General features: G+C 43.3%; 7 protein-coding genes across 7 annotated transcripts in view; 2 read left to right on the forward strand and 5 right to left on the reverse strand.

The window, feature by feature from the left end:
• Positions 1-22,258: 22,258 nt before the first annotated feature.
• Positions 22,259-76,771, forward strand: ext1b (exostosin glycosyltransferase 1b). The gene is given in 12 exon segments (XM_030789003.1): positions 22,259-22,754; positions 22,757-23,201; positions 62,699-62,792; positions 63,772-63,879; positions 64,624-64,743; positions 66,933-67,065; positions 68,480-68,598; positions 70,785-70,880; positions 73,209-73,298; positions 74,470-74,630; positions 75,111-75,282; positions 76,586-76,771. Coding segments are annotated over 12 exon segments (2,220 nt in total).
• A 4,592-nt stretch (positions 76,772-81,363) lies between these two features.
• med30 (mediator complex subunit 30) lies at positions 81,364-94,733 on the reverse strand. The gene is made up of 5 exons (XM_030789291.1): positions 94,692-94,733; positions 93,863-94,117; positions 93,203-93,361; positions 89,522-89,629; positions 81,364-81,877 (listed from the first exon to the last, which is right to left on the reverse strand). Exons 2-5 carry the CDS (start codon positions 94,034-94,036, stop codon positions 81,782-81,784), a joined length of 537 nt encoding a protein of 178 aa, XP_030645151.1. The 5' UTR covers positions 94,037-94,117; positions 94,692-94,733; the 3' UTR covers positions 81,364-81,781.
• Positions 94,734-102,438: 7,705 nt separating this feature from the next.
• LOC115825389 (zinc transporter 8-like) lies at positions 102,439-105,566 on the forward strand. The gene is given in 7 exon segments (XM_030789218.1): positions 102,439-102,568; positions 102,894-103,040; positions 103,346-103,499; positions 103,728-104,022; positions 104,409-104,514; positions 104,781-104,915; positions 105,421-105,566. Coding segments are annotated over 7 exon segments (1,077 nt in total). The 5' UTR covers positions 102,439-102,474.
• Positions 105,567-110,268: 4,702 nt separating this feature from the next.
• On the reverse strand, positions 110,269-121,461 carry LOC115825304 (regulation of nuclear pre-mRNA domain-containing protein 1A-like). The gene is made up of 7 exons (XM_030789136.1): positions 121,184-121,461; positions 116,039-116,168; positions 114,375-114,481; positions 113,780-113,874; positions 113,204-113,330; positions 112,657-112,832; positions 110,269-110,494 (listed from the first exon to the last, which is right to left on the reverse strand). The coding sequence occupies exons 1-7, from the start codon at positions 121,332-121,334 to the stop codon at positions 110,342-110,344; spliced, it is 939 nt and encodes a 312-aa protein (XP_030644996.1). The 5' UTR covers positions 121,335-121,461; the 3' UTR covers positions 110,269-110,341.
• Positions 121,462-125,550: 4,089 nt separating this feature from the next.
• Positions 125,551-126,839, reverse strand: gatad1 (GATA zinc finger domain containing 1). The gene is made up of 5 exons (XM_030789454.1): positions 126,593-126,839; positions 126,357-126,479; positions 126,212-126,271; positions 125,917-126,100; positions 125,551-125,741 (listed from the first exon to the last, which is right to left on the reverse strand). The coding sequence occupies exons 1-5, from the start codon at positions 126,770-126,772 to the stop codon at positions 125,551-125,553; spliced, it is 738 nt and encodes a 245-aa protein (XP_030645314.1). The 5' UTR covers positions 126,773-126,839.
• Positions 126,840-128,630: 1,791 nt separating this feature from the next.
• grinaa (glutamate receptor, ionotropic, N-methyl D-aspartate-associated protein 1a (glutamate binding)) lies at positions 128,631-141,822 on the reverse strand. The gene is made up of 7 exons (XM_030789366.1): positions 141,719-141,822; positions 134,390-134,725; positions 133,633-133,748; positions 133,070-133,270; positions 132,653-132,781; positions 131,997-132,140; positions 128,631-130,824 (listed from the first exon to the last, which is right to left on the reverse strand). The coding sequence occupies exons 2-7, from the start codon at positions 134,700-134,702 to the stop codon at positions 130,675-130,677; spliced, it is 1,053 nt and encodes a 350-aa protein (XP_030645226.1). The 5' UTR covers positions 134,703-134,725; positions 141,719-141,822; the 3' UTR covers positions 128,631-130,674.
• A 927-nt stretch (positions 141,823-142,749) lies between these two features.
• mapk15 (mitogen-activated protein kinase 15) overlaps positions 142,750-143,875 on the reverse strand; it is a 10,744-nt gene continuing 9,618 nt past the window's right edge. Inside the window, exon 14 of the mRNA XM_030789137.1 lies at positions 142,750-143,033. Within this exon, the coding sequence (XP_030644997.1) occupies positions 142,842-143,033 (192 nt within the window). The 3' untranslated portion in view covers positions 142,750-142,841. The remainder of the gene's footprint in view (positions 143,034-143,875) is intronic.

Below are 143,875 nucleotides of genomic sequence, written 5' to 3' on the forward strand. Positions count from 1 at the left end.
GAAAATTGGGGGAGCGGTGTAGCGTGGGCCAAGGAAGAACCCATTACATTTTGGAGCGGATCCGAGTCATGGGGAGGATCCACATATTATTTTCCACTTTTGTTAACATTGCGAGATCACTGTAGAAACAAATACAGCAGGTATGTAAGAGATGAGCAATGTCCAAATTATCAGTTTCTTCCTAGTCAATATGACCAAAGTACATCTGTTTAAAGGTGATTGTGGGCTAGCATAACACACGCAGAATCGCTAATCGTTTCTTAAAATAAATTAGCTTTTACAATCATACATTCTGACTTTTTCGTGCTAATAGTTTTGGAAATATATCCAGACATATATAGTAGTTGCAGCTGCAGATTTGAATATCATAGAAGAGTGGATTCTTGGCTTTGGCGGAAGTCTGCGTTCTACGAGTGCCCATCTAGTTTTGAGAAGTTTTGAAGATCATATCTGATGCTATAGAAGATCATAACCAATGCTATTTAATACAGCCGAGACATGTCTCTGAGCAGTCTGGTACTTTGCTTATCTCTGCATGCAGCTCTGTAGATTGGCTCACCATGGATTGGACCAGATGATAGCCACACACTTCAGAACAGTAAAATTTTAATAAAGAGCCCTTTTATCAATTATATGCTTAACACACAGCGATCACACCAGTCAGACTAGGTCAGAGAAAGATCTCGCCAGCAACCAGAGCTGAGAGGAAACACAATTTCCTATGAGCAGTAATGGACCAGGGTACGACTGCACAGACTGAGTTCAGCGCGGGCACCTCTGTGGACACGGGTATCGTGACGCGAGCATCTCTATGCAGGCATCGTGACATGGACATCTCTCTTTCCCGTATGCATTGTATCAGTCAGTACAGTTCATTATGTGAAAAGATTTAGCAGCAAACTTCTCGGGTATCATGGCAAGTTTCTGAAGTCTGTTCGTTGCCTCAAAGGAAAATTTTCGTTCCGTACACCGAGGCTCCTTATTCAGGTGACCAGAGAAAAGATGGTCCATGCTCACCGCTCTCTTCAAATCAATTGAGAAGAATCAATGGTGAGAAAAGTCGAGCTCCGCGACTTCAGAGATTTTTGAATGTGGCTCCAGGTGTTCGCGTTAAAAATTTGAAGCCAAGTGGGGAAGATGTGGCACATCAGAGACCCCCACAATCTCTCAACAAGAGGGTTTCTGACTATCCCAAGTATTGTAGCCAAAGCTGGCAGGTGCTATGTGCACTGATTAAAAAGAGAGAGAGAGAGAGAGAGAAAGCAAACTGTGAGCTCGATTAGGAATGCATAGGTAGCCTCTAGTATCTGCTTCTCTCTAGCTTTCCAGGATTCCTTGTTTGAGCATCTCTCTTAAGGACAGTTCATCTTTAATTCAGACGAATCGAATCCATCGTTTCCACAGAGGCAAGGAGAGCCAAGGAGAGAGTCGTAGCGTCTCTCACACGTTTATTGTGCCGTCCTCTAAATCATAGGAATGTTCCAGTTCGATTTTGAGGGGGTGGGGTGTGTATGTGGGGGGGGTGGGGGGGGGGGGGGGGGGGGGGTGTGTGGTGTGGGGGTGGGTGGGGGGGGGGGGGGGGGGGGTGGGGGTCATAGTCGGTCTCTTAATGGCTAGTTAATGTAGTGTTGGATGCTCCTCGCTTCCCAATGGCTCTGTAGCATAGAGCGGCATGTCATTACCCTGCGTGTCGGTCTGAGGAAAATCGTGTTTGTCCACTGAGTTCTCCTGACGCTTTCATGGTTCGTTTGGGTTGAGAATATGAATCAAAGAAAAAGGGAGTAATTTAAAGTGAGTGAAAAGCCAATATGGCCTGCTGGATTTGGGAGGAGATTCAGGAAGGGAGAGGACTAAATGTGAAAATCCCTCTTTTTTCAGTCATAAAAAAATCAATAAAGAGGTACCTTTTTTTGCTGTTATAGTACATTTCACATTTTGTTCATTGCTAGGGCTAAAATAACTGTTTGACTGGCTTCTGTTTTTGTGTTGTTTTCTTTCTTTTTTTCTTTGTTTTTTTTTTTTCTTTGTTTTCTTTACATGAATAAGAGCAACTGCATGTGTGTGCTACACATATATGTGGTCATTTCTAGTGCATGTTTGAGATTGGAGCAAAGAAGCACTGACTGTGTGTGTGTGTGTGTGTGTGTGTGTGTGTGTGTGTGTGTGCGCGTGAGTGTGTGTGTGTGTGTGTGTGTGTGTTTATACTCATGTGTGGTTGTCCATGCGTGTGTGTTTGTAACAAAAAAGAAATCCCTGACCTTGACTGAAAAGAAAAAGAAAAGAAGAAAAGAAAAAAAAAAGACACATAACATAGAATGGAACCTCTGGACACACTCCTTTCTCTCTCTGCTTGACAACAAAGTATTAGCATGTGCTTGAGATGGAGGATGTGTGTGTGTGTGTGTGTGTGTGTGTGCATAGCTCTGACAGCATATGAAGGCATTCTGTGATAATGAAATTCAAAAGCTAAATCTGCAGTGAACAGAACTGAAAGGCAATTCATGTTGTCTAATGGGGACCACACTGAAATGTTTACTGTGCTTTAATGAGGCGTCTATGGGCATAGATATGTAACTGTCAAAATGACTCGTGATTTTTTTTCAGAGAGACTACGTTTTCACGCTCTCTGTTGGGCTCTTATATCGTAAACTGAAAGCATAAGGTTTTTATGATTCCTCTAATTTCAAAAATGTCACCCATCAATCATATTCTGACACATGTAAAACATCACATGTCAGTTTCCTGCCAAGACTCTTGAATATGACTGATCTTTGATGGCAGATGAGTCAGTGGGATCCATCTCAACACTACTGAGAAAAATGTATAGATACACTCGATGTTTCTTGTTTCCCTCTGCTCTGGGCTACAGTTATGTATCTGTTGATTCACTGCACTAGGTTCCATTTTATAATTATGCTCTCGCTTCTTTGATTATTTTTTGTTTTTTCTTCTGCTTCATCCTTCCTCTTTCTCATATCTTTCTGTGCTCTCCTTTGCGGATTTCCATCTCCCGTTTTTTTTTTTTTGTTTTTTTTTCTGTATATTTCACTGCTGCACCTCTTCATCCAATCTTTTCTTCATTATCTTTCCTGTTTACATGTCCCTCTTGTTTACTTCATTCATTCAATCCCTTCTGTGCATCCTCTGTTCACTCCCTTTTTCTTTTTTACATATTCCATCGTTCTTATTGTTTACATGCTCTCACCATGTCTTTTCCCTTCTTCTCTCTCTCTCTCTCTCTCTCTCTCTCTGTCCTTCTCTGCAGCCTCTCTGGAGAGTTCCCCGTAACCTGAGTGTTTGTGGAGACAAACCAGCACCCGTCACGTGACCGCTCTCCAATGACTACAGCACACACTGGCTCCTTCAGCACCGCCCATTTCCCTTAGACCTTTTTAGCCCCCTCTAATCAAAACTAACCGACTTTATCCATAACTGAACTCTTCAAAAATCCTAAACGTATTCCCCACCCCATTCCTACCCCAAGCCTTTCTTCTAAGCGTACGCACATCCGTCGTCAACTAACACGCTGGAAATACACAAAACCCGGACAATGGAGGAATTCTCCACCCCATTCAGAGACAATGTGAAATCCGCGGATTATTGAGATGATTCCCTCGTTGTACTCGACCTCCTTAAATGTATCGTTCTGTTGTTTCGTTTCCCTTTCGGTCGCTGGCAGAGATTCGGCCGGCCCCTTTGTGCTGGCTAACGTGATTTCTCGTCAGTGGGGCTGAGCTGCTCTATTCGACTGCTGCCTTCTGTCCCTGTGCGTTGCTTGTCAGTGCTCTACTGTCTGATGAGACGGAACAATACTGAGAGACAGTGAGAGAAAGAGAGAGTTTTGCACATCTATGTTTCCCTCCTTCTCTCTTTTTTCCTTCTCTCTCTCTCTCTCTCTTTATATATATATATATATATATATATATATATATATCTCTTCTTTCTCTCTCTCTCTCTCTCTCTCTCTCTCTCTCTCTCTCCCTTGTCTTCTGTCATTATGTCTGTAGTGTATGGTAGGCTTGCTTGGTGAGTTATATCCCTTTGCTAAGTCTCTCCGTGTCCGTATTTGTGTGCCCCCCCCCCCTTTCCTTCCCCAAGTGCGTCCCCTGAACCCTCGTCCCTCTTTGAGAACTCCACTGTGACTCTTGACTTGGTGTCTCTAAAGACTTGCCCCCGCCACAGGGGGTGTTATAACCTCAACCCCACTTCCTTCCATCCTCAAAAGTACAAACACCTCATCACAAACCTACCCCAGGTGCCCTCTAGATTAGAGTATGCCTTGTCATTCAGCACAGAATGATTAAGACCTTGGAAAGGGCTTGGAAAAGCTGATCCCAGATCAGCCGTTTGGAGCAAAGCATCACCGGAGCTTCATCCTATTGGAGCTTCACCCAGTGAAAGCAAATGACTGTAAATAGAAAGGCAAAAGAGAAAGATGAAATGACTGTAAATAGGAAGGCAAAAGAGAAAGATGAAATGCTGCTGAGATGGTCCTCTTTCCTTTCCCCTCATCTTGCTGCTCAAAAATGTTTTTTTTTTTTTTTTTTTTTGAAATGGCATTAATGAGGTAGTGCAAGGAAGGAAAAGCACTGTTATCATTAATGCTGCGAGATATCTGTCAGAAGAGGAAGAAGAAGAAGAAGAAGAAGAAAAAAAAAACCCTCTTCCTTTGAAGCTTCACTCTTAATGTGATTTGGCCACTCACTGTTAACTTTAGTATTATTTCAAAGCACACAGAACTATCAAAAGAAACAATTCCGTCATAGCTTCGGCCATGGTCACCCGCGTCTTAAGCCCCGAGCGCCTCGTGACAAAAACCAAGTAGCCGGAGTTTCTGGGTTCGCCACAGCGGTAGCATTTGACGTAAACTCGTATCACGAGGCTTCCAACGAAGAAACGCAGGTTCGGAAGGTTTTTTTTTTTTTTTTTCCTTTGAGGGCTACGTTCAGTCTGTCCGTTTCCTCGGATGGAAAGCTTGCCTTAAGTCATGTGTCAGATCCAGATTGAAGAATATTGATCAAAAACGCTCAGAACACTCATCTTTGACTAATAGGAACCTTGTCTGCAGTGTGGCCCCCCACATGGGAAAGAATTGTTCCAATTAAAACAGAAGCCGCCATTTCATGCCTCGATGGAACCTCTGTGTCACTGTCATGCGATGGGGCTTACGCTCAGTAGCTTTTTTCTTTAATTTATTTATTAGTAATGGAGTCCATGGAGGATAGGAGTTTGGAGGATTTGTTCCAGTGGACTTTTGGACTGTGAAACCTGTTCAGAGTGGCCTGTAGAAAGATGATTACAGGCTGGTGTGAGGAGCTGACATGATTCTCAGGGTAAAGAGGCTTTGGTCCGTGAGGAGGGGGGGGGGGGGTTCATTTGGCTTCGTTCATTGGTTTTCACTCTGAAAATGTGAAAATGTCCAATGAGCATTGGTTGTAATGTGTCACAGACTAGAAAGATTCACAGAGACATAAAAAAAAAAAAGCTCCACAGAAAATATAAATGTTGATTTAAAAAAAAAAAACTGTGTAGAAAAGCACCGTAAAATGTCCTGAAGGTGAGACCGTATTGGAGTATAGGAGTATGATCGAATTTAGAAATGTTCTCACTGTGCGTGAACACATACTGGTGAAAACACCAGGTTGAAAGTTGTATGAGGTATCAAACTGCGAAGTGAAATTTCCCCTCATTTTGAAAGAATCAAGCCTAAATTTCCTGGGGACCATTCCATTCAAGTCATAAGTTCAGTACTGTTTTGTTTGTTTTGGGGTTGTTTTTTTTTTTTTGTTTTTGTTATATATTTTGTACCCTTGCAGGCAGGCAGTTTCATGCCTGGTCACCCTGTTGACGGGACTGTTTTGGTTCTCCCAGGCTTTTCACCTCTTTCAGCACGCCCATGATCATGTACTGAGTCAGGTGGTGGTTTGCGCTACTCAGTTCCTACAACTGAGAATTACTTCTCCAGAGACTGAGACTGTAAACATTTTGTTTGCCGGAGAGATACAGAAATGATGAATGAAGAATTGAATTGAAGGAGTGTACATGAAGGCTGTGTGAGAGCTGCGTAGCGGCCCATTGGTCCCCCTCCTTTAGGAAAGGTGGTTTTACCCTGAGAAACATGTTAAAGTGTGAGCTGTGACGGTGCATGCAGAGAGACACCAGAGTGGCTCTTCTATGTCTCTGTACATGAGATTTACTTCATAAAGTTTGTTGGGACCATATCCAACACTGCAGATTCACCTGTACTGCACACAGACCAACTCTAAGTTATCTTCACTCAAATACTGCACAATATACACACAGAGATACACACACACACAGACCCCCACTGCCCCACACATGCACGCGCGCACACACACACACACACACACACATACACTTTACTCAGAAATACTTGGCGACCTAAACGTGTTCCTCTCTTTCACATACATACTTTACTCAGAAAAACTCAGTGACCTACACCTATTACACACACAGACACACACACACTCACACACACATACAAATACACACCCTTTACTCAGAAATACTCAGTGACCTACATTACATCTCACACACACACACACACACACGCACACACACGGGCACACAAACACCCTTTACTCAGAAATACTCAGTGACCTACACATATCAAACACAGAGACGCATTCCTACATCCTGCGGAGGGTCACACACTCCTAGGGTGTATCCGGTCACTATGATAGCATGTGTTTCTTACTTTCCAGCGTTTTTTTGGGGGTTTTTTGTACGAGGCAGGCATGCGGACCAAGTCTTCAGATCCCTGTTTTCTCCTCCAGCTCCGTATAGGGTGCCTAATCATAAATATCTGTGAAATAATGCTAATATTCATATTCTAATAAACATATTAATATATGAACTAGACTGGCTGATTTGTGTCTTATTCTGTGCAAGCTCGTCACCTTTCTCATGTCCAGCACCTTAAAAAGAGTTCATGTGAATGTTATTTTTACAGCGTATCCGAATGGCACACAGGCAAATGAGTGTTTTGATTTACACAGAGAGGGTCTGTGTAGTTTACACTGTGAGTGTGGACTATATACATAGTCTCTGTGTTAATTTAACACTCTCAGAGTTCATTTAACACTGGTAAATTGGCTGTCTATTATAATGTATTTTTTCCACATCGTTCATATTCCTGGCGAGCTGTCATTTTGTCTTCCTCTTGTCGGTTACGTTGTTCGGTTTTTAACTGTGTGTTCTGGACCTCAGGCATTTATGGAGTAAAGAGATGGAAAGACAGAATATGACTTCAAGCAGAGTCAGAGAGAAGGGAGATAAAAAAAAACAGAGGAGAAAACCCAGCATCTTCTTGATGACTGCTGAGTTCACTGCAGAGTTAATCTCAAATGGAATTGACTGGGATCAGACACTCTCTCTCTCTCTCTCTCACACACACACACACACACACACCGGTGTCAGCAGCTGCGGTGTGTGTCTTCTGCTGACTGTGGGTATTCAGGGGACCTAGTGGGAGAGGGTGAGAGATGAACAGACGGAGAGATATGACAGCACATCATTCCAGCTCAATCCATCCATACTCCCCTGTGATTCACCAAAGACTCTCTCAGCACTTTACTGCTCTTCTCTCTCTCTCTCTCTCATCCTCCTCCTCCTCCTCCTCCTCCTCTCTGTCTGTCTCTGTCCTCTGCCTGCTCCATTTCACTCTACCTACCTATCTATATCTATCTGTCTGTCTATCTATCTATCTATCTATCTATCTATCTATCTGTCTCTCCCTGCATGTTCTTTTCCCCTCACTCATACTCTCATGGTCTCTTCATGGAGCTACTCCCCACTCTCTCTCTCTCTCTGTCTCTCTCTCTCTCTCTCTCTCTCTCCCTCTTGTTCCCTCATGTTTTCGCTCCGTTTCTTCTTCCTCCATCCTCGTCTCTCTGGTTGCTTGATGGCGTGGGCTCTGGAAGCTTACACAAAAGGCATCCTATGAATTAAACATCATAACCAACACCCTTAGAGCATCTCAAAGTGTCATGGCGAACAGGGTAACACACTAGTCGTTGTTTGAGGAGGACAGAGAGGGGGAGAGAGAGAGAGAGAGAGAGAGAATGGGAGGGAGGGAGGGAGGGAGGGAGCGCGGTTTAGGGGAGTCGACATGAGCCTTGCCCAATGAGCACGTGGCCTGTGATTCAGAAGGGATGTCCACTGTCTGCTCGTGTTCTGGAGTGTCTGCATCTCTTCCTACTGTATTAACATACAGCCCCATCAAGCTTCATCCATATCTCTCTCTAGATCCTGCTCTCCGTATATATATATATATATATATATATATGTCCCTCTTTACGCTCTCTCGCTCTCTCTGTCTGTCTTTCATGAGTATGTATGTATGAGTGTGTGGGATGATCTTAAGATAGTAACTCGAAGGCCATTTTCACAGGTTTATTCTTAATGCTGAGTACAGCGTCAGGTACTCAGCTCATCTCAGTTTTTCACAGGAGTCAAAAGAAAATCCGCTCCAATAAAAAAAACCTGTCGTGTATGCAGACTCAATGAGCGAGATCCGGTTACATGTGAGTGTGTGATTGTGTGAGTGTGTGATTGTACGTGCGTGTTATCAATCTGGAAGATTCACGATGAATAATAATGATCTGTGAGTTTTCACAAGGGGGAAGAAGACTAACTTTCTGTTTTGCGAGTGACTTTGTGTGCCAAGTCCAGCAGAAATGGGCTTTCGCGAGGAATCGCGACGAGTCATGTTCGCCTACTTCCTGCTCGTTTTCTCTCAGACGGGTTCAGATTCTTCGACGTATCTGTCTCTTTCCCATACATTCCTGACCAGGACAGCGTAACCTGTTTCACATTGTGACTGTTACACTTGGAATGTGGCGTGTTTGCCGTGCACAGCCTGTGTACACACTCTTCTTCCTGTGGTGGGCGATTATTTGAGATTCGCAACTGGTTCCAGTTTTGAGATGATAAGCACATGCACCAACCCCTGTGCTTGACAGTATAGCAAAATGCTCAGCTTATTATAGAATATTAATGTGTCAGGGTGATAACTAGGTTACTTAAACAGGATATCGTGTGTGTGTGTGTGTGTGTGCGCGCACATGTTGACAGGGGGATGTTATATATGACACGCTACGTCCAGACACACACCTAAGTTCTCTGTGTGTGAACTATGGCCTGGTTATTTGTAGGCAGAGCTCCCCCAAAGCTCCTCGGGCTAAATCCCCCCCCCCCCCCCCCCCCCCCCATACAGGAACATTAGAACAAAAGTCCAGTCTCCAGCCTACAGATGGTGACTGAGATTGGGGGGGGGGGGGGGCTGGTTGGTGCTGCAAGTGAGCTTGTTAAAGTCCAGCACTTGCATCTAATGATATCCGCCAGCTGTCTCTCTCTCTTTCTTTCTTTCTCTCTTTCTCTCTCTCTCTATCTATCTGTCTCTCTTTCTTTCTTTCATTTTTTTACTCTCTTTCTCTGTCTCTCGCTCTCATTCTTTCACTCTCTCTCTGTCTCTCACCCTGTCTCTTTCTCTGGTCCTCTCTCTCTCTCTTTCACACTCTCACTCCCCCTCCCTCACCGACTTCAATTAAGCTACTAGGTCCTGCCGTCCAAGCCACTTCTGGCCCTTCACTAACCCGGTAATGAGGAACCGCCGCTGTGTGCTTATGCTGGTACTGTGTGCCAGTAGCACTAACACACACACACACACACACACACAAAATGACCCATCTCACACTGTAGCATCACAATTACCCTACCATCAGAACAACTGTGTGCGGCAGCGCTCTGCTTGGTATAGTCTGGGAAACGAGACTGCGCTCGGTACAAGAATGTGGGAACCTAAACGCTTCAATTATTTGCATAACCTGTGTAAGCAAGCAATTTAAATACATAATGTGACAGTGTGTGTCTGTGAGCTCAGTTATTACCTTAGCTGTTAGATGTTGTTGGAAGTCTGACTTTTTCTCTGAAACAGCTCTGTGAGGTTCAGTGTCGTATCACAGGATACAAAGATACTGACTTCAGAGATCTGTATAGAGCAGTTCACTGTGAGCAGCAAGATCACTACCCACTATTTACCGATGGTCATTCAATTACCGATATTAGAAACAATGTGTAACCGTTATTAGAAATGCTCACAGAAACGTTGTCTCTCGGCGGACCGTAAACGATGATTGGGTGAGATCAAAGGCCCGAAGTGCACTGTGTATGCACTTTGATTCGCCGCTCTCCGATCGTTTCACGTCCATTCAAATGAATGGCTGACAGCTGTGCTCAGTTTTTTTTCACTTAACAAGATACAGTCTGTGTCACTGAGTGTTTGTCTGAAACAATGACAAGGCTTCTCATTGGCTTACAGGAGACTGCTGCAAAAGATCAAGGATAAAGGGTGTTTTGAGCTTCAGGTTCATTCAGAAGACAGAGAGCTAAAAAAGCTAATACTAAAGTTGTTGATAGATTGAGAGAAAAGGCCTGTTCTCAGAGTAAAAAAAAACATACATATTTTGGACAGGTTTTGACAAAAGAGCGCTCTTTTTGTTTTTTGTTATTATTTTTTGGGGGGGGTTTGGGGGGGGGGGTGGCAAAATGGGAAAGTTTAGCATCATGACACATACCACAGAATAACTTGACAGCAGGATATCATTTTTCTATATCACCAAATTTTAAAATAAAGGCTTCAGGAATAAGGCAGCCCATGATAAAATAAAATGAACGGTCAAAATGAAAAAAAAAGAAGAAAAAAAAAAAACCCTGAAGGTATTCAAAACTGTCACCCATTTTGTCTCGTCTGTGTTTTGTTTTTTTGTTTTTTTTTCCTCCGAGTCAAGGAGTTTGGATGAAATACATGGTTTGGCCTCACTAACCTGAAGAAAGCTTACAGCAGTTCTAAGGTCCAGGAAAATGTCACACTGTAACACCACACTTTAGCCTGACATTTCTGGAATATTTAGGCCTAATGTATTCAAACAGTAATATTTAGCGTTAAGTAAAAAAATATGAAGCAGGACTGTGTCTTTCTAAATATTCGTACTTGAAAGAAGACACACACCTGTTTCTGCTGTGCACACAGATGGGAGCAGGAGGGTTGGTTGTACCATATTGTCAATCGAGTGTCAGTTCAGTCATCTTTTCCGTTGTTCTTTTTTTTTTTTTTTTATCACCATCTATTGTTGAGCAATCTTGTCTAATCATCAGCTAGCTTTCCAGTTTTGCAACCGTCTTTCATTCGAACGTGAGTAGGATTCGGTTGTGCAATTCTGGTTTTCTTCTGTTTCACTTACTCTGGCTTCTCTGATCTGGGCTGAAATTGCTTTCACAAAGGGAAAGCACATGACTCATTGATCTCCCTCCCTGTCGTTAAGTTGGAAAGTGAGTGTGTGAAACACAGGTGTCTCGAGACAGGGCTTACTCTGTCACCACACCTTCCCTCTGTCTTTCTTTCCATCCCTCCTTCTCTCTCTCTCTCTCTCTCTCACCCTCTCTCTCTCCTTCTCCCTCTGTCTTGACAAGTCTGTACAGTGTGTGACCAATCTGGCTCAAAGCCATCCATAACAGCAGGAAATAACACCATTTTCTCACCATAGCTTTACAATGGAAAGGGCAGATCAGTGATTTCCTTCTACGGCACAACAGATATTGGCTGAGTGGTGTTTCTTTATCACTTCCTAACACATTCCAGCATCGAATCAAAACTGACTGTCAGCGCTTTTGATTGAAATCATTCTATGCGAGCTGTATTTGTACCTCTAAGTAGTACCTAATATATTAATGCCAGCAATGGTGTGGGAAAGATTGCTGAGGTGTGTGTTGTTATGCTGGTCATAATTCACAACAGAGATGATGTTATTGAAATGGATGCATGCCTCTTGCATGGGATTATACACCTGGCCTCTGTGGATATCACTGCGACCCAATCACGATCTGTAGTTAGCATAACGAATACCCTGTCTACCAGTCATAGCAGGAAATCTCCGAAACTGTTTCTATTACTCACTACTGGTTGGCTTTGATCGACGAAAGAATCGAAAGCCTTTTAAAGCAGATGTTTGTCGTAGAGCACCTCACGTCTGGAGGGTTAGACTGCTTCTGTTTCTCTCAGTTTCTGTGCACAACGCTCGAAACAGCAGGACATCTCTCCCAACAGACAATATGAAGTTGTTTTTTTTTCTTCTTTTTTTCCTTTTTTTCTTAACCAAAGCCAGAACCTAATTTAGAGCCCCTGGGCGCTTCCAAAGCCCGTCTCTACATTTAACGAGGTTTGGTCCTAGTGGTGTAAAAAAAAAGCTATAAACCCGTCCCTTTACTCTAGTGTTCATGAGCTTTTCTCTTTTTCTTTCTCCATCTCTCTCTTCAGCTTAAACGACAGCAGTTTTAGCATCTCCACTGGGGATTATGTGTTTCTGCTGAGGAACCAATACCATTTCCATCTCTTAGCAACTCTTCCATCTGTTAGCAAATGCTGTTTCTGCATCTGCCATGATCTTCCAAACATGCTGAGAGCCATGGACATGCATGAGGTGCCTTTGGTGTGTTTTAGCTGAAAGTGATTTGGTCTGAAACATATGCCTTTGAAACATATGTACTGTTGCCCTCATCACAGGAAACTCATTGATTGCAGTTTTATAGCATTAGACCCGTGGTTCTTCAACTTGGAAGATGGTGGACTCTTCTGTCAATGTTTTTGACCCTGGACTCACCCTTGCTTTTACATACTTATCTTAATGGGACGACTGGTACTGCTTTTTAATGACTCTATTCAAGTCCTTTCCAACACGTCAGTGTTTTCCATTGATACACATCTGAGGACCCAACGTGTTTGTGGACTCTTTGGAACCTTTAACAGATTCTAAGAACTGCTGTGTTGTACAATCGAGCCTGTAAAACATTTGGCATTGATTTTTAAAACCTGGTCGACCGTGTTTATAGATACCTGTACCTCCTAGCGTGTACTGCATGTTATGAATCTGACCCGGGAGCGTGATGTCAGCGTTGTTTAGATCCATCGGGTCGCTGACGCGCGCTGTCGTATGCGATCGCACGAACATGTGTGGGTTTGAATGGGCGGAGTGTTGTTTTGGAGGGGAAGTTGGCAGCAGTCTTGGTTCCAGGCGCTGCCTTTGCCCCCAGAGACATTTGCCTTGGCACAGCCTTCCGCTGCGGCAGCTGGGACGAGAGAGAGAGACGACGACATGGATGGTGCTCTGGAACTCATGAGACAGACCACGGTGGAGGAAGTGGGCCAGCATTAGGGCAGCTCTTGGAACAACGGTGAGGGGTTTAAAAAAAAACAAAACAAAACAAAAAAAAACAACAACTATACAGTAACATCTCTGAGGGCTCCGATTTCTTTTGCAGTTCACCTGAGTCTCCCCACGAGTAAAAACTCTCGAGGAGAGTCAGCCGTACTTTCTTCACGCTCAATAAATAGTTTTGGCTTCCTGAACAACCTTGAGTCATTAAAGAGAATCTTCAAAATGACCAGGATTTCTAAGCACTTCTAACTACTAAGTACTTAATCACCTGCTGCGGTCCAGGCCTGTCATGCAGATATTTATGACTGGGTTATATAGACTCCAACGCAGAGCACAGAATTTTGGCTGAGAGTCAAGGGAGTAATGCTACGCAGAAGTGTGTCGGATGTGTTTTGATACTTCCATCTGCTTAACTATTTGCTCCTTTGAATCAGAGATGAAACACAAGGGGTCCAGAGACGAGATAAACGTTGCTGGGGGGGGGGGAGACGCGCGCCTGCTCCGCCCGCTCATTTTGGGATTCATTACAGGTGGAAATAATGCGTTGTAGCACGGACCTCGCCAGGCGCCGGGAGAAATCCCAGCCGCGTGCTTCTTCCTCTCTTTATCTCAAGGCAGCCTGTCAGAGCGCTGAGTGGCTTTAGGTCCCTCCCACTCAACGCCCCATCTCTTGTGGGAACGCTACATGCTTTGTCATGTCAAGTGTTACAATCGCCTCGCCCGTCATAATTACCGGCGCTGCTCTTTTAAACTGCGTGAAGGCAGCGGTTTGTAGGACTCGGGTTGATTAATTGCTTGCTAAATTGATTGCTCTTCTTCTTGCATCTAGGCCAGGTGCTTTATGACTTAAAAAAAAAAAAAAAAGTCGAATCAGGGGCACGAATTGCCACGGAGGATCGTGAAGTTTAAACGGAAAAAGATGTTCGACGGACGTCGGTTTGGATAGAAATTCTCTCGAGGACATCCATGATTGATAACTTATTTCCAAGTGCTTTTTCAAACAGCACCTTTTTCTGAAATTTAAATGATTTTAAATTTGTTCGGCACCATAGCATATTTATCTTCATCATTTTTAAAAACACAGGCTTCTCAGTCACCGCGGTGCTGATTAGCCTAATGTAATTTTAGAACATCTTGCACAGTCGACACAGATTTGTTTTCAGGGCCGTCAGGGGAGCAGCTCACTGTCAAATCACTTTGCAGGCCTTCCCTTTACCTTCTACAGTTTCTAGTCTCCATAGCCAAAAAAAAAAAAAAGGAAGGAAAGATAACTCACATTTTATTCTCATCATCCCTCCAACTCTTAAGCAAAAACAGGGTACAGTGTCTGACTGAAACAGTTTTTCTCAGTCCATGAAAGCCAGTCCAAACCTCGATAGTCTTTTTCCTTCTCTAAGAAGCTGACCTCCCAGATGAACTGATCCTACAAGTGGTTCGACAGGCCATTTGCGGATCTCTTATGCTCAGACTTGTCACTTCTGCGAGCCGTCTCTCTCTTTGTTGTTCCAGAGCAAACCTGTCTGCAGACAGTGTCTGTAATTCATTGCTGATGAAGGTTGTGGGGGTTTTTTCTGCCTTTCAGTGTCCTCCTGTGGAAGGCCTATTGGTTTCTACTTACATTCTGTCTCTCTCTCTCTTTCTGCTGCCGGATGAGAAATCACATTTTGTGTGTGTGTGTGTGAGTGTGTGTGTGTGTGTGTGTGTGTGTGTGTGTGTGTGTGTGCCCTCCTGCTCTGCCCCTGTTTACCACAAGACCAAGCAGAAAGTTCACATTTTGAAATTCCTCATATCGTTGGGATTTAAGGAATATCTGCGAAGCGTGATTGACGATTGGGCTTCTCGCCGTGGACAAGCGCCGCTCACGGCAGGGGCGGTTTTGGTTTTCTCAGGATGACCAGAGAGGAGGTTTTGAGCTAGTGGGTGTTCTATGTGCAGCGTTTTCTGCTCATCCATACTAGATCATGTTTGCACGGAAATAGAATCACAGAACACACCAGAGGAATGCAGTATAACTCCAACAGTCCTGTGACCTCATGATCTCTGGGTGTGTGTGTGTGTGTGTGTGTGTGTGTGTGTGTCTTTCTGTGAGAGGGAGACAGAGAAAGTGTTTTGTTATGTCGTTAAATGTCAAAGAAGAGTAAAGTAAACAAAAGGTAGTCAAACTTGCCCCAGCCTCCTTGTATACTCCATGCTTTGTTTCAACCTAATGCTTTTGGCAGGAGATGAGATCTTATGTAACTCTGATGCTTTTCACATATTTGGTTTGCATTGCAATGCATTAATGCAAAGAGCAGAGACAGTCTTGACAGTTTGCCCACACAGCAATCTGTCCAAAAGGGAATAATCTCCTTTATTTTTTTCACTGCCAGAGAGATAGCTTGAGTTTGCGGGGGTTTTTTTCTTTTTTTTTCTATAGGTTTACTGTCAAAGCAATGAAATGCAAAGTAAGAGCTGATTTTGATGACAGCCCCTGGGTTAACAGAGCCTAATATCTATCATTTGCTTTAGTAATGAGTCTCTGATGAAAGGGGCTATGCTAAGCATATGGAATAGTTAAATGGTTGTTGTAATGGTGCATGGTAGCCCCAGGCGTTGTGTCCCTGCATCTCCGCTCAAAGCTGAAGTATAAAAAAAAAAAAAAAAAAGCGTGAACAGGAAATCACTACCAAACGTAGTGCGCAGAGATACTGCTCAGAGAAATCTACATTTAATTCAGCAACATTAACCTCACACCATCAAGCAGCTCGTCTGACACTCAAATCACATCTCACATTTAAGGTTTATTCTCTTATACACACATACAAGAGAGAGAGAGAGAGAACTAACAGTCAAAAAATTTCACAGCATGACCCAAAGCCCCAACAGTTAACACTAACACAAAAATAAACTTTGACAAGAAACTTTGTCCCATTACGTACTACATCCTGTTCTCGAAGGCATCTTAAGACATCTACATATTGTATACTTGCTAATATTAAACAATTTTTTTTTCTTTTTTCCTTCTGGTGTGTGTCAGCACTTTTTCTCTGAGAAGTTGCGGTGTGTGTGTGTGTGTGTGTGTGCGATGTGTGTGTGGGTGTGTGTGTGTGTTTAAGCTGCTCACATTGGTGAGTGCATTTGCGTGTCCCGAGGTTGCAGCACTTGACTAATTACGGTATTGGGCCAGGAAGGAGTGCTGAACTCAGCAGTCGTACTGTACCACAGACTAGCAGACAACATTCTTGGCTCTATTGACAACGCTTCCCAAACAAATCAGATGACACACTTCAAGGGCTTTCTTACACACAAGTATTTGGTCATATTTGAAATGTGGTAATAACATTTCCAATATTTTTAAAGATATAACCAGACCAAAGTTTCTATGAGAACAGAGCTGCAAAAGTAAGGACTTTCATGTTTGAAACCATATGAGATAACTTTAAGAAAATTTAAGAAAGTCTCCATTGAAGAATATTGACTAAAGGCGTATGAGTCCATATTAATTCTGTTCTGCCAGTTTATGGGATTAAAAAAGACACTTTGGCTGATATTTTAGAAAATAAGAGGTACATTCAGAATGTGATAACCAAATTCCTCCAAACTTCACACAAAAGTGACATATTTTGCTTGAGGGAAGACTGTACACCAGTGTATCATAGACTGAATTAGCGTGAGGAGTGAGGAACTGTGTCATGACAAGAACTATCCTCACTAGTCAAAGCCATTTAGCGTTCAGAAAAGAACGCCACAATGAAGCGTACATAATTAAGCCTCCTCTGTCATGTCAAATTCGTTGTGTAACATGCCCTCTCTTGTTGTTTTGACCTTTAAATAGACATCACACCCCCCCACTTCTTTGAGTGGTCAATTTTTTTTTTCCCTTTTCTCAGTTCCCTTTTTATGACACATTCTCTCGTATGAGACACTAGTGAGACATCAACTTCTCATGAATCCCTCTGAGCCACACAGATTCCTGTAAAAATGACATATAGGGCAATTCATAGACCCTAAAAATGTCATTTATATACATTAAGAGTAATATTTACCCTGGGTATTTGCCCATGTTAGAGTTACTTACCTCTGCCATAACAGTAACGTGATCAATGATTACAAGCACTTTGACTAATAATTGACCAACTCTGGGTTTTGTGTGAATTGTATACATTTAAGTTTACGGTTCAGTTTTAAAAAAAAAAAAGGAAGTATACAGCAAGGGGAAGTTGTAAATGGCAGCACTGGGAACAATAAATAAGGCTATTTGCAGAATGAGAGTTAATGGTAAGCGTTGACAAAAGACTCCACACAAATTTTTCAGCCAATTAAGACGACATACAGCATCATTCCATATTAAGGAAAAACATACTCACATCTCGTCTAGCCAAAAATCAACTGTGTGGTATATCTTCCGTGTACAAGAGGATAAATATCTGTTTTTACATGCTATGTTGTAGTTGAGCAACATCAAATGCTGCAGACTGTTACAAATCACCATTTGCATTATTTCTGCTCAGTACAGATGGGGACTTTAAACATGCACAACGAATGCTGGTGACGGATTTGATTTATATGTGTACACACATGCTCTACCCAGCAGGGACAGCTAATTAACAGGAAGTATGGGCGCTCACATAGGCATGGAAAAAAAATATATATCAGAAGGGGTAGGGCTGGAGCTGCAGTGAGATTTGAGCATCCCTGGCTGACAGGACATCCATCCAGATGAGTGTTCCCATTCCACAGCCAGGAACCCGTTACTGGGAGAGGGAACAAGGGGAAGTTCAAAGGGCTGGTGAAAGCCCACTCTGATCTCTGGCACTGGAGGTACTGCATTAACATTCTCACTGCATGTCATCAAAGCGCACATGAGGGCGTGTGTGTGTGTGTGTGTCTGTGTGTCTGTGTGCCTGTGCGTGTGCGTGAAAAAGAGGAAGAGAGAGAGAGAGAGAGAGAGAAAGAGAGAGAGAGAGATGCGATGTGATGTGGTGAGTGTGTTTGTCTAAAGCCCCCTAGCAGCATTACCTTTGAAGAGCAGACATGAAGTCTTAAGCTGTAAAGAATACTATTACGTGGATTACTATGATATTTATTACTTATTTTATTTATATTCAAAGTCTATCTGACCATCAAATGCCACTTACCATTAGTGTAATAACAGACTGTTTTTAAAATAATTACATCAATTCACATTTCATACAGTGATTAGAATCTGAAGTAGATTCTTGCCTTCTGGGCTTCTCTGTAGACTAAAAGACTTCTTTCCCCTTTAATCACTGAACTAAGCGTAAAACAGTGCCAACTGTAAAAGATCCTCTGCTGGCTTTCAGGAAGAAACTCCACTTTCACCTTCTGCAACATCCATCCAATTCCCAAATCCAAATTTGCCCTGAATAAATTACAGTGGAATATAAATGAAGGGTTCAGAAGTCAGGAGCTCAGTTTTTTTAATGAGGACAAAAACCTATCAGCACATCTAACTTGTTTCTATTTCATTTATTGCCTCTTCTCCCTGCAGACTTGACCATAATTTTTCCCCTCTCTCTCTCTCTCTCTCTCTCTCTCTCTCTCTCTCTCTCTCTCTGGATTCCCACTGCCCACCATCACCACCGCCGCTACCAACTCCACATCCTCCTCCTCCTACATCTCCGATGTTTAAACCTTCACACTGCCAAGAGCAGCCTCCGCTCGGCGCACGGAAAGGTCATTTTAAATAAATAAAGAACGTGAGGTATATCTCTCCATCCCACACTCACCCAGCAGAACTTTTGAAAGGCTTTAACTGCTGGGGGCCATCGGGGAGAGTTAAAGAACCTAGGAGCAGGACTTGAGACTTTTCCCTCCTACTCAGTGGCCATGGCTGCATTAGTCATGGACTGCCAGCTCCATTCCCCAAACACTGTCAGCGTTTAAACGTTCTGGCTCAAACCGCGGCGAGAAGACATTAACATTTTTATCTCGTAAGGGTGAGGTGGCTCGAAAATGTCTGTAATATTGCGGTTTCTAAAACGCTTAAATGTGAGTTTTTGCAAGAACATAAAAGCAGAGCGCCTGAACAAAATGAACTCTGTAAAAAATGACCTTGATAGTAGCATCATAATAAAGAGTATATTGTTGTTTCTCGGTGCAGATTTTAAACGTCCAACATACAAAGGAAATGCAGAAAACAGAAATGCTATTTCTTTTTTCCTCTTGTTCATTAGAAAACATAATGTCCAATAAAGGAGGCACAACACTCAGTCATATTTCTGAGCATCCTGTAGTGGGAAACATAATACTAGAGATATTACTATCAGCAATATCTGAAAAATTTGCAACAATTGATCCTTGGGACACATAGTTGGGACTGTTTCACTTTCCAGTCCACATATTCGTGGTATCCTTCTTTTGACGTTTGCCTGAAGGGTTTAGAGATTTGAGACTCTGCTGTGTAGCTTCGCCGTGCTACACGCGGCTTGCCAGGATACTCCGGGAATGCGAAGTATAACTCATCCAACCAGGTGTTTAATCAGGGACTCATCTGTAACAGGGATAGGACTCTCAAAGGCTGTTTTGTCTTCCCTCCACTGAGAACTCTTCTGACCCACCCCACCCCACCCCCCCCCCGGCTCGCCCCTCAGGCAGCGGGTATTGTTTACCGCAGCCCAAATTTGTGGGCCTTTATCGTTGCCGGCTGCCGTCACAGAAAGGGGAGTGCTTCGGCACTGCTTATCTCCGGAGAGAGAGAGAGAGAGAGACAGAGAGAGAGAGGGAACAAGTAGCGGTCCCTGAGGTAATCCATGACATCACTAACCAGCTGACACCCAATTACGCTCTATTCATTTTGTATTCCAAAAAGAACAAAAAGAAATCTGACAAAAAAAAAAAATCAATGTTGGCTAGATACAGCTTATTATAATAGGATGAAATGAGTAAGATCAGTTATATGGAGAACTAAAATCCTGACCTGTGCAGCGTGCACGTGTGTTGGAATATTCAGGTTATGGTGGGGGCTGTGACTGCCTTTTAAAAGCAAAGTAACTGAAGCCACTGTGTCCTGTGAGGTCCCACAGCACCATCCAACCTCTCATTTGTCATTGCTCAATTCACTGATCGAAATAGGGTAGATAAAAGTGAATTTTACCTCCCCTAATCTCAACCTCACGTCAGTTTAAAAAATATAGCAGGTGGGACAGAATGAAGGGCACGGTCGTTTTGGGAAATGGCCCTTGTCTCGTTGGCAGCGTCAGTTACGGTATTTAACCCCGGGGTCCTGGCTACCTGCCCTGCTCAGTCTGGCCATCTAATTATGTCCTCCCCAATCTAATTGGCTCACAAAAATGAAGATGATCTCGTGACCTCAAAAGAACACAGCGCCACAAACAGGCACAGAGCAGTGCCTACAATGTCTGAGATCTGATAAACTGACATGTATATGATACATGTAAAGTTGCTGAGAGTGGCGGTGTAAAAGTCAAGTTACTAATAATCAAATTATGAGTGTCGGGTTATTTTAAAGGTATGGGGTTAGGATAGACAGACAGACAGACAGACAGATAGATAGATAGATAGACAGATAGATAGATTCCTTATTGATGCCGAAGGAAATTTGTGTATCCAGTAGTTTCATATGACACAATTATATACACACAATAAAATAAAATAAAATAAAAGTTTGCCAGTGTAAAGAGATTGTCTGTATGTGAACATGGGATACTGAAGATTGAAACTACCAGGTCCTGTGCATGTGGGTGTCCCTCTGGTAAAAATACCAAAAATACCTAGGTTACATGGAGCTTAATTAGTTAAAATGAAAAAGGGGCAAAATGCAAGGGGTCGAGTTCACAACAGATCCTCTCTGATACCTGCCACATTGTTAAACCCATGTAAATGTGGGTCACAGGAAATGTAGCCTGTGGCCCAAAGCTAGATCTTTGAACTTAATTTAATAAACTAAACAACAGTAGTGCGTGGTGTAATTATACTAAATCCCAAGCGATCTCGTGAAAGTCGAATTCTTTAATATGATTTTCGAAAAAAAAAAAATAAATCGGTTTCTTTTCTCAATTTAAGCACCTGGTCATGAATGGGTGCTGTGATAGCACCGCCTTTTCCGGTCATACTTAGACCAATGAGAGTACTCAGAGCACCATGATGGGACGTCACGTAAACTGCCGTCGTGTCGGGATTGGAATGTAACAGTAACAATCGGAACAACTGAGGAATTGGTAATTGAGCAAACGGATCAAGGGATCTCGCTCCTTTTATTTTCAAAGTGTGTGTTAAGTGTAAACATTCTTAGCGCTCCTTCTACCATACTGTCTTTTTAGACCCGCAATACTGATGAGAGGATCTACTTCTAGTGTGTGTAAGGGGTTATCGAGAGAAAAGAGAATAGAGAAATGCAGGGATTCGTGAGGTTAGAGTTGGTAAAATGAACTGGCCGTCTCTTCACACGCGATACAGTGACTGAAGGGACAAATGGAAACTATCATATAAGAAAGCAAGAGGAAACAGCCGAATTTGATTCGGACTACCGGATACTCACACAACCTACCACGTCTGAGAAACTGAACACCGGTCAGCGTGTAAACGGCTTAACATTTTAACAGTCGGTTTCCCCCTTCGCCTTGGTGGTTTCGCAGATGAAAAACTACGCGAGTCTGTACCCAACTCCGTTGTGGAAGAGTTACCAAACGGATTCTGTGAACACTAACCGGAGAACCCGGCGCATTTGCTTTTACACTTGACTACAGGCAGATACGGGAGAGACGGGCTGAAGCAGTGAGTACTCTACCTGATTGTTTGGTGTCTGCCATCGCTTAACAACTGTGTCGTAAAATGGTACATTTAGACTGACGAGGGAGAGTGAGCAAATACATGTAAAGTCGCCCACATGCGCTGGATCAATTGCTTGATAGGGGAACGGAATCTGAAGAAGAGGGAAGACGCGTGTTGGAAATCCTTGCAGGCTGGAAGATGGCGGAGCGGTGTTGCTGGAGGTGGTGAAAGCCAAACTTCGAGCCACTCAAGATTTATTTGCAAACATCGCGACCCGGATTGCAGGACACATGCAGGCCAAAAAGCGATATTTAATCTCGCTGTTGACTGGCGCGTTTCTAGTTCTTCTGTTCTACTTTGGGGGTGTCCAAGTTCCAGCCACAGGCAGGGACCGGCTTGACCGCAGCCGCAATGGATATCGCCCCGATCAGTCATGGCCACACTTTTCGGACCCTTTACAGCCATTTAATCCGCTGGATCAAACGGACACAGAGGAATACAATAATCATATATCACCGAGGCAAAAGAGGGACGTCAATACAAGCGTATACAAGGGCAAGCGGTGTCGCATGGAATCATGCTTTGATTTCTCCTTATGTAGAAAAAACGGTTTTAAAGTTTATGTATACCCTCAACAAAAAGGGGAGAAAATTTCAGAAAGTTATCAGAACATTTTGTCAACTATCGAGGGTTCCAGGTTTTACACCTCCGACCCTGGACAAGCATGTCTGTTCGTATTGAGCTTGGATACTCTCGATCGCGACCAGCTGTCGCCACAGTATGTTCACATTTAAAATCTAAGGTCCAGAACCTGCCGCTCTGGAACAATGGTAGAAATCACCTTATATTTAACTTATACTCAGGCACGTGGCCGGACTACACGGAAGACTTAGGGTTTGACATTGGCCAGGCCATGTTGGCCAAGGCGAGCATCAGCACGGAGAACTTCAGACCCAACTTCGACGTGTCTATTCCGCTGTTCTCCAAGGACCACCCGAGGACCGGTGGCGAACGGGGATACTTGAAGTACAACACCATTCCACCATTTCGGAAATATATGTTAGTATTTAAGGGGAAACGCTATCTCACTGGGATTGGGTCGGACACGAGGAATGCCTTATACCATATCCACAATGCGGAGGATGTGGTTCTTCTCACTACCTGCAAACACGGGAAGGATTGGCAGAAACACAAGGACGCACGCTGCGACAGGGACAACGCCGAGTATGACAAGTAGGTTTTGAACGAAGCATCCCACTGATGTGTAAATGAATCAGAATCTAATATGACGCGTTTTGAGGCTAACACCTGCGATTACTCAATTGATGGGCTATTTACGGTACAAACAAGTAACCTGGTTCAAATTTATGAATATTTGACCAGTATTCAAACATATTTTTAGAAGCCTATCTGTACCCTTATCCAGAGCTCTGAGCCATTTTGAGTGAATGTGTGGTGTTCGTGGTGACACCATTAAAATTCCTGGATTGCAGCCTAGTTTGCTATGGTCACCTCTGTTGGCCCGCGGGAGCGCGACGGTGTATGTTTTTCCAGCAGATTGTGGACTCCATTTATTGCCGCTGCAATCTATTGTCAGGGCGGGCACAATCTCAGGGACCGTTCTAGGTTATGATCTTTCTCTTTCCTAGTCTTCCTTATCCCCTTTCAAGCGTGAAAGAACCTCTCCAAGCACTCAATTACTTACACCCCGTTCGTGTAAATCACTCGGACAGCGCGTTTCTCCCCTCCTCCTTCCTCTGGAGGAATTTAAACCCCTTCACAGATGATATTTCAGCCAAACTAGGATATGCTTGGACACGTTTCATTTGCCTGAAAATTATACAACGTTGTGGTCTGGTGAACGGTGAAGGTAACGGATACATGTCTAATGACCTTGTCCCAGTGCCGTGTGTTTGTCGATGAACGGATGGCACTTTTTACAACTGTTCCTGGAGAGTGGCATTGTGACCAATTGTCATGACACAACCTTACTTTCAGTTGAAGTTAATACTGAAGATATAGCCTATGACTTAGATGCTTCAAATACATTCCCACCACCCAGCTATTTAGTTTTTTTCTCCTCTCCAAGAAAACTAGAGTAGACCTACAGCATTCAAACTTTTCCGACAAATATTTGATCAGTCAAGTCCTGTAATCTGTCCTCCCTCCTCATACATTGCTTAGTAACTGAGAAATAACCTAAAGGCTGCACGCGAGCTGGAAGTAATCTATTCATACGGAATGAAATAATATCCAGTTCTATTTCCTGCCATTTTTCAATGGCTAGTTAATACCTGATGGCAACAAAACTCAGAATAGCACAATTAGTTCACAGAAATACTATTTTGGTGTTTATCGTGTGCACAACAAGCTGTCAGACATACCATCTGACAAACGAACATTTTAATCAGGCTACGTGAAGAAAGTAGGAGCTATTTCCAGTCATCATTTTTTAATTAATTTGTCCGTGCACACAGTTCCTAGCCAGATCCTGGAGCTAGGTGTAAGAGGGATGCGCATCGGGACCAGGATATAACTGAAGAATGCGTGCGCGTGTCACAACAGTCGTTTGAAATATGAGTAAACCACACAAAGCAGAAATGTTGTCTAACATAGATTGTTTTCTTCTGATGCAAACTGTTGAAACGCCGGATTTTCTATAGTCTATACACCCCCAATATTGCCACGAGCAGTGTATTCACTGATAGGTTTTAGTTTTTTAACGTTCTCTCCGCAAATTGCCGCATTATTTTCTCCCAGCCCAGAATAGGTTTATTAATCGGTATGTGTGTGTTCCGGTGTGCTATCGCAGACTTTAATATTGGTCCTGATCCTTGCGTGGAAATCTCGCCATTGATTTTTTTTTAGATACACTTGATATTCGTCCACTGATTTTAATTTATTTTATTCCCACATCAACTGCCTGCAATCAAATATGGGTGGTCTGAACCAGCTGGGGCCCCACAGGGCTTATTGTAAAAATGCCTTGAGCCTACGAACTAACTTCCTCCATGCCGTGTTTTGGCGTTTTCCCAGCTAGAACAACTCCCCATCGCCAAGTTTTGGCAAACAATGGAACCATTCAATGATATTTTACAAAGCCGCGTATTGGTCACTGTCCCTGCAGAAATAGGCTACTGACGGAAGCGCAATCCATTTCATTGTGATATGTGGAAAGACGTCATATTTGATCAGACACAGATGGTGGAAGTGATGTTAAATTCTTGATCTGCGGAGGGATTATTCAGTCTGGCATCTGTGCTTTTCTAATATTATCTCAAACCATTTTTTCCTCTCTTTTTTTCATACTTTAAATCTGTCAGTGTACGTAGATGGAGCTACAGCATCTGCGTAACTTTTGTTTTCCCGGTGCATTTTGTGTTTTTCTTGTAAAGGGCTTCTCGATGAATGCGTTCCGTTTAATACTTAACCAGTTTCGCCTGCTTTTGTTGACTTTGTACTTTAGTCATTTTATCCGGCCGACATTCAAGGTCAAGATCACAGCTCGAGCACACTGTTTGTGGGGGTTTTTTTTCCCCTCAAATAAATTGTAGGCGATACTGAGGTGTTAAAATACATGTCTTTGCATAGTTCCAATGTAGCATTTAAAATACTGCCGGAGTGATGTGTTTTCTAAAAGCTGACAAGATTTGCTAAAGTATGGTGTCAAGCCAGTTGTTTGACAGTTCTTTGCAGTAATGATGAGAGTGAGTCTAGCGTATATCAGAAGTTTTAACCAAAGCGATGTGTTTTTTTTTTCCTTATGGACTCCTGAATGTGTACTTTGCCTTGTGGTCAATATAAATTAGTCGTGACACTTATTCTGCCAAAAGAGTGTTGGTTGCTCTGAGGCTAACACGAATGTTTAATTTGTGCAATTTTCAGCATGCCCATCATCGGCTCACCATGGTGCCCCACTGTTTCCGTTATTTGTTTCTTTTGTCGCATTAATAAATCATGAATTTTTCATGATTTTCTTCTCTCTGATAAAGCAGCGAGCCATGATTATGTGAAAATGCTAATGTTGAAGTAATTAGCCAGAATGGAGTTCAGCTTCATTACCGATATTTGATTATATATTTCATTGCATAATATAGTGTGGTTGTTTTGTATCTTATCAGCAGATCTCTGCATTTAATTTGCGTCAATGTTTAACATGAAGTTTGCATGTGTGCTCCCTTTTATTGGTTTTATTCGCAACACCCCGATGGTTGATTATATTATTTTTATGATGTGTGGCCTTTGTCGGGAAGTCCTGCTTAGGCCTAACCTTGATTAGAGTGTGTTCCAAAAGCACAAATTACGCCCCCCCCCCCCCCCCACACACACACACACACACACACACACACACACACAATGTGATTCAGTTCAGAATTAAGATTTAATCTTTACTGTGAAATTGACCCTAAATATCTTCATAGACAGGCACAAAGGCCTCCATATATTTTTTTTTTTAGGGACTACATGAGTTCTGTGTGTGAGAGGTTGTGACCTGGCTGCTTGTGTGACCAAGTTCGCTCCTCAGCTCAGTGACCCATATATTTGGGGGGGGGGGATTACTGTAGGGACATTGCCCAGAGTCAAAAAAAGAAAAAGAGAGAGAGGAAAGCAAACTCTAGTGAACCGATACTGACCCGTTATGGCAGTGTCAAAAGCCGCGTGGATCTCAGTCAATTCAGGACATTACCCCCTCGAATCGTCGGTTTGGGGCTGCCGAATCTCCGGCGACATTGCTCCTTTTGTGAGGGACTCGCAAGAGTATGTGCTGTGTAACTTGTGTTAAAAGCCGTAGCCTTCCTCTAAAAAAACTCAGCCGACCGAAGTGGCATTATTTTTGAGAGAACAAAAATAAAGAGAGGCAAAGCCAGTCTTTTTATCCACGGTCTGTCAGGGAGTTCCTGGGGTCCATGAATTAATAAACAGAAGGTAGAATTGTAAAAGCACCTCTCACTCACTCCAACGCTGGAGTTTCATTCGTTGAAAGCCATACGGGGCAATCGATGTATTTTGGAAGGCATCAAAATTCTCAATATCTGATTGGCTCCTGGTTCAAGTCTCAAACGAGAACTCTGCCTGTAGTGTTTATTCTCCCATTCAACTCAGAATTCAGAGTGTCATCAGCATCTTAACAGTACAGTTCTGAATTGATGGAAGAACAGCGTGTTTCTTTTAATTGGGAATGTATGACTTTGATGTTTCCCCTGCAATGGAGCCGTTTTGAAATGAGGCTTCATTTCTGTGTGGACAAGCTGAAGATAAAGGGTTATGATTCCCTGATGGTTACTGTTTACACTGGCCTTTTAATGCACTCCTCCTGAGAGAGAGAGAGAGACAGAGAGAGAATCTGTCATGATACATGGTAGAGCATAAGGCAGAGGTGCGATCCTTATGATTGAGTTATTAGAAATACACTGTTTACTAAGATTTAAGATGCACATAGTGAAAATTTAGCAGAACGTTAGTCCTTTACATTAGTCCTTTACACAAGGATGAACCTGAGGGTGAGAGTGTCCTGGGGTAAGCGTCAGTGAACCGGTACATTAGGTAAACAGACCTAGATTTTCGTGTGTGTGTGTGTCCTCTGCAGGGAGCCATGTGCTGTTTTGTTTGGATGGTTTAATGGCCTCACTGGACAAGAATTTGAGGCATGAATGTACCTAGGTTACCAAAAAAAAAAGCAATGTAAATTTTGGTCAGGTCTTTTAACCATTAGTCAGGCCCCTTTTAATGGGTTAATAACTGCTAAGTCGAAGTCAGTCAAAAATGGCAATAGGTCAGCAACACTCAAAAGCAGAGCAGAAACTTTTTTTTTTTTTAAATCACACAAGCACGGGTCTTACAGCAGATCAAAGGGGTAAATTGCAGCTGTAGCAACATGTTTTTCCAGAGAAATATCTACATATCAAAATGCCTCAGAGTCAGTCATACATGTTGTCAGTTTCCAAAGTAGTAGCTAGGAACACCCAAGGCTTTAGTTTTGACATAAATTCAAACAGTCAGCCATTTAAGATGATCCATGTGTATGAGCAGAAAAAGGAAAAAAAACAGTTCATTTATTTGTGTCTCAGTTTGGGTGGGTGGAAGTGTGATTCACATTCCCAGGTGATGTTCTCACTTCTAGAATGACTGGATGCCTTCCCTGGTCAAACAGCACCTGAAAGATGTAACTCATTAAAGATGAGCAGTGGCCAGGAAGCTTGGCCTACTTTTGCCTTGGTCTCAGTGGACTAAACTTGACCAGTTTAGAGGAGATTCCTGTGCCCCAGGCCATGGGGGGGTAGGGGGCATAGCCTCAGGGCAGTTCCATGACAAAGCAAGTATTATCACATTAGAGCTTTTGTCTAATGACACTTCTGTATAGATGTGTTGTTGGGGTTTTTTTTTTGTTGGTCTGTTTGTTTGCTAAATGTTCATTTTTTTGGGTATGTTGCATTGATTGGGCTGTAATTGTTATTTACCATCAGAAGACAGAAAAACAACACTCTTTTTCTTTTTTTTTTTAATGAATATTCAGACCTCGTCCTGTTAAATCAGTGAGGGGTAGCATTTTGTCATTGCAGAGAGTATCTGTATCGGGGAAGGGTGATAAAACGGTGGGGTGGGGGGGGTGGGGGGGGGGGGCAGCACAGAAAGGCTGTTTTGTTTAAGCACTAGGTGATCTAATGACTTGTGCTCTTGCCTCTTTCATGGCACAATTTGACTTCCTCTCCAGCAGCTCTCTCAGAGCCCAGCGACACAGAGGGGCTTCCTTTGTGTCAAAGTTTGCTCAGATTCTTTCGTAGCCTGCTCCTCGTTGACACCGCGGCCCCCTTTCTAAACAGCCCCCCCCCCCCCCATCCCCCATTCAGGAGTATCCGCTCCTGAAAGCAGCGCTCGGAGACAAATCCACAAACCCTACCAGCACCACCACCTTCTTCCCACGTCTCCCTGACAGGACTCTCCAGTCTCTTAGCCGGTCGTTATCCCAGCCTGATCTCTGGCATTGCTTTTGAACCCTGGACAGCACCGACAATGGTCGCTCAGACATGCCGCTGACCCTCATTTGGTGAATTCCATGACACTTCACGGTTCAGTGCCTGAGCTGGTGCAGTTTTGGGGGGGGGGGGGGGGGGGGGGGGGGGGTTAAAAGAAGCGAAGGGCTGGGAATTACTGGGGATGGGGGTTGGGGGGGGGGGGGTAGCAGATGGTATCTTGTAAAGCAGGAAAGGCAACATGCACCCTGATAGAGTACTGAATTTTGGTTTTTCGTTTTTTGTTGGGGTTTTTTTCCCCATATTTTTCTGTGCAGTTTGTTGTGTCTCCTCTCCACCAACCCTCCCCCCCCCCCTACCATTTATTCATTAGCTCCTTTAGGGGCCCTCCTCAGATAAGGCAGTAAGGCGTTTTTTTGTGGGGAATGTAGGACAAAGTGCAGCTGCCTGCTCCCTCAGACACCCACTCTCCCTCCCCATCCCTCTTCTGTCCCCTCAAAATAAAGAGAGGATTCAAAATAGCCACATATGTAAAACATAACCGATATTAATTTTGTGGACGACATGAGTGATGCCGGTAAGCTTTCCAACAAACTTTCGGAGCCTTTTCAAGCGCGCGTGTAGCTATGAATAATATCACACGTGGTCTGGGGTAAAAAAAAAAAAAAAAAAACTTTTTTTTTAACAAATTATTTCAGGTGTTAAAGCAGAGGAATGAGAGCGTTTCTCCTGCAGGTTTGCGTCATCCGTTAGAGCAACTACTTCAAACGAGCAGCTAGCAGTTGTTTTGGTTTTTGAAATGCGACCTTGTTTTGGTCATGGTTCTTTTGGAAATTCTCAGTTACCCTTGGTTAAGCTATTTCCTTCCCCGATGCCAAGCCTCAGAAAACAAGACTTTTTTTTTTTTTTCCCCCTTCTCCCTTCGTTCGCTTTGGGTGACAGGGGAGGGAATTTCTGTGGTGTTTTGTCTGTGGTAGAGTAGAACGGACATGAAGCACATCTCGGCGGCTTATTTTTAACCTGCATCCTCTCTCACCGTGTCTACACGAGCCGCATTCTCCGCATCAAAGAGACTAGAGCGCGTTGAGGGGAACCTTTTTTGCTTGGAATCCACTCCACGTTTATTTCCTGCTCTTGCCTCGCTAGCTGTTGCCGTCAAAAACTGTTGATTTCCCTGCAGAACTGCAGTGATAAGGAAGACAGCGCTTTTGTTTACCCAAGGCAGAGGATGCTCGTCAACCCTGTCTCGTTTTGCAGCGTTTCTACCAGGATGAGCAGGGGCAAACAGTGTGGGGCCATACGAGCCATGATTCAGGGGGTCGCGACGGGCTGTCTTCGGTTCCCAGCGCAGTTTGAAGAAGCGCGATTATCCGCTGGTTGCCGGGGTTAGGGATTAGCAGTGCTTTTAATGCAGTGGCACAGATTTATGTCATTAGACCACTAGCAAAACTATGACTAACCACCTGGCTCTCAGAGCTTTCTCTCTGCAAGATTTGTGGTTTTAGTATGGCATAGCTGCAATCAAACTCTTGACATTTTCTCTCTCCCTCTTTGTATGGTAGAATTAGTATGAGAGCGAAAGCAAATCTGGATAGGGTTTTTTCTCTTTTTTTTTTTTTAGCGTGTGTGTGCGCTTCCTTTTTCTCTTTTGTGGTTTAGAAATCCTTGTTCGGTGGAAACTACCGTTTAGCATTTGCTCACGGCACAAAATTTCATCTCTGCTGTGAATGGCCTGTTAGGATGGCAAGGTTTACTTTTACTCAGGTTTACAGGCTGAGTTTTAGAGTGTTTATCTGCCAGTTGGTTCAGTTACTTAGATCAAGGCTCTAAGTTACTGAGCGCTTGAACCAGAGAAAGCACAGTAGATGTATGTGTCTCTCTCTCTCTCATATATTCTCAATCCTCCTTTCTCTGTCCTCAAGTGGTTTGCTTTGCTTCCTGGGTGCATCTTGTTTGGGTGAGTGCAGGACTGGCTGTAACTCTGACCACTCATGCAGAACCCTTCAAGAAACAATACATGAATTATTTATCATGTGTATTTTATTCATATATTTTTTTGCTTGAAATTTAGTACAGTATGTCCACGGTTACATCCCTTTAAACACAAGCCTGTGCTTTCGTTCTTCATGTTCTGGATGCTGTGAAACATTGTCGGCCTACTTTCCTGAACATAGAAACCTTTGAGTAGGAACAGAAGATACATACCCGAAAGATCCTTTTTTTGGAGCTAAAACATGGTGAGAAAGTGAAGCAACTGACTTTGATCAGCTAGTGAACATTTTTTATATCATCACCTCTTATGCAGAACATAAAGTCAGATAAGACTTACACTCTCAGGAGCCAAAGGTGCTGAGCAGGTCTTCAGATTACCTTCACTTTTTCCAGTGGGAAGACAGAGAAGAAAAAAACGCCCAGAAAATGGGTCGTGGGCTTTATCCTCATGCAGAATGTGGATGAGAATGCCATAGTTCAAGCTTGTTCAGGAAATGTCTATCCAACAGTTGAGACAGTTTGAAAGTGTCCAGTCAACTTTTTTGAGGTCATTAAAAGGGGAAAAATGCTTTTTTTTTTTTTTTAATTTTGCAACAAGGTTCTCAGACTGGCAGGCATTCTAATGATGTAATCGTCTTAGTAGCATTAATGATTTTTTTTTTTAAGCCAAAGAACTTTATATTAAATGCTGAGTAGTGATTTCATGATGCTGGAGATTAAGTAATGTATAAATATAAGATTAGACATATTTGGACTTCATTAAATAGAAGAGGTCTTTGGTGATTTCTCAGACTGTCTGTTGACCTCAAAACCTAATAATGCTGTTTTCTAAAAGTGGAGTCTTTCAGGAATGACAGCTTTGTAAAAGTATCAATAAATGCCTTCTACAGACCTCAACTAATAAACAGCAGAATGCTCTCATTAGCTTCTTATTCACAGTGGCCTCTTGTTGAGGCTACACAGAGACAGATGTGTCTTTCTGGTAAGCTGAGTGTAAACTGGAGATTTGGATCATGATAGGTCTTGTTAACTAATCTCCTCAGTGCTGCCTGGATCTTTCTTGGATTGAGCACATGCACTGTTCTGCCAGATAGAACATACACTGAGAAATCCCCCCCCTCCCATGTATTTTGGTACACATCTCATGTGTATTTTGAGTTTACATTGTACTCTCCTATGATCTGGAGTCACTCTCAATCCGTTTACACTGGTTGACAAAATGAAATAGATTTTGAAGACTGATCCTAGATCCACATCTGTCGTTTAATGGCTTCGGTGTATTGCGTATACAAAATACAAAGCACTCATACAGCTTATCATTTAAGTTCTTTATTGTAAACTGAAGTATGCAATTCTCTATAATAAACTTTAATGTTTTGAGAAATGCATTGAGTGGCTTAAGTGCTTCAGTGAATGTGTTGTGTATGTAGGCATTGAGTGACTCATGTACCGACTGCTGTCACCCTGCCCGTCGGTGATTGACAGGGCCTGCATGCCCTTATCATAACCGTGACTGCGATTTGTGTCCCGTCACTCAGCCAGCTTGTTGAAGGTGTCAGAAACCAGATCGGATGTGGTTTTGCAGTCAGTTTGTGACCTCTCGGTGGAAGATAAAGGCGGCGCTCACGTCTGTTCGAGAAGGATGGGCAAATCTGAATGTTTCCAAGATGATTCCTCCTCACAATTTCTTTCTCTCTTTTTCTTTTCTTTTTTTTTTAAGGTTGGCTGATTGTAAAGGAACCATTTTGTTCCCAGATTTAAGTAGGCAGTTCACCATTGGCAAGGTACAGAATGGAACAGGGAGCTCTTAATCCTAATCAAGGTTGCATTCCTCCTTATTACATTTATGGTAATTCGTGCAATTGCTTCCCTAACTGACACTAAGCTGCTTTTTCATTGCAGAGTGTAGTATCTTGAGCTCTTCCTTACCTTCATTGCCCTGGGTTGAGTCTTTAATGCGGGATTTAGACTCTTTAGAGTCCTTCCTCTTCAGGCCAATTACAGCAATTGTGAAGGGGGATCAGATCACCGTTCAAGTCAGAAAATGCACCCCTGCCTAAGTGCCCCAGAGGCGCCGATAGCTCTCTGACATAGCTCAGGGTGTCGCCCCATACTCCTGTGTGTGTGTGTGTGTGTGTGTGTGTGGCCCTGGCTAAAGGTTGGTCTGGTCTCTAGCTAATTATGTGAACAGAGAGAATGTCTTTCCGACGTGCCCGAGGTGTCATGTCCCATTGAGTCCATACACCTGGGGAGAGGCGAGAGTGTCTGTGGCTCAGTGTTGAGAGGAGAGGAACTTAATTATGAGGAGCTGTGTAAGCTAGAGGAGCATATAGCATGACCTGGAAGATTTCATTATCTGAGACACAAAAGGACTGTCGGAGTTCAACACCTTCTATTTTAATAACATTGTCTGGGAGACACCTGTTCCGCTACAGCCGGTTTTTTTCTCCCCCTTCCTTCCCCCTCTCTCTCTCTCTCTCACTCTCTCTCTCTCTCTCTCCCCCTCTTTCTCTCTCTCGACGTCCCCCCTTTTCAGAAAGGTTGATGTGGAGGCTGGCTCGCCGAATGCAATTATGTCTTTGGGAAAAGCCCAGCACTCCTTTTGGAAAGCAGAATGAGGGGATGAAGCTGTCAGACATGCACGGTTTGGACAAGGGCCATTTTGAGACTGTAATTTAGCACTCGAGCAAGTCGGCCCGTTGTAGCATTACCGTTACGCTCAGAAGCAACTTCTGCCAGCGTTCTCAGTCTGATGGCAAACATATACGTGTCATGACAGTTCAAGCCCCTAGTAAGTGGAAAGGAGCGTGTCCGTTTCAATCCCCGACCCAGCCGAGATGGGTTGGACGGGTCTTTAGAGCAGGGATTGTGAATACTGTGTTGGTCTTGGCTGTTTCTAACTTGTGTGTTTTGTCAGTAACTCGTTAATGAAAAAAAAGGCTCTTATTGCTAGAATAATTGACAGCACCATAGTAACCAAGACAAGCAGAGTGTTGTAGCCTCTGATTGTCTCAGTCTCTAAGCTTGGCTAAATGACACAAATAACATTTTTTTTTTTTATTATTATTTTTTGACTATCCCTCATGGGCTGTTTTTGTTCCCCAGAAAGCTTTCATCCAAAGCAATATCTTTATATTTTTATATTTGAACGGTTACACGGGCAACAGAGTGTGGGGGGATAAGAGTTAACAATAAATGACATTAATTGGTTTGATAATCCCTGTCCCACACATTCTGCCAAGTGACAGCCACAGATTGAGAGAGAAATGCCTTCTAATTACCTACGGTCTAACTAATATGCCTCTTAGCTCACATCCCTGAAAACGCTCCAAAGATACAGTGCCCACTCTCTCCACTCCATGCTTTGTTCTAAAAGCTTCACTTTTGCCCAACACGCCAAAAAAAGACGCTCGGATAAAGGAACAGACCCCTCCATACCCCTCCTTTGTCAACAAAAAATCAATCATTGTCTCCGAGCAAAGAGAAACGGAAACTAAATTAGCCTGATGGGGTATTTTTTTTTTCTACAGAGCTGTGGGGAAGTGGTGCTGTAATTACATACTACCTTCATTAGAGTTTCAAACCGGGGGCCTTTTAATGAAAAGGAAATGGAGGGGCCCGACCCTCTTGAGCCAAGTGGTTATTGTGGAGAAATCGACGTTCATCAGGCCGCTGGGAGGGAAGGATCCAGCGCGGTGGCATCCAGCGCCGCTCTGAGCCGATTCGCCATGCCAAGCCGCTGCCATTGTGCCCTCCTCTTGGATGACTGCACAAAAGCCATCGCATGGGAAAAAAAATGAGAGAGAAAAAAAAAAATTCTGTATAAAGGGTTTTCTTAGCTCCTGCACTCCATTTTGCCTGTATTGTACTGTCAAGAGCTCTTGGCAGGCTGAAGAAATTCAGAGTTGGGTGAAAGGGGTAGGGGTGGGGGTGGGGGGGGGCAGCTTTATTTATTTATTTATTTATTTTTATCTTATTCTCTTTTTCCTCACGACGTCAGCTTTAATCCAAACTTTCTGTGAAATGGAGCTTCTGCCGTCATCCTGAACTCCCAACAACGCGATGCCAGTCAGCGTGTGCCAGCAAATCCATCTGTGGTGTTAACGGACGGAAGCCGCGCCTTGACGTCAAAGCGTCTGGCGTAGCTCCGGAGTGAATAGGACGTGATGTAGCGTTTAGTGGCTGGCTCTCAGTGGGGTGGGGGGGGTCAGTTAAACACTCCCGGCGCCCGGCTGGTTCCGTTCCATTTCTACAGGTTGTGGATCGGCAGCGTGCTTCTGACGACTTGGACAATTGGGCCTCCCGTTCCCATAGCGCCTTTTCCTCTGTCGCGTTGGCATGTTGTATTTGTTAGTGTCTCTTAATCTGCTCCCCAGGGACAGCCAGTCCACTTGGTTTCAAGCACTTGATGTGTTGACTTAGTTGTGCCGCTTCAAAGCCACTCTAAATATGTGAGGCAGCTGTTGGTCTCTGAAGAGAAGCAACTTATCAGCAGAAATACTCCTCTTATCTGTTTGGTCTGATGGTAATGAGAATCACAGCGAGAAAAAAAAATCTATAACTACAAGATTAAAAAAAAAAAATGGAAGCTTTATCTGGTTTATGTGGAATTTTGTAATCGCTAAGTAAATTAGGGAGAGAAATAGAACCTTTTTAATATCATTCAGAGAGTCGCTCTATCCAAACAATTGACTGTTTGAAGCCTTAAGTGTTGTCCATCTTTAAGCTATACTGTTGTCTCACACTGCAAAGACTAGTCTTTTCAGCTCCTGTTTACTACTCAAGGTAACCATTAGAACATCCTGTAGACCTGGAGTAGAACAGTTGTTGAGGTAGTCGATGATGCAATGTAATGACGGTGATGTCACAGTGCATGGGGGCGGGGCTGTCTTCATTCTGTTGAGAAGGGAAATGGGGACTAGGTGCTCTCTCCCAGGGAACAATCCCAGAGAAGACATGTGCCTTATGGATTTTTAATTAAACTGCGCCGACTCCCAAAACCCAGGGGACAAATCCAATCTTATCAGCACGCCACACTCATTTAAAGGTCAACTAACAGTAGACGCACCACCCATTTCCAAAAAAAAAATGGTTGCCTTGTACTTCCCCCTGTGTCTGGTGTATTTTAAGTAAACGCAATGCAGATAAGAAGTTAGTTTGTAAGCAGATTTCGTTCTGCATGCTGACTTGCCTTAGACAGAGGGCATTTCAAAGCTCTGTTTGAAAATTAATCGCTTAAATGGTTATCGGATCCAGTCATTGATCGCTCTGTGTAGCACTGACATGCAATTATGTAATGGAGTGGTTTCCTTTCCCTGCTCAGTGCGGGGGCGCTTGCTGAGTTAATTTCTTTGCATGTGCGAGTGAGTGAGTGAATGTTAGTTCTCATCACACACAGTCGTTCCATTTGTCCCATAATACATGAATATTATTATGTTACGAATGCGATGATATTTTATTAGCGTATCGCTGGCGTACTGTGAATATATTCATGGAACACCAGCAATAGGCTAATAAAAAAATCTTATTCTCCAATACAGTTACTGAGTTTTTCCAGTATGACTTTTTCATACTGCAACATCTGAATGCCTCAGCTCTCTAATATAGGCCCCTATTTCCTCACAAACCAAATTCCCGAGGGGCTCTCGATTTGGAGTTCGGCTCTCTTACCCATCGTAATTCCACACAATTAGCTTTGTAAAGGAAGAGAGAAAGGAAAAGAAGCGCTGAGAGTCAAGACCGAGTCGGCCTTTTGAGGTGGTTCTCTTTTAAAACCGTACGTATGAACCAAGCTCGCCCAATCATTACAGTCTCTGGGTTGATGCTAAAAGCAAGGCAAATGCCGACTTTGAGCTTCACCGCCGGAGCCCGGGTTGCGAGCAGCGCGCGACGGCCCATCTGGCGAACGCGGTGGTTAGCGTCGCGATGGAAAGCAGGAGGACGTGTCCTGAAAGAGAGGAAGAGGAGGAGTAATCCCACTGTGCCTCATTAAAAAAAAAAAAGCTATTGCAAGATTTGGCGAGAAGACGCAGGGGGTGCTGTGTGTGTGTGTGTGTGTGTGTGTCGCTCTGCAGGTACTCGACAGAATCTCAGGAGAACTTAAGAGAGGTTATCATCCACGTGTGTACGCATGCAGCATCTCTAAAAGCTTTGACAGAACAGGCAAAGGCTAAATAGTACAGTGGGAACTCAGTTATCTCTCTCTCTCTCTCTTTTTGCGTGTCTCTCATAGCCTGCCTGTGTCTTTTTTTTTTTTTTTTTTTTTTTATTTTTTTTTTCCCCCCCATTGAACCCCCAACCCCCAATGTGTTGGTTGGTTTCACTTGGATGCTGTGATCAGGTGGTTCACAGACGCGATGGGAAATTCCCAGCTGTCTGTCCTTCTTCCTAGATCTGTTACTTTTTTTTTTTTTTCCCAACCATCAAGAGGAGCAGATGCTGTAGAGGAGAAGATAGCAATCAAATGCCACGATCTGTCAGTTCTGCTGTCTTTACCATTGACTTACCCTTCGTCTGACTGATGGGTAGCATCCCTTTCAGTCGTGTAGGTTGACTGATATTAGAATCTGTTCTGCTGTAATTAATCTGCCTGGAGGTACAATGCAACTGTTCGAACGTTGGTCTGGTTTTACTTCTATAAATTTAGAGGCAGTTTTAGACGCTAAGTATTTAGATGGCTTTGTAGTGACTCAACCTGACAACAAGGGATTTGTGAAGCTCAAATTCACACTATATTTATCCAATCAGTTCTCTGAGGGATCTATATCCTGCTCCTCCTGTTTGGGAAGTTTAGCTCATGCGAATATTACACGATGGTGATAAAAAAAAAAAATTAAAAAAGGAGGAAAAAAATTCTGTGTGCGCGTGACTTTTCTCCATGTCGTCATGTTCCAGTCTTGGTTATGGTCACAAGGCAAGCCAGGGCAGACACTGGCTGCCACCGCAGCAAGTGAAGCTGAGAGGTGACACAGCTTGCCCATAGCTGTGTTCGGGCCAAGGCGCTTTAAAAATCTTTTTTTAAAAATAAGTACATATATTGTGGCCTCACACGTACTGCCTATTCTGGCGCTGCCCCCAAGAAGTGTCAATACGTTTTGGGCGTTATGAAAGCAAAGGGGGACATCTACCTCAGACGGCTGACATTTGTCCAGACCAAAGCAGCATGAGGACGTCTGTGTGCATAGTGCAAGGCCTGGTCCCCTCTGTGTGTGTGTGTGTGTGTGTGTGTGTGTAAAGACACTCTCCCACAGAGAGGACAAAAGGCGGTCAACCTCACAGAACTGTCCCTGGTGGCATCAGGCATGTGGCGTGTGTCTCGGCAGGAAGTCCCTCAGTTACTGTGATGTCTGAACAGGATGGAACCCCGGCTCTGTCTTCAAGGTGGAGCAGTCCCTCTCAGCAGTGACACTGAATGTGAAACTGAAGTGTGTTTGGTTCTGAATCAGACCCTTTTTCTTTTTTTATGTATTCTCCATCAAGCGGTGCCTCTCACCCTGTCCCAACTGTCCTAATCTGGGCGTTGACATACTGCTCTGTCTGGCTCGTGGTTTTAACATGTGACGGTAGCCAGTTTTTCACCAGCTCATCAAGACCAGATAGTTTGACTCTGCACGATCTCACATGTAACATCAGCATCGCTTCACTCTGCCCACATTTCCACACGCCTCACCAGTCCCAAAAAAAAAAAAACCCCGTTTTTTTTTTTTGTTTGTTTGTTTTTTTTTTTTTTAATCTAACACGGTTCCCTTCAATGTTAGTCTCAGGTCTTCTGCGAATAAAGTAAATTTGCCTTTTTGAAAGCGCAGGAGGAAAGGAAAGCACAGAAAGGAAACCAATGCGAGACCAGAGATTTGACCCTGCGTCTTCATTTAAATCACTGTAGATATGCAAATTTGTCATACACCCCCCCCCCTCCCCCTTGCATTCAGCGGCCGTGCATTTGCGGCCTGCGGTGTTGAATGGCTCGCGAACGTCCCCCTCCTGTGATTGGTCGGCGTATTGAAAGCTTTCACCCCCCCCCCCCCCAGGACTTATCACTTTGTTGAATAGGCTGTCGGGCACATGCGGATTCTGTAGATGTGTTTAGCATGTGGATGGTCTTTGGAGCGGTGGAGGTGTTTGCTGTGCCGATGGCCTTGTTTACGTGTCGATTGACAGCGAGTGTAAGCGCTGGTGACTCTCACTTTGGAGCAGAGCCAATTTAGAGCCTTTGATCTGCGGGGGGGGGGGGGGGGGGACTGCATTGTGATTGAGGCCTCCAAGAAATATCTTAGTATAGTTGCATTGTGGGTGCACCCAGTTCACACGACTGCAGAGAACAGACTCCGCCGTCATTAAATCAAATTTGATAACGCAGTGTGTGAGCAGCGTCTATAATTTGTCCCTGCTCTATATGATTTCTCTGCATAAAGAGCATGATTTTAGAGGTTACATACGCCTGTTTAATTGATGTGGGAAATGTCTCTGTCAAGTCATTGTGGTTAGTTGTTTTTTGGGGGTTTTTTTTAGTGCTTGAAAAGAATCCTCCTGCCTCTCTCACACATTTCTCTCCTCTCTGCTCCTCTCCCCCTCTCTTTCACTCTTTCTCCGATATGTGTGAGTTTATTTGAAGACTTGCATGCTTTGTGTGAATAGGGGCTCTTTCAGAAAGATTACGTCAGTTACGCCGCGAATTTCCTGGTCACGGTCTGTCGGCTTGGCGTTCACGCAGATTAGTCAGTCTGATTTACGACACTGGGTTTATTTTGAGGCATTTCCATATATTCCTCTGCTGAAGTTTGTTCTGATGCTATAATAGAACAGATGAGGTCACGTTCATTCACATTCAGATGCATGCACACGCGCACACACACGCACATGCTAACGCATGAACAGGAGAAAACCTCTTACACTCTCACTAATACTGAAGCGTTGACAGCTCTGTGTGTGTGTGTGTGTGTGTCTGTGTCTGTGTGTTGTGCCATTGCTTGTGTAGTGGTCCTCCATTGTGACAGACTGACTGTTTATTCATCAGTGTGTACCTGTGTGTTTATGTAGATGTATGACCCTGAAAGAGTCCTTTACTTCCTTCTGCTGCTGTGTACTCTAAGTACCTCTAAACTGTGTGTGTATGCTTGTGTGCGCATGCACACGTGCATGCGAGTGTTTGCTCTGTCGTGTCTTGGTGGGGGCAGAGGATTAACGCCGAGCAGGTGGTGTTGGCTCAGTATAGCCTGGGTGAGGTCCTTCAGTGCAGAGATCAGAGGTCATGTCAGGAAGAGGCTGGCCGTCAAAGTGCCTGTGACGCCGACATTCCTCCGCAGTCTAAATAAGAGCAGCAAAGGCCGAGCTGTCGTCTAAATCAATGCAGTGCCGCGTTATTTTTACAAGGTGACTGCATGAGGAGCTGAGACTAGCTGACCAGCCCACATAAGGAACACTGCAATCCTCCTATTCATAATCCTAATAATAAAACAATAACCATTTGAGTGCTGAGAGCTTTAGTGGAACGCGAATCTACCTGTGATGTGTTCGTCAGCTCACAATTCAGAAGACTGCAAATCAATGCCTTCAGTCGGCTCTTAGTTCTTTTTTTTTTTTTTTCCTTTTTCTTTTGATTAATTCGTTATTTCGATTTATTGCTGTTAACCTTGAAACACACACCAGTGAGAGAATTCTAGTTTCCCCCTAGATATCTGTCAGTCCTGAGATACAACCACTAAGCCTATCTGCTTCCTAAGCCTCAGATTCTCTTAATGGTGAAGCTGACCCGACATCTGTAATTCGTCGTCGAAATGTACGTTTTCGTTCGTTAGCTCGTTTCATCCAGGCGTGGAACGTTAAAACGATGGGCCGGGCTGAAAATTTTCCACTCAGATGGGCGCTATCGCCCAGGGTTGAACAAATAACAACGGAGCTGCTCTGACACTCAGCCAAATGAAGGTAGACTTCTTGGCTTCAATCTCTGACTTTTTTTTTTTTTTTTTTGTTCCGGGGCAATGGTGAATGATTTATAAGGGTTCGGGGTTGGCAGGTTTTCAGATGTTGTAAAGTGACCAAAGACAAACACGGATCAAGGCTGGGGAAATCTGGCTTGGTACCAATGCTCAAAGGTTTACCAGCTCCGGATCATAAGTGAAGTGTAGCAGGCCTGCTCCCGGGTTGAGACAGGCGGTCGAATGGTACTTATATCCGTGGTTAGGTGCAGTAGTGGAGAGAGCAGTTTGTGTCTTTGTGTGCATACGAGATGATGTGTTGTGTTAAGCTCAGGGAACTTCTACCACTTTAACTGTCATGGTTTGTGGCCTAAATGTCCATGTTACTGTGTGTTTTGTGAATACGCAAATGTTTACGGACGGACATGACAGTGTTTGAGAGAGCCTCTGGAGGAACTGGCATTGGCACACTGACCGCCAGCAGGACAAGTCTAAGGGCCGACGGGGCCATCGGAAGGGTGGAGAAAATGAAGTGAGCCGAGAGAGAGAGAGATTTGCACTGGAGTGAACACAATGACTTTTCCCCAGCTGAGGCTAAGATAGAGGACTAGAGCAGCTCTCTTTCTTTCTCTCTTCTTTTTTTCTTTCTTTATAGGGGAAGAAAAAATGAGACAACTCGTGTATCGTCAGTCAGCAAAAGAATTTTATGCATATTTTTGACTAGCACCTCTCCCTCTCGTTCTCTCTCTTGGTCTTTATCTCTCTTTCTCCCCATCCTCAGTTTGACGCTGGGGGGAAAATGAAGATGGATGAAGGCAGTCTCAGCAGGCACAGCCAATAGGAGCTCAGGAAATGGTGTTTGTTCACATGCAATTACTAACACCTTCCACGCTGACACATGCTTGCTACTGTTTTCACAGTTATAAAATGACTCCAGCCACATCTTCACTGTTGTCTTTTAGTGCACCAGGCAGGACGGCTATTGCTCGCTTTATATCCGAGCTTATTTTCCACACGGAAATGACACTTACCCAAAAGTTTTATTTCTCTCTCTCTCTCTCTCTCTCTCTCTCTCTCTCTCTCTCACTCTCTCACACACACATACACGCACAGACACACACAGTTGCACACTGGTCTCTTGGGATGTCGATATGTTTTTTCCCTCCTTCTTCTCAACAGACCTTGAGGGATTTCCACTCAGGCGGTAGGAATGGTAATTAATCATGCTGGTGTTTATGGGTGGGGAGTAGTATACTACTACAGCAGTATGCTGACAAGCTGCATTAACAGCAACAGAATGGACCCCGCTGTGCTGCTCTCTCTCTCTCTCTCTCTCTGTCTCTCTCTCACGCACACACACACACTCATACGGCCTATATACACACTCACAATTACATACTGTGTTTATCTAGGTACATAAGCTCAACACGAACGCATACTTTGTACATGAATAGCCTACTTAAAGCTGGCAGTCAACGAGACACAGACATGACGGTTTTATCTCTATGCCTAACCGTTCCAGAATAACTGCAGGGTCAGTTGTGTTGTATGTAGCGTTGAACTGTATTGAGGTTCGCCCGAAGTCCTTGGTATTTGATCTGGTGGAATTACAGTATCTATCATCATCAGTGTATCACAGTGAAAACTTAAACCAGCGCTTAGTAGCATTTTTTACCTAGAACAGCTGAACAAAAAAACTAAATTTCAAATAGAAAACTGCCAAGAGTGAATTTTCAGGTAATAATAATACCAACGGTTTGAAATGTTTCTACTGATTCCTTGTTCGCTCTCATTAGGTAATGGTTAAGAGTTGATGCGGTGGTTATAATCGAACACTCTGCCTGAGTTTACAATTAGCTCTGTTGACACAGTAACACAAGTTGCCATGTTGTGGTTACATAAAATGATCCTATGACGTGTCTTTGCAGTAAGGTTTGAGCCCAGATGTGGCGGCCGTTTGGTAGTTGTGCTCTATGTTCAAAAACTGTTCCCTCTTTTAAATATTCCCGGTAGGCTAATTATAAAGGTACAAGTGAACTGCTCTACCATGAAACCCTCTTCTTACTTAGCAGAAAAAAGGTTTCCTGTGGTAGAACAACGTAATAGCCTACTTGTACGCACTCTGTATCACTGCAATCGTGTCTTTGTTGAAATGGCGGAGAATGGCTGACTCACACTCTGCTCTTCATTGGGATTTTACCCTGAGGCCTTTTCCAGCGGACTTACAACCGCCGTCACCATCTCCCTGTCGCCTGGATCACTTCACCCTGTCTGTCACGGCTACTTACGGCCACTATCCCCTGCACCTCATCCAGTTTCCATCTCGAACGACCCCACACACACAAAAAGTCAGGTGCTGTTGACACGTTTAGCGATGTTTAGATGCTACTACGTGCAGAAAAGTAACATTAAAGGGGTTTTTTTCCGCAGAGCTTATCGCTCAGTTACCACATGCGCTGTCAATAATTGGTAATTTGCGGTTTTCAGAAGAAGACGTGCACGTAGACTCCGAGGAGGAAGGACGCGTGCTATGCAAAACGTTGCTTTCGCTTCCTCCCTGAGCTTGTACAGTGCCATCCTCGGCGGAAACTGTGGTTTAGAGTACCGACAACGGAAAAAAAAAACCCAGTCTCGTTCGGTACCCGTATCCCATGATTCAGGTCAACGTGCGATTAAACGTTTGAAATCTAACGACACGCTCTCTGCACTAAAACCGCGATCAGGTATGTGTTCTCGCTACCTTGTTGCTCATTCTCTTTTCCATTTGACCACAACGCCGAACCGAAGTCACGGTGCACGAGAGAGTTAAAAGCCAGCTGAAACAGTCTGTGTCAGATGCTTAAGACAGTCAAGACTGAGCACACGCAGACGGCTAAGGGGTCTTCTGGTGTGGATTTTCAGGGTGTGTTGCTCTCCTTGAAGTGGAATTCACTTAAAATGTCAAAGTGCCTTGAGGGATGGGGAGGGGCGAATTTTCAAACCTGTCATTCTGTTTTGAAACATTCAGTCCACTTAGGTCTGTTCCTCCCCTCTGCGTCTACAGCTATTGTTGCACGACCTGACGTCCAACATACTTGCATACAAAAGTTAAAGCCCCTTTTTATTTTTACATCTTCTAATATTTTAAGCTTCTGGGAGGATTTTTTTTTTTGGGGGGGGGGGGTGTCTCGATACACTTATACCTGCCATAACATAGCAGAATTAGGTCAGTGACATTTATTAAACCTATGCGGCTCATTATAGCAACACTGAGGTTCTTTGTTCTGTAAAGTACGCCAGCTGAGAAGTGCAGCAGCCGTTCTGGAGGAAGTGCAGAGCAGTGAACCGCTGCGAGTCATTCCATCACGGCGAAAATATTCAGCGCTGGGAGCTTTTTTCCATAGCGCTGGGGTTGAAGGCAGAGAGGCGTGGAGCAGCTCGAGCTGCAGCCGCTGGCCGCGGCCGTTTGATGGTCTGGAAGAGACTTAGCCGAGCAAACGTCTCTCACTCTCTCTCTCTCTCTCTCTCTCTCTCTCTCTCTCTCTCTCTCTCTGACATAAGTGACCACTGGACTTCCTCAGTTTTCTTGGAGCGAACGACAGAACGGCTTCCCGCTCACCAGCAGACGAACATGACTCCGCGGACTAACTGAAATCGGAGCGGCCCGGCCAGCGCGCTGTCTCTTTTGGTTTATCGTCCCACCACTTGCGCCGTCACCCCCCCCCCCCCCCCCTTTACCAGCTCAACACGAGTCTGTAAACGCAGCAGAGCTTTTACACAGCCTCTCACAGGCTTTCGTTAATCTGACGACATATGACACGCACAGTTTTATAATCAGATCTGTTTCTTCACTTTTTCTTTTTTTTTTTTTAAAGAGTGCAACCCAGTTTTGACAGTGTTCACACAGCAGGTATGATGAGAAGTTCTAGGCAGTGTTATCCTGGTGTTTACTAAGGAAAGTTACATTTTTCGCACGCACGCACCGTACGCCAGCTTCAGCAGCACATGTGGGGTGACATGGGAGTGGGAAAGCTGCATGTTGTGAACCAGGTGGTTTGAGTACATCACACTCTCAGGACTGTGAGAGGAGAGAGTGAAGACAAGCATCTGATACAAACAGCATTGCCTCCACTCTCCTCTGCTTGTATTTATTTATGTGGCTGGGTTTTTTTTTCCCCCTTTCAGCCAGTGTGTTTGCTTATATTCTCTCTCTCTCTTACACACTCACACACACACATAGTCATACACACAGATCCACAGGCTCTTCATTTGAACTCTGGTCTAGGGCAGGTTTTGATGTACAGGTTGGTGGAGTTAAAGGGGAAGGCCGGCCAGAGGTGTCACGTCCATGCCTTCGTACTAAATCGGATATTTTCCAACATCTCTGTGATGGTGTTGTTCCAGTCTGATAAAGACTGGCTATTTTCGGAACTTTGATCTCTTGGAAATCACTGTATCACGTCTGTTGAGGGGAATTTGTTTTATACCAGAGTCAAATGGGTGTGTTAAAAGAAACGAAAAGAAAGGAAAAAGCTGTGTATTCACTGTTTGGCTGAGAGAGTTTGTCAAAATGTTGTAGTTGGTTATGTAAACAATTACAGACCAAACACAAATGATATACGCCTAGTAATCTTTCAGTTAAGCATTTATGATTTTTACCCTGTAAATCAAAAACGCGGTCTTTCGATTTGAAGTTCCTGTGAATGTTCACTGCTGTAATCCAGAATTCAATATTAATCCATCTCTCTCTCTCTCTCTCTCTCTCTCTCTCTCTCTCTCTTTCTCTCTCATGTTTGCCTCCCCTCGCTGGATCTCTGCCTTGCAGGTAAGAGAAAACTTCATATTTGTGTTATAAATATTGCATGGTTTGTCATTTCTCTGACTTTCAAAAAGCTGTTTGTTTGCAGTCCTACACTAAGAGCTTAGAGCCGCTCACTGTTGAATGTGGTAGAGCCCAAATTGAATTGGGGAGCACTGAATGAGTGAAAAGGGGAGGGGGGGGGCGTGAGAACCCCCATACAACCCAGAGTTTTCGAACACGTTTGGACTACCAATTCACCACTCCGCACACGTGTAAACTGTCCCAATGAGTAGCCAGCGTCATAGTAGATTGTTAGCCCCCAGAGCGAGGCCAAATTCAGCACCACAAAGAAAGACCACTTTTATCCTCTCTATCCCAGTCAAGTAAAGAGCCATGATGTCTCCATGAACGAGAGGAGAAAATAGAAGAGGGAGCGAGTCGCGTCTCCGTTTAAATCGGGCTAGGCAACGGGGCGGCTTTGTTTCAAATCCCTCCGCTCCGACAGGCCCCCGCAAAAAACACCGCGCCGTTTCCGAGGCCTCGGAAATTGCTCGGAATTCATAATTCAAGGCGTTATTAAAGCTTTGTTTTGGTTTGGTTTGTTTTTTGTTTTTTTTTTTCCTCTGTCCCCTTTTTCCTCCTTCTGCGGGAAGTGTAAATTGATTGCTTCTGAAAGCTTGCGAGCACGGTCAGGGATAAGAATGACTCGTGAGATTTGTCTTGGAAAGTCCCAAACGACAGACAGGCAGTGTGCCCAGAGCAGAAACGTGTCCATGTAGGTGTAGAGCACATCATCTCACAGTTCAGTGACGGGTTACATATTAACACAGCACGCACTGAGATGTATTTTGGAGCTCTCTGGTATAGCCATTAAATCATTTTCCTACTCTTTCTTCATATGTGAATGATTCAGCATGCTTATGAAAAGTATCCTAGGCAGGTAAATATCAGCTTCCGCCCACAGTGAAATGCTGACTGTGAAAAATCGAAAGGGGTCATTTCAGCTGTGGTTTTTACATATGGTAAAAGCGGTTAAGATCCAGATGGATGGATGGAAAAACAGCGAATTTCTCTCTCTCTCTCTCTCTCTCTGTTTCTCCCTTCCTCCCTCCCTGCCCGTCTTTTATACGTGGTTTGTTTTCCCTTTCTTCTGTCCCTTCTTTCTCTCTCTTAAATTGCTTGAGATTTTGACACTTTTGCTTTACCCTGCCCCCCCCCCCTTTCTATCGCTCTATCTTTTATGTCTCTTTTTGCTCTGTGTCTGCTCTTTCTCTCCATCTGCCCCCCCCCCCCTTTACTCTGGCTCCATGATGTTTATTTCTGTCTGCTGTTTTGTCTCTGTTGTGTGAGCATGAAGGCTCTGTAGAGACAAACCGTGCTTTGAGGATTCCTCTTTTCCCTGTCTGTAACACACACACACACACACACACACACACACACACACACTTTGGTCTCATGCCCCAAGCCCGTGGGACACACTCCAAGTAATGTCACGCTGACACAAAAGGGACCGCAGTAGTCATTTGACGCTCTCCCATACAATCTCCTTTTTCTTTACTCGTTGTTTGGCTATGCAGCTTTAATGTGTAGTGTTGGAAAGAGATTGATTGACAGCTGCTTCTTTACGGTTGGCTCGTGAGTAGAGTGGGACAACTGTGATCACAATCAGTTGAATGATTTAAATGACTGGTACCTATATTGCCTCTTGTGTTGCTCTCCGGGGGAAGAAGGAGCGAAGCATAATAAAAAAAAAAAAAAAATTGATAATTTTATGGCAAAAAAGTTCAAAAACGGAATATGTTATTCACACAGAGTGTAACTGCCCTAATAAACTAGATTAATACAAAACATTTCCTATGTACCTCTTCAGATACGTTATCAAAAAGGATGAAATTAATTGACTCATTTATGTATGGCAGAATGAGTCCAGAGTTTCCGCTCTTTCACTTCAGACATCGAAACAGCGTGTGAATGTGTGTAATGTGTTTCATGTAAATGTCATAAACCAGAGAAACTCAGACGAAGGAGCTGAAAAACAGCACGTTATGTGTTGTTTAACGGATTGTCCACGGCTTGCTCTAAGGTCCCTGCACATGTCTTCGCTTAAGAGTCTTCATTAGTCATCTGCTCACAAGTTAGCAGAGGCAGGCGGGGGAAAAGCCATTTTCCCTCTAAGCTATTTGAAGCTTTCGCTGTACTCTCCAGACTCATAGAGGCGTGATTTGTTGTGGCAGGTCGGCGTCTAAGCCCCAGTCTTGGCTGTACACTGTTCCCCGTAACCGCAGCCAAAAAAGTGTAAAAGTAAATAAAAGTCTCTCCCAGGCTGATATCTGTAATGCTTTGTCTTACTTACGTGAAGAAAGAACATCTTTTTTTTTTTTTTTTTTTTTTTTTTAAACCACGTTGGGCACCTTAATCATATTAAAGGTGGGGCAAGGGGTGAGGGAATCATCGAAGAAGCACACACACACACACACACACACTCCTCTCGCCACCTGATTGCTTTGCCATTTTTCTTAGGGAAGATTTATGGTTGCCAGGATACACAAGACAGGCTATTACCGTAAGCTCTTCGAACTCATCACTCAAGCAAAGAGGCAAACGTATAGAGATTCCCACATGCATCCTGCACTCCTGTTCTCTGAACCAAATTACATTATGTGCCTGCTCACACGTCCCGTTTAAGCTCGCCGCGAAAAACGTTATCCTCTTGAAATATTCACGGCATTTGGTTGACGCCGTTTGTTCTGAGTCAGGTCGAGAGCTCGGTGATTTGTTTAGAGAGCTTCCCTTTTGGGAAACGAGACTGGTTGACTTTCCCTCTCTCCCTGCTGTCTTTCCTCCCTACAAGTAAGCTGTCAGTCATTCTGTCTCTAAGCAACAGCAACAAATCTTAAGGTTTTTGGGTTTGTTTTTTTTTTTTTTGAGACAGCCTGTCAGATTTGAGTCTGACACTTGAATCTCTGTTCCCTCTCCGTATTAAGGCCATGGTTTGATGTTTGCGACTCATCAACACATTCGGAGTAAGTTTATCCCACTCCGTCTTTTAGTGTCAGCTGTGTGTGGCAGTGAAATTAGCAAGCCCAGTCATCAACGAATTGTCACTGCGCCGCCACATGCACTTTTCTGACACAGCGCTCTGTTTTGATTGGCCAATTATCACCTCCAACAAACTTAAGCAGTGTTAAAGCCTTGCACACATGCAAAGAAATGAAAGGAGATTGCCTTTTCCCTCAAAGCGCTTATCTGTTGGCCTTTACATACATTTGATTTTTGAGTGCGTATGTATTTCCTCAAAGAAGGCTGAATTTCAGAGCACTCGGAGGAAAAAGACAAGCCGAGGGACATTTCCCCACATGGTTACACGCGCTGGATCACCCAGGCTGTGCATATGTGAACTGGGTCAAGTGTCAAGACACATCATAGACAATCTACTCTCACGTCTCCTCAGCCCCCCACTGACATGCCTTGTCCCCACACTAGCACTTTGATATTGTTGCAGAAAAGCAAGATTTTAAAATGCTTGGTTAAACGCTCCTCATCTCGTCGTTTTGTTATGCTCGTAGCAAGTTATTGCCGGTGCAGTTTTTTTCTCTCTCTCTTACAATCATCCGGAAGTTTGCCGAGGTCTAATGTTTTGATAAATCACAGTTTCCCTCGATGCTGCCACTTTCCTTGTAAGCAGAAATGTCAGCACTAGCTAAGAGCATCTAACCTGTCAGCACTGGTGTACTCTCACATCCCTTTTCATTTTATCCGTGTCTGTCCTCAACCACCAGAAACTCCGTTCACGGGAGCAGCTAAAACTCCGCAGGAGAGCTGAATGAGTGGAATTCTCTCCGACGAGCATCTCTCAGACGGCCGGTTCTTTTGAAAGGAGTCTTTTTTTTTTTTCTCGAATGCGACATTCAGACCAAGAGCTGTCCGCCTGATTAAATATCATGGCTTCGCTATACAGGCGCGCTGACCTCTCAGGGAGCCGCGCTTCATGAAAGTCCAGTCCTTCGCTGTCAAGTACGTTCGGACAGTAAGACTGTCGAAGTTTAGAAAGACTGCCATCTCTCTCTCTCTCTCTCTCTCTCTCTCATCAACACGACTGATGCCATGGTTACAGGCCACTGAGCAGGAGAAAGCGCTTATACGCAGACCTGATCTGGCATGGTGACATTTTGCAGTACTTGTTTGTCAGAGACTAGACATTTCTTCGGCTTGCTAGTTCAGGTTGGTTGTGTCTGTTTCTGTTAGCACGTACCACGGCATTTCTAAAGTCAGAAGTGATGCAGAGCAGCGTTCTGTCTATGGATGTTTGATAAATGTTAAGCTAAGAAGCGTTGCTAATTGCCCCAGTTACTCTCAGCCCATAGCAGCCACCGCCGTAGAATCAGCTCTCTAAGCTTATTTTACGAAGGACTTGATCCCAAAATATAATCATTTACCTTAAGGGGAGCATTGTTACTCTTTTGAGGACATTGTGAGTACTTGAAGCATGCTAACCCCGGCTCATTAACTTTCACTGTTTCTTTCCGAACATGCTGGCTACAAGCTGTGGTATTTGGACTGGGTTGCAGAGACGGACCAGGTCTTTCAACAGAAATTGATATAGTTGTTCTTAGATAATATAACTGTTTGAACTATTATTTCTTGAACATTTAAGCGAAACGAGACAAGAATAAAACACCATATCTGGTTTCAAACCATCTGTTGCGTAATTTTTAACTTGGCCAACGATTTGGCTAAGAATGATTCATTTGGAAAGTGTGTGAGGTTTGCAGGTGTAGTCTAATAAAAATATCTTCCTCTGAGAGGTCTCTCACGATTTTTCTATGTGTGGATCAGACAACTGCCAAAGACATAAAAAGTCATTGTTAAAACTCTAGATTATTGCTATTGTCAAAACACATGTTGTCAGGAATCCCAGAGACCTCCTTCAGATATTGAAAGTGTGTCTGGAAAATCTGACTGGAGCCATTGTTAGCTTCCAGACCGCAAAGACACAAAGACTCAGTATGTAGGCCACACACACACACACACACACACACACACCCACACTTGCACACACTCTTGCAGTGGCCTGTTCACCTAACGAAGGATACGCACACATACATACCGCGCTCTTTTACAAGCCAAAAGACGCAATGCGTCGTCGTACACTCAAATGAAGAGGGCAGCTGGGGTCAGAGGAGAGCTGGAAAAAGGAACCACTCTTAAAAGCACACTGCTGTTAAATAAAGTTGTAAAAACATGACTCCTGTTACAGACATGTGTGCACATCTGTATAAGGCAGAGAAAAACCATGACTCCTTTTCCAGCAGTGAGTGTAAGAGAGAGAGGCAGAGAGAAAAACATGACTGCTTTAACAGTTCTGTGTATATGTGTGTGTGTGTGTGTGTGTGTGTCAAAAGGTGGTTGCTGCTTAGAGATATTAGCTGTTTGACAGACCTGATTCATCCTGGGGCCTGCTGACAGGAAACAGAAAGTGTGGGCAATATTTTGATGCTTCATAGATAATGTGCACTCTGCATTACATATCCTAGCTGAGCATTGCACAAGGCCTACATAACCTGCACTGTAAGCTTTGCTGTGATGTAGCTGTAATTGCTAGTGCTGTGTGTGTGTGTGTGTGTGTGTGTGTGTGTGTGTGTTACACACTAGTTCTACATCCCCACATTTTCTCGCACATTTAAACAAATAAGCCACATACCTCCGATCTGAAGTGGAGTTGGTGAACATAGGGATAGTAATTTGTTTGAATTACCCGAGTCTGTTTGGCTGACTTTCATGTCTGTCTTTGTTTGGAGCCTTGAAGATTCCCCTGAGTCCTTCCCAGCTGGTTAACTCCTCAGTCATGACACAAGAGGTGTTGACAGTAGTATCCAGACTGACAAATAAGAGCTGAGTGCTTCTCTCCAGCCCCTCCCATCCACTGAATGACAGCTTTACTGTCCTATATGGTACTCTCTGTGTAGTGGGTTTCAGAACAATGTGGCATGTGATTAGCTAATTAATGTGTTGAGAGTGAGTGTGTGTGTCTTGTATTGGGTGAGTGAGCCATCAGGTGTCAAATCTTCCTTCCCGTGGCATTTATTTTCTGTGTGAGAGGGACAGTGAAAAGACAGAGAATGTTTCTGATCATTTCTGATGGAACCAAAGCTTCAGTTGGGTTGGAGATTACAGGATGTCACAGTAGACAGATTCGGCTGATTGCCTCATCTCATGAAAACTGTGATCTAAAACATTGCTTGTGAGAAACACACTTGGAATAAAAAACAAACAAACAACCTTTTGCTTTCTCAGATTTGTGAGATATTAAGGCCTCAGTGTGTGTGTGTGTGTGTGTGTGTTTTTTCCCTCATATTTCTTATTCATTCATTTTTTGTGTGCCTTGGTTCTCCATCTTTGTAGGTAAACAAATTGACACCGGTGTTTGTGGAGAGTTTGGCCTGAACCCAGTTTGACCCCTGACCTGCGTCACGCTAACCTTTGTTTCATTCTTGGGCTTTCGGGTTTGGAAACAAAGGGACACAACGCTCTTTGATAAACACCTCACCTCCCAGCGTTACATGTACCCATAAGGGGGGGCTTTTTGATGATGAAATTTAGAATTTGCCATTTGCCGTGACAGAAAGCCGTTTAACTCTGAGAGGCCTTCGTTTGAAACCACCACCCCCTCATCCCTTTCTCCCGTTTTTGGGGGGGTTTTTTTAGTGGAGCTTCTTCTGAGGTTGGGTCTTGTGTTGCGAATTGTAAAACCCAGCGCTCCTGAAGATAAATGAGACAGAGAGAGGCAAGCTGTGTGAGGGATGGATATCCGGGAGACTTTGCCCGCATGGCGAAAGGCCGCGAGGATTTCGTGCTCTAATTAAACGCGTTTAACCCCTAAGCTCACTGGCAGCTGAGGGCAAGGGAGAAGAAAGGGGGGGGGGGGCAATTCACCCACACACCCCTCCACATTGTAAATGTTTTATTGAGTTCCTTTGAACTCCTCACGCCAGAGGCAAACAAAGTTCCACAAGCACAGCTTAGGTGACTCACAAACTTCTTTACTACTTGTAGAAACCCCGCCGTAAAGCAGCACGCTCAAGTCGTTTGTCGGAGTAAGTTGACCAATTTCTCTTTAGACTTCCTGCTTTGTGATCAGGGTCTTTTCTGCATACAAGCGAAATGGAATTTGCTTAATGCCTTACGTCCCTCTGAACTCCGGGTCTTTTATCGCCGTTCTCCTTTAGATTCTCATCTAGAATAAACTCGTTTCATGTTTAGCTGTGAATTTTCACGGATTCTCATTAAACTCTCGGTGTCTTGGCATGAGCAGTTCTGTGGATATGGGGGGGGAGGGGTTTGTTGTTGTTGCTGTGGTTGGATTTTTTTTCTTTCTTTCTTTTTTTCTTTTTTTGGACATCAAAGCTCCAGTCGACAGTCTCAGGCTGATAACCGATGGCTGATAAAGAGCAGGAAGTTAACAGGCGTATTCCATTTCCTTACTTGTAATTACTTTTGCTGGATCACAGCTGCAAACAACCTTGCGCCATAAGCAAAGGTAACAACGCTTCGCAGTGGCGTCTGACACCTTCACCGAACGCTAATGTGGAAACGTCAGCTGGAGCAGCCATTCCTCTCGTAACAATTTTTTTTTTTTAATTAATAACTTCCCACTTTTTTTTTTGTCCAACTGCTTAATGAATGACAATGGCTTAGCAGCAGACTGTCTTTAGTGTCAGGTTTTGTGTTTTGTTTTGTTTTGTTTTGTTTTTGGAGGGTTATTACCTAAAAGTGGAGAGCACATCACTGGAGGAGGGGAAGGGGGGATTACATGCTTGGATGCTTTCTGACAGTCTAGTACTGATGCAGATCAAAGTGAAGAGAGCTCAGCTTTGTGCTAAGGCAGGCGACTTAAGCTCTCACATGCCAGCTTGTGTGTGTGTGTGTGTGTGTGTGTGTGACACTGACTGTCAGACCTTAGGGTCTATGTATAGGCATTTTTTTGTGTCCTACATACAGCTGTTCCCTCGTGTATGTGTGTGTGTGTGTGTTTGTTTGTTTGCAGTGTAATTGACACTGAACTCTCTCCCACCTCCCTCCTTGCGATGACACTTTGTTTTAGTGTGTACCTTTTGAGGTGAAGAGGTTGAGATTCTCCTTTGCTGAAGTCATTGTTCCCTGGCAACAAAATCCCATCTGTTTCATATTTAAAAGTAGGTTTGCCATGTGGGAGGACGGGGGGGAGGAAAGGTATCTTTTTCGGTGAGATGTGCTGGATGCTGGAATGGTGTAGGAAGCTATAACGGGAAAAAACGTCAATAGCAACGTGAGGGCAATGACGGGAAATGAGTCACGGATGCAAACTAGTTGGTTGGTCCTATTTTTAGACGTATTTTCAGCTCCTAATAGATGTATCATGTAATCGCGGTCCCAAAGAAACTAATATTTAAACTTTAATAGAATCGATTAAAAAATCCAATATGCAAGCAGTGTAACTTTAATAAAGTCCAGGATGCATCCATGTCTTGCTCATGTGAAGGACAGTACTGTTCCACGGTTCTGGATCCATCAGTGGGCCCAGTGGTTCTCTGGATGGGACATGGGTTCTCACTCTCAGTCTTAGTGTTCCCACAGCTGTGTGGAGAACTCCTGGTTGGAGGAGGGGGGGGGGGGTATTGAGGTCATTCTACCTGGTTATTTAGTTAACCAGATAACCGTATGTGACAATAAAACAAGAGGGAAGAAGTGCAAAGGGGGAAAGCAGTTGTGAAAAAGAAAAAAAAAAAAAAAAAAAAGCTGTGTCTCCACTTAAGCCGTGTTATGACTGCACACGTGTTCGTGGTACACAACCGTCAGAACTGCTCATGCCTCTGCTCGTCGCGCTGGCTGGGTTTTGGGTTTTTTTTTTTGTTTTGTTTTTTTTTTTTTACAGAGCACAGAATGAGACGTCGCTGAGAAATAGCGAGACACTGAAGGGAAAGGAAATTCCAGAAATTTGTTTGGTACAGTCATCGCTTTGTGTCATCATCGCAGAAACCGTCTGGGCCGCTTTATTCATCAGGTTTGACTGTTTCGCCGAAACTTTCAAATCAAATGTAAATCAGCTGGAATTCCCAGGCCTTGCGTTTGGGCTTTTGGACCCAGTTCCCCTTAAAAAGGCTATGACTCAGGAGTCCTGTCAGAGGCAGAGGAGTTCAGATATGACTCAGGGCTCCTGAGGAGGACTGTTCCAGAAAATGTACTTAAGAGAACCGTGAGTACATGTCTGGACATAACAGCGTGGAGAATGTCCTTTTAACTTCCGTCTTGGGAAACACTCACTCACTCACTCTCCCTTTCACTTTTAGTTCTTCCTCCATCAACCTGACCGCACGCACAAACACACACACACACAAACACTTTCTCTGCCTCAGTCTCACTTTTTCTGTTCTTGTTTTCACATCAACACACAAGTTAGTGAAATGCCATTGGTAGACACTCAATAACAATAATTTATACACACACATACACAGTCTCTCCCCCTCTCCCTGTCTCTCTCTCTCTCTCTCTCTATATATATCTATACATACATACACATAAATATATATATATATATATATATATATATATAAACTGTGTGTATATGCGTGTTGTGTTTCAAAGCAGCATTTGAATGAGCCCAACTTTCCAGTACAGTTGTATCACTTTGGGGTTTGGTGACATGTTAGTTATGTTTACTCCAGAAGGCACCTCAGAATGTTGGTTTCATCTTTGAAGACACAGACTTTTTTTTGTAATAAGGTGTATTCAGCCACCTCCACCTCTCTCTGTTTTCTTTATTCATGTTTCCTCCCTCTCTCTCTCTCTCTCTCTCTCTCTTCTCTCTCTCTCTCGCTCTGCAGTTTTTCACACATACTCTGTCAGAAATATCTTCTCCCAGCTCACTAGAGGGGGAAAAAAGGTAGTTAAAGGACCACTCAGTCCCTCTATATTGCTTTTAAGTACCCTAACCCCCCCCCCCAACCACCCTCCTCCAAACCCTTCAATTTTCATGCTTTCTGCTTTAATTGGTTCATCTCCAGAGTCGAGCGACTGTTTATACTCATCCTCTCGTTCATTTTTTAAGAATGCGTCCCTATCACCCTCTCGGCTTCTTCCTCTCTTTCGACCTTGCCGGGTTTTAATGAGTGCTTCAATCAGTTCTCTGGGACAGGCGTTCTTAATTGCGGGGCTCCGTCTGACAGGTAAGAAAATGAAGTCGCGTGCCTAACCACGCTTGATTACAGCCGTCTGCCTAAAGTCAGAGCAACCTTTCCTCGTGCGTTCCCGCCGTCCCGCGCAGCCGGCTCAAACGCCTGGAATGACTGGAAGGTGCAAGAAAATGGGATGAGTCGAACGCGGATTAATATTCACGCGTGTGTATTCACGCGTACAGCACGTTTGTTGTTGCAGGTGTACGTATGTGTGTATCGGTGAAGAGAGTACGTAGTGTGTGTCTTTTGCAGTTGCATGATGTGTGTGTGTGTGTGTGTGTGTGTGTGTGTGAGAGAGAGAGAGAGAGAGAGAGAGAAAGAGTGTGCATGTCCTTGTGGAAGCGAGTGTTTGTTATAACCCTGAGGACACAGCTGCAGAGCGCCAACTACCCCCCCTCCACCAAAGCCCCCCACCTCCACCCCTGCTGACCTGGTTGTGGAACAGCTGTTTCCTAGCAGTCCCTTGTTTTTTTCTCTATCTCTCTCTCCCCCTCTCTGTCTGTCTGGTATTTGTCTTATCTTCTCCTGGGGGGGAGGGGGGGCTTCAGTCCCAAAGCTTGAGCAACTCATGAAAGTTCTCCAGTAGCCTTGGTCTAAGAGGACAGGGCTGCAGACAGAGCAGTGGAGAAAGTTCTCTGGCGGCCTTGGTCTAACAGGACAGGGCTCTAGACAGAGCAGTGGAGGGCACTGGTTTTGTCAGTGTGACCCCTAGGACAGGCGTTCCAGCCCCTCTATCTGTGATTAAGGTTTGTGATATGAGGCCATTCAGGTGGTCACTCTTCTCCATACAGATGCTGTTTGAAGATCATTGTTACAGTCAAAATATTACTATAGTTTAAAAAAAAAGAAAGAAACAGAATTACCCTCTGTCAGTCATTGTCTAGATTCTGTATAGCATGTACATAAATAAATCCCCCCCCCATCACCCTCTTTCTTTCATACTCGCGCACACACACCCTCTCTCTCCATGTCTCCTCCATGGACATACCTGCTGTTTTTCTTACTCCCTCCTTGGTCTCTGTGCATTGCACAGCTTGTAAAATGTTGTCTCCCTGTTTTGCATGGGTGATCTTACAAGACTCACGGCTCACAATACAAGACACCAGCTCACATGCAGACTCTTTGGCCCTCTTTGCCTTTGGCTGTGTGTGTGTGGGTGGAAAACGGGGGGGGGTGGAAGAGGTGGCTTAGCTAATGTGAACAACTTTAAACGCAAGGACAGAAAGCGAGCGAGAGAGAGAGAGCCCTTTGCACCAAGCAATCAGCCTAGATTTATTCATCCGTTTATCTATATATTTATGAGCAGTAGGGATGTTACTCTCTCACTCTCTCTCTCTCTCTCTCTCTCTCTCTCTCTCTCTCTCTACCATGCTGTGTAGTGACAGAGGCGCATATGGTGCGGAGTTATTGTGGCATTAGCCCTAAGAAGGAATAAATTAGAATGTGTTTGCAAATAAATGAGTTAATTAGACTTTTTTTTTTGTTCACCTTTGGGGGGTAAGCTTTGAAACAGATGGGACAAAAAAAAAAAAAAATTTTTTTTCTGTGGCACTACCGGCAGCATCGCCTCTTCTGGAAGAGAAAAACGAGTGATATTGAAATAAACAGTAAGAAGTTCCATAGGCCTTTTCGGATGCTCCTCTCTGTTTGCCTTTCATACTCCGCGTTATCGGATATCAGTCGTCTCGTTCCATCCTGACATTTGGCCAATATTTGGAGGTCAAGTATTGAGCGTCAGAGTCGAACCTTTGAGTTTAAAGAGTCTGAGAGAGGTGGTTAGCTTACAGTTTTCTTTAAAGTTTTTACTAGAAGTTTCTCTGCGCAGCCTTGAGACTGATTCTGAGTTGTGGTCTGAGGGTTTTTGCACTCTAATGCACCAGGACGCTGCACTAAGTCTTTAAACTTACATGAAAACCTCACGGAAAACTCTTCTCAGACACTCGTCTCTGGGCAGAATTTCCAAGCTTTATTTCTTTGTCTGATCCAGACAAGAGAATCACTTTGTCCGACGTGTTTTTGTTTTTTTTTTCTTTTGTTTTGTTTTTTTTTCCCATCGTTTACGTACCTTTTTGTGTTCACGATTGGATCAAGGCCGGGTGTTTGACACGACATGTTAACAGTATCTCCGCTCGCGTTAAAGTCTGCGTTCCCAGATGAAAGTGGTTTCTTTGTCCGTGAGTTTTTCCCACACAAAAAAACCAGTCTTCAGACGACCGCAGGGGAAGGCGTGTGTCTGCACGTCCAGCCCAGAGCTCGGGAACACTCACACATGCGTCACCGACCGTCCCAAAAAAAACCATCTGGATGTCGACCAGCGCTCGGAATCTCACATCTGGTCTCCGTGCTCCAGCTGTCTGAACCGTCGGCCTCACATCTCCACCAGCCAATCAGGACGCGACGTAGACGTCTTATCTACCTCCCCTCGAACTCACGCTCTGCTCCTGTGCGGTTGTTCTGCTCAGCTATCATAGCACTCAGATATGACTAATCTTTACCAGAAAAACAAAACAATAAAATAAAATTTTTTTTAAAAATTACAAGGTATCCATCTGTTTACCGAAGATAGCCGTGGTTGGGGAGAGAGAGAGAAAAAAAATAAAACAGGAAAAGGACAAATTGAAAAGATTGCTGTGATAAAGGAGTCTGAGAGAATTAGGTTCCTGTTGTGTTTATGCAGCGGTGAAGATTAGGATGTTGACAAGAAGATGGTCGAAGTGCTGCGGGGAGCCATGACTAAAGCTGATTCTCACTGTCTCTCTCTTGTCTCTATAGAGAAAAAGTATGAGATGTGTCAGTATCTGTATCTGTAGCCTCTTTCTCTCTCTCTCACACACACACACACACACAGACGCATATATATATATATATAGAGAGAGAGAGAAATTCGTGGTTTCTTTTGGCTTTTTGTTCCTTTTTCCTTTTGAGCGTTGTTAGTGACATGTTTGGCATGTTACATAAACCCTTTACATTAAAGTTAGTTCCTGCAGAGGAAGCCAGAAGGACTTAGAAAAAAAGAGAAAAAACACACATGAATTTTTCTGTATCACTTTCTTCTGCATTACATGCTGTGAGGTGGAGTTATTACAGTATAACAGATGTCCATGGGAAAAAAATCTAATCCATAACCAGCTGTAATCCGTGATTATAATCTGTATTTTGGATTCCTGTGGCAGCATAACTGGACGACATGGCACTCATGGGAACATAGGCTGTGTGTGTGTGTGTGTGTGTATCTATATGTGTGTTTGAAGAAGCAGGCCTCCAGGCTGTTTCATGTTTGGATGCTAATTGGAAGTAGCATAAACTCAGTAATGAGCACTAATGACTTGAAAGACATATTTCCAGAGAACGCGTGCAACCGCCAGCACAGAACGCATTTCATATCTAAACAATATTCATTTACTGCTGACACACCCACCTCACAAGTGCGTCTGTCTGTCGGCTGACTGAGAGAAATGGCTCATTTCACCGACATGGCTAATACTGTAGTTATTTTTACTGACTTTCACGTCTCAGTCTTAATATCATTACACGTGATGGAGTTTCAGGAGGACCACGGTGCCCCGGCTGGGCCCGAGTCAGGCGACGTGGTCGTCCAGCACTGCCGTGCTGGGCCAGTAAACTTCCATAGATATTTATGAATGTTTGTGTTATGTGACAGTGTCAAAGATTCAGGCATTTCCTTAGATGTGACAGAAAGCTGAGCAGAATATAGCAGGTACAGTGTGATTTCTTTTTTTTTTTTTTTTTTCAGTCAGACGTGTGAATTAAGTCTCTCTGCCGCAGATTAGAAGAAATCTCTCAGGACTACATGATATTAAAATGCTTATCTGAGCGTCACGAAATCCTTACGGACACCTTATTTAACTTTTATTTAATACTTTATTTGTTAAATACTCTATTAGAAGACTGTCTCAGATCATTTTTAAGTTTTTGAGCGATAAGAGTTCAAATGCGTCCTCTCGTCACTGTGCTTTGTGTTTAACCAATCCAATTTAAGTCATTAAAAAACAACTTAAAAAAAACAAAAAAAACAAGGAAAGTGCAACATGGCACCATACTCTGTCCCATTGTCCTTCAAGTTGCTGCGTGTTCTGTGTTTTAGGTTCAGTAGGTTCTGTCTGCCGTGGTGTTTTTTTGTCACTCTGAGAGTCCGTCCCACTGTGTGATACTGTCCCCCTGCTAGCCATTTTGGCTAATGTCCCAGAGCCGGACTCCACAGGCATCCTGGGGAGGAAGGGTTTTCTATAGAAAAGGGTTGGGTTTTTTGGGGGGGTTTTTTTATTTATGCGAGGGGAGAGGTGAATAGGAGATGAGGAGGTTTTTTTGTTTTTTGGTTGTTGTTTTTTGTAACTGGATCTCTTTGCATTTTCCCCACCAAGAGCAGAATACGTGTAATTAAGCCGCTAGTAATGGAAGAGTTTCGCTGCCGTTGCCATAGAGACTGTGCTTAGAGATACCCAGGGGTCTGGTTCAGTCAGGTCATCTAATTGTTGAACCCGTAAAACACACACACAACACGCAGACAGTTTTTTTTTGTTTGTTTTTTTTCTGTTTTGTTTGGGCTGCAGCATAACATCACGCATATGCCATTTGAAACCAATTCTCTTTTTTTCTTTTCTTTTTTTTTTTTTATTGTCGAGCTGTTTCAGGCTTTTCTTTCTCTCTCTCTCTGTCCTCACACACATTGGTGTGGCTCTAGAGCCCCCTCATCTCCTTTCAGGTTTTTGCTGAGACGGAACATTGCAGGAATCAGACCAATCAGGGGAGAAAAAAAAGAGAAAGTTGTTTCTCACCAGCTGCCGACTGCCGTCTGGTCTCAGTGTGTCGGGGTGTGGCACGGCGCGGAGACCTGCCTGAGCAGTGTGCTTAGCGACACTCTACTGAGATGTGACTGACTGGTCTGGAGTGTTCTGATTCAGCCCTGTCCCACCCTGCCACTGAGCTTAATGCTTCTGTCAGCAACCGAAAAAAAAACAACAAGACCGTTAGTGTCTGGCCCAGACCGTCTGCAATATGTGTTTGTGTGTGTGTGAGTATTGTTTTGTGTGTGTGTGTGTGTGTGTGTGTCCGCGCATGTGTGAGTATTGTTTTGTGTGTGTGAGTATTGCTGCATTGTGTGAGTGTGTGTGTTTGCGCGTGTGTGTGTGAGTATTGCTGCGCCGTGTGCGTGTGTGTGTGTGCACTCTTAGGCCCAGTGCGAAAGCTTTAGGAATTGAGATAATCCTCATTGAAAAGCCAGCCCGGAGAGTGTTGATCACCACTGCTCATCTTGCGCCGTCATTGATATTCTATGACATTAAGGATGGGATCAGGGTGAGAGGGAGACAGCTGGGCTGTGTGTGTGTGTGTGTGTGTGTGTGTGTGTGTGTGTGTGTGTAAGTGTGAGAGAGAAATAGAGGGTGTGTGAGAGCCTGCATGCTGATTGCTGTGCCACCTTGTGACTGAAGGCCTCTATAAAGTTCTGTGTGTGTGTGTGTGTGTGTGTGTGTGTAAGCACATTCACAGTCATCATGTACCAATAAGCTGAGATAGCAAACAGTGTATGTGGTGTGTGTGTGTATGTCAGTGACACTGTGTGTGGTGTGTGTGTGTGTGTATGTCAGTGACACTGTGTGTGGTGTGTGTGTGTGTGTGTATGTCAGTGACACTGTGTGTGGTGTGTGTGTGTGTGTGTGTATGTCAGTGACACTGTGTGTGTGGTGTGTGTGTGTGTGTATGTATGTCAGTGACACTGTGTGTGTGGTGTGTGTGTGTGTGTCAGTGACACTGTGTGTGTGGTGTGTGTGTGTGTGTCAGTGACACTGTGTGTGTGGTGTGTGTGTGTGTGTCAGTGACACTGTGTGTGTGGTGTGTGTGTGTGTCAGTGACACTGTGTGTGTGGTGTGTGTGTGTGTGTGTGTGTGTCAGTGACACTGTGTGTGTGGTGTGTGTGTGTGTGTGTGTATGTCAGTGACACTGTGTGTGTGGTGTGTGTGTGTGTGTGTGTATGTATGTCAGTGACACTGTGTGTGTGTGTGTGTGTGTGTGTATGTATGTCAGTGACACTGTGTGTGTGGTGTGTATGTCAGTGACACTGTGTGTGTGGTGTGTGTGTGTGTATGTCAGTGACACTGTGTGTGTGCTTACTCACACATGCTTGTTTGACGGTCACTTAAGGCAAAGATTATGTTGACTTTAGAGTAAATGATGAACGAATTTCTCCAGGTTAAACAACTCGCCACTCTTTTAACCTTTTAGCCTAAATAACAACACTCTTCTCTCCGTTCTATGTGTGTGCGTGTGACGCTGAGATTGCTTTGAGTGTATGAGACAGGCGCATGCAAGTCTCTTTAACTTCTTCTCAAGGCCCCAGCATGCTTACCCTCTCTGTGTCTGTGAATATGTTTCAGTCGAGCGTGAACATTGTGTCTGTGAGAGTGTGTTTCTGGTTTAGTCAAGTGTTTGCCTAATGGCTATCTTAATGTGTGTGTACTCACACACACACACACACACTCCCTGCGTATCAGCCTACCCAGTTTGAGCAGGTGCCACTCATACCTCATTACCTCAGGAAGTCTGCTCATTCTGTTTGGAAAGCAATAAAACACACCACGCTAGAGACAGAGAGAGGGAGAGACAGAGAGAGGGAGAGACAGAGAGAGGGAGAGACAGGGAGAGGGAGAGACAGGGAGAGGGAGAGACAGGGAGAGGGAGAGACAGGGAGAGGGAGAGGGAGGGAGAGAGAGAGGGAGGGAGAGAGAGAGAGAGGGAGAAATGCAGGGATGCTGCAGTAGAGGTGTGAAGACTGGAGGGGGGGGTGGCTTTGGAGGAAATGAGGCCATGGGCTTATCTGTGTGTGTGTGTGTTTGTGTGTCGGCAGATATGACTACCGTGAAATGCTGCACAACTCCACCTTCTGTCTGGTGCCTCGAGGGCGGCGTTTGGGCTCCTTTCGCTTCCTGGAAGCTCTGCAGGTGAGCCGGTCCCTCTACAAACACACACACACTCTCACTCACACTCACACTCACTCTCTCACTCTCTCTCTCTCACTCTCTGTCTGTCTCTCTCTCTCTCTCTCACTCTCTGTCTCTCTCTCTTTCTGTCTCGCTCTCTGTCTGTCTCTCTCTCTCACTCTCACAATCACACTCACACACACGCGCACTCACAGGGCTCTGGGTTTCATTCTCTCTCTCACCTCTGCATTCACCCACACACTTTTCCAGGCTTCTCTCTCTCTCACACACACTCACACACACACTCACGCACAGACTTTCACTCTCACACTCATGGTTGGGTTGGAGAGCGGGGCCTGAGGCGGTCAGTGAGTAGCTGACACTTGTTTGACCCTTTGACTGACAAGCCCTCATTAAACCCAACTCTCGTCAGACATAACAGCTGCTTCACTGCTCTCCCTCCATTCACACACACACACACACACACACACACTCTCTTTTCAGAGGAAAGCCAACCTCATTTTGCTAATAACACTTTTTCCTCTCTCTTTTATCTCACTCTTTTTTAGTCTTGTTTTTTGAAACTCAGTCTCTCTCTCTATCTCTCTCTCTCTCTCTCTGACACACACAGACACACACACACACACACACTTGTTCTAGGCACGTGCTGGTTTTAGGATGTGGTTTTAAGAGTCGTCAGCAAGGTTCTGAAAGTGTTTCTGTCTTTAAAGCCTGTCTGTTTGTCACAGCACTAATAGCTTATGTTCTGTGTGTGTGTGTGTGTGTGTGTGTGTGTGTGTTCATATGTGTTTGGTATGATGCTGGGTACATATATGTGTGAGTGTAATGTTTAGTCCCCCTGTTTATGCAAGCAGCATACTCCTCAAATGTTACACTTCAATCAAAACAGCGTCTGTACCAGCTACCAAATGACCTTTCTGCCTGTGTGTGTGTGTGTGTGTGTGTGTGTGTGTGTGTGTGTGTGTGTGTGTGTGTGTAGGCGGCCTGCGTGCCTGTAATGCTAAGTAACGGTTGGGAGCTGCCTTTCTCGGAGGTGATTAATTGGAACACAGCTGCTGTGATAGGGGATGAGAGGTTGCTGCTACAGGTAGGAGTCAACTCCTCCTCTCCTCCTTTCACACCCCTCACTCATTTCCACTTTTCCTTGTCTTTTCTTCCTAAAGTCTCCTTATACCTTTACACCTTACAGATTCACTCCCCTCCTCATATTTCACAGCCTTTTCTCTGTTCCCTCTCTCTCTCTCTCTCTCTCTCTCTCTCTCGCTCTCTCTCTCGCTCTCTGTCTCTTTCTCTGTCTCTCGCTCTCCCTCTCCCTCTCGTTCTCTCTCTCTCTCTCTCTCAAAACTATCAAACACAACTGTCTGAACATCATCTCGGATCTTTACTCCTTAGAGAATGTTGACCGTGATAGAACATTCTTGAAAATCAAGAGATTTTTCTGACCACAGATATTCAGCCCAGCATGTTTCTAGGTGTTCCTTTGTTCAGCTGAGCCATGAATTCAAAGAATACCTTCATTTAAATATTCAAGAAAGGAGTGGGTCGTTCGGTTTTTGTAAGGCGATGAAGAGTACCAAGATGGCGGGGGGGGGGGGGGAGGGGGGGGGGGGGGGGGGGCTGCTAACGATACCTCAAACATTCCTTGCATGTAAAACACACCCTTCCTTCTATCTTCTTCACTCTTTCAACTCACCAAAATTCCCTCTCTTTTTTTTTTTTCTCCTCGTCTGCGCTGCTTCTTTCCTCTAGCTGATGTAGTGAGACTCCGGCCTGGCCAGAAACACGCTGATTTACTCCTCCTCTTCTCCTTCTCCTCTTTCTCCTCCTCCAGATCCCATCCACCATCCGCTCCATTCATCAGGATAAGATCCTGGCTCTGCGCCAGCAGACGCAGTTCCTGTGGGAGGCCTACTTCTCTTCAGTGGAGAGGATTGTTCTTACTACTCTAGAGGTGAATGATGACCACTCTAGACAGTCAGCCTTACTGCAGCTTTCACACACTGAAACTGTGTGTGTCACACACACACACACACACACACACACACACACACACAGACCTCCGCACATTAACACACACACACACACACACACTAACACATTCAGGCCAGCTTCTAGACAGCTTTGACACTTTTACTCCATCAAAGAACCCTCACTGCATCCTTAAAACCTGTGCATTCAGCGAAGCCAAGAATGCGATGACTTTACCCCCCCCCCAGCCACAAATTTTGTTTCTTCAGTTTAAATACTAGTCGGAAAGGGTAGCGTGGTGAAGATGTTCCAGACCTAATGGGCAGGCCCTATGTATTTAAGCAGACTAATTTGGGTGGTGATATGTAGCCTGTACAAGCACACACACGTCGGGAACGTTGGCTGGGTCGTAAGGTTGACAGTGCTACAGTCAAATGAGCCCGGCCCTCCCCACCCCGCCTACGGCTTCAGAGGAGCCGCCGTGGCAGCAGGAGGGTTAACGCACACCTGACAGAAAAATATGCCGTACCAGACAGCCCCATATTTCATATTGCACTCTGTTCATTCCATATATCATCGCACAGGATTTACTGAGCCAAAGAAATGAGGGAGAAGAGCTTTGGAAAGAGGAGGAAAAAAAGAGAGAAAGAGGAGGGAGGGGGGGGGGGAAGAGGGTGACATGTAAATGGTGGAGCTTTGGTCGCTTGGCGATAACAAGCGATACGCTGTATTCCGTTTCCCTCCCCTCCGCGACCGGCTCTCGTCCGATCTCAGATCCCTGCCGATACACGGCCGCGTCTCTTGACAGATTTAATCTGCGCCGCGCAAAGCCCGGCGACCGCCGCATCTCTCCCTTCATCTCCTGAACTCACCCGAACGAGCTTTGACCGCACGCGGTGGCCCCGTCCCACCAGACAGCCCTCTCAGCCAATCAGTGTGCCCCGCCGTATCCAAAGTAACCAGGGTCAACCAATTACATGAGATGTACCTGCTGACAGCAGGGAGTACATTATCCAATGGCAAGGCAGACAAAATGTATGCCCCTGTCACCGCACAGCTGCAGCTGCTCAACAATTACCTTGAGTATCTAAAAGGCTGTTTGTTTTTCTTTGTCTTCTCTCTTTTTTGGGGGAATGGGGAGAGGGGGGGGGGGATTTATCGTCCTCCATTTGGGAGATTGTTACTGTGGCGACACAAGATTGAGTCGTCAATCATATGCCTTAAGGCCAATGAATGGAGGAGGTTTTTTAGTGAGAGGGAAGAGAAACAGCCTTTCAGCAAGTCTCAAGATTGCATTTCTAAGATGACTAGTGTTTTTTATCGCGAGGGCATGACAGTCCAAGTTAATCTGTTCAGCGAAGTCAAATGGTTATTGGCTGCCCTGAAGGGGGGAGTCAAAAAAAGAAAAAAAGAGTTCAAATGAGATTTTTTTTTTCTTTTCTTCACCGCTTTGCCACCTCAGATGAAATTTTATGCTGTTTTGTCAAAGGTATTACGAGGAATCCTCAGGCTAATGTTAGGAGCAAGAAACAGAACACAGCTTTCCTCCTATCAAAGCAGATAAGTGCAGATGCCAACGATTACTCCCACCGCCAAACACAAAACCGCCGCTTCAATCTTTTTTTTTTTCTTTTTTAAATGTTGTAATTCAGGTTAAGAGTGACACTCAGGGCTACGAAAGCGATTACTTCACGGGAACATAAACAAACCCCCGACGCCGGTTAGCCGCGGCCCCTGCCCGTCAGTTTGTGGAGCGTTGGGTGCTGGGGGGAGGTTATGAAACTGAATTTGAGCCACGCTTCTGAATGAAACGGCGCGTACAGTCGTGCGATCCTTGTCTATCTTAAGAGGTTTTGCTCAGAGACCATGTCGTCTTAGCTGAAGAAATTCCAATTAAGGCCGGCCGCCGGCTGTCGTCGCGCTTTCAGGCCCATTGATCGTATAGAGATGCCGTCCTCTGGAGCATTGCAACGCTTTTAACTCATTCCCATCTCTCACTGTGACAGAAACACATCTCCACAACACTCATATATCCCAAAGCATGTACAAAAACCCTTTTGTGCCGCGTTATTCCACAATCGCGTTGTTCCCGGGGTACCGACTTCACATTAACATATGACTCGTCGCTAAGGAGATGCAAGAACGTCATTGTCCTGTTGTCCAACCTTCCAGATCATTCAAGACCGTGTGCTCCAGCACACATCCAGGAGCAGTTACATGTGGAACAACCACCCTGGGGGGCTCTTCACCCTGCCGCAGTACTCCTCCTACCTGGGCGACTTTCCCTTCTACTACGCTGCACTGGGTGAGTTCTCAGCTGTCTTTCTGTCGGGGGGTACTGAAATTCACCTTCCTCTTCTGTTCTGCTATGACGGTTAGAGAAGACAGAGACAACGAGGTCTAGAGCGTGATACTCGATTAATGAGTTCACCCAGTCACTCGTCTGTCGCTCAACGCTCTTAGACGAGGCAGTGACTGAGGACTACGAGTGTTCCCTCCATAAGACAGTCACATATGAGATGTGGTCGGGATATTGATTCTTTGGACATGAGGGAACGTTCCAGAAGTATCAGGGTCTTGCGCAGAACAGTCTGGAATTGTGTGTTGGCTTAGTTACATTAATCGTTTAACATCGCCTCGCTTTTTCACAACAAGTAATCTATAATGTAGTTTGTTTTTGTCATCACACAGACTCTTCCTTGTGTTTTGATGCTCTCATTCATTATATCTCAATTGACAAGAGTGGGGGGAGGGGGGAAAAATAACACATGCATTCAGTTTTTAGTTCTTAAATATGAAGATTGCCAGAGATTGTTCATTGTACAAGACTATGGGTTATTGAACCACCTGCTGTAATTCGTCAAGTAAAATCTATATTCACAATCTTAAGGCGATACGCTGCGACTGTCGCTAAACGCGACCCTGCACACGCCCACGCGTGCCTCTATCTTAATCTGCCGCTCTCGTCGACGCAGTGACGCGGTCGATACGAGGCCTCTTGTTAGCTACTGAAATGAAGGGGGGGGGGGCACAGTGCTGTAACAATCGTGAATTATCTGGTCCCATCAGCACATTTGTCATAGACTCTCCCAATTAAACGTGTGGAGACAGGGAGACAGGCTTCTTTTAGTCATCTGTGCTCTGTCACAGCATCTGGGTGAATCTTATTCTCCACAATAACTTTGCATTTCTGCCATACAGTGTCTAACAGGAAGACTGAGAACAAAATAATTAGATCTCTCTCATTGTGTGTTATGAAATAACCCCTCAAAAATCTTATCTCTTTCCTCATTTGTCTGTCTGAGCTTCTACTGAGCAAGAAATAATGAATTAGTTCCCAAAATACAGAATTGAACCAAACCTTATAGCTATATACCCCAGGTATATACATGGGAACGCAGGTTGGAATTTGTTCTAACCCCATAGTCTCTAATAGGTTTCGATACTGAGATACCTTCACTTCGCAGAGTTCACATTCAGTTATATATAATCTTTTCTTTGGCAAGTCTCTTTTCTAAATATTTGGAAAAGAGAGGGAGCACCGCCATCAGACAATGTGATAAAATGTGTCCTGGAATTTTGTGTCCTGGACTGAAACATGGTCATGTGACTCCCGTGCTGTACACAGTCATTTTCACTAACTCAGACGCATGGGAATTTTGTCGAGCCATGGCGCGCCGACGTCACGTTTACCCTATTTGCGGCTAACTCTATTTCAGGGATCAAGCCGTCCCCCAAGTTCACGGCCGTCATCCACGCCGTCACCCCTCTGGTTTCCCAATCCCAGCCTATCCTGAAGCTCCTGACGGCAGTGGCCAAGTCCCAGTACTGCGCTCAGGTAAGACGACCGTCCTCTCCGTTCGCACAAGCAGTCCTGCATGCAGATTAGACCATTTAGTGATGCTTGCTTTGAACTCGCAGCCCGGAGACCACTTTCACAAAGGCAGAGTCGGGTAGTTTAGCTAGATAAATAAACCGTTCTTACTGAACTGGAGACGTCTTTGAAGCGCTCGACTCGACGCGGTCACCTTAACCACTCGACTTTCGGAGATTTGAAGGATTATCTTTGTCGCTTGTCACAAAAGGCAATTAAAAAAAAAAAAAAGGACGCTTCCGCACTCAAAGGCTCCGTTCCGCTTCGACTCGATAAACTCTGTCCAGACCCGTGGGATTAAACTGGGTTTCCTGTTGATCACCATTCGCACGTTTCCATGGTATCAGGTCCCTCTGAGGATTTTTGATGGCCTGGGAAACTGAACGTATTGATTTGTTTGTGTGTGGGGGGGGTTGGAGACGCGCTGAATTAAAAGCAGCCGGCTCCGGTTTACCACGCAAGCGTGTTGCGCGTGAACGTAGACTTGTGCGTCGCCGACATCTCTCAAAATTGTCTTTCCTCGCCCCAGCAGGAGGCCCTGCCACAAAGCTGCTCATGGACGTTTTTTTTTGTTTTGTTTTGTTTTTTGCTAGCTTGGTTGGGTCTTCAAATCAAGTAAGCTCCTCCAGTGAAGTGAAGGGGACAGGAATAGTAATGCAGCCCACCTCCCCCACCGCCACCATCACACAAATGCACTTTGATTCATCACCCAGAGCCTCCACTCTATGTGGAAGGAATTGGAGGAAGAAAAGGATATAAATAAATGAGAGAGAGAGAGAGAGAGAGAGAGAAGGATTTTGAACTTGTTCTGGCAAGCCATCTCTGTGTAGCAGTCGGCCTCCTGCTGTGCTCCCGGTTCTGAGGGGAGAACTGCATATTTTTCCCTGTTCCCCTCGTCACAGATGCAGACATGAGACACACACACACACACACACACACACACCTCCACCCACAGTGCACTGAGAAGCTAATACCATCTGCCTCTCTGTCTTCCATTAGCACCTGAAGAATCTTCATTTAATCATATATAATTATACATTAATAACAATAATAACCACTACATTTTGGGCAGCAGCCTGTTACACACTGTTAAAAAAAATTCCCAGAGCAGATGATCTTGTATGACAGATAATTAGTTGAGAGTGCTCCTCTATAGCTGTGAGATATGCGGTGGTCACTCTATCTTTCTCCAAACACCCCTGAATCAGCCAATCAGAGGCATGAGAAGCCTTTGAGTATCAGGTTAAGGTGTGTAAAATCATACCCAGCACAAAATCTAGCCATTGTGAGGCCCCTAAGAAAGAGGATGGCTAATCTCTTTGTAAGGTCTTAAAACCTTCTTCAAAAACGTCTTTCTCTTTGTGGCCATCTGCCTTGAAACACATTAGCTAAGAGAGCCGTTCCCTTCTCTCTCATGAGCTTATCTGGCTATCTTTGCTTTCCAACTCGCTACGGCTAAACGGGAGATGAATCACCATTTCGCATGCCTATGAGCTTGACCTGTGCTAATGAGATCATCAATTGAAGTCTTTTGCGGTGTCGAGGCGAGAAGGTTGCTCCACGCGCGACTCGAAAATTAGCCGCGCGGATCTCTTCCGTCGAAGCGGACGGTTGCCGGTCGAAAAACGTAGGTCAGAAATTTCTCGTCCTACCAATTACATACAGAGACTGGAGTCCCAGAGGGAGCACTGGGAGGGGGAGGGGGGGGGAGGGGGCGGGGCGGATTGAATGGGGGTTGCATTAAACTCGAGTGATCATATTAAAGCCAGAGACGGTTGTTCTGGAGCGGAGGGTAATTACTCACTGACATTTTAACAGTGACAAATTGTGAATGAAGGCACAATTCAGTAGCTCGTTGAGACGTGAATGAGGTTCTTTTTTTTTCTATTTGAGACCATTTCACCCACAAAATTAGCGAGCGATGCATTTACCTACTGTTTACATACCCTTGAATAATATTTAAACTGGAAATTGAGTTGAATTAATGTGTGTATGCTCACCTCAAGGGGGAATCTATTAGAGGTGAAATGTGAACAAATTTAAGAAATATTTTCTCTCTCTCTCTCTCTGTCTTGCTCTCTTTTTCTGTCTCTCTGAACTCTTCTCTTTCTCCCTGAACTCTTCTCTCTCCCGTGTTCTGTATCATTCAGATTATTGTGCTGTGGAATTGTGACAAACCTTTACCTGCCAAACATCGATGGCCAGCAACCACCGTACCAGTTGTCGTCATCGAAGGAGAGAATAAGGTAACAAACAATGCACTCAAACTCACATACTGACGCACGTTCAAAACAGACTTAAAGCGCAGTTAAAGCTCGATTCGACAAGCTAAAATCCAGACAAACACAGAAAAACAAATGTGCATCACTTCGCACACACACACACACACGTAGCGTGTATGCCATTTCCGTCTTATTGAGTAATGTGGGCCAGCGTTCAGTGACAACTAAACATGGAGAATCAGGGACAGTTCTCTAACTGAGACAGACAGACAGACAGAGAGAGACAGAGAGAGAGAGAGAGAGAGAGACAGAGACAGAGAGAGAGAGACAGAGAGAGCCACTGTTGACTGGCAGTTCTCGCAGGAGTCAAGAGGATTAGTTTTCAGTTGGCTGCAGCAGACAGTGAGGTGCATGCCAGGCGGCCTGTGGTTTGTTGTGTTTGTGGCAGTCTTGTTTACAGAGTGGAGAGAGAGAGAGAGAGAGAGAGGGTTTGTGTATGTGCGTGTGTGTGTTCCAGTCTAGACCAGCTGTAGAGAGGAAAAGAACGAAGCCCTTTGAGCCGTGACTGGCAGCTTGACCTCTCTGTTCTTGTTTGTGTGTGTGTGTGTGTGTGTGTGTGTGTGTGTTTGTCTGAGTATGAATGAGAGACAGAGAGAGAGAGAATCTGTTTGTTTTTTTTAGGGTGTGCAGTCAGGTGTTTTTTTTTGGTGCAAAAGTCTCTGTTTACCTTGGAGTATCTAGTCGGTGTGTATAACACCAGAGTTCCTGACTAACACACACATTTCTCAAAGATATCAGACTCCCACGAAGGTTTCTGTCACGTAACAGAAACATCCCTCAACCTGTGAGAGAACACACACTGTCCATCCAGGACACACACGTGAGCTACATCAGACGAACCAAATCAAGACAAGATCAACTCTTTTATTTGCTGCAGGCGTGTGAGATAATATGAGATGAGCTGTTCTTTTGCTAGCTGTTAGCGTGTGAGGTATTGGAGAAATGTCAGAAGTTCTCTTTAAAGTCCTCTGGGCCTCAGAGCTTTTGTGGGCTCACCCTTGTCATTATTAATTAATTAACAATACTTAGAAGCAGCCTCACCCAGGATTCAGAGAGAGGGAGAGAGAGCAATGTTGGTTATCTCACCTCTGAAGTTTTCTAATTCACTGGAAATGGAAAATCACGAGTGTGTATTTGTCTGCCCGTGTGTGATTATGTGTCTAATCCTTGTGTGTGTGTGTGTGTGTGTGTGTGTGTGTGTGTCTGCCTGCCTCTGTGTCTGTGTCTGCCGGTGTGGGGGTGTGCGTGTGTATGTGTGTGCGCCCCTGTGTGTGCGTGTCCATGCTTGTGTGCCCGTGCCTGTGTGTGTCTGCCCGTGTTTGTGTGTGTGTGAGTGTTTACGCGTCTCTGCCCGTACGTGTGTCCGCGTGTGTGCGTGCTGTATATTTTATGGGAGACTTGGAGATGTCCAAGTCTCCCATAAGAGGCAGGTGACCTGTGTGTATCTGACATTTGCACCATGGCACAGGCTTTATTTCACTTTGAGATTTAATGAGAATGCAAGTCTTGGAGAGGTCTGACCTTCACGGTGTGTGTGTTCATGCATGAGAGCCAGTGCTTCTGTGCATACGTGTCTGTTCGTGGATGTGTGTCTGGTGTTTTTTGCATGTGAGCATATATACCCAAATTTATTTCCATATGAGGTTGATTTTCCAGTTTTGTGTGTGCTTTCCCGTGTATGCGTATTTCCTTAATGTAAAAGAATATTTATGTGGTTGGGGGAGTTAGTTGTTGTTCAGATTCCTTGGAGGAGACAGGGGCGTTTCTCTGGTCTTTGCATGAGACATGGAGAGAGAGAGAGAGAGAGAACGCAGCTCGCGGCATATAAATTCACAAATCTCAGCTTCACCTACAGTCAGAGAGCGTCTCTTCATTTACTCACCATCCACACACACACACACACACACACCCATGTAAATATTTAAAGGAATGAATATTTCAGGCTACCTCACTGTGAAGGCAACATTTCCTCTATCTTTCTCTTTCTCTCTCTCTCGCTCTCTCTCTCTTTCTCTCTTTCTCTCATTTTTCTTTGAGAGACAGCGTTTTGTTATCTAAATAAGGTGAAGAAATATAAAGTGAAATCAGAGGGGAAAAAGAAATGGTCTTAGTTTCATATATTGATTCAAGTGATTGAAACTGCATTGATTTCCCTATGCTGACTGTTAACACTCACCTCCTCTTCTCTCTCCATCCCCTCCCTCCCCCTAACTCCCCCCCTCCCCTCCCCCCACCCCTCTCTCCCGCTCTCCCTCCCCCTCTCTCTCTCTCTCTCTCTCTCTCTCTCTCTAGGTGATGAGCAGTAGGTTCCAGCCCTATGACAGTATAGTCACTGATGCTGTGTTGAGTCTGGACGAGGACACGGTGCTCTCCACTACTGAGGTTTGTTTCCGTGGGCTTCAGACCTCTCAACATCTCCTCCGGGGCCTGGCCTGCCCTTATCATCCCTCTCTCACACACTAACACCCAGCAGAGTAACCAGGCTCCTGCTGATGATGTCATAGGGCCGAGGAGTCCAAATCTGGTGTAGTCTGGGCTTGTGTCAGCGCCCAGGAAACTATCTCACTCTCCTCTCCTCTCCTCCCCCCTGCTCCCTGCTCATTCCCTCCCCACTGGCCAAACTGAGTTCCTCCTGTCGCAATGAGAAATTGCCCTGTCTTTTCTCACTTCGGTCTGTGCTGAGTCAGATAAGGCACCTCCAGGCCCCTGTGTGCAGCCAACTCAGTCCACACACACTCACACACACTTCCTTTAGCAGACTGCCCATGCACCTCAACCTCCTCACTGCTCCTAATGGAGATCTTCAATCATTTTTATCAGTGCTACACTGCAGGAAATCTGCAATTACATTTGTTCTTTGAAAATAGATTTTCCCCCATAGTGGTTTGTGGTTTTTTTTTTTTGTTGTTTTTTTTTTTTTTTTTTTATCTGAGACTCTGTTTGGCAACACATGTGAACGCAGATGTTTCTGCAGAAGAGAGGTTAGTTTTGGGTCTGAAAATTCCACTGTTTTTTTCCTCCATGAGTTTCCAAGGTTGGGTGTTTTATGCATTTTCTCACCACTCAGTGGTAATTTCATCTCCAGCCGAGGCTCTGGTTATGACGCTTTTGATGTATTTCAGTAATTATTTGTTTAAATGCTTTGATCTGAGAAAAAGAGGGCATCTAACAGCAGTTGCTTTGAAAGTTGAAAGTTGTGTGCGTGTGTGTGTGTGTTTGTTGTGTGCGTGTGTGTGTGTGTATGTGTTTGAGAGAGTGTGTGTTTGTGTGAGTGTTACTCTGGTGTTGTTGAATTATTTATGCAGTCATTAATGTCTGTCAGGATTGTGATTTGACACATTCATAAAGCCTGTTTATGAATGGTGGAGGGATGTGTGTATATACACTATATGTGTTCTCTTTGTATCTGCTCATTTCTAAGGATTCATTACAGACTGATCTTACACTAGTCATAAAACTCAGTTCCTGATTGGTCAGATGAAATGTATCAGAAACAAACCAATCAAAGCCCTGTTCTCAGTGGTCCCTTACTTTGCCTCTTGTTCCTCCAAAGGTGGATTTTGCCTTCACTGTTTGGCAGAGTTTCCCAGAGAGAATCGTGGGATATCCAGCTCGCAGTCATTTCTGGGACAGTAATAAGGAGCGCTGGGGCTACACTTCCAAATGGACCAACGATTACTCCATGGTTCTGACAGGGGCAGCCTTCTACCACAGGTAACGGCTCAGAGTCGACGCACTTTTCTCACGGCAGCCGGACAGAGCCTCTTTCACGGCCTCTGCCCTGGACTGGAATGCCCTGGTCAGAATGGTCCAACCAGACAGAATGATTAGCACAGTGCTTTGCTCTAATGAAATATTTGTTTGAAAGGACTACACTGGAGAAACTTGTTTCAATACTCCAAAGAATTAACCCGGCTTTGGTAGATAACCGATACACTGTCATGCCTATGAATATTCACGAGTTAAACACTGTCACCCGCGCCAGTGGTCCCACAGACATGCAAAATATTGTAACCACATTGCTATAAACAAAAGTATTTATACAAAACAAAATATTGCTTGAGATGTGACACGCATAATTGTTCTCTAATGTTCTTGTGATGGATGACTTTGAACGTTTAATATGACAGAATGTTTGTCTCCCCTGTCTTCAGACAACAGCGTCCTTATCTAGAACGTTCCTTTATCTTCCAGGTATTACCACAGTCTGTACACCAGTTTCGTGCCAAGCAGTCTGAAGAACATGGTGGACCAGCTGGCCAACTGTGAGGACATCCTCATGAACTTCTTAGTGTCTGCAGTCACCAAACTGCCCCCCATCAAGGTCACCCAGAAGAAACAGTATAAGGAGACCATGATGGGACAGGTATGAAATATGCTGATGTGATTATGATGTGGTCTGAGTAAAGCAGCTCTTAAAAGCGTACAGAACTAACAGACTGGATTTTAACTGAGCAGGACATCGTTTGTGTTTCAGGATTTCAGTTGTGCAGGAATTCGTTCATTCGTTGGTTTGAAATGTTTTGTTTGAAGTCTTGGTAACACTCCTTATGAACGGTTATTCATTCAGTCATTTGGCGTAAAGCAATCTCAAAGCCACCACGGCATTTATCTGGGGAAATGACCAAAACTCAGCGTTATGACTTTGTCATTTGACCTTTATGTCATTTGGCATAAGAGGTGATGACATTGAAAATGACACAGTTTCACTTTATGACAGTTGGCAGCAAATGGAACAAACATCTGTATATGTTAGAGTCAAATGTCATTTAATGCTCACATGGACTTCATGTGTGACCTTTCATGAGAACTGTGTCTGAAGTACCTTCAGTGCCAGTCCGGCCTGTAGATAAAGCGTGTCCAGCCCACGAAAGAGCAGTGTAGTTTCTGAATCAGTGGAAATGAGAATGGAATCTCCTCCCTTCCTGATGGAGCAGCACAGAAAGGAGGTGTGGTTTTGATCTTAACTGTGTTCCTTTTGCTCACTGCTCAGTCGCTGCTTAACCCATTAAGGCCGGATGCAACATTTGCGCGATCCCTTTAAGACCGGATGCGACGTTTGCATGTTTCTCCCTTCAGAGCCAGATGCGACGTGTGAGCATATTAGATGATGTCATCATTTTGAAGATCCGTGAGCGATGAAATGTGTCGTGATTCGCTGAAACGCATCTGGGGAAGGCAAAATGCTTTCTTTGTTTTTGGGGGTTTTTTTAGTGCGAAACGCTTGCTTTGTTTTCGTCAGCCATCGTCACTGTCTGAAGTGCAACTTTAGAAACGCGTTTGCAGTCCACACTGAGGCTAAGACAGGCTAAGAGCGTTGGAAAAAAAAAAAACAAATAAAGCATTTCGCCTTCCCCACGTGTATTTCAGAAAATCACAGTGCATTTCATCGGTCTCTGGTCTTGAAAATGATGACGTCGACTAAAACGCGCTCAGGTCGCGTCCGGCTCTAAAGGGAAAAGCATGCAAATGTGGCACCTGGTCTTAAAGGGATCGCGCAGATGTTGGATCCGGTCTTAAAGGGATAAGACTTAAAGACGGTGTGATGGAGTCAGTAGAAGGTAGTGATCAGGGAGTGAGGGAAGCGTAACTGACGTTAAGTTAGGCACTTAGGGACCGAGTGACGTCGAACCTCACGTGTCTTTTCTCCTCCTCCTCCTCCTCCTCAGTCATCCAGAGCGTCGCGTTGGGCCGACCCGGACCACTTCGCCCAGCGCCAAACCTGCATGAACAAATTCGCCAGCTGGTTTGGCGGATTGCCCCTGGTCCATTCCCAAATGAGACTGGACCCAGTTCTGTTCAAGGACCAGGTCTCCATCTTACGCAAGAAATACAGGGAGATCGAGCGTCTCTGACGAGACTGGCGCCCCCTGTCGGAAGGGCGGGGGGCAGCGATAGACTCTGCGGAGAAGACGAGGACTGCAGTGGGAGAGTCTTTGGGGCGAATCCCAGCTCTGTCTTCCACTCAGCACATTGCCAATGACGACAAAGATGCCAGGACGTGAGTGGTGTCTGGGGAACTTTGAGCGCACACCCACCAACCCCCCACCCCCACCCCCCCCCCACTCCAAACACACACCTTAACCCACTTTTAACCACAAGACTCATTGGGAGAATTTTTGTTTTTTTTTTAATTCTATATTGAATGCAGCAAGAAAACAACATCTTCCCCAGCAGACTGGGCAGAGTGGTTGAGGACAGGGAGGGTACATCAGTGTGTTTGTGAGACCACATTCATTAGTCTGCACCAGGAACCTAACCACAACTCTATCCCAACATTTCCTAGATGAATTTTTTTTATTCTTTCTCAGACCAAGTCTTAGATATCTCTCTCATAAGCTGTAAACCGTTCTCTTGTTGTAATTGCATATTAGCCTTCAAATGGGATTTATCTGTCAAACAGGAGAGGTCATTTTAACTAATGTTTTCATTTTTTTTGTGTCTTCTTTTTTTGTGGGGATTAAGTGTTTTTTGTTTTGTTTTGTAGTTTGTTTGTTTTAAATACAGTGAACTCTGACCTTTTAGGGCGGTAATTCATATGCCGCAGATCAGTCTGGAGAATCAGAATTGTTTTATTTGCTGAGAACAGCTTTCAGGTTGTCTTTTTTTTTTTTCATCTTTTATAAAGGCGGATAGACCACAAACACCAAATGGAAAAAGAAAGCTGATATAAAATGTGTATACAGGGTCGCATCGTTGCCTTCTAAACCTGTCCCACATTTCCATATTCATATCGCCAAAAAAAATCCCAATTGCATGAAGGAACAGTCTCTGTTTAGACATAGATAGTGACAGTATATCACACATTCAGTCAGCGCTGTGTCATATCAGTAGAGTTGGGGATTTCCCTTTGAATGTCACCATAGCTGCCCCATACTCACTCACTCACTCTTTTGTTTAGAGCTACGTCGTAAAATAGCTCTATAACCCAAACCCAGAGATTAGTGTCATCTCTAAACAACTGTCCCCCTTTCAGAGGAACTTGCGGTTCATTCAGAGCGGTCGGTTCTCCGTCTAATAATAATCATTAAAAAAAAAACCACTGTTCTCCGTTTGCGTGGAAACACCTCTGATTCTAGAGGAAAATGCTTTCCCCCCCCCCCCCCCCAGAGTGTAGCACTTTCATTTACTATGTGCTCCTGTTTCACACACTGCCATGTGGGGGCTAGCTGACCTTCGCTTTTTCATTTCTAGCTGTCTGAAGACTGCCTGCACCTCCAAGTCTCACATAACCACATTATTCAAAGTCTGTTCTCCTCATATATTCTCCTCCACACCCCAAACATACTCATGCACTACACTATCCTCTCAGAGCCAAGTGTGCTTTTTGTTGTTGTTGAATTAAAAATGGGCATCCTCTCTTTTATTGATTTTATTTCAAGGGAGTGGCGCCCAGGACAAAGGGTAGTTCCCTTCCCTGGTCTACTCTGTTTTTCTCCCCCCCCCCCCCCTCCCCCATAATCCAGAGCTGTTGTTGGAGTTGATGTGGAGCAGGATGCAGTGAGTCTCAGCTCAAACGGGTACTTGAATGTCAGATGACTTGAAGGAGTGCCGTACTTCAGTGGCCTTTTGTGAAGGTGACTGCACTAATAGTGTGCCAGCTGTCAGCCAAAGCCCAACTGTGGGTTGGTTTTTTTGGGTTTTTTTTTTGGTTTCTTTTTTTTTTTTTTTTTTCCCTTCCCCTCCCACCCCTGACATTTACAAATAGGTCACTGTGTGTGTGGAACTCGTAGCCTTTTATCCGAAGCATTGCACAGCCTTTTGTTTTCTGTTTTTGTTTTTGGTTTTTGGTTTTGTTTGTTTTGTTTTGTTTTTTTACAGAGCAATGCAAAATAGGTTTTGACATAGAAAAAAAATGTTTGTCTTAATCTCTCATTACATGGCAATTGTTTTATTGAAATGTACACTACAGGTTTTTGTATGCCTTAGGATTACCAGTCTTTGGAGACGAATGACAAAAGTATGTTTTGATATCCAACGTCTATTTTGTAGTAAGCCAAGATGTGTTGTTGCAATAATTGTGTTTTATATGATTTTTTTTTTTCCTATGATTTCAGTGGATTTTTAGCAAGACCTTTGACTTAGGGAAAGAAAGAGTCATTGAATCTAATCAGCTATTAACAAAAAGCTAACCCGAAAAGAAAAAGAATTGAAAATAATGACATTTCCCCCTGCAGATGTTGCTGCGAGTGCTTCAGTACAATCAGTTACCTGCAACACAGTGACATTTCAAAGTGTTTCCTGGACACTTCTAGAGTTGCTTGAAACTTTATGATTCTCTTAAAAAGAAAATATAAATCTATATCCTCTGTAATGTTCGATTTGCCCACATCTGGTCGACGTTTTAAGTTCTTCTTTTTTTTTTTTTTTTAATGTCAGGCTTTTACGTCTCAAATCAGAGAGATCCTTTGCACCGCAAACACACGCAAACCGAAGACACAGATCAGAAGCCTTGTCTCACTGTATATAATGTGTATTCATTTCACATTGATAAAACCACATATAACAACATATCAAATATGCAGTATCAGACATAGCCTGGACATTATTTTGGGAGGAGGGGGGGTTAGCTATATATAGCAGAAAATCCTCTGCACTCTGAGCTCATAACTTGTTTATTTCGATGTTTCTTTTTTTGTTTGTTTTTTCTGGAGAATTTGTTTTTGGTGTTCTTTACTGAGTGGAATGGAAACTGTACAGATGTGGATGTATTCATTGTAAAAGAAGTAGCTAAATGACATTGTGAAACATGACAAAGCCATTCATTTTTTTTTTTTTTTTTTTTTTTAATCTCTGTCTTCATTTGAATGCTGCTGCTCTCCCCTGCTCTCTCCTAAGACCACCAAAGAACCTTGGTATCTGTCCAATGACCAATAAGCATTCATACATCAAACAGGAAAAAAAAAAGAAAGATTTTTATCTCAGACAAATGATTTATGATCAAGTAAGAATCAGTTGTTTTGTAAACCTACGTTCACGTACTGGTAATGAGTGCGTCCGCTTCCGTTTGAAACTCCTCAAACGCTCTTTTGTGGTAACTCTTGGCTGTGAATCGATGGAAATCCATGTTTATAGTGCTTATCTTACTCACAAGGGAATGGTTCACATTCTTCCATGTGATTCTCATTGAACACTGAGAACACACGGCAGTTCAATCCGTTGTTGTGGGCATGCACAGTAGTCTGTTCATAATTGTGCCTTTGGACATTTAATTTTCATAAGCACATAGGCCAACTTTTTTAATGTTTTGTTTTTTTGGTTTTTGGTTTTGTTGTGGGGGGGGGGGGGGGGGGGGAATGTCGTCGTAAAGAGCTCTGGATGTCAGATTTACATCGTCTTACACTGGAGTTTCACGCCATCCGTTTCAAAGTCCAATCTTTTCATCTTTAAGAGAGAGTGCTGAAGACACCCAGACCTGCATGACCACTTCAAACTATTTATGACAACGTGCAGATTTCCTTTTTTTGTCTTTTTTTTTTATATATATATATATTTGTCTGATCCCTCCTGTCCTGTCCTGACCCCTTTCTGCCACCTCCCTGTCATTAACAAATGACCTTTTTTTTATAGAGAGAATAAAAAAAATAGACAAATGGCAATTTTGTATGGATGATTTATAAGAAAATGAAATAAAGTCATATTTGATGGTATAGAGTGCTTCCGCCGTCTGTCTTTATCTTTTATATAATGTTCAAAATACTTCTCCAGATTATGGTAATCTGGACTGTGAACTATGGTAAATTCATTCTGTTCACACTAGAATATTCAAGTTATTTGTTTAAAACTGCTATGGTGCTATAGGTCAATTAAATGTAGTTCAAATCTGTGCTTGTGCAAACAACATCATATCCCTTTTTCAGTTCTTAACTGTTTGTTTCAAGGGGAAAAAAAAAGATTTGGGATGCAGCTGAGAAGAAACAGGTGAGAAAGAAAAAGAAGAAAAACAAAATTAGCCAGGCTGCTGAGAACATCGTGTTTAATTCAGAGGAACATGAAATCTGTTGGCCAGACCTGAGAGATCTCATATTTCCAACTCTCACACCAAATGCATGTTTCACAAAAGGGTTCAAACCTTCATATGACATTACTATTTCTCTCAGAGCTCCATCCAATGAAGAAAACACACATTTTTTCCATGACCTGTGTATGTTTTTTTTTTTCCTCAGGAAGCCAGCATATATAAATAAGAGCACACTGTATTAAAATTACAGCAGAACATGAAACATACAGATATTCATAACTACATAAAACGGTTGCCATGGTAAAAGTGCACCTTCGAAATTACTTAAATGGCACACAAGCATTGCATTTAAACAGCCATGTGTGAGCACAGTAATAATCTACAACAAAAGCATGATTTTAAGGGTCTATTAATATTCAATCTTAATTAACCTCTTTTTATGAAACAAAAACTTCATAGAACCTTAGATAAAGTCCAGTTCAAAAGCGTCCTAGAGTCTACAATGAGTTTACGCAGTAAAAATGGGTAGGCATTTGGATGTTGGGTTGTATTCATTTTTATGTTCTAAGGACACGTAGCCTTTAAAAATCAAGCTAAATGAATGTGTGTTCAGCCATGAAATTACATGATCAATGCCCTTTGACAATCTGCATTCTACAAAAACCAGCATTTTCACTCCTCCACTCTGGGGGTTTCTTTTTTTCCACCCTCTATTTCTATCTCTCTATTTTTCACTTCACCTCTCCTCTGCCATCTCTCCGATCTTTCCACTTTATGTTCTACGCAGCGCACTGTAAAAACAGACAACTCATAAATTTAGCTTCGGCCTGTAAAAATTGTCTCTGTCCTTAGAACGCAATAGTCATCTTTCTTATGTTTGTGTGTGTGTGTGTGTGTGTGTGTCTCAACTTCTCACAGCCAGCATGGAGTTAATCTCCCAGATGAGGTTTCTGAGTTGGTCCATTATCTGCTTCAGCTGCTGGTTCTTCTGTTTGAGTTTCTGCAATGAAAATGAAAATAAATCACATTTTCTGTGCTTATCTTCGTTATTGTCTGATTCATATTCTCATTCGGTCCAAATCTCAAAATCCTATTTGAACAATATTGCTCCGCTGATCCCCTATTATCTCATTATCAGAGAAACAGGATCTGCTACGTTTAATGCTAGAATTCAAATGAATTCCCAAGGAAGTAAACAGCTACAGAAAAAAAGAAAGAAAAAAAAAACAGATTGGATATTAAAAGAACGGAGGGAAAAAAAAGAAAAAAGAAAAAGACTACATTCCACCTCGCCTTGGAGGTGAAGCAGTAGTACGTGTGCATCCTTGAAGGCTGAATAAATGGGATACTTAAATATCATCAACAACTCGGGAAAGGATGAACCAAATCACCCATCTGCTCCAGTGGCCTCTTCTGTAGGCAACGGATGCATCTAAACTAAAATGAAATATTGCTTTTTTTTTTCTTTTTTTTTTGCATGAAAACCTGATAGGAAAACGGAAACTTGCTGCAGTGTTTTTCTTTTTTTTTTTTTTTCTTTTTCTTTTTTTTGGGTGGGGCAAAACACTGATAGAACAATGGGTCAGAATAACTTGAGAGGATTTTCTCTCGCCAAAGTGTTTGGATCTGTTAGGGTACATGTTTTGAATTTGAAGCCCACGAATGTGTGTGGTCCCAGAAAACAAGCAAAATTAAAAAGGTTTTTTTTTTTTTGTTTATGGCCACCCAGAGGATAACTGTTGTTACGCTGAAGAAAAACAGAATGCTTTGCCGATTATCATTTAGTCTAAATAGCAGTGGAGACTTTTGGATGAAAAAAAGCATATCAATAAATTCTGCGACCTTGTGCAAAAGTTGAAGGTCGAACTACATCTTCAGCACAGTGAAAATGATTCACACTCAAACTATGAGCTCCTTCCTCTGTCTTTGACTAATGACATGGTATTTTGCAGTGTAGATATCTATTACAGCAATCAATTTCCCCATTGTCCAGATTCTAATCATTTTATTCATTCTCTGAATGTACTCATGTCTCTAAATTGCCACAGTGTCATTTTTAAAGCCATCTCTTTCTCATGTGACGATATAAAACGTATGTCATCACCATGCCGTCTTCCCCCCCCCCCACCCCATTACCATACTATTAAACACTGCTGCGGAAGACAAAAGAGAGAGTGAGAGAGTGCGGTGTACACTCTAGTATTCAGCCGCAATATGCCATTACGCGGCGAAGTACAGGCCGGGGAGCCATTCCCGGCCGAAACGTACTTGTGTGACCCATTTGAAAAGTTAACTTTCTAGAATGTGTACTTTTAGATCTATCTATTTGCCCAGGAAACAAGGATAGTGCTCTGACTGCAAAAACAGAGGAAAGCGGCTGAACGGACTGGATAGGAATGTTGAAAACCAGTACCATCTGACTGAGGGACAGACCAACAGTGTGTAATGCACTGAGATCAAGAGGCAAAATGCAATCAACTCCTTAAAGCCTCGCAAAAATGAACAATCCCTCCCACATCATCATCATCATCATCACACCCAAAAAAAAAAAAAGAAATCTTATTCTTTTGCCGTCTGTGCAGTGCACGATCTCAGTCCATGCAAGTCTGAGACGTAAACTGGCATCGGACTAGCTAGTTAAGAGCTTTCCTTTATATAAAACCACTGATGAATCACTCAACTCCACTTTCCCATGTTAAGGAGCATCGCTCTGAAGTGCTAATCTCTTTATTCATTCGTTGAGAGGAATCTAAACAAGGTGAGGATTAGAGATGAAAGTGTCTTTTGTGGCGGGGGGAGGCGGAACATGCTCAGGTTGTTTGCTGGTTAATTGGAAATCACGGTAACTCCAGCTGAGGGACTCTGCTCTGGATCCACTGCTTAAGAAAGGTCTTGGGTTCTGCCAGACACAGGAACGTCTAAGGCTATCCAAAGCACAACCAGTAACTACTCCCAACGATTTACCAGAACCAGGAGGAACGGAGCATTCCCGTTAGTTCAGTCAGCCGCGAAAAGTAAATTACGAGAGAACTTTTTGGGAAAATAAGGCCAGAGCTAAAGAGCTCACTTTTGGTGTGGACTACAAAGCGAGTTGTGTTTTTTTTTTTAATGTGATTTAATGTGGTTTTGTAACTTTCCTGTCAGTTCCAAGGTTTCTTTTTTTTCTTTTTTTAATAAGATTAATGGGTATGGTGAACATGAAGGTGGTTGGACAGAACACAGGGTACCTCAGAGGAGCAGGGCCTTACTCAACAGAGGAATCTGTCATTAACAGGATTTCATTGAGAACAATGGCAGTGTGAGAAAACTTTGATATTTGAGTCAGGCTACTTTGTCCTAATAGCAGAGCCCTGGACTGAACATTGAGTCTCATTTTGTTACTCCCTTCATCTGACTCTCTTTCCTGCTCTCCACTGAAGAGCAGATCAAAGGAGTCATCCTCAATGGTGTGTGAAGGAGGAAGAAGGGGGTTTTTTGATCAAATTCTGACTTATTAAGAATCTCTTTCATTCCAATCGGCCGAGAACAAGGCGCCGTGTCAGCCCGGTGAAGAGTGAGCCTTTGGAAACACTCTTTAGCTTCTTATCCATTCACCACGTACTACAAACCACAAAAGAGCAAAGGACAGCCAGTCGGTTCGCCATCGGTTTCACAGGATGGAAAAGCTATAAGACATGCTTCCATTAATCTTGTAAGATTTTGTTTTGTTTAGCTTTGTATCATTCAGATTCTGTGGCGGGGGGGGGTTGTGGCTCATTAAGCAAATTTGATAAATCAAATGAATTCAAATGATTTTGACTGACAATGTCATTATTTTTCTCTATGACCACAACGTTACTGTGAAACTAGTCTTCATACCAAAGTAGTAGCTATACAGCAAAGCTACGGCACATCTCGATTAAATCCTCGGGAATGAAATCAAAGGTGAAAATGTGTACCGACTCCTTCGACCACAGTAAACTCCAATTCATTTTCCACAGATACGAAGGCACACGAGTCGTGTTACACAAAACTCAATAAGAGATGCAATATATACCAGCTTCAAAACGCAGGAGCTGTGTAAACAATAAGAAACACGACGGTTTCTTCGCGAAACTGTAGGAACCTACACCTTGGATTCGCTTAGGCTAATCCGCGCTCGTCCCGGGCGACTCAAATCGTCTCTCTTTTCTTCCCGCAGATCGGGAGCAGAATTACAAGTGTAAGTGTCTGGGAGAGAGGCGAGGGGATTAGGCAGATGGGAACGGAAAGCTTCTCCTAATGCCAAAACAGAGCCTCTCAGCGTCAGTCCCACCTGCCATGCCCACATAGCCACGGTGCCACCGCGGAGGGAAGGAAGCTTCCGGCTCTTCCCACGAAACGCTGGGAATACATCAAAACTCCTGACAAATGTCCAGGGCTTCGGCATGTGCCGACGACCACTGTCTCTTCTTTGTTTACGCTGTGAATGTAATGGCACCGTGAATAATTTGCATAATTTCAAATGATTAATGTTTAAAACGATGAAATGTATCATCGGTGCGTGTACATGCTGTGTATGTCGGCCGCGTGCTGGCGAATGTCAGCATTATTTACCGTCGTGTTTGTGGAGCATTCTTTACTCCAGCCCCCATTCAGTCTTTGACTTTCATCAGGTTATAATATTAACAGCTCTGTCCTTTTGTTATTTTGTTTAGAGCGTTAATACATCAAGTGGACGCAGCTGTATTGCCACCAACTGTCTTCTTCGTCACCATCACTGATACACAGTAAACTCCAACCAAAATAATAAGAGGAAAAAAAAACAACAACAACACAGCCTAAGAACTGATTTCAACTATCTGACTGGTCTCGTGGTGATCAAATTCAATATTCCATTGAGAACGCTCCAAGTTTCAATGTTGTATTGACTCATTTTTCGTGTCTCGTCTTGTTCCTTCAAAGTGAAAACTCAAATCAAATAGATGTATAATCCCCAGGTTGAAAAGTTCACCAAATCTTCAAAGAGCTATTTAGGATTGCAACTGAAGACTGCGTTTCGGGCAAATAATGGAGTCGGAGAGGGATCAGTGGGTTGTATTAAATATAAAATCACTAAAACCACCGGAGCCTGTCTGACAGAGTGATCAGATGGAGGAGGTGGGCAGGGGAGTAGTGTGCCAATTGGAGGGGAAATGAATTGGGAAAATAAAGGGTGAGGGATGACAAAGGAAAACACGGAGAGGAGGAGAGAACAGGAGAGGAGAGAACAGGAGAGACGGAAAGCTCCCTGGGCAAAGAGTGATGTAACTGGAGAAGATGTGTATTGATAAGGGAAACAACTGTCCAGGACGCACCATTAATTCCACCGGGCCCTAAAAGTAACTTGATGATAAACAGGGGTTTCCTTGAAGGGGTTTCCACACTGACGTCCAATCAGTCAGCTTGCTGCCTCCACATTGGAACAAACTCTTTCATCTTTTCCCCGGTTGTCAGGGGCTTACGGCATCCGGACTCAACAATCACTGCGTTCCTAACATCAGAGGGAAAAGGAGTCGGAGACAGCTGCCAGGTTGAGAGCGGCAGAAATTCCACTTGTAGTTATAAAGTGTCAAATGACAGCTCCCTTCTTATGCTATGTCAGTTGAACAGGAGATTTGGGGTTGGAACAGAGCAGCAAAAAGTTTTGATGGGTTGTCATCCTTCAACCTGGAGTTATTCTCCGAAAACCAGTGGGTTCAACTGAAGTTTACTTAAGTGCTTCACTAGAGTGGTGTCCGCTAACGTGTTAGCATTAAAGCTGGGGTTAATGAGTTTCACGCGCAAGCAGTGTTCTCGGATTCAACAGATTAGGCAGTTGATGGGTAGCTAATGATACCCCATGCAAAAAGTGAAAAGCAACACACAGATTATGACACTTCATTCGTATTCTGCTGTGACACCACCAATTCCTCCCATCACCTGTCATTTCCCCGTCTTACTATCCATGCATGGTATGATAGCTTCCAAAATTGGGCCCAGAGTGATGCTGCAGAAGGCGTAGGCTGGAACAACATGGGGAAAGGATTTCCAATCCCCCCTTGGGAGAGAGTGTTTTTATTTAATACTCCACTCTCTGCTAACAAACCAAGCAGATCCTTTGTGTTCCTTCTTGTTTTTTTTTTTCCACCGGCAGATAATTAGAGCCACAAACTTGTGGCCTAATTGTTTTGTAAGGCTTTGTGTTCGGCTTAATGAAACAATAAAAACCGCACAATTGATTAGCTCCCTTGGCCTGAACCTGAAACATGAACCAATAAAAATGCTGCGTTTTTTCAAGACATGTCTCCATACCACGCTCCCAAATCTTCTGAACGCACTGTACTTTCCCCTTTGAACTTGGCATCGGCCAATTAAAGAAGCCCTTAGCCAATAGAACGTCCTCTAATGGGTGACATATGAAGCGGTTAATCATGTGGAGAATTGAGAGCCTGGAAGAGACGGAGGTGAAACGGTCTCCCTCGGTCCAGGCACGGACTCATTACTGCTTTTGGTGTGTGTGTTTGTTTATCAGCCACACTCCACCACCCTCTACACGAGGCCCTGCAGACGAGCGGAGCCTGCTCTTTAGATAACCCACTCAGCCGACAGGCAGCCCAGCCGGCAGCAAGCTCCCCTCAATTCATTATGCATGCCACTCCTGCATTCTGGAGAGAGAACCCTATTTGAAATTACAAACATTCTCTCCTTTAATTTCTCACTCTCTCATTTGAATAAAGAGGACAGACGCGGTAATTAACAGGGTATTTAAAAAAAAAAGCAGAGAGAATGAGAGAGGGGAGAAGAGAGTGAGTGAGAGAGAGAGAGTGAGAGAGAGAGAGAGTGAGAGAGAGAGAGAGAGAGAGAGAGAGAGAAGAGGAGCTGAGGAGAATTAATAACAGGGCCTGATCTCTCCAAGGCCTCCTTAATGGGCTGTGACAAGAATTTATTCACACTTAGACTGGTATTAAATCAAACCTGCTGCCTGACTGGTGACGCTCTGGGCCGCTGCAGCCGCCCTGTGGATGGCCTTGCTCATCTGACGGGGAGGGGGCAAACAGCTATGGGGACCCTCAAACCAGCTGAGTTAAGAGGAGTGTGTGCGGGTGCGTGTGCGTGTGTGGCATCGGGGACAGGTATGACAGAATGATTAAGGTTGCAAAACACCGACTGTCCAAGATAACCCACAGCTCCAGCTTATCCAAAATAAGTTTCTACTTCCCACTCTTGGTTGTTATTAAACATTAGTATACATTATATATACATTACAGGGTACATAGAATAACATACATTATTTTGTATGCTAATTTACAAAGGGACTTGGATCATCTCATTGAAATGCCTAAAAGAGATTGGACCACCTTGGCTGCATCAAACACGACAAAGACAGCCACAACGATCTCCTATCCAAGCAATACAGAGAAATGTTCTTTCATGCAGCTACAGAAAGACACACACACGCACACATATATACACCCGTGTGTCATGTGTCTACGGTAGAAGAAGGTCTTTGTTGTGAAGGCCATTCTCCAGTTCAGCAGACTGGCGCATCATTACTCAATGGGCCTCCGAAAAAAGAAAAAAAAAAGAACAGCAATTACCGAAATCGACAGATAACGAGAGTGGGTGATCTTTCAGAGATAGGACGTCTCATAAAGCAATGGAGCAGGGCTATCATCATGCCATTTATCTCGCTACGCTAAACCCCCCCCCCCCCCCACCAGTCCGTGAAGCTTGGCCCCTACCTGGGGCAGCGTTCAGTCAAACCTTGGCACCCTCTTTATCAATGGTGAGGCGTTAGCACTTTAGCTTGCCATTAAAAGTGATTGTGAAGCAATTCTTCAGCCAAACTAAACCAGCTTTATTGCAACTGGACTAAAATCGACCCCCCCCCATTTCTGCCCTTCCATTTGCTTAAGAACTGTATTTCTGACTTCAGTGAGGAAATCAGTCTCAGATGTTTATATAGGTTCCCAACTGTTTATCAATCCATCATCCTGCTCAATTCATCAGTTCCTTCTCTCTCTCTCCTTAGCCTATATAGGCTATCTGTAGTCATGTGTCTGTCTTTGTCTCTCTCTGTATACACACTTCCATCCATTCTTTCATTCATCTGAGCCACTGAGCATCTATCCTATCTTTCCCCCCGCTGTCTGAAAGCATACTTGGCGTCAGCGACAGGAGCAGATGCAGTAGAGTTCCCAACATCTGGTTTCCACATTCTGATGTATCCCTCTTCTCCTCTAAATCTGACATCCATTATTCCCTAAACATGTTTCCCTCAACCGGCATGTAATATGCATCTGGCCGTTTGGCCAGAAGAAAGCTCTGGGCCCCGCGAGTGCACACGTCCTGCTGTGCCTTCTCCTTTCATATATCCTTCTCATCCAAACAGGACTCATTCACTTTCACACGAACTCCAACGCTACATGGCAACCCTCCTGACAGAAGATAACGTTTCCCCCGATTGGAAAGAAAACCCCCCCCCCCCAGAAATACTGAAAAGTTAGATCAATATAAAGTCCCTGAGGTACAATTATGGAAAAAGAAGCTGCATACTAACACAGGTTAATCAGTTTATACACAAAATGGACCAGTTTAGCAGGTGGTCCAAGGACTCGACTGTAGAAATCATTTCTGAGAGAGTAAGCGCTCAGATATTGCTTACCTTGTTGACCTCTAAAACTTCCCTCCTTTCCTCGCTCGTGGAGCGCGTCTGATTGGACGAGCGCTCGTCAAGTTTTGAACTGTCATCCTCCACGTACGGGATGAGTTGCTAAAGGCCAAGGGAGAGAGGAAAAAAAAAACATTGCAAAAAGAGAGTGAGTGTAGAAGGAAAGGTAGGGCTTAAAGCTGTCAGTGCATCTGAGAAACAAACCCTCGCTCGTAGACCTTCTTATCGCCCCAAAGCTGACAGCTGAAACACCACAGCATCGTACGGATTTCATTCACCACGGCTTTGATTTGTAAATCCCTCTTCACCTCGAAAAAATAAATTAGCTTACTCTTTTTTTTTTAAGAAAGCACGCAATTTGCGGTAGAGCACCTTTCACAAAACACTATAATAAATCGTCTCATGTAAAAATGATTGAAACAGCTTGTCTGAGAGCTGCCCACAACGATTTATACTCTAGAGTATCTAATGCGTTTTTCCCTCCCTCACGAGATGCAGTGACACAAGTCCATACATCAACCGAGTTCATCATTTGATTCTGGGGTTGGTAAATCTAATAATCCTAAACAATATTTTTTTTTCCCGAAGGAACCAACTACAAAGTTCCACAGCGCAAAGGGCGAAACGCGGTCCAAGGTTAATAGACTACCTTCTATGAAGACCAGATAAAAATCATCTTAAGGATCGTTCAAAGGGACCGGAGAGGAAACTAATGATTTGTCAGCTCCTACGATTCAGTGTTTGATTTATGGGCGTAAGCATTTCATATCATAAAAACCTTAGTATTTCCATTGATACTTCACTTACGTAGTAGCTAAGACATGTTGATGTGGGGCAAGATACTGGGAATAGAGTTTTGCCTGATGCAACAGTGTAAAACTGAAATGACATCATGTGACATTTCGTGCATAAACAGGAGGCTGAAAAGACAGAAATGAGGGCTTTCAGTCATGTCAGTGTCACCAAACATTTTGAGCAGTTAAACAACATTATTTCCATATAAGGACATGGTGTTGGAAGCGGCTTTAAATATCATAATCTCTTGGGTGGTATATTCGGGAAGTCTGTTAAAAACCATCCCCGTGGACGAGAACTCCACTCACGACAGCCTGCTGAGGTTCATGGTCCAATTCTTTTTGTTGAAAATCTGTCCTTCAATGACCTTGCAGAACATTTGGCGGTGAGCTGTGCTCTGCGCTGACATCAGATCACAATCTGAAAGCTCATCTCAAGCGTCTCCAGCTTTAAATTACACTGACACCTACTGGGCCCATCAAACACAGCAGTTCACTTCCTCTCAACACCACAGAGTCCCACTGCGTTTCACTGCTGGCCCCAGAACAAGCAGGAAATTCAGCTGTTTTAATTCATCTCATATGCATGGCTGAAACATTTTATTAATTGATTTGACACACATAAGCACTACCTAAGAATGATGTAAACGTCAAAAATATGTCAGCAAATGCTAAAAACATGTGAATCCCTTAACTGGTGACTGCATTATGAAAATGCTGCAGTGGATACTTTAGTATCTCAAATTGTTATTAATATTTTATGAACATTAGATGGACGATTGCTGTAGGGGCACGTTCCCTAAAGAGTGACAGTATATTCTTGACAAATTATATTCATCTATATGTATACACTCTCTCACACATGTACACAGAATGACAGCTTCATATATACATACGTATATATATATATATATGAAGAAATACAGCACAAGAAATCTGTTTCGTCATTTGGAACTCAGCAAATCCATTCCTTTTTTTTTGGCCTCGTTTTTTATAACCAGACCTCACCCCGTTTTGCCCGTCACATTCAAACTGTGAAGGAAAATGGTGAAAAAGGGAGGAAAAACAGAGACACAAAGAAAGAAAGAAAGAAAGGAAGAAAGAAAGAAAGACCCTTCTGGCATTTTTTGTCACATCACTGAAAGCTCTTAACCATAACAAGGGTGACTGGTGTGACAGAAAGGACGAAAAAAAAGAGTTGGACATCAAAGGAAACTGTGCCCTTGTTGAGAGATGACAAATCCAGGCAGAGGACAGGGAAGTACACTATGAGCTGTGAGCTAAGCCCAGATTGAGTTTTAAGGGTTTGGAGCTGCCCGCTGGCAGTCGGCTGGAGGGAAAAAATAAGCTAGCTAGGCAGCGACAGCGCGTTACTCATAACCTGGACAATGAGGGATGGATGTGGTTTCCTGCATGACAGAGAAGAATGATCTGGATGAAGTTCCTCAGGTTCTTTCACTCTGAGGGAAGGAGGGAGAAGGGGAAGGAGGGAAAAAGGGAGGGAGGGAGAGAGGGAGGGAGGGAAGAAAAAAAAGAAGGGCAAAGAAAAGAGCAGAGTGCTAAATGCTTGTGCAGGAAATTCCACTGCGCTGAACACTCTTGATTGCTTTTTTGCTGGAAAGTGCTGATGTTAGCAACTTCGCCAGCTGTTCGTTACAGCGACTGCGGCTAATTAAGAGCAGCGATGAGGTCATGCCGATCGACTCCATTAGCCAGTTCCTGTTTAGGGACTGGGATCTCCAGAAACAGTGACGAGCGCTCAAACTAACACAGAGGCAAAGGGCCAAAGTAAACATCCTCTCCAGAGTTAAGAGTCTTGAATATAAACATCTTTGGCCAAAGAAGAGGTGCCTCCTCAGTAAAGACAATTGAAAGAAAACGTAGTATGGAGTGTACAATGCCATAAACTGGCATTCTGAGCATCTGTTCATTGTGCTATCTTCTTCGCTTAAGAGAAAGGAGAAATGAAATCATTAACTTCCAGGGGAGCAGAGGACCAGAGCAGCTTCATCTGGCTTCTTTAGTACATTGGAAATACTGAGAAACATGTGGCTACAGATGAGGCTCAGACTACCAATGTCTTTTCTGGCTGCTGTTGCTGTAGAAATAACCAGGCAACAAAGTAAGTCGAGAGAAGCTTTGGATCTTGCAAGCGTGAGAAACATAAACCTTTGAAGTCCTTAACAGTTATCTTACGAAACAGCTTTCCAGAAACATGAATAATGCTAGCGAGAAAAGGCGTCTGAACTTATCCAAAAACGTAATCTCACCTTGTGTGACAGCACAGTTAGCTTGGCGAGTGTTTCACAATCCGACTCAAAGGCCAATGTTAAAGAAAGACTGTCTGAATAAAACAAGGGATAGGAGACAGGATTCTCCAACTAACTCTAGGACCCCAGAACAGGCTGCACTGACACAACAAGACAAGACATGTAGTTGACTATAATTGTCCCCTTCGAAAGATCTGATATTCAGCATGTTATTTTTTTTTTGCAGAACTATTTACTTCAGAAAGCACCGCAGAAGTTCTGAAACTTGCTTTATGTCAGTAGCTTTCAATTAGATGCAGAAGGGTAGAGAGCATTGATTACTTTAACTCCACAGAGAAGGCATTAAAAGGCATTAACTTCACAGAGAGGCTGAAGGTCAAGCAATTGACTCTGTCAAAACACTAACCAGCTCACAGGGCTTGACTGCTAACCATTACATCAATAAATCTCAATGCACTAAATTTAAATAAATAAATAAATAAGTTCACACAGTACCAAGTTTCACAACGCTGCTCTGACAACGTGACTTGAATATTACAAGAAAAACACGGAAAAGCAAACTCAGAACTGTGGGCTGAAAAGCCTACTTTACCCAGGTATGGCAGACTGACCTCTGGAGGCACCGGATCCAGCGTAGCGCAGTTTTCGTTGCATTTGTCGTAGACGAGGCGAAGCTTGCGAAAGAGGACGGAGAGCATGCGCAGGTGCTCTTGTAGTTTACCCAGACGATCCTGGTGGGTGTTAGGGTGGTACGTCACGCCGTTCGGCAGCTTAAGAAAAAAACAGGAAAAGGAAAAAGTTCTTTAAAGGTAGTTTATAATTGCAGTTGTAACCTGATTTAGTCATTCCTGTACCAGAAACTACAAAAATGAGTTTCTATTTAGGCATGAAGCACAGAACTCTTCGGGTGTATGATACAGGTCATTTGGAAGGAGCTGCTACGTCTTCAGAAATGCAGAATATTCCAAATGTATTTTGAATCTCAATTCATATTTCAGGCAGCCTTCTCTGCAGCCTATAAAACATGTGCGTACATGATCATGTTTAAACTGGCTGTTATGTGGTTTTTGAAAGATGTATCCACAACCCCAATTACACATCATAATAGCAGCCCAACAGCAATGTGGGAAAAAGTTAACGATCCAAAAATGCTTCCCAAGAACACAACCTTGAATAAACACATTCCAAGACCTCTACAACACCCTTTTTCAGAAGTCTCATTCTAACTAACTCATATCATATTTTCTCAGGCATTGCTCAGATTAGATCACCTGCATGTTTCTCAGAAGCTGGAAGATCTCCATGGTTCTCAGCACTATGTCCTGTACCGTCTCCTGTCCAATGCGACACAGCGATGCTGTGTTGACATCTCGCGCCGCCTGCGCCTGCTGCCCAGGAAACTGGCTGGAGGTCATACAGGCAGCCGTCAGGGGAGGGGTTGTCATAGAGATAGGAGAATTCGCACAGTAGCAGGGCGGCTACTCTTCAGTGGAACGATGTAGCATGTCTACTTATAAAATGAGCGGCTGGTACAGAAAGAGAGAGAGAGAGAGAGAGAGAGAGAGAGAGAGAGAGAGATTTAATCCATTTATCTATTTGCAAAAACACATGCTAAGCAAATGACAACCACAGCATTTTTTTATTATTATTACACGAGTGTATCTCTCTACAGGACGTCCTTTGACAGTGTCTAAAACTGCAAATTTTGCGTTGGCATTCCCAACCCCCGTGATAAAGTAACACAAGCAAAACATATTCTTTAGCTAAACATGCATGTATTCAACGCTCAGGAATAACATCCCAGATAATACGCGACTCGTCAGTGCAATTTTAGTACAATGTACAAAAGTGACGTGTTCAACACGAACGAAAAGGCACCGAGGCAACCCGCTGATCAATAGAAGAAAAACAAGTAAAAACAGCTGATAAATAGTGCTACAAAACGTTGTAGCTTAGCTGCCTGGCTTCTAAACTTGATGAAATCCTTAGACGTTAATGAGTAAAACAGCTGAGAGGACAGTACAAAATGGAATTATGGATCACCAATTAACATGTAAATCATGTGATCACATAATCGTTTAATCTTTGCTATGCCGTTACCTTTTCTGTTGGTGTTATGCTGACAAAACGTCAATCTTCTTTCGCGTCTCGAGATCTCAGCTGATTTGGGGTCTTTCATCGCGAGACTTATTTGGTACCGTAATGCAAGTAAAGGAGGCTCAAATGGTATATGGTGTTCTAAGCGCAATAATGCCTTCCACAAAACATGGTCAACATAATCGCATTACTGATTGCCATATTTTCATAGTCTATAGCCTAATCATATTTTCGTTAAAAAACATTGTTTTCTTTTAGATTACATTAATAGGACTGGATCCCCGTGAATGTTTTCAGAGACAGAAATAGGGCGACATCTAGCGCTTAATCTTTTTTCTCTCATAAATAATCTAGACCAAATTGTAGTTACTCCACTAAAAGCAATGAGTACAGGAGCAGTCGTGAATCACAATTTAAATGTTTACTCAGCTTACTTTACAAACAATTTTATCGGCCATTTTAAAATCTAAAAACATATTTATGTAAATCTAAAAATATCCAAATTCCTTTGGACTGAGAGGATGTAGCCGTGAGGGTGACAGCGGGTGAAGCAAAGAGGATGTAGAATGAAAAAAGAAAAAAAAAACAGTTCAAATGTTAGGGGTTCAAACATGCACTACCACAAAAGATTTCAAGAATAGCCAGAATAGATACTTCCTGTGTTTCTTTGCTGTGTTAAACTGAAATGGTTGAAACAATGTCTCACTAAAAGGAAAGCTTAAGAGCCTCAAGCTATGCCTCACCAAAGTTCAGTCTAGTTTGTTATTAACTTGCTCATTCATCATTTTCTTTCATCATTCACACTGTGTATCTTGGTACCAAGATAAAAAAAAGAAAGAAAAAAAAAACCTGCAGTGAATTCAGTCCAGTGCTGACCGTTTTTTTCAAGGGGGAAGGGGGGGAGAGAGAGAGAGAGAGAGAGAGAGAGAGAGACTTTTTTGACTTGTTTTATTCACCCCCTAAGCAAAACCATGCAAATAGAAAACGAAATGACAACAAAAGAAACTAAAACAGCGAAACAAAATGTGTGAAAACCCCACACCGACAACTCTCAATTAAAGACCATGCCAAAGTCACTCCACTGATCCTTATTTTACTCTCTTACACTCAAAATCAAGCACTCACGCTTGATCTCCCTCCTAAGTCTAAACACAGACACATCCTTCAGTCACCCCCTTCCAAACAAACACAATCACAAATGAATCAATATTGTCAATCAATAACCCAGTCACAATCAGGCACTAGGTCAGTTGTGCTTTTAACCTGACCTCTTGGCTTGTCAGGATAGACTGTAAGTGATGAGGACTCTTCCCCCTGCAGGATGGCTGGAGTAATGACCATTGCCAATTAGTCAGCCTGGCTCACACTGTCCTCCACTCCCTCCCAATTTCTTCCTTTTCAAATAATCAGTGTCTAAAAACCCTGGAAACCTGTTCTCCTCCACTGATCCTCTCCAGGTAATGAAGTGGTACTATCAGATCCCCCTGCATGGGCTACACCACAGTGCTTCACTTTTCACACTGAGCCTCACACACACACACACACTCACACACACACACACACACACAGAGGGAGGGAGTGTGTATGTGTCTGTGTGAATGAGTAAGAGAGAGAGAAAGAGAGAAAGAGAGAGAGAGAGAGATTGGAGGATGTTTGGAACAAAATTAAAATGGATCTTAAACTCTAGTGATCATGACTTTACAGGGAGGGGGAAAAATGGTGGGGGGGGGGGGGGGTCTGACCATTCGATGAGAAAATCAGCTTTCACAACAACATCTTTGAGTGAAACACCAGTCACATGCCTTTAACATACACCTCATGGACCCAGGGCAATCAGGTAAAATGACCCTTAATAAAAAAAGAATTGGGATCCCCAGCACTCAGATGCAAGATTTGAACTAAAAGCAGATAGGTCTCTGTTCCCTGGATTGAGTTCAGAGGGAAGGAAAGTGCATTTTCTCTACACACAATTGTCTACTGTGAGTGACCCTCCTGTGTTCACTAAGCCACTAAAAGCTGCCATCTCCACAAAAGCTTTGTTTTTCTGTGTTTGATTGAGAACATCCTTTCAACTGTAGGTCAGACCAAGACTCAAAGCAAAACACTATAGAGACAGACTGAGGTATGGCATGTTGTGAAGAGAGATAAAAACAAACACATTTAAGACCATCTTCTCATCCTTGGCTCTGTTTCCATTACACAGTGGATGTTGAGCAGGTGGGACAGGGCTGAGTGTGTCTGAGGTGATGTTGCGTGAGTCAGAGCCGGTAGAGGGGGGTGGGTGTGTGTGTGCGCGCGCACTCAAGTGTGTGTGTCCCAGAGAGCTGGGAGAGGAGTCATTCACGGTCTCTCCGCAAAAATTTAAATTTAGGATTATGAACATAATCCGTTAAGGATTTATATGAGCACTACTGCTAAGACAATTTGAATCCTTTTGTTTATTCTAAAAATAGTAACTAGGGCACTAAAATTGGTGCTGATAAAGTTTTTATGTTAAAATTCATTACTTTGAAACGATATTGTATCCTCTTTATAAGGAACACACCCTTTGATATGCCTGAAATTTGTAGGTTTTGTGGTTTAACACCCAGAAAAATCAATGTGGTGTGACTGTACCACACGTACATCCATTTTTATATATTCAGAGAGTTTAACATACATCTCTGCTGAATTCCTCAGTAAATAAGAAATACAATATCCTATTATTCTAAAATGTCGGTCCAAAAATCAGTTTCTCCACATGTGAGGTAATTCAACCAGCATTTTATAGGACAAGGCTTACATTTATAATCACAACACAGGACCTCACAAAGATGAGTATTAATGTCCACATAAGGCAGTGGAAGTTCAGGATGTTATCTGTATTATTACATAAACTAACACGATCAGTACATTTTTTCCATTTTAGAAAAAAAAAAGTCAATTACTTCAACTGCAAGCTCAAACACACCACTCAATATCCATCTGTCATTTCAGTTCAGTCATTATTCCTTATCCTTCGATATAACAATGTTGTCTTAAAGCACGAATCCATAATGGTTGCAAAATCACACTCTACTGAAAGCAGTGAGAAGCTTGCCCCTACTTTCACTTAAAAAGAAACAAAACATAAGGTTGATAGATTTATGACAGCAGTAAGCATCATACAGTCAAGCTCAGAGGTGGGGTCACATGACCCAGCCGCTCTATATCGACAGCTGCCTGTAGAATGGGAGACTCAAAGGATCACAGATCACAGGGGGTAAACTTAGAGAAGATCAACAACGGCAACCAAACAATGGACAGCTGTATTCGTGTTGCCAAGCAACACTCACCCATTTTAGTAGAAACAGAGTCCAGTGCTAGATGGCTTGAAACATGATTTAAAACATATGGTCTCTGCTCCTTTAATCAATAGGAGATTTTATGAAAAACTGGCACTGAATACAGCTCTGTACGTCAACAATATATAGTGTGAAAAAAAGAAGTCCCAAGGTCCATTTAAGTGTCAAATAAAATTCTCACCAGTATTTTTTCAGTGGAAAAGTGCTGCCCCGGCGCTCGATTAGGCACGGCACCGGCACCGGGTCAGTGGAAAAAGAGTATTTGATACCAAAACCAAGCCCTTCACCCTGTCCTTTCTCCATGCTGTTAATGAAGTGTCCCTGAGTGGAAGTGGTCTGTAGTATTTGGGGTTGTGCACTGTGGTCCCTGCTCAGCCCACTGCCCCAGCGGGATGGTAACAGGGTGGAATCTGTAGATGGTGAAACCAATCTGGTTAATCCTCTGTACCCCCACCTGTGGCTCCATGAGGTCGTCTATGAGGAGAATAGTGAATAAAAGTCTGACACTGTCACTCTTAACAGCAACAATGTCACACTGACCATTCACTAACAATTTTGCTGTTATTTCTCTGTCGTGTATAGTTTAGATCAAGTTTGGTTTTTTTTGTGTTCATGTTTCATCACATTGTATTATTTCCTATCGTGGTGGCTCAGTGGTTAGCGCTGTTGCCTCACAGCAAGAAGTTTGAGTTTGAGAAACACACACTTGTGCGCGCGCACACGCGCGCACACACACACACACACACACACACACTTTCATGCATAGCTACATACTACATCCAGCTGAGGCTGTGGTATGCCTGCCTTCTGCGCTTAATTTTATCTCTACATACTCAAGTGAAAAAAAGAACAAAAATATCGGATATAATCAAAAGCTACATAAAGGGCTGCATGGGAGAAATAATTCGAAACTAAGAATAATTCAGAAGTAATACACGTGGTGTTACTTTCATCCAAAGACCCTGACTGCTGTCTCTGACATAGCTTTGTAAGACAGAGAGGTGGATAGGAAATCCAAATCCCTCTTTCATGAGATTCCGCACTTCACCGGATTCGGGGTACACTCTCACCAAAACGTTTCCGTAAGAATAAAGAGGTTTTATGTGCCTGTCATGTATGACCTCCAGTGCCTCAGTGCTCTATCATTCTTACGCAGTCTGTGGGGTTTTTTTGTCTGTTTTCTCTCTCTCTCTCTCTCTCTCTTTTTTTTTTTTTTGAAACTCAGCGGTAGTTCATTCTCTGTCCCTTATAAGAAGATGGTGTGGTGTGTGGAAAAGCTTGTAAAGGGTCCTCAGGTCTGTGTGTGTCAGAACAGAGACAGCAGTGCCGTCAGATCACTGGGAATCAGTGGGCCAGCTACCCTACCCACTGGTTTGAATGGTATATCGTGTCCCAAACTCAGCTCTGCAGAAGATGAGAACTCCCTGCTACAGTCTTGTCCACACTGGCAGAACCAAGGAAGCTGGTGGAACCAGAGAACCAGGGAACTAGAGAACCAGGTAACCTGGGAATGTTTTGGTCAGGAAGAACTTTGTAGTGAAGCAGGAGTTTCTCAGCCTCAACCAGATGTATGTCACCATTGCACAAGGACAGCACGAAAAGATTTAATGGTAGAAAGACTGAATATGCAAAATATATGATAAACTCTAAGTAAATATAGTCAGTCTCATCAAAGCACCGGATTGGTTCTCTAAATCATTAGCAGGAACTGCCACCGATGACTCCAAGAACTTTCCAAGAGACTCAGAGACAGACTCCATTCTGCTGAAGCAGTAATGACGTATAGGTAAGGAAGGAAACGAGACTCAGTCTTTTACAGAAGTTGAATTCATAGACTGGTCAGAAAAGGGAACTGAAATAGAATTTAGAACTGATATTCCGTCTGGCACCCTGCCTTTCCTTTTATCCAGTTTTGTCCGTAAATGTGTGATTAGGCTTTATTGAACTTAAAAGTATAGCGCCCGGACCTCTCGTGGAATGAGCACTCATGGAAATGGGATGGTGCTGCAAGCAGCCTCAATTTGCACACGGTTCGTAGTCACAAGGCTCTACATAAGAATTTAGTGTACGCTGACTACAAACTACCTTCAGAGATGCTTTGATGCGTTAACATATGCAACGACCGATGATAACGTATTAGCCTTTTTCTTTGTTTAGTTAAATAAATTACACGGAAATATTTAAAGCACTTTCTGAATTCAGCAACCTGACCCTCGAATTTTTTTTTCGGTTATTTATAAGGTAGGTTGAGAAAATCAACCCGAAAACTTAAGTTTTTTCCCCCACCATCTCCGTGTAAACTGCTTTAACCATGAACAAAACGGAGCCGGAGAAAATGCGCCTGATTCCCAAGAAAGCCGCCACAACGTACACCATCACAATGGGAGGGTAAAGTATTTTCGTCTTCAGAGTGTAATCAGAAGATTTCAAATTACTTTTATCCACGTTACAATTTGAGAGTTCAATTAGTTATGAGATTGTTCATATTATTTTCTCTTGGCTTTTTCTTCTGTTAGAACATTCATTTATTATTTTGTTGAACTAACTCTCATGAGTCTGGCAAATGAATATTTTATCTGTCGTCTGAAACCAAACAGCGGTCTCTCCGTTATCTAGAAGTCACTGTTATGCAGTTTGGTTGGCAGCCACGTAGTGTCCTCCCCTCTCAGTGAACAAAGTAAGATTCAGTAAGATTGTTAAGATTACGCAAAATTTTACACACGGGTCTGCTACGATTTTAGCAGTGCGCAAACTTTGTGCCCTAATTCCTTTTTATTAAAACTCTTCCGGAGGGGTTGTGCGCAATCCGCCGAAGGGATTCCATCACGGCTACCGCATGCTGCAAAGTAATCAGTATGTTGTTATGCCGTGACGTGTGAACATGTGCTTAGCTGAACCATAGGCATTTAAACTCCGAGATCGTTAATGCATACGTCGGTGTATTTTTCAGAAATTACTAACTCGTTTTGCTTGTCTTTTCGGTCTCTTCTTGTAGATATGTCCTTTACTTTCAGCATAATTTTCAGTGAGAACTTTTGCATTTTACAAGGGAATATTTTGGGCTGACGAGATTACAGAATGACTCACTGTCTGAGAACAATACAACAGATCAAGCATTGATAGTAAGAGGCGCGTGTGGAGAAAGGAGGGCGGGCAGGGAAAAGCAGCATGTGTCTTCCCTCAGCCCAAAAAAAAAAAAAAACGATCGCTCGCACGAAATCAGTAAGCTTCCTCACAGAATCCACTCATTAGTTAAAATTATATGAATGTCGACGTATTTGAGATGAGGCCCGTGAAGTGTGATATTGTTGTCAGACCCCGATAAGTAAGCCGTCGTTAAGTGAAAAGCAGTCAGGATGTAGTTTTTACTCAGGCTTTCGCAGAGCAGTTTTATTAATGCAAACAGAATAAGTATCATTATTCACACAAGTTCATAACATGTAAAAATTGAGAATTTATTACACAATAATGAGAAGCAGTGGAAAATGAGACACACAGACAAGGCCGGACACAGAGCAGGGCGCTGAGGAGAGCGCGAAAGACCGTGGAACAATAGCCCATTTACCACACCGAAAGAGACAAAAACACACACACGGACACATACACAGTGTAGCCTACACCAACCACACCATGTGTGACACAACCTAAGAGGAGATTAGATCATTTATCAGTTACAAACAAAGGCATCAGTATTGATAAACCGTCACAACTGAGCTACTTTACAATACATTTTAATAGGGTAACAGCAAGTGAAAAAAGAAAAAAAAGTAAAACAAGAACAAAGTGGAAAGGAATCTGTGCTACGCTCTAAAGAGAGACAAGTGCCGGTTCAAAAAAGCCCTAGACCAGAGACATTTAACTCTGTACCTTTAAGCAACAAACCATGACCAAGCATCTCATCACTTCATGAGACCCTTTACCAGAAAGCTACAGGCAGAAAAAGTCAATTACTAATTATTAGATTTACATGTATGTGAGAGAATCAGCATTGTTAACACTAAAAGGTATCCCCCAAAAATACTTTTTATGAAATTTCCACCAGTTTTGGTGGTATTACACTATAGCCTCATTTCAAAATATCAAATGAGGAGATCAAACATGCCAATGGATTCAGCTGAAGTCAACGCACATGCTATCACACTACATCTGCCTTACCTGGTTTGCTCAGAAGCACAAACAACACACCCAAAACAACGTGTGAAAAGTGAACCTGAACTTTGATCTTCCCACAATTTTATGGATTTCCCCTGATTGGTCTGATAGAAATGCAGTGTCACAAGTTTCTGCAGGGTCCTAAATTCCCCCTGCTAAATAGTTGTCTCATTCCTTTACTATCTTTCTCCTCTGATGTGAACATCTACGCTGTAATAACCCAGCCTTGTCTTTCATGTTCCAGCGTACCCATGGATGAGGCAATGCAGAAGGATGGTGGCATCAAACATTGTCATGACAACAGCCGTGCAATGGAGGACAGGGAGCGTGAGAAAAAACTGGCCAGGAAGCGACTCTACATCGTTTCAGCAGTCTGTTTGGTCTTCATGATCGGAGAGATCTTAGGTTTGTCGACGATTTCAGTTGTTTGTTGCCGCTGTTTCAGGTTGCGTGACAACACTTATTACAGATTCACCAATCCAATAAAAAAGATGGGCAAAAAATACACAAGAGCATTGCTCAAAGGATTCATTGAGCGATAATGCAGTCATTTAAACCGTGTTGATTTGAACGCTAGCTATTTTTTTTGTATGTAAGTCAAAATATGCATCTTAAGAAAGTTTTCCAAAGTTGTTCTGCTGTACTTTTGAGATGCAGCCTGCACTAGTGACCTGACTCTCTCTACATGACACTCTGTCCTCTCTTCCTCTCCGCTGTGCTGTTACTGCAGGCGGCTACTTTGCGGGGAGTTTGGCGGTGATGACCGATGCCGCTCACCTCCTCGTGGACTTCACCAGCTTCCTCATTAGTCTGTGCTCCCTCTGGCTCTCCTCCAGACCTGCAACACACACTCTCAACTATGGCTGGCATCGGGCAGGTGAGACACTGAATCATGATCATCATCTTCATCATCATCACCATCACCACCACCATCACCATCACCGTCATCACCGTCATCATCATCATCATTATCATCATCATCATCATCATCATCATCATCATCACCACCACCATCATCACCATCATCATCATCATCATTATCATCATCATCATCATCATCACCATTATCATCATCATCATCATCATCACCATCATCATCATCAACATCATCATAATCATCATCGTGCTTAATCATTGGCATATTAATGAAGTGTTTTTTTTTTTTCCTTTAAACCCATGAAGAGATCCTGGGTGCTCTTCTCTCTGTGTTCACCATCTGGCTGGTGACGGGGGTGCTGGTGTACCTGGCGGTGGAGAGGCTTATTCATGATGACTACACCATCGAGGGCACCATCATGCTCATCACCTCCGGCTGTGCTGTGTTGGCCAACATCATGTAAGTCAAACCTCTACCGACCACATCTGTTTAGCAAGGTTACCGCCCATAATCAACCTTCTCCCTAAAGGCTGCGTAGTGTTTGGTCCATTAAGGACCGTTTTTCCACCAGCAGACATCGCTCCGTTTGACTTTGGAGTTGCACGCGGTCCTACATTATGGGAAACATCCCCTTCTTTTTAAGCCAAGTGAACCGTTCCTGATTCTCCCCGCGTTTTCACACTGCAGAATGGCAGTAACGTTACACCAGTCGGGTCACGGCCACAGTCACGGGGGACTGAGCTCAGACGGGCACGGGCACGGGCACGGGGGCGGGCATGGGCACAGTCACGCCAAGCGCAATGGTGTCAGCTACAACAGCTTGGATCACCACGACGAGGAGGCCCAGGAGACAGGCATAAGACAGCAGGCCAATGCCAGCGTGAGGGCTGCCTTCGTGCACGTGATCGGGGACCTCCTGCAGAGTGTCAGTGTACTGGTCAGCGCCTTCATCATCTTTTTCAAGGTTAGGACATAAACAGGGGTGAAGGACGGGATGGGGACTGGTCAAAGGAGACAAAGCTGTTCTTTTTCAGTCATTATGTATGTGCCAATGAACTGATGATTTCACTCTATGACATAACCATAATGATAAGCGTCTGGTATCAGTGCCTGATTAGCAAAAATATACAGTAGTTTAAATAAAAATAATAATAATTATTATCATTATTGTTGTTGTTGTTGCTGTTGTTGTTGCTTAAATTGCGTTTGCGTATGAAATTGCACACATAGAATCCTTGCTATATCAGGTCATTTATTTTGATCAAAAAATAATTTGGTGCTTCCATGGCCATTTGTACTGAGTTAACAGAGACGGTTCACATACAAATTTGCTGATCAGCTTTGTGCCTTGTTCACTGTGTCTTGCAGCCGGAATACAAAATTGCGGATCCGATCTGTACCTTCCTCTTCTCTCTGTTTGTCCTTGGCACCACCTTCACCATCATGAGAGACATTCTGGTGGTGCTGATGGAAGGTGCGTCTTATCTTTTTCCAATTAGGGTTTAGCTTACTTCACTTTAAAGCCTAATTAGCTATTTAACGCATCTGATTACAGAATTCTTATTCAAGTAGTGACACGACCAAAGTTTTCAACCCCTTGAATTTTGTGCTCAGTTTGAAAACTGAAAACTAAATGAAGCTGTTTCAGTCATATTGTAATCTTAAGTTCTTCTGTATCACTTATTTATTGCTCTCTCTCTCTCTCTCTCTCTCTCTCTCTCTCTCTCTCTCTCCGTACAGGCACCCCCGCAGGAGTGAGTTACAGGGAGGTGAGGGAGAAACTTCTCTCTGTGAAGGGAGTGAAGGCTGTTCACAACCTGCACATCTGGGCTTTGACTATGAACCAGGCTGTGCTGTCGGTCCACGTGGCCGTTGGTAAGGAAAACGTGACCTTGCGTGTGTTTGTCAACCGGCTTGATTGATTGATGGGTTGATTTATGTCAACCATTGCCCGCAGTACAAATATCATTCTGGTTGTCTAAAGATAGTAAGTCATGGGATACATCCTGTTAATTAACATTCATTTGGAAACTCTGTTGATTTGCCTAATTAAACACTATCATCTGTGAAGTCCTCTGAGTCACTCTAAAAATAGGCCATTACTTCTGGATTTTTCCAAGAACTTCTGGAGCTTAAACTTGGTAGTGAAAAGAATATTCAAGAAAAAAAGAAAATAAATAAACAGACGATATGTAAAATTTGATGAAGTAACACACTATTCAGTGTACACGTTCAACGCTCTTTCTTTTCAAGAGGGGCGTCGTTTAAGGAAAAAAACAAATCGGTAAGGCTCACGTAACTGTTGATGATGAACCGTGAGTATGATCCTGCAGCCGTCAGTGTGAGGTCATGACGGTTCTGTTCGCTGCTCTCCTCACAGACGACAGTGTGGAGCCACAGGCGGTACTGCAAGAGATCAACCAGGCCTGTTTCACCACCTACAGCTTCCATTCCATCACCATCCAGCTGGAGCAACAGGCTGACCAGAGACCCGGGTGCACCCTCTGCCAGGACCCAAAAAGCTAAACCCCACATCCATCACTTCAGCCCTGGAAAAGGACACCTACAATCAACAGCTTGGTTTTATTTATCAGTGGGTTTCATTTTCAAATTGTTTTTTTTTTTTTTTTTTAGTTTGTTAATCATTGTTGTATTTCAGAGCTATGTTGAGTCTTAGTCTTTCATGAAATCTCCCACTGATTAAGAAAAAAACAAACAAACAAAAAAACAGAGACTGTATGTTTTAAAATGTGTTTTAAATCATCCAGCCTTTTGCATCTAAAATGGATAAGTGTTGCTTGGTAACAGGGACACAGCTGGTTATTATTTTGTCACTCATATTGATCTACTCTAAGTTTATCCACTCTGCACTGTGATTTCAAGACCCTGAACAGCTGTCAGAAGAGAGTGACAGGGTGAAACTTCTGTTGGCTATCATGGCCAGACAACACTGGTTAAACTGAAACACTGGACAGAAATTCACCCGTATGTTTGCTTCTGTATTTGGGTCACTGACAATCAATCATTATAGCCCACTTTGAAAACTTTATTTATGTCAAATTCTCTGAACTCACTGTTGTTTCGTGAGGTCTTGTATGGTCTTCTTTGTGTAATCTTGTCTGATCTTATGGTTTACTTCATTATAAAAAAATAAAATGGCTTTTTTATGTCGGTTACACTACCTGACATTTGGAGAAACTGATTTTTTTGGATAAAAGTTGCTAAATGATAGAAGACTGGATTTCTTATTTATTTAGGATTGAAACATAATGCCAAAATATTTCATTAAGATACAGATAGAAATGAGCCTTTTGTTAGCATTTTTCTTCTTCAAAAGTATACTTGGAAAAGTTACACCACCTTGACATGTCCGACTTAAACATCAAAACTTCATAAACGTATAGCAACAAGGAAGGTGTTTCATACTGGAGATATAATCATAATGTTATTCTTCATGTTTTTGTCACTAAAAATGCCCATCATTTCAATTAATCAATTACCTCTTTCAGCAGAAAGCTAAGGTGATTCTAATTCTCTTAGCAGTTTACGTTTAACAGTTTGGTATAAGAGTCACAAGACCGATCTTGGATCAAGGCCAGTCAACACTCAGTATAGATGGTGAATTTGCCTGTCATGTAGACTTAAGCTTGAACTCTGAGGACACATACACTCCTCATAGATTTAAAAAGTTTCATGCGATGTAACAGCATGAAATATGAGGCCTCCAAAGACAACTGACTCGACAGAGATGTAAACAAGCACAGATAAAATACATGATGCAGTAAACTAGACGACAGTTAAAACACACAATGCATTCATTCATTCATTCATTCATTCATTTTCTAAGCAGCTTATCCTAATTAGGGTCACGGGGGGTCCTGGAGTCTCATAGGGCGAAAGGCGGGGAAACACCCTGGACTGGTCACCAGTCTATCACAGGGCAGACACACAGACAAACACATTCATGCACACATCCACACCTAGGGGCGTTTTACTATCTCCAATTCGCTTGACTTCCATGTGACTTCCATGGCCTGTGGGAGGAGAGTGCTCCTGGAGGAAACCCACGCAGACACGGGGAGAACACGCAAACTCCACACAGAAAGGACGCTGGTCAGGAATCGAATCCAGGACCTTCTTGCTGTGAGGGGACAGCCCTACCCACTGCACCACCGTGCCACCCCACACACACTACAGGAACTAGAGAAAAGAGAGAGAGCGAGAGAGAGCGGGATAGAGAGTGAGAGAGAGAGAGAGAAAGAGAGAGACAGAGAGAGAAAGAGAGAGAGAGAGAGGGAGTGAGTGAGTGAGAGAGAGGGAGAGACAGAGAGAGAAAGAGAGAGAGAGAGACAGAGAGAGACAGAGAGAGAGAGTGAGTGAGTGAGAGAGAGAGAGAGAGAGAGAGAGAGGGAGAGACAGAGAGAGAAAGAGAGAGAGAGAGAGACAGAGAGAGAAAGAGAGAGAGAGAGACAGAGAGAGAAAGAGAGAGGTGTGATGTGGTTTGTGCACCAGGGATTCTGCTGCCCCACATCGTTCCACTGAGAGATCTGTGAGCAGAGAGAATTTGGCCTGTGTGTATATGTGTGTGTGTGTGTGTGTGTGTGTGTGTGTGTGTGTGTGTGTGTGTGTGTGAGAGAGAGAGAGTTTCCTCTTTCATGCTTTACAGCTTTATGCACTGTACCGTCCTCCAGACAACTCCTCAGAAACCATACAACTCACAGGCTCCTCATCGCTTTCACATTGTCTGAAGTACACCAGTGAAGAGAACCCAAAGATTTGATTGTTCTCCCTTTTGCCTTTGACTCAACTCCGGCCACTAAGAGAAACACTCTCCTAACAGCTGCCCGACTGAGTCATGATGAACTGACACGGAGAACAGCGGTTCACACTGCTGTTACCACACTGGCTCGACAACTCCAAAAAACACATGAACCACATCTCCAAGACGAGACATTACTCTCATACCCACAGCCAGCCAACTTCACCTCGCTCTCAGAGTCTGCAGACGGAGTGGGTTATAAACGAATCATCATTTCACTGGCAGGGCATGCCGTGTTCTGTCTTTCACGTAAGACTGTGTGTCATTTTAATCTTGCTGTTTCATAATCCATTCCTTTACCAGTGTTTCTCTCTGCTGTCGTCGCTACTGCTGTTCAACTAGCTGAGCTGATTTTGTGGCACCGGATGAATCAGCACTCTGAGGCAACAGGGAGATAGAGACCAACTCAAAAATACTCAGAGAGACTTAGGTACACATCATGTGGAAAGGAACACAACCAGCAGGTGGCACTGTTCCCTAAGTGGTTCAACATAGAAAATATTACAATATGAATCCTCAGCTTCAATGGATATACTGAGGTCAGAACACATTGTTTGTGGCTCTGTAAGGTTGTCCCTCTTTCTGGTTGTTTTCTAAGCATTTTCTACCTTCTTTAGCTACACATGTTCATCAACAAACACATCTGATCTTTCCCACTGTGCAGAAACACTGACGCGTTGGGAAAGAAAAACAGGAACAAAGGTAAACTTTTAATACTAACTAAAAAGGAGCGTGACACTTGCATAATTTTTCAGTTTTGCCACAATTTCAGTTTTTCTGCAAGCGCATTTGGTGTTGTAAGAAATAGTGTAACTGATAGGCAACTGTATACATAAGAAAACATTACTCAGTTTTTTCCACTGTGCCCCAGGTTTTCATTTACTGCTATTCGACATGTTTTTCATTCACAGCACTGGTCTTGTCTACCTGTAGACCAGCATTCAAACAGATCAACACTTAAGGAGCTGTACAGATGAGCTGAGTCTCTGTTCTGTTATTTTGGTGATAGCCGCGTGGAGAATCCTTGGTTCGGGGAAAAAGCTGTGGACCACGACACGCCACGGAGAAAAACCGGGACGTCGGGGACATGTTGTTGGACTGAAGTTCAGTTTTGATGTTGAGACAGAAATGCCATGATTCAAATCCGATATGACCGACACACCGAAACTCTTTTTACGTGTCGTTAAAAATACACACACAAAACTTCTATTTGTTCTTCTTCTAATTACCTTTGAGAAACTGAATTTGGGAAATAAAATGGCATGAGACAAGAATTCAAAACTTTTGTCAAATACTCATTGCTTTTGCTCAGTTTATTCATTTTTTTTCTTCTCCAGAAAACGGAACTCTTTACAAACGCTGATGTTAAAACATACACTTGCAAATCAATAAGTTAAAAAGTGTATTTTATAAGCGTCAGCTGGACCCTTTTAAACGTCAAAGAAAATGGTTGTCGTTAGCAATCTACCTGTTTTGATACAGATAACAGACCAAAAAGGCGACTGTATATTAAATACACACATTACATTAATGTTTCTACCGACTTACTCCACTATGGGAAAAATCTGAGTGCCAGTCCTGGACAAAAAAAAAAACAAAAGTTCTTTGGAAACACACACGTAGCAAGAGGTTTCATGAGCTTTGGCTCTACAACTATACAAACACAAATTATCATGTAGTATCTTTTATTCGTGTCATTACCACAAATCAGTTAAAATTCAAGTAAATGTCCATTTTGTGGTTTTCACAGATGAGGGTACAATAATTGGAGGCCAAATTGTCCCCTTGCTACTCATGTCATCAGTGAGGCCTTCAGAGAGCATGATGGATCATCAACTATAGAGCTAACAGATCGCAAGCAAAATAAAATTAAAAAAAAAAACACACACACACACACACACACAAAAAAAAGCAACAAACTGAGAAAATCAATCTAGTAAAATACTGCAGCAGATTATAATATACTGCAAGATTTTTTTTTTTTAATCATCACCTCATGAATGTCTCCTATGCTACAGCTAAATATCTAAATTCACTATATAAATACAAAAATAACATGACAAAAAGCTGTTTCTGACCACTTCTGAATAGAATAAGTGGATGAGATGGTGACTTACAGCGACTCAAGCTACACATCAGGACACAGGTAGGCCTGAGGGAACAAGGCCGCGTCGCGCTAAACGCTCTTCTCCGTCACCCTACTGAGCAGGGAGTAGCTTTGCTGTACACAGTGACTTCACTGGCAGTGCCCTATGAAAGGTGACAAACTTATTTGGGAATGCGTAAACTATTCGATGAAGCGTACGCTGTGGGACTGGTCACTAAACGATGTCAAATCGAATCCGACGGGGCGGAGAGAGAGGGGGGGGGAGGGGTTCCCCAGGTATTCCCCAAGGCATTGATGGAGAGAACGCAGTGGGCGTGGTTTGCACACACGGGACAAGTAAAGTAGGTGAGACATCTACGAGTCGCATGCACGAGGTCAGTCAGAGGGGTTATAGAGGTCACCAGAGGAGGGCAGGTGGACGTGACCCCCGGTCACGTTGGGAAGCAGCGAGAGGTCGGGCAGGCTGCTGAGTCGAGAACGAAGCTCCTTGCGGACCTGGGTCACTCGCGCCAGCTTACGCTTGTACTCCTGAAACACAGAGAAATCACATGTTTGTGTTAGCGCCGTCACCGTTTACACAGAGGACAAGCATCTGCTCCCAGTGCTCGACTGTGTGCTTGTAACATACATGTTTGTAACACACTCGTAATTGGAAAAAAAAAAAACAGGGGGCCAGGGGCTGATTGTCTAAGAGGACATTACATGCTCCTTTCCACATCTGTCATTGGATGGAGAAAGAATGTTTAGTCCGTTCTTTTGAAACAAGTTATTCAAACTTGTCATTTGTCATTTCCTGTATGGGAGATTTTAATATTCAAATATGTCACGGGAGAGTAAAACGGGAGAGGAAATTTGCCGGGGTCACAGAATGGACCGAGCGGCAAGCGCTTGGTTAAAAAAGGTTTACACAGCGAAAACTTTCCTTAAACTCAGGTCAGTTTATACAGCAATCTGCTTTACAACTGAAATTCTCATCTTTTATTTCACACTATACTAACAGTTTTATGTCTTGATCTGAAACCACATGCAGAGCGGTTTAGTCCAGCCTTGTGTGTCACTTAAAAGTCTCAAAACAAGTTGAAATTTTTGCCATGAGAAATTTGAGTAAACAAGGTGAGCATATGGTAGTTTCTCTCAGAAAATGTTACATGTCTTTTATTGTTTACTAAACTGAGCATCTCAATGGAGGCAAGGATAACCAATTTCTTTTTGTTTACTCACAGCACAGAATAGATACAGAGCATCTAAAATATCAACAGTATGACCCAGGGCACGCACACGTGTGTTTATTTATGTTTCCTGAACCTCTTCTTTATTTATGTTTGCAAGAATGCATAACTTAGCAATCTGCAAGAAAGGTCCTAAAACGACTGTGCTGTCTCTTTTGTTTAAACAGAAAACTACATTTGGACATCAATTATAGTTTGAAAATAAACTTCATAATGAAATTTTAAAAACAGTGTCAACAGTGTTAGCTGAGCTACTACACAGGGTAACTGAAGTGTTTAGTTCACTTTAGCAGAACAATAACTATTTGTTAAGCACTACCCATATAGCTGCTATCTGCAGCGAGGACAGCAACAATCTACCTACCTACATTTTATAACTGACATTTTAAAGATAATTTGACATAATCTAGAGCAAGTATTAATTGTTAACTATTTATAGAAATGTTGCTGCAGTTAAAATGTGATTCTGTGTCCAGAACCGTGCAGAAGGCCTTTTCATTAAGAGGCCAAAAACACTATGGTCATTCCAGTACCCCTACGTCATGACTCATCCTAAAATCTTTCTGCATCTTTCACACTAGTCAGGTACAGGTCAATCAATGAACATGAGTGAGAAAGTACACGTTTTAAAGCGCTACGCTAAGACCACACACGTCTGTGTCATATTATAAACATTACTAATGCTGTACAATGTCCTTGTGCTACTGGTGAGTGTGATGTGAAAGAGTGTTGGTTTTTTTAAGTGATGTGAAAGTGATGGGAGATGAAATCGAGAGTTTTGACAACTTCAGTTTAAAACCACCATTAAAAAGGTGCACAAATCGATAGACACGTGTTTAGATAATGAAGCCAGAAGGGACAGAGGACGTCAAAAATAAAATAGCAGACCCAAGGATTAATTTTTGTCTTTTATTTTTGTCTTTTTTCTTTGAGTACAGGTTAATGCTGTGAAGATGAAGACATGTCCTGACTTGGTCTTGTTGAGAACCTGTTGGCAAAGGCTAGACAGTAAATCAAACACACATTCCAGTCATCACGGTTAGTTAGTTAGCCCTCAACCAAATGACACACTTTATGACTATACTTACCTGAATGACAAATGCCACGTGAATGGATCAGTAATGGACATTCATATATGCACAGGAGAGAACTTCTTTTTTGTTCCTCTTGTTGACCGTTTTCAATTCATAGTCAGTTTTAGTTAGAGGAACTGTCTTGCAAAGCGTGCCAACTCTGCACAATAATACGCAATTGATTGAACCAAAAATGTCAGTACATTAAACAGCACTAAGGAAGAATGTTTAATATAAGAATAATTCAGCAAGAGTGACAAGACAGACAGACAGACAGACAGAAAGAAAGAAAGAAAAAAAGAAAGACAGACAGACAGAAATAAGGAGAGAAAGAAAGAGGTGTAAGATGGAGAAAACTGATGGGAGCAGGAGAAATGTGGTTACGCACTTCGAGTTTCTGTTCGTTGTCGGCGAGGCCGTCTTTCTGGCTCTGCAGGAAGAGGGCGAGCATGCGCGTCAGCTGCCGCCGGTCGTCGATCTCGGCCGCCAGTCGCCCGCTGTAGTCGGCCAGGAGCATGCAGGCCTCCTCCACCAGGCGCGACAGGCGCTCCCCAGACTCCTTATCTACAGCAGGCACAAAGCATACGGCCAGAGGAGTCATTAGGAGCGTCAGAACACAGCCTCGCACAGTTTCCACTGCTCCACAACCAGGGCTGTCAATCACGCCGGTCATACAGCCAGTACAGTTCACATTCACGCTCTCTAACAAGTCAGACATGCACTACGCTCACTTCGATAAAAGTGGCACGGCACCCGTTTCAACATCCTGTTAGGCTCAAAGCACTGTCCCTGTTCTTTTGATCTCTACACACTAACTCTTCGTTTTGTGACCGGCTGTGACAAAAATGGAGCATCGTTCTGTCTCTCAGTCCTGAGGTCGCTCTTTGGCTCTTCTCTAGAGAGTTCTGTGGGGATCCGCTTCGGGACGGACATACCTGTGATCCTGTGGAGCAGGGAGGAGTCGTGCACCTCGGCGGGGAGGGCGGAGATTCTCTGCCGTAGGGCGGAGTCACTGGAAGCTGCGTTTTCCAGCTCCTGCAGTGCCCTGATTAAGTCTGCGGTCTGAGAGGACACAAAAGACAGGTTGGACATCACGGATCTGATACACCGTCCACACCAGAGCTTCTTCCTCTTATCGACATAGCAATAGTTTGTCTGCTATTCATCTGACGCTGGTCTCTTTTATTAAGTGGTTCAAAGGTCTTAGCAGAATTAGAAATCTGAAAATGATTATTAAGGAAACATATGCATTGAGTCATGTAAAAACAGACAACGCCCTTCGTTAGGGCAAAATGAAGACGTACTATATACGAACCGCAGTTTCACACTGAGTGGCCTGAATGATGAATCAATTGTCCACAAAATGACCACAGACAGATTTTTACAACGCAACCACGATCTATGTCAGCCTGCTCAGCACAGACACACTAAAGCACTGTAGTGCAGTAGCAGTGCCTGTCGTGATCCAGTCGCTGCTCTGTTATTGTGGGACTGCGGGGATTTCTCAGTACCTGGGGGGGTTCTCCTGGGGAGCTCTGACTGGCAAAGTCGTCCTCGTTCAGCTTGATCTCTTCATACGGCCTCTTCTTGGCTTTCTTCTCTCCCTCTGAGGGCAGACATATGAGAGCGTTAACTGTGAGAGGGCACGGAGGTCAGGCTCAGAGGAGCAGCCCTTCCCCACATTCACATCTGGGCTTTTTTTTCCCTCTACAGTACAGTGTTTCCATTTCTATCCTCCAGAAGACGTAAGACAACACATGCCTTAAATGTTTTCCCAAGCAGTTCTTGCCGTCAGTGCCAGGCAAAGGGATAACTGGGACTACTAAATCTTTTTTTTTTTAAATAAATATTGCCGTTTAAGACGTTGATTCACAAAAGCGAACAAATTATAGTATTCCTCGGTGGCTTTTAATTGCCTGGCAAAAACCAATTTTGAACCAAAGGCACTAAAAACACAAAAAGCACTGGAATGCTGTCCAATGACTTCAAAGGGAATTCAATGAGGAAAGACTACAGACTACTCTCCAATTTTTTTTTTTCTTTCTTTTTTTTCTTTTCCCATCATGTCCCTAAAACATGGCACAAAATCAGGGTGTCTGTACTCACGTAGGACCTCTGAGAGTTTGTCCAGTAGATCATTCTCATAGACGGCTCTCTCCTGCCAGATGGACAGTACCCGGTTCAGCTGCTTCTTACAGCTCTCTTCCCCTTCACTGCACAAAGAGCCAAACACACACAAATAAGGACATGTCTCTCACAGTCACACCACACTCACTCAGTCAGACAGTATAAGATACAAACATTCATCTAACCTGTGTGTGGGAATACAAGAATAAACTTCCACTGACGGATACCAAAATTGTTCAACCAGACATACAGTACATTTAATTCATCATGGGCTGTCAGATGTTTACATTTTTTCAGACAATGATTACACACAGAATCCCCTCAAAGTGATTTTCTTGCGGATATCACTAATAAATGAGCCCAGATCACAAGTTTAAACGCGACGTCAGAAACTGGTGATGCATAAGGCTAACATTTTGATTGCATAGACTGGTATGGGTTGGTCCAAAGCCAGCAGTGGACAGGTTAAGTTTACTGAGTGACAAATCGATTATGTAGATGGCCCTGATTTGATACCGATTCACTGTATAGCAGCAGTGCCCATCTCATGACTTCAGTGTTTTCAGCGATTCACATCAGGTCTTATTCTATGCATGCGGTTCCAGACCAGGAAGAGCATGTTAACCACGGATTGCCCCCTGCAGGGAAGAGCCAGTGACTTACAGGACTTGGCAAATTACATGAATTGAATTATCTGACTTAGACCTAATGTGTTAATTCAATTCAATTCAATTCAAACAATTCATCTTTAGACACTTCCCAGTTGAATTTCCTAAATCATCATATTTTAGGCCAGAGTGACTTTTGGCGCTACTGAATATAAGGACAGTTTTGGTGATGTTTACTGCTCCTGGTGAATGACACTTGGTGCTACCATATCATGATTTGTGTCATACGGTGAGAGTGTGTTCCTTTAGTGAGACCTGATATATGAAAGGACATAACTGACACATGGCTATTTACTGCCTCCAGCACAGGACAGGTCATGGATTACATGTGTATAGACAGAAAAGAGAATATCACGATCTTTAGTGGATTGGGCGTCGTTAAACTATGACTGGGCCGGAAGCTGTCAATCAAATCTAGCAACAGTGCCAGACAGCCAGAGCAAGAGATATAGAATGAGGGAAAGGGTTTGATGTTGGCCACCTGAGCAGGAGAAGCTGAAACTCAAGTGCTGAGTTTTAGAGTATCTTAAGAGGACAAACACAGTTTTACTGAAATAGCCAATGAATAAATAAAAGAGAGAGCAGTAATCCTGACCTGCACTGATTATGTGTCACCACATTTTAAAGAGATCAAGTTAATTAAAGACCAATAAGACCAGCTAATGGCTGAGGCCAATCAATGACTGCCCAACCGTACCTTCGAAATCCCAAATACCGTATCTGATCAGCATTCTAGGATTCAGCTATCCCAAGCTTAGCAGCTAAAAAAAAATGTGGTTTTTCTTCCTGATGCTGATGGAAAATGGGTCTAGTGTAAAAAATAGCGCGTACACACAATCACTGTTTTAACACCGAGATGGGTCTATACAGGGGGAAAATGAACATTCTGAAACAGATCCACTCCTCAATGCTGCAATATTTACGCCGTGAATAAAACCATAATAAAATAACGGGTACAACTGAAGACGGACTCACGTGGAAACGTGTTTAAAAGCATCGACAATAACAGGTGCAAAGTCCTGCGTGAATTCCGGTCCTTTCCGCTTACTGTTCTGAATGACGTCGTTGGCGAGGTAGATGAATGTGAGCTTGCGGGACACCTGAGCTGTAGGAGGAAGACAGGGGGGGAGAGAGAGAAGAGGACAAGAGCGGTGTTAGCCTCACCAAACGTATCACGCATCACGTCAGGGAAAGACAAAGTCAAATCAGTGAATTTTCATATGCGTCACGGAATGACGACACATCCAACATGGCACGCTGTGATAGCCTATTTAAACAGTGCTCTACTCACTCTACCATGTTTCACAGAAGTTTTTTTTTTTTTTTTTTTAAAAAGAGAGAGAGAGAGGAAGAAGAAGAAGAAGAAGAAGAAAAAGAAGTTGAACAGAGAGAGCGGTAAGAAACAAAAGGGAAATCCACTGTGACTAGTCGTGTCTATTGTTGAGAGTAAGTAAACACAGGAGACTGCCACAGGGGTTTGTTCTCTGGAGACACATCTCTCCTAATAAAACATTGCCTCTCTCTGTTCACAGTGTAACCCTTTCTCTGAACAGACACACAAAACAGCCCTGACAGGATCATCTCCCCCCATACACGCACACACACACGGGAGCGGGCCTATTCACCATGGAAACAGCGCCCTCAAGAGAAAGAGAGGCTTCTTTGAGACAGTCAATAAGAAATGTATTAGTTCTGTGTAGTTTGTTGTGACGTGTACAGTTAGCTGTCGTTACTGTATGCCTCACTCACATGTTTGCTAACAACTTACTGTACACATGGCAAAACCTGGTTGTGACCTAAATGCAAGTATGATAAGCCTGTCTGTCACTCACTTTTATTTGCCCATACTCCGATTAGCCTTCTGATTAACTCTGAATCATTGACTAGTCTGAGTCACAGACACTGAGTCTGTGTAAACAGATCTTCAGCCCACGCTGACACACATGAATCACAGACGGAGTAACGTGCATTCCTCTGAGAAACGAGTCGTGACCATAAAATATATTTCTGCAAACAGAAATAATGTCTAGAGCCATTTGTCATGGGGACATCAGATATTTGGCAAGTGCTTAGTAAAATCCACTCTGCTTGTGTTAGCGTACACAAACACTTGGCCGTTTGTCTCCTGCAGGTTGAGCAAATGTGAGTAGCGGCAGGAGAGTGTTGGATTTGAACAGCTTGTCTCTTAGGAAGCCCAGATAAAGCAGCTCCTGACACACATTATTGACACGGGGGAGAAAAAAAAAAAAAGCCTTCTGGTAATAAGCAGTTCACAGCTCAGAACTGGTAAGCGTTCTACATGCACTGATGGATGGAGCAGGGCAAATACACACAAACGGCAGCTGAAGGAGAGGGACACTAATAAACAATCAGCGTCACCGCTGTGTAAATGAAGTACTGTAAATCATTTATATGTTCAAAAAAAGCCAATGTAAATGAACAATATTTCGTCACTGGATGATGACTGAAAAAGCTGTGAGTGAAAGCACAAAGCTAGGAAAACAGACAAAAACAGACATAAAAAAAAAACAGATATACCTTCTTCACAGAGCTGATTGACAACACATTTAAAAAAAAAAAAAAAAAAAAAAAAAACGCGGCTTGAAACAAAACATCAGAAAGTGTAAACCCAACATTCACACACAAAACACACTAAAAGCACAACGGTGACACAACACCTCTGACAGCGGCCAGTCCTGACACCGAGTCAACAGTTAGCACGTCCAGGCTAAGCATCACAGTCAAGAGTCCCCTGACACACTGTAGCGGAACCATGTGAGCATTTAGCCTAGCATGCAGGGTCGTCAACACATTCAACTACAAAGTACTGGAATTATCAGCAAGTTAAATGCAACTGAAAGTGAATGAGGATTTGAACTGAAGCCAACAGATTTGTACTGTAGGCCTAGTCAGGGTTCAGAGAAAACAGTTCTGATATTTAATGCCACTTTGACTAAACGCCCTCCTGACACACACCCACGCACGCACACCAGGACAGCTTTAGGCTTTCCTAGAGGTCCATGCTGTATTGGCGATATCCAACAAACTGAAAACACTCTTGGTGGGCCACTCAATGGCCTGACTGCATTAGCTTGAACTTCATATATTCGACTTTTGAAAACAGCTAATGCTTCTATTTTACCTTGCACCTAAAACAAATACAAGGTGACACTTGTTTCTGCCGACTGTTCATCTCTGCTGTAGATTTCCATCACTTTGTAATGGTGGTATTGCCACCAGTTTTGAGAGAGACCGATGACTTGTGCAGCCTTGGATGACTGACACTCTTGCCTCACTTCACACCACAGAGCTTCATTATTTAACGCTGTTTCAGTTGCCTCAGACTTGCAGTTTGTCAGTGTACTTTTTATAATAACCAGAACTGTCCCATGCTCGTGGGGGTCATCAGGAGTTTTGTGCCAAAACACAGCTTTAGACTGGGAAAAAAAAAAAAAAACAATACTTCTGCAGTTAACCATGGAGTTTAGGCCAAATGCACAACAACTCACTTCAACAAATCCCAAAGTGTTTGCTTGTGCAGTGGTAGTCACAGTGAGCGACCAAACATTCAACACTGTCATTAAACCCTTTATTAAATGTACTCTAAGATACCCTGCAGACAGTAGGTGATGTGTGATTTAACAGTTTTTTTAACACTACTCTATAGAGTACACAGGGGGATGGCAGGTCAACAAAGGGGATGCATTTTGGTCATTTTGCTAACAAGGGGGAAGGCATCGCCCCCTCATCCCCTTGTAAATTGCCCAACGCCTGCAGGGGCGGGGAAGGGACGTGAAGCTTTAATGCAGAGATGGAACATGCACACTGCAGGCTCAGGCTTGTGCCTCCATTATTTTTCCCTGCACGACCCCTACAGATCGGTTCAATGTGCCTCTGTCAGGACGAGTCAGAGGTAAACCACAGTGATTCGTGCTTTAACTCCGTGGTAGTGTTAATCCATGCCAAAGTAAACAGTGCCATTTAGTGCCTATGCTTTCTGTTTCCGTGCAGCCTGTTTGGTTCCTGTGAAATGGCCGGCTGCCGTATTGCGCCAACGACGCTGTGATGCTCATTTAATGAAGTGTTATTATCATCACAGCGTCGGTTACATTCCACGCTGTATATTTGATCTGGTCATGTTCCAGGGCTGCTTTGAGAAGCACTCATTTTTGTAGTTGATGCTTGTGTATTTAATTGAAGGGAAAAAAACCCCCTAACAGACAACTGACATGACTGACAAAAAGAGGTAACAGAACAGAGAGAACTCAAAGCCAAAGTCAAAACCATCCAATGGGAGAACAGCTACACAACATTCCTACTGGACAGTCTTGTCCTTTGCCTCAAGTAATCTTTGTACTTCGGTAAGTCTTTATTAAAGGCATATACTCCTCCTCCTGTTTCCTTCGCTTACACACATACAAAGAATCGACTCCAAAATGAGTGGAGCCCTTTCCAATGCATGGCTTCAATTTGTGCACAAGTATCTCAGAAAAGAAGTGACATGACTACACCAGTTCTCTTTTAATAAATACATCACAAAAGAACTTGAGCTTAATTCAGGGTTTCCTATACCCTTTCTAAAAGAACCGGGAAGGGCTCGCACCTTGGCCCTGAGTGACAGCCCTGCTTTACTGCTATTTGCAATGGTCTGCATGAGAAAAATAATCCACACACGACCTAAACCATTCAATCTCAAAACTGACACATCCACACGCTGCCGAGAGGACAACAGCTGGAGCTTCATGTCAGGTTATGTATTTGAATGTTCACTGAAGGAAGTGCCATGTGATCATGTTCAGACAGACAGTGCAGCTGAAATACATAAAAACTTGCATGTAAGTTGCGCAGGTCAGCTGTTCTGACCATTTCTGTATTTGGTTCTAACGTTCAGTTGAAAGGGTTGACACAGTTGGCCTGGCCGTGAATTGAATAGAAGAGATGTACAGCATAATGACAATATTTATGAATCAGAACGTCTATCATAAACGTCAGGACCAGAGGCTCTGTTCGGTGAAGCATGTTTCGATGGTGCATATCACTTTATTTTGCAGGAAATGTTGCAAAATAAAATTTGCCAGAGTGTGTCAGTAACTCACTTCCGTTTGTGATTCTTTTCCATATTTGCTATGCATAATTTTACAAGAAAAAAGATTATTTAGGGACTTATAAACCACTGTAACAATTACTTAAAGATTTAGCAAAATGAAAATGTCATCTAACTTGATATTTGCTTCATTGTGTTGTTGGCAATGCAAAATGGCTGCCTAGTCAATATCATGGCTGTGGTCTCACAACTGGGAACCTATCTGATAACGATTAAGGACTGGTGGAACACATGGCATGAATAACGTGCTGTTGTGATGTGTGCCCATAGACGCTTCAGCTGAAATCAATGTCATTATTTTTGAGATGACGATCTTCTGGCGTAGTTAAGTGTGATGAGAGGGGTGTTTGTTGACATTCAGTCGTTGAGAGCATGTTTCGTGAACGTTACTCTGCAGCAAGAACGTACGTTTAGCTAACGTCAAAGTAGGGAACCATAAACCGTTCTGGCTTAGCCAACACCTAACTAGTTTTTTTTATCGCTTACTTACCTGTAGGGCACATGCTTTATTTTAAAGGTTAGCACTGAAAACATCAGCTAACTGACAAATAATCAGTCGTTAAGCGTTAAACTTCTTATCACAATCGGCATGTGCTGCTGTGAAAGTATAGATGCCAGCTAGTTAAGATAATAACTTCGTTAACTCTCTTATTTCGGTTGGAGTAGCTGTTCTACAGTTAAGGCTAAGTTGTAGCTCAAACTAGCTACTTACTAACTAGGTGCACTTTTTTGCTTGGTAGCTTGCTAATCAGCGTAGTATACAGAAGTACGGAACAAACTCAGTTTATGATACAAAATCCCCCACGTATGAGAATTTGGCTTTAAAAGAAGATGAGCCTGTGTCACATCAAACAATATCGTTTTACAAACTGGAGTTATGCTAACAGTGGCTATGATAACGTCACTAGCTAATGTTAGGCTAACAATTTGCAACTACATCCACTGGACTACTCTTTGCTACAAAGGCTAACCAGCGGCTTGATTAAATGTAAAAATGTGTGTATCCTAGTACCTACCTTTTTTCAGTTCGTTATACCAAACTTTGACGATGGTTTTCGAGTGTTTTCTGTGGTGAATTAACCATAAAGATAGTGTCTGAACGCTTTGTTGTGAGTTACTGAGCTCTGATAATTTCTTCTCCAACGCCGCCTCGGAAAAGACCGACATTTTCGCTATGCAACCTTTTAAGACGTATCTTTGTAAATAAAGCGATATGTGTCCGCCCTGCAACAGAACAGGGTACACCCGGTACCACAGAAGGACGAGTGGCTCCCCCAAGACAAGCCAGGCAACCTTTTCCTGTAGCCCCGAGGCCTGGCCCAGCTAAACAAGCTACGCATGGATACAATGTTTTCAAGAGGTGGGGCTTAGTTAGCCATCATCCAGCCAGGGAAAAAAGCCCATTTTTATCACTTACACAGTATAATAATATTTCGGGGTCACAATAATAATATTTCCGTCCGTAATTTAATATTATAGGCGGATGTACAGGGGGAAAAAACAGTTAAATCTGTTTTCATTGCTTTGAAACCAAAGGAGAATTCTTGTCCATATAACAATATTTAAAGTTGATCAATTATGTATATGAAATTTAAGAATAAACAACGCGTAATGGCTAAATAACGATAAGCATATCATTGCTGCTAATAAAAAGACGAATAGACCGATATCCATTATTATATCAATCTGTCTGCTATAGATCTAACCTAATATAAATATATCTTTCATTACATGGTGAAATTGCTCCAGAGCATTTCAGTAAGGCATGCAACGCAGTTGCATCGCATTAAAACTGTTGCATCATAGTCTTACAAAATGACAAATGCAGACAGTTTCACTGCTCTCATCCATAGCCTTGACTGAAAAGAGTTTTAGTTTAGCTTAGTTTAGTTTATTTTAGTTTAGTTTCTACTGGTAATGTAGAGACCAAATATTTTCTAAGACAGCATTAGCTGGAAGGGATGGTGGTACGATACGGTCTCCATTTAAAACATCTGCCAGTAACAGATTCATTTTTGCCACTTCTGAATTTGCTTAATTTATAATGAATGTTAACTTGTGTCAAAGAATAACCATTTCTCTGAACTGAGAACCAAAAGTGGCTAATTTCCTGCTTTAATTTCATACAGCCTGTTTTTCTGAACAGTTTGAAGAAGTTAGGCATTGTGTGTGCTTGTACAAATTTGCTCCTCTCTGGATAACCCTGTTGCCCTCAGAGCCTTGGAGATTTGTGAAAAAGCACTGTACTATTTGCATACAAAACGAGTCAGACTCTTGTGGTGAGACCAGAAAAGTCTGGGAACCTCTGAACACTACACACAGTTACAGAGTAAACAACTGCTGACGGGAAGTCTCAGTTGTTCACAAAAGTTGGTATTTTATGGATGAAGATGTATTTATTGTGTAACACTGGTGCTGAAAACTTTCCTGAAAAGTTTACAAAAGTACAAGCATGAAAAACATGAAAAGATCATTTCCAATGACTGACCTGGATTTACTGATAACCCAGAAAAAGAAGCATAGAGAAATTATTCTGGAGTTCAAGTTGTAGATTCTGAAGCAATACGGAATATTGAAGATGCTATGCTATGAATTATCAGCCAAGAGTAATTACTAAAGTCCAACTCCTTGTGTACAGGACATTCTAGATAAACATACTGTTTTTAATGGCCCAAATTTCATCACACTTCAGATCATTTCAGTGGTTATGAGGCCAGCAGTGGATAGCATCTTTAAACATCCTTTGGCAGGAAATGTATTCTAATTTATATCTTAGTCAAAATTTACTTATCAGTGTTTCAGAAAAAGCAAAATTTTGTGCAAGTTCCAAGCTGAACATGGTTCATTGAAAGACTTCAACTTCACGGTGGCTCAGTGGTTAGCACTGTTGCGTCAAAGCAAGAAGGCCCTGTTTCCGAATCCCGGGCGTCCCAGGTCCTCTCTTGGATATCTTTTCCTTGTAGAGTTTGCATATTCTCCCAGTGTTTGCGTGGGTTTCCTCTTGGTGCTCCAGATTAGTACTCCTGCATTCTAGGATTAGTACTCCTGTCAGCGACCTTGACCAAAGCACTGACAAAAAGACCTGGAGTTGGTCCCCGGACGGCGGCGGCTGCCCCTGCTCCTAGTGTGTGTGTGTGCTCACTGGTGTTAGGATGGCTTAAATGCAGAGGCTCCATTTCACTGCTCACACACAGAATGCGTGTCTGTGACATGTAAAGTACTTCTTCTTTATCCGCTGTATCTATGTCTGTCTACTCTACTGACGGATGTGACTGAATTTAGAATCTCTGTAATCACACAGACACTGTGAGTAGTGAATTTAACCTCTACATTTAACACATCCTATACACACCAGGTAGTGAGCACACACACACACACCAGGAGAAGGAGCAGGAGCAGTGGGCGGCACGCCAGCGCCTGGGGGCCACTTGGGGGTTAAGTGCCTGGTCCAAGAGCACTTCAGCCACGGGTGTTGTGATGTTGTGGGAGGGAAAAGTGCTGTTCATCCACTCCTCCCGCCCATATTTTTCCTGTCAGTCCCGGGGATTGAACTGCATCTCTGACCATTAGGCCACGGATGCCCCCAGTGACTGGTGTCCTTACTTGAAAGAAAAACAAAACCTTTGTAACATATGAAATATAAAGGCCATGATTAAGTTCTAAGTTCTAATTCCCTATGTCATTACACTGACATCTCAGTATAGTCTATACATTCCTGGTTTCCTCCTGTCCTAATATATGGGATCCCTGGCTAATCTCACTGTAATCTGTAATGTTAATTGTCCGTAATGTTAATAATTACACCCTCAGGTTTTGCTTTTCTGATTCCCCTACACACTCAAAACACGTAACATGCTCCCTTACACTAACTGGATTAACTTTAACTTCTAGTCCAAAGCAACTTCATGCCATAAAGTAAGTGTAGCTTTGACTGCATCGTTCATTTCTATGCCAGTCAAATGTAACCTCTGTAATTCCAGGTTTTCTGAAGCCATGTCCTTTGCAGTTCTCAATTTCACCACTAGGGTGAGCCATTTACACGCCATATATCCCGCTGTGCTCAACAAGCAGTTTGTAAGCGATTTGGCAAATGCTGAATTTATGCCATCATTCACTGTGGAGAGCAACTGCTGGATTCCTGTGTCACATGTTGATTTCTGTCTCTTCATGCTAAATAGTAGCTTGGATATGATTTTAGCATAGTAATGTGAGGATAATTAATATTATTTTGAGATTAACCAAGTATCTGCTATAAAAATTACACAATTTGCTGTAGTGTATCACTCACATCACCTAATTCTATGCAAATATTAGTTCACACAAAGATAAAAATCTGTTATTTACAGCAGTCTAGATGTTCAAGTCAGCACAAGCACCCAGTGCTGTGTCTTGATTTGAGATCACAAAAAAGAACTGGCTGAAGTACACACATCTTCATCACTACTGTAAGACAATTATGATTAGTGTGAATTAATTCTTTCACATTAGACTCAGTGTAGGATACCCATAAGAACTATATCGTAAAGTAGTCAGAAATGTAGCTATTCTGTGCACCATTTCAAAATTCTCTCAAATAAAAACATAAAGTGGGTAAACTGAATTTATTTTTACATACAAAATGACGGATCTGCTTGGAAACAGAATAATTGTCAGAGATCATGTCAGTACATTCCACTTGTGCATGTCAAACAGACTGTCTGTTGAACATTTCAAAAGCGTGACTACAGCTGCGTTGTTTCACAATGTATTCCTCCCATCAAACTGATCTCTTGTTGCGTTATACATGTACAGACTCTCAATTCCTGGATGGACAAAAGACTCCGTCTAAAGGTCTTACTCTAGACCAGGGGTGGGCAAATCCGGTCCTGGAGGGCCAGTGACGTGCCGGGTTTTTGTTTTCACCTCTTAGTTACCTGTTGATTTTCACCTTGCAAAGAGGTGTGCACGCTCTTCAGCCAATCACAGATTGTATTTAGTTAGCTGACAAGAAAAACAGCAGGACCATGGCCCTCCAGGACCGGATTTGCCCACCCCTGCTCTAGACAATGTCCTTTCTGTTAAAAAAGAGAGTGGTTGAGTGTTCTTGACTGAACATTCACAGTCAGGTCTCTCTCAGCCTGCTTGGCAGTTTAAGTCAGTCATTTTTACGCCCCTCTTTCATGCACAGCTGCAAAGAGGAGTCATCAGTCTTCATGTCTGGTGGGTAAGACATTAGAATGTGGATTTCAGCCCCCCCCCCCCCATCCACTTGTAACTTTTTCAAAAATGAAAAGAGACCCTGGCTTTTTTTTTTCAACCACCAAAGCGCCGCTGGTTGAAAGGAAGTCCGTGATAAAAGGTGACCGAGTCCACACCTCAGCCTGTAATAAGGAAAGTAAACAGGCTAAGTGTTGTTGCTAACAGTTTCTTTGATTGCAATAGCAGGTGTCGGTCCTATATGGGTCCAGATGTAGCCTTTCTCAGGATGAATTGGTATTGTAGGAAATGGACAACTCCGTGACTTGAAATATTCTGATGGGGCATGGCATACAAATTCAAGGTACTCCATCTTCCTCGGTAAGTCCTCTTCTGGGCCTGAGAAAAGTAACCAGAGACTCACGTTAACTTCTCTCTGTGCGTGTCAATAGAGAAAGGTCATATATTCTTGTCATACGTATATAACATTCAAACAAACTGAAGCCTTAGTATGTCTATACAGACACCATAAACTAAAACGTGAAAAGAAGTTTGCTATAAAACAAAAGCTCACCGAGGATGTAAGTGCCTGGATCAAACTGATCTTTCGGGCTAGCTTGTGTTGGAATAAGCCATGTTAGTGCAGCGCTCTTCTCGCAGTACTGGTCCTGGACGAATCCACGTATCTGAGCGTAATAGTGCTTACCATCATCTTCGTCTGTTACTTTGATAACGTCTCCAGTTTGATAATAAACGCCCTGGTTAAAGCAGAAACGTTAAGTAAAATCTGAAAACGCAAAAAAAAAAAAAAAAAAAAAAGGATTTGAACGGGTTTGAAAATGTATGACGATGCGATTTCAAAAAGTTACCTTGTAGAAGATAGATTCTGATGTGATGATGGTCGACACTGACTCTGGAGCTTTGATGGGCTGTTAAGAAAATGTTAAGGGTTCGATTTGCGAAATACAAGACATACGTTACTTTAAAATAAGGCCAATGATGGGCAATACTTACGTTTTTAAGTTTAAAAATGTGTCGTCTTCCCTTTCCCTTCGTAGACACTTTCTTCTCAGATGCTGGTGCTTTGTATTTAGTACTCCTTAACCGCGCAGATCGCCGGTGGATTTCTTGTTTTGACTACAGGAGCGGGGGGAAAATAAAATATTCTCCTTGAAGCCTTTGGTTTTGTTCTACTACAAATATTTAGGACTGACCTAATTACAAAAAAGACGTAGAAAAACATAGCATACCTGCTTTCCCCCGCCATTATTCTGTTGTACGTTAGCGGAGGCCGATGGTCCAGAACCACCGCTACTTGTAGTCTTACCGGTGCAGTTGTTGCACAAGATTTCCCCTTGGTTTCCTTTCTTCCACATCGAGGACGAATTTGTCTTGCATACAGCGCAGCATGGTTTTAAACCCAGCGGCATCTTTCATAAAGAACAAAGAAAACGTATATAGATGACGAGAAAGGTCGTTTACTTTCTGCCGACTAGCCAGCTAACTATTTTGCCTTGTTTGATCCACACCAGAGGAAAATAAGCCAGTGATCATCAACTCTGCAAAACACAAAACTTCCGGAGCTACAACATTTGTTGTGCTTAGTTGTAATAATGCTGAAAATTATGCTAAATCCATCATTTTATTTTCAATATCGTGTTTTCAATCAAGAGCTGCCTTCTTCTTCGAGTATTATTGCCGGTTAACATCAACGAAAACGGACACTGCCGCCACCTTCTGTGTTGGAGTGTGAAGAGGATTATGATCATCACAGATTCTTTTACTCAACACTTCGTCTTGTAAAACACATAGACAACCGACTAATATCGGTTGTCTATGTGTTTAGGTCAGCACAGTCGGTTAAAACAAGCCTTTTAATGAGAGCGATTCCCATTAGATTACGTGGATATATGAAAGTAGCATTTTATTTCATAGTGTGTCCGAGGCCCAATCTCTTAATATAATTATCTTTACTAGGAAATACTTCATGAATGGTCTGAACGTGTGTATGACTGTAAGTCATATTGTATGTAATGCTTCATGCACTGTCATTTCTGACAGATTTTCCATATAAAATAATAGTAATTCAAAACTACGAAATTGGTGGCGGGATTGCAGTGTGTCACCATCAGGTGGCCTTGCCTCTCAATCCAATTTCTCTCTCCCAAGAGTATGTTACCAGAGCAGACTGTGGTACTCTGTTATCGTACGAGGATAACAGGCATGTTATCTCATAAAAGCATAGTTGTGCTTATCAGGTATTTACATACATACTGAAAACTATCATGACTCAAATCGAAATCAAAAACTATCATGTTGTTGATCAAATCTCTACCTGTCAAGCTATGAAGAGATATGAAGCCATTCAGTGCTTAAGAGAAAAAAAACAACAACAACACATGAACGTGGTGCTTATGGTGATCACTTGGAGCTCCTTGTGTACTGAAGAATGATCAAGCTAATCATAGAGAATGAAGGGAAAGGGATCAAGGCAGCTATTCTCAGTGATGTCACCTGCCAGCTATACACACTGAAGAACCAAAGAGGCCCAAGGGTTTGAGTTACAGCTGTTCTGTGATGTCAGCTCTTGCCTCGTGTCCAGTCAGCTGTAATGTCTATTGCAGCCCGTGTTTTACAATGTAGTCAAATAAAGGGATTTTCAAAATTTAGCCCCGTGTGTCGTGTTTGTAGAATGTGGCTATGCACAGCTGAGTAACTAGGCTTTTGTGGAATAGGTCATCACAAAGAGATTGCCCTAATAATTTTAGAGGTGAATTTAATTTAAATTTGGTTATAGTAACAGGAAATAAAGCATCGCATCTTAAGTGTTATCTCTCACGCTCCAATCAGATTACAAACTCTCTCCTTTATTTTTGTGATCTCTGTGATGACAGAGAATAAAAACTCAATCTCAAATAATTTCCCCCAAAATGTATCTTCTTTAATGAAAAGCAAACAGCAGTGTAGAGGAATACAATCTAAGTTCAGTTGAATGCAAATTTACAGTGCAAACCTAACTATAAAGCCATACCTGACTCTACAACACTTCAATCCACTACATATATATATATATATATATATATATATATATATATAGTTGTACATATACTTTAATTAGTTACAAACACAAATATTAAAACAAAAGTGTTCATTACAGGGCTTAAGCACATTAGTGAAATTCAACATTTTTTTTGTTTTTTTTTTGTGAAATAGCTAATCCAGTGTGCAAAGTTGCTACATGCAAACTAGAGAGAGACCGTGCAGAGGAGGCAATATCAAATATGAATGTTAAAAAGGAAAAGAAAAAAAACATAAAGGGGGGGTCTATAAAGCTTACTTTGTAACCATGACAATATTAATTCACATTCAGGTCTTTTAAGATGTTAGCGATATCATTAAGGATATCAAAATGTTAGGTGTCGAATTCTTCATGTTCGAGTATAGACAGGTTACATCACCAGTTTTCACCTTTATCTTATGGCATCTGTGTTTCTGAGTGGAGTGCAAGACATTTCTCTGAACCATCACTAATTCAGCGTGAACATCCTGAGGCAAAACAGCCCTGATCACAATTCATGTTTAAAATGGACAACATATACCAAAAATATATTATCACACCATTTCATACATCATCTTAAGATTTTCCTTCATTTTAACATGTGCAATATATGCACCAACTGCAACTGAAGCCCCCCCCCCCCGACTCTGCACTGCACTTAGTTAACACTTCATCCTCACACACGGTTGGTGTTCTAAGGTAAGTTTTGATGATAGCAGCAGGTTTTAATGCTGTCGAGCACATTCTATAGAACAGATAGTCTTCTGTATTTCTGGACTTCCCAATGAGATTTCATTACTCTTCGTCGCAGGGAAATGTTTCAATTCCATCATTCCCCTGCACTCCACAGTAAATTCAATAAATAGAGGATAAATAACATAGCACATCATCAACACCATGTGTTATTGTCAGCGTGTGGATTTTTATACCCTTAAGATTACAAGCAACTGGTGATCCCTCTAAAAAGCTTTGTACAAAAAAGAAAACAAACAAACAAACAAACCAAACAACAATGACATAAAACAGAATTTAACAGATAAAGTCATAGTTTCATATTTCACAACAGTTCATTTCAGAAGAAAAAAAGAACAAATTCTGCTAGGTGAAGACAATAAAAAAAAAACAAAAAAACCCAAGAACTTAACAAGGAGAGAGATAAGGTGTGAGAACATTAGGGAGAAATTTGAAATTGAGTGATTAAAAACAAAACTTCCAGTACTGACCTTTTTAACTTAATAAGAAAGCAAGTAACGCACGCGTCAAAACTTTCTCTCATTCCAGGAAAACATCTTTGTTCGAACATATATACAGGTGGTAAAGAAACTCTTGGTTAGGATTTCTGACTATATAATCCACTTCTAAGCTTTCATATTTTCTCTATCACTTCCGTCTTAACATCTGTGCATTTGTTAGCGGTCGTTAAAAGCAGACGTCAGATTTACGTATGAGGGTCATTCATATAGTCATGCCTGTAGCTGGAGTGGGTTTAGCTGTTTTACAGCTATTAGATAAGCAGGTTGGGAGAGGTATATCAGACTGATTTCGCCTACTCTCATTCTTTCTTCGCCCTGTTAGATGACCACAAGGAGTAACTGTACAGCAGTCAGCTGACTGAAAAGACACGGGGGACAGAATAAAGGATTGTTAAGGTTCTTCATGCCCCGACCCTCAGTGCTATCACTGCGCTTGAAAATACACTACGCAGTAAACGTCCTCTCTCTGTCTCTCTCTCTCTCTCTCTCTCTGCCAGCCATCTTTATCGCTCGTGCTGCAGTTCTACTGGGCAGAATGCCAAAGCTTCCAGAGGTCAGCGAGATTTCAGCTATGCTGTTGGAAGGTTTTGTGATGAGTCATTCTATAGTACACCATCCCTGTGAGAGCAGGAACAGACTGAAGGGGAGACGCAGCCAGTGGAACAACGGGCAGATGGAGTGTCGCCAGAACAAAAAAAAAAAACAAAACAAAACAAAAGGGGGTTGGTCTTCATGAAACCCACTGTTTAAATATCTAAAACATCTACAAATAAAAATGTGCCTTTCTTTGTCTGCTATTCATGTCAGGACTAAAGAGGCACAAAAAAAAAAAAAACAATTCCTTTGTCTGCTATCCTCTATGTCTGCTTTAGGTAAGAAGGGTTAATATGAGGTAGGAGGGGGGGGGGGGCAAACAGGGGAGTCTAGAAGATTCTGTGAAGAGAAGTGATAGAAAGAGCACAAAACCATCGATTCAGGGGAAGTCGGGTGAACCTCTCTTCCTCCCCGCTGGCAGGGGTCCTCATTCCCGGGAACGGCCCACGATGGCCAGGATGTAGAGGAAGATGTTGATGATGTCAGTGTAAAGGTTGAGAGCAGCAAAGATGTATTCCTCAGGGCTCAGGGCAAGTTTCTTATTGCCCAGGAGAAGCTGGGTGTCAACAGCCAAGAACTAGAGGGGAAAAAAAAAGAGACAAAAAGTCACTTCCATTGTGGTCTGACATGTGACATTTGTTACAGGTACATCTAAAACAATTAGGTGTGTGGGGTTTGGATTAGAGCAGCACCAAACAACCTCCAGTGAACACAGAATAAAAACATTTTTTTGCTTTTTTGAAGGGGGCTGTTCGGGCCTTAGTCACTGTCACGTTGCTGTCTTCAAACGTGGCGAAGGGAAACCAGTCTGTGTGCTCCTGTTTCCTCACCATTAGATCATTGTTTGTTTAAAGGAGCTGTAGCCGAATGCAGCGAGAACGCTGTCAGTTCCTCACTACGCCGAGAGCCGGGCTACCCAGAGTCTCTCGAGGTGGCAAAAGTAGAAACAAACGACATCTGTGTTGACATTACCGCACTGAACCTTAGGTTTTGCTACTGGCATTTAAATATGTTCACAAAACAGCTCCTTATTATCTTAAATAATCTTTTTTTTTTCCTATCCCAGACCTCCTCCTGGGATTCCAGGTCAATCCCACTGCCCAATTTCAAGCCTGTCTTATTTTCCGTCTCCAGATGCTCCGTTTCAAATTCCTCTTTCGGCATTTGGAAATATTTACTTCAGCGAGCAAACTCGTTTAATCATCCTTCTCCTTGTTATTTTGAAGAGAGAACAGGCAGTATACTGAGAGTTGGGGGGGGGGGGGAGGGGGGGGGGAGATAAACTAAGATGATCTTACATTACACAGGCCAGAGAACAACAGGAAGAAATCCAATGAAGATGCTATGAAGACTAAACTGAGCTCAGGCCAGTTTTCATCCACATGGATTTAGTCGTTAAACACAGGATTTTGTCAAATGCAGCCGGACAGCACAAACTAGGCAAAATATAGTTTAAAATGATTTAAGTTGGTCTGACTGTGACTTCTCATGAAAAATGTATGTACATCATTGTGCCTGGGAAACAGGATGAGTTACTTTAGTGTCACAAACCCCAGAGAAACAAACACGCAAAGCTGTCATAAAAACAAGACCTTTTTTTTTTTTTTTCTTTTTTGTCCCTGGGATGACCAAAATCTTTTTTCTTTTTTTTTTTTTCCTTTGCTCACCAAACCTGATATAACCACTATGTTCCAGGGTGGTGTTTGGAGCAATAGACAAAAAGGGGAGTGGATCAGGAGGAGAACGTACACATGTGAAGAGCAGGGCTCCCAGGGAGGCGTAAACGATGTGCAGGATCTTGTTGCGGATGAAGATGCAGAGGAGGGAGAAGAGCAGGAGGACGATGAGACAGACGAAGAGAACTCCACGACAGGACGTGAAGTCGTACTTGCTCTGCAAACACATGAATACAACAGTTTTTAAAAAAAACACGATCCATAGTCAAAGCTGTAGATGTTTTCTTACTGAAGGAGATTATAAAGGTTTGCCAAAGAGGAAAAGTTCGTGTCGTTTACTATCTTGGTTCAGTGAAATTTCTTTGAAGAATCACTGTAACATAGCATTCCCACTTCTTTCTAGACATGAGGTAATGTCACTGAAGAGAATAATACGCCTGATTTAAAAAAACTGATCACTAAGTCATCAAGAAAAACAGAGAGTAGGTGAAAAGGGTCAGACAGAGAGAAAGTGAAAAAGGGCAAGACTCCAGTGTTGGGGGTTGGGGTTGGGCGGGACGAGGTTCTTCACAGATTTCTTGAGAACTGAAATCTAATTTACAAAAGAATTCTGACTTCCCCTTTTTTTATCTTTTACGCTCTAAGGTAAGTGAAAGCGCCTTAAAGAAGGCAGACTGATAGTTTGGGGGGGGGATTAGAGAGAGAAAGAGAGAAGCTGAGTGAACTGACCTGCAGTGAAAAGAGGACCACAGTGAAACAGACCACGGCGGTGATACCCACGGCCATGATGACCGTGTCTGTGTCATAGAAACTGGCGATCATGCCCACCATGTAGGACAGGCTCAGTGTGAGGATTGACTGTAAACACACACACACACACGGACACACACGGACACAAACAAACAAGGTCAATGTGGTCATAAAACATTAAACGCAGAAGGCCTGAAACCACATCTAACCTCTGTAGAACGAACGCTAGAGTAAGGAAATTGACAGAGATTGTAAGAGATTATGCATATTCTGGAGACTGCACCGGTCAAGGTTTTTTTTTTTTTCCCTTTTCATATTCACAAATACAGCATCTTACTGATTTTCTCTCCCTCCCCCCGGTGGCATTGCAGCGTGTAACGATCACACAGGTCTTACCAGCGCCACCAGGTTCCAGGGGTGTTTGCGACGGAAGTCGCCGCAGCAGCTGAGCACGATCAGCGACACAAAGAAGATGGCGTAGGAGACGTAGTAGGTCCAGTTGTTCTGCCGCACAAACACTTTGACGTCATGGACGAAGGTGAAGACGGCCACGAAAGAGAAGGTAACCATCAGCTGGACAGTCAGGACCATGAAGACCTGCAGACAAAAGGCACGGGACACAGGGATGAGACGCCGTCTTAGACCAGGACCCAGATCTCACTGTTTGCTTAGCAGTACGGCATGAAGTTTCGTTATGCACACTTCACACTTTGTGGAGATAACTTCCACACTTCACACTTTGTGGAGATAACTTCCACATCTAAGACGTAAGCCCCGGTTCACATCTCTCGTCTGCATGTTGTCCACATTCAGTATCCTGCTATCACAAGAGGCCTTCTTTACCAGCCATGTCTAAAGCCACTTATTTTAACATAGGCCTTATTTGCAGATATTTCCCAACTCTGGTCATTCGTAACATTGGTGTTTTCTGTTCCTCTGCAGGCTTCAGTCTCACTCACCTTTCTTATGAAGGCCTGACGTATGGTCTTGTCCTCAAAGCCAGAGCCGGTGAACTCATTGTTGTCATAGTAAGAAGGGGGTCCGTCACCCTGGTAACCGGGGCTGCTCGCTGAACCTGACAACACAGGCAGTGAAAGTATCTGAGTTATACTGGTTATGTTTTTCAGTCACAGGATACCGTGTGACACAATGGGCAACAATGTACACAATAATCAAGCTGAATCATAAAATGTTTAAATATTGTGAAGGAGCACAATCTAAAACTACATTCCTACATGGGTCACATACTTAATTAAAGATGGAGACTGAATCCGAAGCAGACAGAGTTATTTTTTGAATAATGATACATCCATGAGTGGAAAAACCAGAAATGATCTAAACTGGTGTTTAGAAAAAAAAAAAAAAAACAGTCTCTATAACGTGGGGAAAAAAAAACCTTTCCCAAAAAACACACTTAACCCAAATCCAAGGCCATGTCATTAAGTCCATCTGTGAAGTGGAGCCAACTCCTCAAATTACTGTAGCTGCACATTATTTCAGCGGAAAGCAACGGCACAATTTACCACACTCCATTCTTACAGCACATGACCTCCGCACAAATTCACTTCCTCGGCCGCATTCACCTCACGTAACCCCTACACGTGCCGGAAATTTCTAAGTACGTACAAGGCTGTGACGTGTGAAGGCTCCGCCCACTACCGTGTTCAGGCAGAAATGCTTGTGACGTTAAGCAGGGTTCTTCCCCACTACACTCACCACTGGGGTCTCCAGCAAATCCGGGCTGAGGGGGGCCTTGCTCATAGGGTCCTTTTGGGTAGGGGCCCTGTGGGTAGGGCATCTGTGGGTAGGGCATCTGTGGGTAAGGTACTTGGCCGAATGCTGGGGCGCCCTGGGGGAAGCCTGGCTGCCCGTAGGGACCGGGCGCAGGGTACGGTGGCATCCCCGGAGCTTGAGTGTAGTTGGGCGGGGGCATCCCGAAAGTGTTGGGATTGGGCGCCCCCCCGAAGACGTCGCTGTGGAGAGGGTTGCACTCTCCCATGACAGGGTAACCACTCTTATCTTGGGACATGACGTCTAGTCAAGACAGCACACCTGAGAGAGAGAGAGAGAGAGAGAGAGAGAGAGAACAAATAAATATTGATAATTCCTCAGAGCTCTCTGTACTGAGGAGTAACTGGGCAACAAACAAAACAGGACTTGGGTAAGTACTCAGCTCAGTGCAGACAAGCAGGCATTCTGTTTATGTTGATTCTGACTGAGATGACAGCACTGATCTGAGGACGCCCAGTTTCGGACTGAATCGAGTAATGCGCGGCTCAGACTGGGTCAACACAGAGACGATACTGGCCGTCTCTTCTAACAGGTTTGGTAGTTGACTGGCTAAACACAACGGTCTTCTCTAACCAAAAATGTTTGTAGTAAAATGAGACTAAAGGACTAAAATAGTACACAGGTCCAAGTCTATAAACAATATCAGGTATGTTCTTGGAGTTGATATTTGTGTGACACAAACACTAATCAAAACTGCCCATGAAAAAAGGTTTACTCTGTAAAGTCAGTGTGTTAATGAAAACATTTGTTGAAATATTTTTTCTTTTTGGTGTGACTGTTAATATAAAAGAGGAAATACTTGTCTCAGGTCATTGGCTCTTTAAACGTTGCAGACCTAGAGTAACCGATAATGAGCTCTTTTATTCTTGAGCTTAAACAAGTATCAACCCACCACAAAGAGCCTATATAGTCCTCTCTCTGAAGAGACCAAAAAGACAAAAGTTCATGCATGTGAGTGCTGTGTTCTCCTAGACACTTCTGATGCTCGCTGGAAAAATGTAGAGCTCCCAAAGGTTGCCATGGATGCAGACACTTCGGTAACCGAACGCATTACAAAGAACTAGTGGCAAAAGCCTCGTGAAACCCCTGACATGTGACCTCACACACACAAACGTGTTTTCCTAAAAATAATCAAATGTCGTAGCCATTACTAATGGATTGAGAATTGGCATTAAGATGCGCAGAGTGCAAAGCCTGTCTCTCAAAGCCATGTTGTTTCAAATGATGCTCATGTTAAAAGGATCCTTTTCATGCGGCACCTGCACTGTACAGTGTAGAGGGGGAAAAAAAGCGCCTCTTTTTCAAGTGCTCAGGCAAACAAACACGACCGTGAGCAAAAGCCAGATAAAAATCAGCACATGAGTGAACGTCATACTCTGAACTCATCCTCACGCGCACTCTCTCTCTCTCTATCTGTTGTTTTTTTCTCTCTTTCTCTTTATGCTATGCATTGGATAAGAGCAGTTATACAACTGTGGCCCAGTTCTTGGGAATGCCAAATCCCATGCGGCCTGATCCTATCTAGGGCTGTCCGTCCACCACTGGGCCAGGTTAAATAAAGCCTGTTTTCCACCAGCTCCATTAAAGTCAAAATGGATTCAAGACAACAAAAGCAAACAGACCGGCCCACCTGCCCCCTTCAAACTCAAACACAGTGATGACTACCCCAATGTGAATTTTCACGTCTCTTTGTGTAATTCATGTTTTTGTAACAATAAATTCTGAACTTGTCAGATCTGTAAGAATCTTTCAGGCCAAAGCAAAGCACTGGTCATTTTCCTCTGCAGTCTAAGAGTTCATATTTATTTCTTAAAACTGAGGAGTTTACTGTGGCTCAGTTACGGCTGCACGCCTGGATAAATAGACAGCAGGTTAAACAAGCACAGGAAATGGGCACAAACGACCAAATACGGTCATCTGCATTCCCCACCAGTGAATGAGCTATGCAACCTCAGCCTGTTAGATGGTGCCTCTGCTGACAACACATGCTTTCCACTTCATCTCCCACTCTTTCTTTCTCTCTCTCACACACACACACACACACACACACACTCTCTCTCTCTCTCTCTCTCTCTCTCTCTCACACACACACACACACGCACTCTCTCTCTCCCCTCACACACAGAGACACATGCTCTCTCTGTTTCTATGTCTCTCTCCCTAACATACACACACAGACTCTCTCTCACCATCTCCCTCTCTCTCTCTCTGTCTCTCTCGCCTAACACACACACCCTCTCTCTCTCTCACACACACACACGCACGCACCCACACAGAGTTGTAACAGTTGTATTAGTTAAAAGAGGGAAGGTGGAAACAGCAGCACTGATACTATCAGTGACTTAATGACCTGTAGGGGATTTCATTGGCTGCTCACTGACCAGGATGAAATGATATGCAAAGAACTGCCCTTACTCACTTCCTGTCCTCTCTCAGCATGCTGACTTTAATATCATAGGCTGACTATCAGAGTGATGTGCTGACTGGTGACTGGGGGAGACACAGCAGGAGAGTGGAGCAGTAGTGGAGCAATACCAGATCCAGCCTCTGGTTAAGCACTGTTAGGACTGAGGGCCACAGGACAGAACAAATGCAGGATTTTTTTTTTTTACCGTAAAAGCCTTTAGCCCAATAATGTCATAATCTCATTTTGGTCCTGCTACAAACATAAAACAGATCAGGGTGTGATTTTGATTCTGGGATGGACCTCGTCGTTTATTATCGGTTAATCCAACCGTACAGGAACCTGTCTGAGCTTTGTCACCCGAGTGATTTAAGATTCAAGTCAGTCAGTGATCTCCCCATGAACCATCGTCATATTAAAAACTCCCCATTCAAATATGATCAAAGAAATAGCAAAGAAATAGAAATAGCTTTCAGCCGTTAAGGTAACAGTACCATCCACTTTAAAACGAATAACAGTCATACCATGGGCACGAGAAACAGTCCAGGTGTTGGGCTGTATTCTGATCATGCAACAGGCCAACAAGACACAGAGTGGAGAAAAGGGTCTGTCAGTAAATTAGAGCAAACAGCTACAGGTTTAACAGGGTGACACTGGCTCTTTCAGAAAGGAAAATGGATGAGACATGGTTGGTTAGGCACAATGAAGACAGGCTTCGCACAGGACAGAAAAAAAACGGTCACTTATTGGTACTGTAAACAGCCTGCTTTTAACTGCCTTGTTATTGCTGTACACAAGTTGCTGGTGGTACTTTAATCAGTTCTGATCATTATTTCGATTGTCATTCGGCAGGCGTCTCACGGCGCAGTTTCACAGCGCTGCTCTTAAACATCTCTAGGGACGCTGAGGAGCCCCTCGCCTGGCAGGAACGACGGTCTTCGTTCTGGTTACATAAGTCACCCGTTTTAAAACTGTAAAACCCGGGAGAGATGAGAAACTGTTCGGTTAAGCACGGGTTAAAAAGAAAAGGAGAGAAATCCTCTTAGGAGAGAGATGTGACGGATCAAACGAGTGACACCATCCTCGGCTCCTGCCGACGTAGCCGCGCTCTCAGGGCTGAACTAAAGAGCGTGGGGTTGTCATGTAGTTACACGAAGTCTAACACCACGGAGTTAGAAATACACTCACTACTGGCCTTTCATTAGCAAACAAAGCGAGGCGACTCAGCATAACCTGCTTCCAAAACCACTAGTGCAAATATGCAGCAAGAAAATGTCTCTTTGCCAGAGGAAGTGGTTACAGACTCAACATTACAAATCGAATTTACACAGTGTGTTGATATACTCCATCTTCCCTGGGCAGGAGGGAATTCATTATCCTTCTTAATTTAGCTAGGGAGAAGTCTAAGTGAACAAAGAGAAAATATGTTACTGGTCCTTACTCTAGTCTCAATTTGAAACGTCCAGTTACCCATGATGGTTTGTAATTCCCCACCTCCACGCCTCCAGCCCCCCCCCCATACACCTCCACCCACTGCGTGTCTTCACAGTATGACTCGTACAGGCCCGCCAAGTGTCATAAAGTGTTTGGGGAAAAAAAAAAAAAAAAGGCCCGTTTGAGCAGCAAAAACAACTGCAGCCACGTTGTCACACCAGCGTAACAGACCACTGATTGAGCAGATGACAGAGTGACTTTGGGCTTACGTGCCCGCGGCCCGAGGGAACGCGGCCAACTGTGATTCCCGGGCGTAGTTGGCATGCATGACACAGCTGGCATTCAAACCGTGAATCCCAGACATAGGACACGGCACAATTTTAATGCATAGGCTAATTTGTATTAACACAGTCAGCCAGCAGGTCTACTGTAAGGAAAACACACATAAATAAAAAAGTTCATATAATTTCACGAATGCACACCTATATGTATATAAATTGCTGTCAAACTGAGGAGTACCACTGATGCTAGACTGATGAAGTCTGCACTTCAGATGTAAACACTGATCAGAATCCTGGTCTATAGCAAAAGAATGCAGAAAAGAAAGTGGCTTATGTCTAGCCAGATCTGTAAAACATCATAGACGCATACAGAACGTAAATAATGATATCTAATAAAGTGAAAATATGTATTTATTTTTACAGGCATTCCTCGTAACAGCTCTACAACCCACATTTTTGGCCCTCTCTCTTTGTAGGAGAACTAAAGAGACTCATAAAACCCTGAAGTGGATCTAGCAGTTGTTTCCATGGCTGCCATGGTGATTCGGTAATCCTTGGACCATACACAAATCTATCCCATAATGCAACGGCCCCACAATAAATAACCTTTATTATCAAACCTTTCTCCTCCCTGGTATCCATTAGAAGTACAACAGTGATGGACACACGGTGTTTTCTGTATGGAAGTTTAGTATCATTACAATCCTTCTGACTGAAGGAAACAGGATTGTCCAGGAACAGCTAAATGCTAACGTACACAGTCAATACCAGCGTAACAGGTTTTCAGTGTGGTAAAATCCTTGACTACATCAGTCCGTAAACATGTTAAAGGCAGAGCAGTTGAACTTGCTTTCATAAAAAGCATCTCTTATACACAAAAGAACTAAAGTTGTGCTTATCTATCAGACTGTATACAGTGCGAAAGTTTCAGAGGCAGGATAGCGCGTCTGTTTATCAGATGGTCGTTTGTTCTTACGATGCAGTTTCCAGACTATTCCACTGATTAACAGAAACTCCATCCAAGAGAAAGTGGCAGCCTCAACAGAAAAAGTGAAAGCAGACAAGGGCACGAGGAACTCCTTCCCGGAGTTAACGACTAAAACGGATGTGCCGTTCTCGCCAACGAGCCTCATCATGCAAAGGAAGCACCAGTCCCCTAAATCTGCACTTTACAACCGTTGGCCGTTTGTCGGCAGAGAAAATGAGCTAAAATAGCAAAATATTTAAACTGATGGAAATGACAGAACGGACTTGATGCTTCAAAGAAAAAGTGTGTTTTTTTTTTAAATTGTTGTTGTTGGGGGAGGGTGCTGGTAAATAGAATGTCAATAAGTTATAAGTTATAAGAGGACAGTTCTCTGTTATGTATCCACACCTCTTAAGTTAAAAATCACTGTTTTGTAACCAGATCTCTTGGTACCATAAATAGTCTTATTCATAAGCCTCTGGGGCTATAATTTAAAATGTAAATGTCCGAAGTAAGGAGGGGAAAGCATCTTTCATCAAAGTAAAATAAATCTGGCAGAAGATGGCACAAGGAATCAGCAAGGAATACAATTCAACGGCACACATCACATTTCAGTGAGGCACCACAGACAAGCTTGGGCTATCGCTGATTATCACCGGATAGCTCAACTGTTTCGCCCATTCTAAATGACAGGGGAAAAACGTGGAGAACCGTTCTCGGGAAGTGTTCGTGAGCGCAAAATGAAAGTGCATGGTTCACCTTCCGTCATACCCGATTACCTTTCTGCGGTGAAAGTACACTTCGGTTATGATGCTGTAACACCTGGAGAGATGAAAACATTAACGCGACTGTACTAAACCTGCCCGAAAGAGACGACACTCAAATAAAGGCGATCGTTCAACCTAATGGTAAAAGAGCACAGTCTCTGAGTGTATGTCTCTTGACTTTTAATCAGATTCAGAAGGAACAACGTGCCGACTCCCTCGCTACGTTCATTATGACAAATCCCATCGCGAACTGCAGTACAGTAAAATACCCATTATGAGAAGGTTTTGATAATGGAGGCTGGTTCAATCACCTCCATAACTGAAACTACACGGCACTGCTGACATTAGGATATCAGTGATGAAGCGTTATTTTACTGCATGTCGCTGTATTTCTGTACATGAAACATACGATATGGTGGGGCATAAATAATAGAACGGATTAAAATGCAGTGGAAATCATAGCTTCTACTTGTCACAGGGGGTGACAGCTAAAGATATGTCAGAGGTACCTAGCTGCGGCACCCTTAGAATATAGCCTAAACGAAATTACTGCTTTGAAGAGGACACCGACACGCCCACTGAAATGGTTTCTTTTAACTCAGTGCGTTTCCATACAAATGCTTTATTCTGTTTTCAATATCTGTCCAGGGACCGCACAGCTATCATAAAAATGCCATGTTTCATGATAAAAATCCCAGCCAAACAAAGTCGTTCATAAACTGACCATTTCTTAAAAATTATTTCGTAAACGACCATTCATGGGGATATACTGCGGGGAGCTGTATTTACAAAATACAACGGCCACCATACACAGTCGATGCTGTCGGCAGTGTTTCGAGTCTACTGTACGAAACGGGTCTGACGTTTAACAGGAAACACTGTCGGCTAACAACGGCTTTTCGGATCACCAGGCCAGTGTTTTAATGCTGTATAGTCAACAGCAACCTTAAATCTTAATCTGTTGAGACAGTGTCGTCAACCATGCTCCCTTTCAGGAGAGAATAAATGAGTGGTCCTTGTTCAGCTGTGGTTTGGCTGACCAGTGACATAAGGGTGAAGCAACTTAACAGGTTCCTGCCTGGACAAATGGCTACAGAGCGGAGTACGACATCCTATGGGACATGCGAAATTCCCAACACATGGAGGCAATATCCGACAACATAGATTTCAATAAATGCAGTAAACTGCCCACGACAGTTTCTCTATTTCAAAATTTCCGTGGGTGCGCTTCCATGAACGCTGACTGATAAAACAGTCAGGTTACAGCTTATTAGGGGGCTGGCTATTCCGCTAGCTCATGTTAGCCAAGCACCGAATCCTTGTTAATCGTGTTTACTTATTGTAGCTTACCTAGTCAACAAATATGAAACCAGAAAAACACGAGTTGCTTTACACACTTACCTCTACTTCAGTAGCTTTCTGTAATAAAATAACAGCTAAATATAGAGCTTTCACACCAAATGTCGCCGAAGACTCCCGTCTTTGTCTCGTAACTTGACAGGTATATGTTCTGTCTCAGATGGCGGCCCCCCACCACTGTGTAAAATCCAGTCTCTGACGTCACTCTTTATCGCTGTCATATGACAATCGAGAAAAGTCTTAAAGGTCCAATAAGAGTTACGGTCCAAATATTTATTTCTTCAATATAAGAAAATGGATGAAGTTCATATTGAACGTGTTTTACACGGTGACCACTTGCGGTGAAAAGAGAATTCCAGACAAATGACAAACTTGCAAATGATCAAAGCATTTTATTTAGTCCTCGTTTCTCTGGCTACTTCTGTGTATCTGAGCAGGCTAAGGCGGACTTTACAGCGCCATGCGTAGTCGAGGTTTAAAAAAATTGTGAGTTTAGATTGTGGTCGCAAAATCTAGAACAATTCTGTCCTGCAGGCATTGCTCAAAAAAAAGCATGAGATATTGAAAAAGAGGAAAATTATTGCAACATTTCAACAGAATTAAAACAGAATTACACTCCCCTGAGAATGACTGTCTACTGCTGAGTAGTTTCCAGTAAAAGTAGAGTAAAATAGTTTTAATAGGTTCCCGTGAGCTTTGTGTACTCAGCGATTCATAATTTCAGCACGGTCACTGAATTGATCCCATATATTCCCTCACACAGATTCTGGTAATATACATATAACACTCCTTCTTCCACTTTTTTTCTTTTCTGTCTCTCTCATCCACATGCACACTCATACATGCAGATATACACAGACGTTTATTAATGTTCGCTGCTTACCAGAATATGTTTTTCACATTTATCTGTCAAGATCATCTCCCTGCACAATATCCAATTTCAACACAACAATATTCCTTCACCAGTACCAATGACTCAATGGCAAATCAGGTTAAGACGTCATCTGGTCACAGAGAGTGCGGTTAACGTAATCCCCCCCCCCCCCCCCTCCCCCCCGTCTTCACCGCTGCCACTTCACACCTCACAGTTTCCATCTCCACTTCTGCCAGATAACCCCACAAGCACTTTCACTCCAGCCCACGTCAGGTCCGTGTGAAGGAGGCATTACACATTGTGACGAGTCCTCAGGAGCTTTTCTAGCTCTGTCTTATTGATTGTTCCGTAGGCTTGGGAGTAACCGCCGAGCCTGGCTCGTGGGTCTCCTGCTGCCGCGACGTTGGAGTTGTTTTGAAACATCTTCTTGCTAAACCTCGGCTGGGGCCGCGGCTCTCGCGTCTGGGTCTGCGACCGCTGGTTCTGCACACGGAGAAAAAGAACTGTTAAAACTAAAAACTGACTGAAACGGATGGCTCAGAAAGTCATGTGATGATAAGTTAGGTATCTGTTCATTTTTTTTGTCTGTAATTCAAATTTTTATTGGTGTTGAAAATGTTGGTACATAGAAGTTAACATATCAAACGAGACATTTCACCGCTGACACCACCGATAGAAATAAAATGACTATAAAATAAAAGAGACATCCGTACAAGAGAGGATACAGCACTAGTCAAAATCCGGAGAAAAGGCAGATACAAAGGGAAAAATAAATAAATAAAAAGACCCAACCACCCAGGCAAACAAAGACAGCAATCATATTTCAGGATCGTCAGACAGTGTAATATAATTCCAAAAATGATCCCAGATTGGTCCCTTGTGATGGTTTTTATCAGTCATCCTGATCAGCATGGACTTTGCTCTTCACTTGAGAGCAACTGCATAACCAAGAGAGAGTCAAACTACGAGGTAAGGTTTTTGTTTTTCTTTTGTTTTTTTAAACAAAAAGCAAAAATCGAAATGGAAAGTGCAGAGAAAAAAATGCCTGTATATCCTTTATGGCAGTATGCCTTTACATCCTTTATTATAGTACCTATATATTTAGTTTATTATTACTATTATAGTTCTTATATATTTATTATTATGGTAACTGTCAAGGGTTACAGAATGCTAATGACGGGTGTTTCTCTCTCTCTCTCTCCCCCTCTCTGTCTATATATATATATATATATATATAAAACACATACATGTGATTTCATGAAGGGTCAATTCATTTGATGATAGCCAAACTGCACTGATTACAGGAAAGATCCTTTCCTTTAAAA

The sequence above is a fragment of the Chanos chanos genome, chromosome 12 (genome assembly GCF_902362185.1).
Source record: "Chanos chanos chromosome 12, fChaCha1.1, whole genome shotgun sequence".
Lineage (NCBI taxonomy): Eukaryota > Metazoa > Chordata > Actinopteri > Gonorynchiformes > Chanidae > Chanos > Chanos chanos.

Bases quoted from the DNA above. Each gene is read 5' to 3' on its own strand.
- gatad1 (XM_030789454.1), bottom strand. From the start codon at position 126,772: ATGCCGCTGGGTTTAAAACCATGCTGCGCTGTATGCAAGACAAATTCG. The intron at 126,480-126,592 runs GTATGCTATGTT...CCGCTCCTGTAG, and splicing joins ATAATGGCGGGGGAAAGCAG to TCAAAACAAGAAATCCACCG. The intron at 125,742-125,916 runs GTGAGCTTTTGT...TACTTTTCTCAG, and splicing joins TCCAGGCACTTACATCCTCG to GCCCAGAAGAGGACTTACCG.
- grinaa (XM_030789366.1), bottom strand. From the start codon at position 134,702: ATGTCCCAAGATAAGAGTGGTTACCCTGTCATGGGAGAGTGCAACCCT. The intron at 132,141-132,652 runs GTCAGTTCACTC...ATGTGTTTGCAG, and splicing joins TGGTCCTCTTTTCACTGCAG to AGCAAGTACGACTTCACGTC. The intron at 130,825-131,996 runs GTACGTTCTCCT...TTTCCCCTCTAG, and splicing joins GAGCCCTGCTCTTCACATGT to TTCTTGGCTGTTGACACCCA.
- med30 (XM_030789291.1), bottom strand. From the start codon at position 94,036: ATGACAACCCCTCCCCTGACGGCTGCCTGTATGACCTCCAGCCAGTTT. The intron at 93,362-93,862 runs GTGATCTAATCT...TTTTTTCTTAAG, and splicing joins AGCTTCTGAGAAACATGCAG to CTGCCGAACGGCGTGACGTA. The intron at 81,878-89,521 runs GTAAGCAATATC...TTTTCATTGCAG, and splicing joins AAGTTTTAGAGGTCAACAAG to AAACTCAAACAGAAGAACCA.
- LOC115825304 (XM_030789136.1), bottom strand. From the start codon at position 121,334: ATGTCGGTCTTTTCCGAGGCGGCGTTGGAGAAGAAATTATCAGAGCTC. The intron at 116,169-121,183 runs GTAGGTACTAGG...TTCCTCCTACAG, and splicing joins GTATAACGAACTGAAAAAAG to CTCAGGTGTCCCGCAAGCTC. The intron at 113,875-114,374 runs GTGAGTACAGAC...GTCTGCCCTCAG, and splicing joins CAAACTCTCAGAGGTCCTAC to AGGGAGAGAAGAAAGCCAAG.